At 40.3% G+C, this 121,389-nt stretch overlaps 5 protein-coding genes and 3 non-coding genes across 16 annotated transcripts; 4 read left to right on the top strand and 4 right to left on the bottom strand.

Annotated features, from left to right (window-relative positions):
- Positions 1 to 7,715: 7,715 nt before the first annotated feature.
- On the bottom strand, positions 7,716 to 10,024 carry TAAR1 (trace amine associated receptor 1). Its single transcript, XM_066180476.1, has one exon. It carries the CDS (start codon positions 10,006 to 10,008, stop codon positions 9,007 to 9,009), a length of 1,002 nt encoding a protein of 333 aa, XP_066036573.1. The 5' UTR covers positions 10,009 to 10,024; the 3' UTR covers positions 7,716 to 9,006.
- A 13,892-nt stretch (positions 10,025 to 23,916) lies between these two features.
- On the bottom strand, positions 23,917 to 38,460 carry LOC136286971 (pantetheine hydrolase VNN2-like). 2 transcript variants are annotated; one of them, XM_066179156.1, is made up of 8 exons: positions 37,051 to 38,460; positions 30,050 to 30,213; positions 29,815 to 29,945; positions 28,568 to 28,760; positions 27,681 to 27,972; positions 26,410 to 26,783; positions 26,083 to 26,253; positions 23,917 to 24,760 (listed from the first exon to the last, which is right to left on the bottom strand). In XM_066179156.1, the coding sequence occupies exons 2-8, from the start codon at positions 30,182 to 30,184 to the stop codon at positions 24,641 to 24,643; spliced, it is 1,416 nt and encodes a 471-aa protein (XP_066035253.1). In that variant the 5' UTR covers positions 30,185 to 30,213; positions 37,051 to 38,460; the 3' UTR covers positions 23,917 to 24,640. The 2 variants fall into 2 exon arrangements, with proteins under 2 accessions (XP_066035253.1, XP_066035252.1); XM_066179155.1 differs by lacking the exon at positions 37,051 to 38,460 and having other exon boundaries at positions 30,050 to 30,262.
- Positions 38,461 to 38,615: 155 nt separating this feature from the next.
- Positions 38,616 to 50,088, bottom strand: LOC136286972 (pantetheinase-like). Of its 4 annotated transcripts, XM_066179159.1 has the most exons (9): positions 49,731 to 50,088; positions 49,126 to 49,273; positions 47,162 to 47,403; positions 46,927 to 47,057; positions 44,990 to 45,182; positions 43,278 to 43,566; positions 41,766 to 42,139; positions 39,384 to 39,554; positions 38,616 to 39,018 (listed from the first exon to the last, which is right to left on the bottom strand). In XM_066179159.1, the coding sequence occupies exons 3-9, from the start codon at positions 47,372 to 47,374 to the stop codon at positions 38,899 to 38,901; spliced, it is 1,491 nt and encodes a 496-aa protein (XP_066035256.1). In that variant the 5' UTR covers positions 47,375 to 47,403; positions 49,126 to 49,273; positions 49,731 to 50,088; the 3' UTR covers positions 38,616 to 38,898. The 4 variants fall into 4 exon arrangements, with proteins under 4 accessions (XP_066035256.1, XP_066035255.1, XP_066035257.1 ...); XM_066179158.1 differs by having other exon boundaries at positions 49,126 to 50,088; XM_066179160.1 differs by lacking the exon at positions 49,126 to 49,273.
- Positions 50,089 to 54,386: 4,298 nt separating this feature from the next.
- On the bottom strand, positions 54,387 to 70,821 carry SLC18B1 (solute carrier family 18 member B1). 5 transcript variants are annotated; one of them, XM_066179151.1, is made up of 14 exons: positions 70,710 to 70,821; positions 69,920 to 70,059; positions 68,720 to 68,815; positions 66,951 to 67,024; positions 66,040 to 66,187; positions 63,024 to 63,180; positions 61,413 to 61,549; positions 60,249 to 60,350; positions 59,259 to 59,350; positions 58,010 to 58,105; positions 57,370 to 57,444; positions 55,872 to 55,965; positions 55,729 to 55,775; positions 54,387 to 54,906 (listed from the first exon to the last, which is right to left on the bottom strand). In XM_066179151.1, exons 1-14 carry the CDS (start codon positions 70,768 to 70,770, stop codon positions 54,834 to 54,836), a joined length of 1,392 nt encoding a protein of 463 aa, XP_066035248.1. In that variant the 5' UTR covers positions 70,771 to 70,821; the 3' UTR covers positions 54,387 to 54,833. The 5 variants fall into 5 exon arrangements, with proteins under 5 accessions (XP_066035248.1, XP_066035251.1, XP_066035247.1 ...); XM_066179154.1 differs by having other exon boundaries at positions 70,737 to 70,819; XM_066179150.1 differs by lacking the exon at positions 70,710 to 70,821 and adding an exon at positions 70,474 to 70,625.
- Positions 70,822 to 76,803: 5,982 nt separating this feature from the next.
- On the top strand, positions 76,804 to 80,712 carry RPS12 (ribosomal protein S12). Its single transcript, XM_066179149.1, has 6 exons — positions 76,804 to 76,855; positions 76,995 to 77,046; positions 77,460 to 77,576; positions 79,240 to 79,342; positions 79,784 to 79,885; positions 80,618 to 80,712. The coding sequence occupies exons 2-6, from the start codon at positions 77,033 to 77,035 to the stop codon at positions 80,678 to 80,680; spliced, it is 399 nt and encodes a 132-aa protein (XP_066035246.1). The 5' UTR covers positions 76,804 to 76,855; positions 76,995 to 77,032; the 3' UTR covers positions 80,681 to 80,712.
- Positions 78,279 to 78,350, top strand: LOC136287946 (small nucleolar RNA SNORD101). Its single transcript, XR_010720429.1, has one exon. It is a non-coding gene; the product is annotated as a small nucleolar RNA SNORD101 (small nucleolar RNA).
- Positions 79,628 to 79,714, top strand: LOC136287955 (small nucleolar RNA SNORD100). Its single transcript, XR_010720438.1, has one exon. It is a non-coding gene; the product is annotated as a small nucleolar RNA SNORD100 (small nucleolar RNA).
- LOC136287954 (small nucleolar RNA SNORA33) lies at positions 80,168 to 80,302 on the top strand. The gene has a single exon (XR_010720437.1). It is a non-coding gene; the product is annotated as a small nucleolar RNA SNORA33 (small nucleolar RNA).
- Positions 80,713 to 121,389: the final 40,677 nt, after the last annotated feature.

The following is a 121,389-nucleotide window of genomic DNA, read 5'->3' as shown; positions in this document are numbered from 1 at the left end:
ACCCTGGCTGCTAAGGTGCTGTGTGAAAGGTATGCAAATGTTGCCCTCTGCTTTCCCAGAGAGCTGACCCCCAGGAACGCACTGCAGGAGGAAAACCAGATTAAGATGAGTTTAGAAAAAACAGGGGCAACAGCACAGGCTCTGAAAGTCAGGGCTGGGCTGTGTTGGAGATTCAGTTTTCCAGAACTGAGTCACTCCTTACAATCAACCTGCTGCCCAGTTTTCCTGCTCTCCCTGAGCACCCCTCCAGCTGCCCTTGTGTTTAATCCAGGGGTCTCCCTAGGCATAAATGGAGCAATAGTATGGGACACCATATTTTCCACCTTGCAGGTGCCTAAAGACTTTATTGTGTCCAGCTCTGCTCTGTACCCTGGTCTGGCTGTTCAGCTAGTGACAACTGTGCACAAAGAATGTACTCATGTCAGCTAAGGACCTTGGGTTTTATGTTTCTATTGGGAAAGCTGAGTGCCTTACACAACACTTCAGACAAGTCTGTGACCTTCCAGATCCTTGCTGTCTTAAGTGTTTCAGGGTTGGCATGAAACTGGAATTCTCCAGATCCAAAATAGCACATATTCATGTTATCACAGATCCATTAAAAAGTTCTTAGCAAACAAAACAAGCAGCCATCTCTAGCATGGCATGCTAGTGCAGATGTGATAAGCCAACAAGTGGATAAACATGGATGGCTTTTTGGTAGTCACTCTTTAATAAGGGTGGAGTATACACTGTATGGGTAGTGCAAAAGGTAAGTCAGAGGTACAATTCACAATAAAAACACTGCAGTTCCTGCATTCAGTAAAGACAACTCAGTTAAGCTTATTTTGAACATGAAACTGATATGGATGCTGACAGTGCCTCTTTCTGACTTCAGAGGGAGTTCAGCATGACAAGGAGCTAAATTAGAGGTTCCAGTTCAATGTGAAGGTGTAGTGAGCTGTCAGCAAGTGTATTTTATAACATCTGGAACCTGATACCTAAAGAAAGACCAGACAAGCACAGAACTCAGTGCAAGACATGCTCTGGTTCCTGAGTACTCCTTCCCAAGTACTAAGCACATGGAGGATAAGAGGTGAAATCCTAATTCTATGGTTTTCAGGGGAAAAGATCAACTTCAAACTAAAATTACACTCCCATTCTATTTTCTTGGTAATAGAAAGAGACTATACCTCTGCTAATGACCCCTTCACAATGGGTGAAAATTTCTCACTATATGAGCGTGGAATACGTTCAGTTTAGAGTTATTAAGAGTGAACCCTAAGAAAGACTAGCTGAATAAATACAGGATTAGGTGAAATATTGAGTTTATGGGCTGTATATAAATAATTTCTGAAATTAAAAAGAATTCTACCGGACTGACCCTAAAATTCATATTGCACTCATACTGAAAGATGAATATTCAGTAATCCAGTTTCTTCTTCATTTCTAGAGCTACTCTCACTATAGTGAAAGTATAATAGTAGAATCTATTACTGTGACTGATCTTCAGACAAAATTTTTATTGTACAAAGACATGGATTAAATATTTTTCCTTTTAAGGTATATTTAAATGTTTTCTGAAATCATGGATAGAAATATCCACATATTAATGGGTTGCAGAGAGAATTTAGATATCCAAGCCAGTTTAGAGAATCAAACAGAGGTAAAGGAATGGAAAAATTTAAAAATGGAACAATTAAGATTGCTAAAAAGTAAGGAAACCAACATACTAAGAAACCCAGCATAACAATACTCCAAGGTTTAGTAGCTTTTCTGTCTTTTCTCGTCGAAAGTTCATGTTTCTTATTATTTTTTGAGAGCCTGTGTGCCTGGCTCAACTCCAATGTGTGCCTTTGGGAGACTAAAAATTTTAACATAAATCCCTATCATAATGCAAGCAGGAGCAAATAAACCCTCTGCAAATAAAAAAGCCCCCCACAGTTTGTTAAACACAATCGGGCACAAGCCCAAGCATTTAATCAGCATTTCATAGCCCTCAATTCCAGAAGCATAAGCTTCTGAGAAAACCACACCAAAAGCAAAAGCAGAGGGCATGACCAGCACACAGCCACAATTTGTTTTATAGCTGCAACAGTCATGGTGCTGGAGTAATGCAGAGGGTGGCAGATTGTGTAAAACCTATTCCAGAGATGGAAAATGGAAGCTAAACTGAGCATCAACTCAAAACTGTAATGAACCTTGCAGAATATAATCCCAAAACCCCAGCAGTTCTCTACACACCTGACCATGCTGTAGGACATAATGGCAAAGCCCAGCAGAAAATCTGTTACAGCCATGGGTAAGATGAGGAAATTGGTTGGAGAATGTAGCTGCTTGAAATACAAGATGGAAATGATTATGGCCAGATTCCCAAAGACAGTGAGAATGAAGACTACTGTTATGAATAAATACATTACCCCTCGTATTTCTGCTGACCTAAAGTTCTCATGAGAGGATCTGTTTCCAGACTCAGAGCAATCAGTCAAATCCTTTGAGATATTTGGAGAAAGCATAATCAATCCTTTATTAGACTTTTTATTTTGGAAGTGCAGTTCCATCAGCAGATTTAATTATCACAAGTTTCCAAAATATTCCAAATCCTAACATGAGAATACAAGATAAAGTAAGTCAAGAGCATGAACTCCATAACTAAATAAAATGCAGTAATTCTGAGGCAAATTTTCTCTTGGTTTAAATAGGGACCAACTACAACCAATTATTCCTCTGAAATGGTACATGAAATTTAGTAACTGTTAATTTTAAAATTAACTGCAAATAATATTTAAAACAAAGCAGTTGAAAGTTGAAAGAGTTAAATTGAAAAATTAATTACCTTTTAAATTAACTAAATTATATGATAATATGCAATTTATTTTGTATCTGGAACATTTTGTAAAATATAGTTCTTCTCTTTTGTATACATTATAATAATAGTAATTTTAAAGTGATAGAAAAAAAACGCATTGGCAAAGAAACCCCTCAAGTCACTTCAGTCCACAGATATTACATAAGCTTTATATGTCCCTTAGAATATTGATATTTTTTCTATGGGAGAAATGTTATGTGAGCTGGTATACCTCAGCTTTCTTGAAGGTTTCAGTTAATGAGCTACTCACCCAGATGCTCATCTTAAGAGTCACAAATCAGTTGCCAAACACCCACTTATCAAACTATTTATGCTGCTAAACTCACCTGCTGTGCATCACAAAGTACCAGCAGTGAACACATCTGATGGAAATCGCTCATAAAATTGGTATGATAAGCAATATTCTTTTATTTCCCTACATATACACGTTTTCTATCATTTTAATCCCACTGACTAAAAGGGTGTAGAGACATCTTGAGATTTATCTCCTTTATTAGACTGTAGACCAGCTGCAGTAGTGTAGTTTCCAGGGGCAAAAAATGTCTTTCATTTTTTCTGGGGAGAACCAGAGCCATTTCTTCCAACTCTTTCCTGATAAGGTGTTTTGGACGAAGAGCAAATTTAGAAACAGAAGCAGAAAGAGGTACTCTTCTCCACTTAAAGTGAACATGGAAAGTAGCTCAGACCACTGATCTTTGTTTCCAATAGGTATCATCCTGGAATGAAGAAAATACAGTAATTGTGCATCAAAAGATTAAAAACAGATATGGGCAGCCAATTTTATAGGCTAATCCTACCTATATCTCTTAATAATACCAGAAATAAATTCTTTAAGTAGATATTTTTCTGTTCCGCTATTGTCCTGCAAAACTGTAATGTGGGTAAGACGCAGATCCCCCCCGTAACCTTGCTTGAATTAATGAAAGATGGTGATTTATTTTTCTTTTATGACATTATACTTAATTCCCAGTAGATTTTGAGCTAAACGTGTATGCAATTTAGAGGTTTTCACCAACAGGAAATAAAGAAAGCCAAGTGTCTGTATTCCCAACACCATTATTTTTGTTTGCTGTATTAATTCCTTTACCCTCATGTATAGCGGAACTCTTTTGGTGACTTAAGGCAGACAAGTCATGTTGTGCCTCATTATTTCCATGTTGGGCTTATATACTGATTGAAGAGGGCTATTTGATTATTTATTACTAACTCTTTTTATTCCTCTGGGGTAGCTTCACTAAAGCAACAAAAGCAAAAGACAAGCTCAAGCTTTCTCAAAGAATTGTTTTGTCCTGTCAGCAACTGAGGAAGTCCAAAGGGTTTGGGACGCAATCTCTTTTCCGTGATCCCTCTCCAACTGACAGGTAACTTCAGTCTGTGTGCTATGAGCAGCCAGTGTTTAAAGGAATTGACATTTCCTATACCTATGGGAAATAAGAAGTCAAGACATCTAGGAGTAGGCTGTGGAGTGTCACTTTGATTCTTTAGCCTTCTGATGACTGTTTACATATTTTTAGTGGAGTATTTCACTAATGTAACGTAAACAAGTAGATGGTTTTCATACCAGTCTGTGATGGACTGGTGAACTGACCATTAGGGTCAGAAAAGTGTTCCTCTCATCTACCAATCCTTAATCAAACTCCAAATCCTATTTAAATCTCAAATGACAATAAACCTTCTCTTTCTCTGCTCTCCTCTGAACCTGAATAATTGTAGTTCTTTCGTGTCCCTACTGGTGACAGTGGACTTCCTGCTGTCTAAGTTATTTGTGAATCCAGTCTCTTAAGAAATTAATTTGTTTTAGATGTTGTATAATTATTTCATAGAAATGTTTTCCAGCAGCTAGTTGTATTTAAAGTGGCAGCATGAAGATGAAAAGATCTTGTTAAAAACCCTACAAATTAGGAAAATAAATATACTTGGTTATGCATGTAACATTGTGCAAGACTCAGTAAATATGGGAATTGAATTTCATAGAGTCACAGAATCACAGAATAGTTGAGGTTGAAAGGGTACATTCTGCCCCATCATCCAGATCATCAATGAAGATGTTGAACAGGATCAGTCCTAGCATTAACCCTTAGGGTACATCACTAGTTACTTGCCTTCAACTAAAGTTCATGCCAATGATCAGCACCCTCTAGGCCTGGCCAGTTTCCAATCCACTTCACTGTCTTCTCATCCAGCCCATAATTCATTACCATCTTTGTGAAAATCTTATGAGAGGCAGGGTTGAAAGCCCTCCTGAAGACTACTAGATAATAACAACTGCTCTTCCTTTGTCTACCAGGCCAGTCACTTAATCATAGAAATGAATAAACTTTAGTCTATGTCTAATAAAAATGAATTAGTCAAAAAGTGCTTACAGGTAGGCATTGTCTTTTTCAGAATTAAGTCTTTAAGTGAAGTGTGTGGGAGTAGCATCCTAGATAATGAAGATGATCAGAAAATCTGCAGAAGTAGAAGAATTCAGTAGAACAGTGTGTCTTATGTTTGACTGCATCCAATTTTTTCTACCTTGTTGAATGCATACTAATGCATTGTAGAGGACAGAGTGCACAGTGTGCATTTCCTTGATGAGTTGATTTAAGAACTGCCATACACTTTGGAATATTTGCACATTTTGATGGCTCAGCTTTTCTGTTTGAACACTGCAATAAAGTACTTTTTTATCTAGGAGTTTAAAATACTCCATTTTGGAGTGACTCTTTCCTTTGTGACATTTCTGGAAGGGCCTTGCTTGGACAGTTGGTACTCCTCCTCTTTTCCGAGGTTATCTGAGAGACCATGAGATTTGGACACAGGTGGCACCACCATGCATGAGGTGCTACAGCAAACATGAGGCAGCAAGGCAGGCTACAAGCAGCAGTTCAGGACTCTGAAAGTTGCTGTCAGTTTTGTACAAAGTGTGGGAAGAAGGTGACGTTGCAAATGGCCCTCACTGGTGACAAAAGGAACAGACATTACTGGTGAAACAGAGCCTTTCATCATGCTGCAGTAATTTATTTGCACAAGTTTTCAGGGAAATTAAAACATCTAAAATCACCCACAGGGGAATAATTTGTTCTGTAAAAGGTAGCCATCTGGAAAGTGTTTAACAAGGTCACTAATTAAATGTGTTGATAAGGAATTTGCCAAATGCCTTTTGCACTTAATTTGCATTATGATACTTTGAGATTGCAGTAAGGTATATTCTGCTCCACCAGACCTAACTCATAATCTGATTGGACAAGAGAATGAGGCATTTTTCTTATGCTTTCCTAATTTATCCATGTCTTGGGTTCAAATAGAGTCCCTGTGGCCTCATTAACACATCTCATTTTCACATCACCCTCACACTAAGAAATAGCTTTACACTGTTGTGATTAGAGCTAATGAGAGAAAGTAACCTGGGACTTCACTACAGTCACTGCGCTAGAGAAGACCCTCTGTAAATAGAAGGCAAGGAGGCTCTTTGGGAAAGTGCCACCTTTAGGTAGTAGGACACCAGAGGAAAAAGTTATTTCTGAGTTGGGAATGCACAAAGCTGGCTTATATTTTAGTTTATTAAGAACAAGGAGGACAGCCTTCTAGGTGCAGGTGAAGGTCACCAGCAATCTTTATGTAGAAACTCCTTCTTCTGCAGAGAATAAATATTGGTGACACACTGGCTAGAGAGGCTTGTCTAGAGAATTTTTCATTTATGCACCGAAAATTTCTTTCACTATTTCCACTTACACTAAATAGATTATGGTGCTCTAATGCAGCCACAATGTTTGGATGCCCTCTCTACTGATTTTGGCTGGGAAGGGTTAATGTTCTTTATAATAGTTTGTGTGGTGTTGTGTTTTGGATTTGTGATGAAAACAATGTTGATAACACACACAAACAACCTCCCTTTAAGCTAAGACTGAGCAATGCTTACACAGTGTTAAGGCCTAGGGGTGCACAACATTTTGGGTGGGGACATCTGACCCCAACTGACCAGAGAGATACTCCACACCACATGATGTGCTCAGCAATAAAAACTTTGGGGGAAGAAGGAGGAACTGGGGTGTTGGGAGTTACAGTGAGTTTTTTTCCCCAAGTAAGCATTACACATGGTGGAACCCTGCTTCCCTGGAAATAGCAGAAGATCTGCTTTGCAGATGGGAGGTAGTGATGAATTCCTTAATTTGCTTTACTTGCACATATGGCTTTTGTTCTAGCTATTAGACTGTCTTTATCTGTAATTTTTCTTACTTCAGGAGTGTGGCTCTGGTTTCTATGGGTTTATAAGAATTAGCTTTGCAGTAGGGTCCAGCCAGTGTCTGCAGGGACATGCTCTGTTTGAACTACAGTCTGTCCAGCAAGCAAGTTGGGACCCTACTCATTCACAAACTTCTCCTGCAACCAGAAAACAATTCCTGAGAGATGTCATAACAAGTTATGAAAAGAAAATAACCAACTGTAAACTCTGGTAGAGCTGGAATTGTCTGGAAACACAGTAATATTTCCATATTTTCAGGGATATAGGGCTATAAGGAACAAAGGGAAAGAAACAACTTCATTGACTTCCTGAAGGGAAGCACATTCATATATGCTCATCTTACTAAATACACTATAAAATGCTTTAGATAGGTACCATTTGTCATAGAGGATCTATCGTCAATCTAAAATACGATCAGACGAAAGGAGGTATCACCTGACAGCACTTCTGAAATTGTTACTTCAAGTGAGATCAAAGTGTCCAAGTGATCATGAATTTTATTTCAGAAAATAACACTGAGGGTGAGAATATTAACTACAGCAGGGCCAGATTCACTGGAGATGAAGGAAGAAAAAAATTACCCATTATTTATCAGAAAGAGATTTTTTAAATTTTTATCTTGCTTTATTTTTGTGAGTACAAGTATTAAAGTAGTCATATTGTCATTACCAAGGATCCACAGTAGAAGTGCCGATGTGGTGTACATTTCATTGTTCCTTTTTATGTCATTTTTAGGTGGGCAAACTTTACAAGATGGAAATGAAACAGTAAAATATACAATTTTAGATCCTGATACTTTGCCCTGCTGAAATGTACCATCATTCAAAAGTTAAGCTTTTCAGCAGAGAGTACTTCAGTGCTCTACAAAGTACAAAAACCAAAGACAAGATACAGATATGAGGCACTTTTACTAGGAACATGAATTGAGGACATACTGCTGAGTATAGATCTTACTTTAGTACAGACTCATCAATTTCGCTCCATGGTCTCCTCTCAGATACCAATCATTTTCTGCCCACTCCCAGTAGTGTTCCTTCATAATCCAGCTGAGTTCAACCACAGGATTTCTTCACAATTCTCTATATTCTTTCCTTGAAAACTTTTACAGCATTTCCATGACACAAAAGAACAATATGTCCAAGCTAAAAAAAATGTTCTCTAAGATGCAAAGTAGCAAATAATGTTTTACATCTAAACATTCATTAGATACACATAATTTTCTGGCATTCTCAGGTGCAATGCATTTTTTTTGCAATTTCTTTTCACTTCATACTTCATTTTTTTTCTTGTCTTTGATCTTGTTAAACACACTTTTGATCTCACTAAGCAGCAAAGCCTTTAAGTGACAGACTTATAAGTGACAAGTACTAGTTGAAATCGAAACAGAAAGAACCGTACAACCTTTCTCTGCCTCATCTTCCCATTCATGGAGTGTGCTGGTGTGACTGGTAATTGGCCCATTTTGAACTCTGCACACATAGGGAAAGGGAAGGACAAAATTTAGAGAGCTTTGGTTTGTTAGCCAAAGATGCCAAGAAATTCTAAGGAGAAGGTTTTTCTGCCCTTTCTAGAGGAGAACACAAATGAATACAAATATTGTAATATAAAAGCACCTTGTTCAAGAAATTAATCAGTTGTGTCAGAATATTTTTTAATTATGAAGATCAGGGATATAAACTGCTATATGTTTTTAAAATCGAAGTCTTGCTCTTCTGTGCATTGCAAATAAATAGATATAATCAAAACACCACATACAAAACCCAGCCTGGAATGAAAGAATACATAAAGGTGAAGCACAGTAGTTGCTTATCTGCTTGAACTACATTTGGTAAGTAGGCAAACAAATAGGTGTTTCCTTCCTTCACAGCTCTTACATCTGGGAGTTCAGCTTCCAGGCAAAAGTTCAAAGCTATGAATCCAATCATTTCAAGCACAGTTAGTCTGAAAACAAATGAGTCCTGGAAGAGTCCTGTTGAAAAACTTTTCCAAACAGAATAACCTTCAATGCCCTGCGAAACCACATGTAAAAAAATGCATAAACAATTGGGTTAAGTGTAGAATTTAAATAGCCAAACCAAACCAAAGCATCAATGAGAACAGGAGGTATCACATAATTCATAAATGGATTGGTAGCTGTAAAGAAGAAGAATGGAGTCCAGCAGATGAGAAATGCTCCCATTATTATGCCTAAAGTCTTGGCAGCTTTCCTTTCTCTGCAGAATGAAATGCGGTGCTTCATTTCAAATTGCATCCTTTTTTTGCTCATTGCATCAATGGACCTTGCCTGCTTCTTGGCTACAGAGTATATTTTCCTATAGATGTACAGCATAACAAACCCAGGGATGTAAAAAGACACCACAGAGGCCACAATACCTGAAGTTTCACTAAATATGAGAAAGCATCCTCCTGCGCAGTGGACATGATTATAAATCTTTTCTGCCCCTCTCAAGTTTAGGTCTAGAAAGATCATCCCAAAAGCAAAAGCAGCAGGGACCATCCAGCTTGTGCACACCATGACCACGATGACGAAAGTATTTATCTTTGATTTGTATCTTAGAGGGTCACACACAGCATAGTAACGGTCGATGGATATGAAGGAAAGATGGAAGATAGAAGCTGTGCTCAGCATAATGTCCATGCTCGAGTGGATCTTGCAGAAGAACTCCCCAAAATACCAGCAGTGCTCAACAGAGCGCACCATACTGCAAGGCATGACCAAGAATCCCAGCAGGAAGTCTACAGTAGCCATTGAAAGTATCAGGAAATTTGTAGGCGTGTGGAGCTGCTTGAAATGTGATATTGAGATGATAACTGTCAGATTTCCAATCATTGTGGCCAGAATAACGCAAACCATGAAGATGTACATGGAAATACGGGTACTGTTTGACCAGCTGCTCCTTATGCAAGAGCCATTTACAGATTCACAGCACAATTGCATCCTTACTGGGGTCTCAAATCCACATAGGTATGCAGCACAGGTACTGTTTTTCCTAATTCTGAGGTATGTTAGCGACTCATTTTTGATTTTCTAGGTGGGAAGAACTGCAGAGAGGAAAATAAAAAGGCATTGTAAACACCTTCACTTGTTTGGATGGGTAAGAAATTCACATTTCATTATTTATGAAGGATGAAAGTATTTTGTAGTTACATTTAGCAGGAAGACACTTTTATCATCTGACTTCCCTGGAAATGGCAATCTCCTTTGATGAGATAAACTGCATAATGTGGTGTCCTCGCACCAGGACAGCAGTGACTCCCAGAGGCTTGCACTGGACAGTGCCTTGTCCAGTAGGCAGATGAGAAGGCCTTTTCAAAATTTCCTGTTTCTGTTTTCAGTCCTAGTCCTCTTCATCAATATTGGCTGGAGTCCTGTATCTCCACTTTGCTCCTGAAAATCAGTAATTTTAAATTCTGCAGCTCCCTCAACTTATTTTCGGATACATAAGTCTAAAACCTGCAAGTCCGAAACAGAAGGCTAAAGCTGAGGAGTCCATGACTTCTCCTTCAGCCCTGTCTTGATAGTGATGACTAGACAGATCAAGTTTTACTGGTAAATCCTTGCAGGCTCTAGCTGTAAATAGAGATGCAAGGAAAAGATCTAAGAGAAGAAAAAATTTTCTGCCCTTTTGCTGACAAAATAAAATGGAAGAATCTGACTAATCTAAAACATTATCTGCCGTATAAGCAAATGTTTTTCTGTCAAGCTCTATTTTTTTTCAGTGCTAGTAGTTTAACATTACAATGAGTATTGATTATATTAATCTGTTTTTTAGCTAAGGCACAAATATGGAGAGAAGCGTTTTCACAACATAGGTTTAGTTTGCATCTAAGGACACAAATATCGCCCTCCTTTTGTGTAAGCAGTAGCATGTCCCTTTTGCAAGTCACTCTTTTAATGAAAACTTTTAACGGAAGTACTTAAGCACTTGGCAAACAATATTTATTTTTGAAAAATCTGTTTTTCTTTTAAATAAGAGAAAGACAGTGTAATTGTGAAAAATAGAGATCATTAGCGTATGTTGTTCAGTAGCACTATCATTATGGTATAAAATGGTTGTCAGAAACATACTGACATGGCAATTCAGCCAGTACTGATTTAACTCACTTGCTTTGGTGTTTAGTTACGTCTGGTTATTCTGGATAGAACACAATAAAAAAAAGATTTTTTTCCCATGCTATTACAAGCATACTATGGCACTGGATGCTGAAAAAATACAGACAAAAAACTATAGCTAGCAAAACCTTACTGCAACTAGCAAACAGCCTGTGTTACACAGAGGGATTTTGCAAGTAGGGCCAGGCAGTTGTACCCAAGTGCCAGTGATTCAAACCAAAGGTTCACCCAAAGGCACTCTCAGGAGTAGTGGACATATGGTGTCTGAGTATATTTATGTACTGTTTGGGGCGCTTTTCCCTTCCCCTTTTTTTCTGCCTATTAATATTTAAAACCATCTCTGCTCTTTTTCACCTCATTTTAATTATCACTTCATATACTTTTTCCTTCCATTTTTGTCAGTCTCTTCATGTTTCTTTTTCTGCCTGTTATTCCTTCTTTTAGCACATTTACACCCAAGGCAGAGAAAGCACAGCCAGATCAGTATTTGTTAACTCAAATTTTCAATTTTCACAGTAGAAAGAATTAAACACCAATTTAACTGTATCTACTGGGCATCATTATAAAAGTTTTAAGTCTGTTCAGATTGTAAATGCGTCACATAGATTTTGAACTTCATTTGTTCTGTATAAAAGTTTAACTAAATTAAAAAATTCTGATAAAAGTCTATGAAGTCAATCAAAAAGAATTAAAATACTATCTCTAGTTTTCCTTAAGATTTAAAAAATTAATAACTTCTTTGTTGTTTTCTGATAGAAAAACTGTTTAGCCTGAAGAAATATTATCTGCCCTGAAAACAGGTTTTCTTAAAAAAACCCCAAAAAACGAAAAAACCAAAAAAACCAGAAAACAACAGGCAATTTTTTTTTAAATGGAAGAAAGTAGAAACTCCAGCCAAAGGATAGAGCAAACTGAGATCAAGTGTGTGGCTTTGCATTACATGGAAACTAAATAAATCAAAACACGAGGCAAACTGTTCAAGTGAGCTGAACTCTGAAGAAGTTTTCAAGAGGAAAGCAGAATGCTTTCCTTCCATATATAGTTACAATGGTCAAAATGTAATAAAATGGAAATATGAAGAAGCACACTCTTAAAAATCTCTTCTCTTACCTTTATCACTTCATGCTGGGTAGAAGTCTTCTCTTGGCACTCATTTGTTTTCTATTGGTTGAGTGGCACTTCTTCCTTTTAAACACCATCTCAAAAGCCAGCTGATCCTCTTCACCACCATTACAGTTCTGGGTAACACAAATTTTGAGAGAACAGGCTTTTAATCCACAGCTGGAGGAACCCTCAGAAACCCCTGTGAGGGGATGCTGGTATGATGAACAGAATTATGGGCTGTTTGACTCAGTAGCAGCTGTTGATGTGAACAGTAGGTCAAACTGTTTATTTTGTCATCCATGTAGAGAACAAAATCATGGATGTAGCACTCATACTTGTTTAATGGGCCTTATTATAGGTAAATTGAATTTATCTGAAGTATGTTTATTTGCTGGATTAAATGTTACAGCCATATTGTGAGCGGCCCAGTATTATCTAAGCAATGAACAAAAGACACCATGTAGTCTACCTCCTGTAAGCTTTTAAAATATAGCAAAATACATAAGTATAGCTTGGTTACAGCAGCATGTAAGATTTCCTTGGAAAGGTATAATGTAGAGTGACACATTGTGTATTTTTCAGCCTAGTTTTAGATTACTGAGCAAACAGGTTTAATCATGCAGCTCACCAGTTAACAGCTATTTGCAAGATACAACTATTGAAAAAGTGTTTTAAGTAAACACCTATTATTGGCTGTACCAGAGTCACGGATGGGGAACATCAATTTTTCATTCTGCAAAGGACCATGCTGCCTTTTAAAACAGTGATACTGCTGAGTGTAAAAGAGAGTTATTGTGATGACCATCAGTTAAAGCCTAGCAAAGCTGGGTGCCTCCAGGGAATATGCAAAAAGGTGGATTAAAATACTACTTCTTACAAATTCTTCTGATGACCTGGGTTAGCTACTTTATTATGGTATGTGCACAAAAATTAAAATGGGTCCATACAACTCAGTTTTTTGTTTGTTTTGTTTTTTGTTTTTTTGGTTTTTTTTTTTGAGGCTGCTCTCAAAGACAAAGTGAAGTTTTGCACTACAAGGTTCTTTTTGCTGTAGCAGGAGAGTTTGACAACTAAAAATAGTGCAGAAACAATGATCAGACTGAGAGAAAAACCACTGGAGAGTGTCAAGAGGATATGTTGAGGAGTCAGGTATGATTTTTCAGAGCTGAAGAAAAGTGAAAAAGATATGTTAGGTCCAAAATACTGGTCTGTCAAAGAGGCCTTCACCCATTCTGAGATGCTGTGTGCTTCCTCAGAGGCAGACACTTCTCTTTGAGGAGTGAAGGTTTAGGCCTTGGTAGTTACTGTCTTGACACACATACATTTTATAGGAAGGTAAAATTTAGAGGAACAAGCCCATGGTTCATTAGTCTGCTCAACTCCTTGTTATAAAGAAGTTTGGCAGCCAGCTCATAATGGGCACTCAGTCCAAGGCCATTCATGCATGCACACAGCGCTTTCCCACCACACTCCATGCTCTCTCCCTTGAGTAACGCAGCATCAAAACTCAAGGGCATTTTCTGGAAAGGCAGCCCTGCTTCAAGTGTTCCAGACATGGCTCCCTGGCAGCAACCTGCGAACCTCTGGGTGAGTCCCTGGGGCTGGGGAGTCTTGCCCTGCCCTGAGCAGGTCTGCCCTGCTGCAGAGGGGCAGGCAGCAGCCAGCCAGGGAGGGTGGGTTTTGCTTTGCCTTCTCTTGTGCCCAGATTGTGCATCTGGTTGGGAAGAGCTTCCCTCCATCTCCTGGCTTGCAAAAAAATTGTACTGCAGGACCCACACACATTGGGGAGGAGTGAACCACAGATCCAGGGGGAGCTGTGAGCATGGGAATGGTGGTATTTAATGGTGTGTTGGCTGAAATGAAAGTAAAGCAGGAAGATATGATTTATCAAGGTAATTAAGTAGGCCAAGTTGTCAGCTAATTTAGAGTGAGAAGGAACACTACGGTAACAAAGCTTTCACTCTGTTGGTGCTGCTGCTTCAAATAGGCATTTTCTTGGGCCTTAACGCTGATGTGGATCATGAAAATATTCTCAGAGTCGCTACTTAAAATATCAAATATCAAAGAGAAACAGGTCAAACTGTTTTTGTGAGGACTCAAAGCACTTACAAATTGTCAGTGTTTAGCAGTCTTTTGAATCTGTAGTATAGTAAAGGAGTTATACATCAAAATTCAAAGTAAAAACTTTTCTACAAAATTGTTGCTGCAGCTTTTTTTTCTAAAGAAATTATATTTCTGCAATAAGTAGTTTTCAGAGTTTTTGGAAAACCAAAAAAGAGAGATGTCACAATGTCTAGAATTCTGTGGGTCATCTACTCTTGTTTGTCTGTCTTTAAAAAATAAAGTAATTAAAGTGGAAAACAGCACAGAAGGGAATGGGAATAGCACTTTTGTCGGATATCAAACTCATTTGAAAAATGTGTTGAAAAGTTATCATGTCCTTCTTACACAAAACTGTGGAAGGGACACTGGAAATGGGAAAGAACAGAAAAGCCCTTGAGAATGAGAACTACTGTGAAAAAAAATATCAGGAAAGCACTGGTTTCTACTGTGATTAATTTAGCTTGCATTTCTGTGGGTACTTTTGGTCAATTAGCAGAAAGTTTCTCATTTTCACTCAGTTCATTTTAAAAATTGTTTCTCTGCTAGTGAAACCACAGATTTTTGAATACTGGAGGCTGTAAGGTGACCCTATGGCTGAAGAGCAGTTTTGAAGGTGAATAACTACACTTTATATGCAGTTCTCAGAAAAAAAAAAATTAAAAGAAGCGCAATATTAAAAAAATAAAACAATTTCCTAGGTTTCCATTCATATGCTTGAAATCTCGGGGGGAAAGCCCAAATTTCCAATAAGGCATTAGTATAAATAATTATTATTTATAATTATTTATAATTATATTACATTATATTATAATATTATTATAATTATCAAGAAGATCTGGCAACTACTAATCTGAATGCTACTTCTGCAAACCTGGGGCAATTCCACTGAAGACAGTCTGAAATTAGCCCAGATTTATACCAGAGGAATTTGGAGAATACATGAGGTGATTGAGCTCTAGACCTTTGCCCATGGTTTCTATTCCTAGTTTTCAGTGGAAAACATCACTTTTCCTTGCCAAGAAAGACCAGCTGTTTATACAGAGTAATGCAATGTTTGTGCTTTTTCTTCAAGTATAATGCTTAGGATAAGGACTATAAATCCAAACTCCAACATAAATGCAAATCTTCGAAATACACAGAGGAGTAAGAGATTCCAGGAAAATAATGTTTTAATAGCAAAGCAAAACACATCCATCCAAAGCCAAGAAACTATCTCTGCACAAGGTGAGGGATACTACATATTTGGTAGTCTCAGTAAGGGATGCCATAACATGGTCCATTGCCTTCACTCTGCAGCAAAAGCTTCTCTCAGGGCACCCGAGGGCAGGAGCAGCCCCTTGCCTCTCACTCCAGCAGGAGAAGTGAATCCTTGCAGCTGCTGCACAGAGCAGAGGCACAGCAGGGCAGGTCCATTGTGCCTTGCCAGTGCTTCTCTGCACCCATCAATCCAATAGGAACGATCTGCAGTTACTGACTGTAGCTGCTTCGTTGATATTTGCTGGCCTCTGAACACCACCTCCAAAAAGAAGGCAAACACAGAGGAGGGAGGCACTGAACAGCGAAAAGGTATGATGCCATTCTGCATCCTTATGGCCCTCTAATAAGGAAAGAGCCTTACTCTGAATTCATAGCTATGTGCGAAAAGAGCTTTGCCCCCTAGCTATGTTTCTCTTTCCGCCATTGGGAATGAATGGCTTTTAAAATCATACTTGAAATCATACTTACTGCTGTTGGTGCTATTGCTGTCCACTACAGAAAGAGCTGTGCAGAATAACAACTATTATCTTCTGTGCTAACTGTAGCAGATTCATCTTTGAAAGAAAATTATATCCCAGACCAGCTTATTAGCAGCTTACCGTATTCCAGACTGCATGACTTGGAGAGGATACGGCACAGGAGTCACTTCCTCATCACCAGTCGGCGCAGGCTGCAGATACAGCGTGGTACTGACTCATCCCACACCAATTCTGCCCAGCTAAGTGACTGCATGCTTGGTCTGACTGGTTCAGAGCCTGCTGGGAAAAGCTCATCAACAGGATGATGTAAATCCTAAATATCCAGAAAAGGTAAGCATGTAATAAATCTATTCTGACACAAGCCACTAGCATATGCAAAGATGAATGAATTTGAAGTAAGCTAAACCCAGCCTTCTTTCATGAAAAGAAGCATGCAAAGTGAAGGAAATGTTTATTATGGTCAAGGAACAGATGGAGCTAATAGCACTGAACTGTTTTTAAGACTGCCCAATACTTCACTTCCTCCTTTCAGTTTTGTGTAATGTTGACAAAGTTTAACACATTCAGTTATCTTTAAAAATTTGATTTGCCTATCCCAGACTGGATATTTTCCAAAATTCTAAGCACAATACTTTGACAGTGTCTGACAACAGGACTGATTAAAAGATATTGTCTCCTTCTGATGAAAAATTTTGCTAGCTGTTTATTTATGATGCTTAGGTGTTTATATGATATGCCTTATAGCAGGAACTTAAGAGCTGTTGCTTTCCTATTTTATACTTTTACCATACCAGAGAACTATACCTGCAGCTCATTTATAACATCCCCCATGTTCAAACAATATTTTTAGTATTGCTGTGGAACCTAAGAAGGAGTATCCTTCCAGGAAAAAAGAGATGAAAGGAAAAAGAACCCTAGAGAAAAGAACTGACATGTAGGAGCATCCGCGGACAGCATGGAGAAGGAATTCTGCTGACCTGAGATATTCTAGAATAGGTGGTTTTATTGCATGGGTCATGGGTAAAAAAGGGCCTTGCCTTCAGCCACCAGCCTCGGCTGAAGGAAAGTCCCAGAGAGAGCGAGAGGAAGAGCAAGGGGGTAAGAGTTAAGAGAGAATGGAGTGAGGGAGCAAGGTGGCGGGGGTCAGAGAGCAGGGGGAAGAGGCAAGAAAGCAGGGAATAGAGAGGTAGAAGTAAGAGAGCGAGGAATAGAGAGCGAGGTCCTTCTTACAATGCATTGTATCTCCTTTTGTGATCAATATTTTAATTTACAGTGACCAACCAATACAAGACACAAAATCCTATAGAATCTACATATAGCATATAAGAACTATTACATTACCATACTATGTTATATTTTAAACTCTAAAAACTACTCTTTAGACTTTTCTGTTTTGCTATATTGACCTTTGGTTCCTTAGCTAGCAGAAAGATATTGTTCAATCAAAAGGGATTCTCCTTTAGCTGGCTAGGCTATTGTTTTCAGGTTATATAGTAAATAAGACTCGGTATCCTACAACTCAAAGTAAGTTTCCATTTCTATTATAGGTTTCATATTTTCAGTATCTTTTGCTAAACAATCATATTTAAAAGGTTTCCCTGATTCATCTTCCCCAACACTGACCCACTTTGGGTCAGTTTGTGTGAGTCAGTTGGTGGGCTGCATTGGTGGAGAGCCAGGCATTTCAGCTCCTACTCCCCAGAGGTTTCTCTGAGCCTGTAGCAGGACCTGTGGGACTCAGGCTGCAACTTCTGCCCTGGCTATTTGGGGTTGGGGAAAGCTTGGGACTTGGGAAAGTATGGCACTGGCAAGGTGGCACAAAGGACATAAGACTGAACAAGAAGGACAACTCATGGTGAAATGAGAGTCTTGAAATGTCACATTCTGGTCTGGAAGTGAAGCCACTGAGAGCTAAAATTGCTAATAAAGACTTGTATATAAATTATGTCCTCTAGCTTGCCTTCTCATGGACTTATCTCTGTTCCTTTCACAAATGCTGGATTTGACTTCAGTAGATGTGCTGTTTTCTCAGAAATATTGAATCTGATTGTTTCTAGTAGTCCATCTGCAAGCCCAATAGGCTGCAGATGCCAGTGCTAATGCACTGTAGGCCATTTTTAAGATGACAGCCTTTGGGTTTTCTATCTTCTTTTCTTCTGTTTGAGCCGGGATTAAAAGTTCGAGGGATGCAGTTCGTGTTTGGACTCAGATGTTTATTAATTCTTATCCATAGTACAGTCTCGCAAGTTGTGAGTTCTATCTAAAAAGGTGAAAAACGGCTCTGTCTCTATCTCTTTCCAAGGTGTTTTAAGCACAAATTGTCCAATTATGAAAGGATACTTATATTATTTTTACTTTTAACCCAATAACCAAACACCCATGGTCCACAATGCAGATTTTTCTACCCAATTACAAGATTCCACCCAAGCCAATGAAGAAGGTGAAGAACTTAACCTATGCCCTAAAACCTCCATCTTGCTTTATATATATTACTATAAACTAAAACCTTAAATTCTAAGTTTTCCACCCTGTGATATTACACACTTCTATTTAACTACACACCCATAATCCCAGTGTTATCAGTCAATTTTGGAAGCCTTTTCCATGGCCTCAGGTCGAATGTAATGTTTTCTTGAGAGTCAGTGCCTGTTAGCACAGAAAGCCTAAAATTCTCAGCTTCTAGGGTTCCAACAGCAATGTGCCAAGGCCATCTTTTGCTTCTGCAATTATTTCTTGCTGCAGGAAGCAGCAATGCTGTGGATTAACATCAGTGGTATCAGGACTGCAGAAACAGCAGCACAACTAGTGCAGAAATCACCAGTGCCAGGGGCTGTACCCTTCCTTGCTGACCCTCTGCTCAGACATGCCTGGGCAGCCCATTTTTTTCACCAGAAAAGCATTATTTATCTTGTCAGTAGGTGTTGTATGTTAACTGAATATCGGGTCACTAAAGAAGAGGTAAGGGTGCACTGAAGTTTGACTTGAACTGATTTGAACTTGATTTATGACTTGTTATTGAGTTCTCACTGACTAGCTAGCTCCTGCCAATACCCATGAAACTGAGAGGGAACAGATGGCAACAGGAGGTTTGGCTATTTAAATGTTCCTCTACCAGCTTGCATAACTTTCTGTTCACGCAGGTGAGGACTGGTGAAGAGAAAGCATCTCTCTCTTCTCCTCCCTCCCTTTTTTACCCCCTGTAGTCCATTTTGGTCTTGTCTGCAATTGTTACCAATTCTCCCCTCCACTTGCTAATGTTTGTAAGTCCTCAAGATCTAATGATGAGCTTTCACAAATCAGGGAGGAATACGGGCCACATCCCTAGTGACAGAAGGGACAGCAATCTATAAGAAAAGGCTCAGTAGAAAACAATGGGCGTTGTAAGACTCCCTTGGCAAAATACAGGAGTGGTTACATTAAGTGTTACACAACCTTCAAGTACAAAAGGTTTCTCGTTTTGATTAGTCTAATGCTGAATTTGGAAGAATTCCTGCAAACAGAGGTTAATGTTAACATGAACAAACAACTAAAAGGCCTAGTGTAACATTAAAGAGAGCCTCATAAACTCTTCAACAAAATAAAATTTCACGCCTGTTGCTAGGTAATGATGATTGATTAAACTTAAGCATTTATATATACACAATCCTCATACATACAGCCATCTGATACTCTTAAGGTACAGCTAATTGACACTAGTTATGAAAAGACCACACATATTTTTTTGCTCACACCTGCCAAAGCTTTCTGTGTTTCAGCCTAGCTACCAGGAAGTACCTCATTATCTATTAATGGCCATGTTTTCACAGTTTGCTCTTCCCTCCTTTGTCTCAGTGTCAGATATATTTGATTTCTTCTTAGGCAAGAATAATTCTTCTTTTTAAAAAAATGTTCCCATGAATGAATTACGATGTGTTTTCACCATTTCTTTATGGTAGCTATTCCAGCCAACTTGGCATAAGAACATCTCTGAGAAAATTGCAGAAGGCAGTCACTTAACAAGAAGGGGGTAGGAGGAAAATAAAGGTTTGTATTTATTTTTTATCAATTTTTTTGTACACTTTGTCAGCTGGGTGACAAACTAAGGTACTGGGAATTTCACAGGATCAGTGTACCTAACTTTTGTCAGGATGGGAGCTGTATCAGTCACTATCTCAGAACTCTTCGGGGCAGAGTTGATGGCTTCCAAGCACAACTAAACCCAGTCAAGTTGTGTGAGACCCTTCATGCAGAGGGAACTGAAAAAAACCCACAGATTATAACTGAGTTCAAAGCTAAATGTAGAACAGCTCTGTATCTGCAGATGCACAACCAGTAGATGCAAACTCATGTAACCACTGCTGATTTTAGTGGTAGTACAGCAAACTCACTGCCCCCATTTGACTTTATGGGACCTCAATAAAAAGAACATTAAGTCAAGATTTCTGGCTCCTAGTGGAGACAAAATGAAAGGAAGGGAGAGCTTTAGGTATTATATAGCAGCACTTAGCCAGCACAGGAAAAAATACTATATGAAAAACTTAGAAAGGTCTCAAAAAGTATGGGAGAGTGTATCCTAAAGAGTCTGTAAGTAACATGGCAATGGCATAAGCCTAGACTTCACTGCGCTTTCTTTGCTCAGCTTAATGGAAACTGTCTGTCAACATTATATTTTGTCTAATAATTTCATAAATGCTGCAGAATAAAGTTTAGATTTTTCCAAACTCATCCATAGAAAGTCTTGCCTGAACCGTCCCTCCCCTCCCCCCCCAAAAATTTTCCTTAGAGACCCCTAAAACTAGAACTGAATAGACCTTTTTCAGTGTACAAAAATCAATCTCGGATGGCTGGAAAACACATCAAGGTGAATTGCAGAATAAAAAAATAACCATCTTATAAAAAACTGACCTTAATGTTTCCATGTATTTGACTTCGATAAGTTCAAGTGTGTCTCATACTCCTAATGCTCATTTAGAAGTAAATTGTTCAAAATTTCTGTTACAAAAGTCATCAGTTGCTCTTGAAGACTATCTCAAAGGTATTCAAATTATTTTTTTAATCTTATTATGTTACGTAGCACGTAAGCTGGGTGACCAACTGTATACAAATATTTATTCTCCCTTTTTCCTGAAAGGGGATTTCCTAAAGATTTACTATATGTTTGACATTAAAATCTGCTCCTGCTTTGTATACTCCTTGCTAATCTTGCATCCTGACACTGTCACAGCTCCAGACTATGAGTTCATCAATTAACTTTAACATTAGAAGCAGCAAATGAAGGTGGATAGACAAAGTTAAAATCATGCAGTTTCCTATATTGTACATATGCATTTCCTATATTGTACATATTTGTAGTATGAATTCCCTGCTGCCATGAGAATATCTGAACAGAAAATGGATTATTTCCCTTGAAACTTTATAGTAATGAGTGGATACAAGGAATATTTTAATACTTTCACAGCTGCTATTTTTTTTTTCCAGACTGAAAGAGAAAACATAGTGTTGTCAGTATGCAAAATTTCCATTTCGTCAATCAGCTGTGTCTGATTCACAGACAGACAACACTTGATAATGTTGTCATGCTCATCTGTGGCTTCAGTTTGAGGTGGTGTTTGTCTACAGTGTTAAAAGGTTAATTTTTAGAAGGTGTACTATAATTACTTCTCTGTTGGGACTCCATGGCATCTCACAGTCCATCACAAGCCACAGAGGAGCATTCCTGCATTAGCTGTGGTAAACATCACAATAACTGCTGCTCTCTCCATTGACCTACGCAAGTTATTTCTCTTTTTTGACTTTGTTGCCCTGATGGTGGACAGTGGCATTGCAAACACTGTCTGGATGAAGCAGGGTTAGAATTCAATTGTTGGTTAATTAGAAATTCTGCAGTTCAAATTCAGGTCATTGTTATCCTGTCTGTCATTCACTGTACCTGCACTGATTCAATGTACCTAGGAATGGTGTGCCATACTGTCAGTAATTCGCCCATGATAACATGAGTTGTTCATAAACACTTAGCTTTGCATTACTTGGTCTAAAAGTTGCACAACCTCTGATGGTACCTCAATGTACCACATTATTTAATGCATAACTTGATGTCATGATGACTTAACTATATGTGAAAGGACATGGCTGAAGAGTCCTTCTCTCTTTAAAACTCCAGATTATTAAGAATTTTTTTCTCTATTTTTTTTCCAGGGCCTCTTTAATTCAATATGAAAAATAAAGCACATTAGATTTTACTAAAAGTTTCCCCAAAATTGTTACCAGTTTTGCTTAAGTTAGCTGCAAAGGTTTGGATCATGTTTGTTTAAATGGAGTATTTTTCTACCTTCATCTGAAGTCTTGCATCAATAAAATCTATTATGAACTTGTATTTCTTTCTGTGTGGTTAGAAACACTGTGGACAGGTGGGTGTTGTTTGCTTTGGCCGGCATCAAGGTATAATATTGATGTATGAAAAGCATGCTTTTCCAGCTCAGAGAGGGATGGGTCTCATTAAGGTACCATCTGTAGTAGCTTTTGGGGTCATTGATGTGAATTACTTATAAATTAATCTAACTTTTCTACTCTGGCACATCTGTCCCAGAGTCAGTAAATACTGCTGCTGTTAAATGCCATTTGTTGCATCAGACATTCATTTCCTCTCTGCTTCTCTATTCTGAATGTTTCTGTAATTTGCATAATTTGAAATTTCCTTTTATTAAAAAAACCTCACATTTTCTTAAATTGAACTTTGTCTAGTCACTTGTGACTACCAGTCACTGAGATGAAGATCTGGCTCGTTTTTGCAACCCCTTCAGGGAATCCTCTCTCAAAAGCAGGGTTTGTGGTTCTTGTGTATTGAAATGATGGAGCTCCTGCAACAATCCATGCAGCTTCATCCTCTGCTTGTCCAAATTCTTGCTTTGTCATCAGAAATGGGAAAGGGCTTAATAAATTCCTCAGCCGTTCATTGTATGGCACCCTTGGAACCCTCTCAGGGAGAGGAAAGTTGTGCAGCACATCTCAAAAACTGCAGGTCAGCTGTTCTTCAAATTTGCTTTTAGTGTAATTTTTAAAGAATCCTGGACTTCTGCACTGCTAATTGATGAGATATGAGAGTCCTTTCCTGATATCCTATATTTAATATTAATTGTATCCTGTCTGTGTCCAGCTCTGACAACCCAAGACAGTCAACTCTGCATGTACCTGGGAAGTATCCAGAACTTCAGAAATGCCAGCAAGCAATATGTGAGAGATTTTGTGTTCAGTTGTGAGGTGCTGAACAAGGAACCTGCAAGCATGACTTAGAATCCCTCCCTGTTTTGAGTAACTGCTCCCAAGTGGTAGAGTTCCCCCACTGAGTGCAAACACAGCTGTTTATTTCCAGGATGAAAAGGCTCCAGGAAGGAGCCCCTAAAGTTGCATGCTGAGAAGCTGCAGCATGGGAAAAAACAGAAATCATGTGATTTCAACAACTTCTGGATAACATATGTAGGTGTGTGTGGGGTGGGAAGTCACAGAGTGTTTCTTACATGCCACATTTAGCACAGCTCAGTGCAGGCTGTAAGAATGGCAGTAGACGCAAAATGTTATGGGATAAGTGTGGAGGCAGGGACCACTCCAAGGCATATTTGATGCAAACAAAGCTCATTTACTCCATAACATGATAGACAGAAATGAGGCCCAGGGTTGCCAAGTTGGATACATCGTTGCTAGAAACCCAAAATAAGGTCCATTTCTCTACAGGGTGAAATGTGTTTCAGGTGCTAAAAGATTGCCTATCTCAAATATCTTAACAGTTCTGAAGAAATTATCCATATACCCAGGACAAGGTGTTGGAGTAGTTTATTTGATAAGTTGGAGGTGAAGTGCACTGGACCCAAGACCCATCTGTCACAGACAAAGAAGCGCAAGACCAAAGGGACTGCAGAACTCGATGTGCTTTATGACCTTAGCCAGACCCAACACCTGGGTGGGTTGTGGAGGACCACGTTCTCTCTCTAAGATTCCACCTAAGATAATTTCAAATCTGCTTTTATCTTTATTGTAGAGTACCTTGGTCAGAATGGGGCCAAGGCTCATTGAGTGTTAAGTAGGTCCTGTGAACTGGGCTGTAAGGATAAAAAATTCAGAAACTTAATAATTATACAATCTGAAAAACAGGAAGGGGCAAAAGGGACAGAAAGGCTTTCTTGGCGACAAATTATTCTCCAATAAAATGACAAACTACATTTCATAGACTTTGCTATCAGTCTTCTTTCCACTATAATCCTAGCAATCCATATGATATCTGGGGGGAAACAAAATTTCTGATTAAGAGGTTCATGTGACAGATCATGCATACTAAGAAATAATTGCACTGGCTCAAGCACTGATAAAAAGGCGTGCACAGCAGAGTGAATACATCACTTTCTCCCAAATAGCCCCAACTGCCACAGATGCTGAGCAGAAATGCAATATTGCAGAAAAACGAATCATACAGGGTAACTGCTATGGGTCAGGAGGAAATTCCCCTCACACTCTGGTGAGTTTGTAACTCCTAAGGAGATACTTTACAGGGAACTTCGCAGAGGATGTGGCTGGTCCTTCTCATAAAGCCTTCCAAAGAGTGTCGCAGTTATGAGAGGTTTCGACGTGCCATTCTTGCTTTTCAAACGCCCATCACGTAGCACCTGGTGGAAAAGAGAAAGAATGGCACTAATAGTCAACTAACTGAGCATCAACATTGCTTGGTGCAGAAAGAATAGACCTTGGATGCTAAATTTTTGATGCACTGACTGTTTTTAAAAACAGTCATGATAATGGAAGAAAACAGAATTCTCTCTTGCTCTGCTATAGCCTCCCCATTATTGCCTTCCCACATTTCCTTGGACCCAGAAGTCCTTCAACCTTTCTCTATCTTTGGAAAAAAAGATCATTTTCTCCACCTCATAAGAAGGTGCGAGTGAGAATAACTAATATTTTAGATTCTCTTTAGTTACTCATACAAGGCAACAAAAGTTATATACACATACAGGAATTATTTGAAACATTTTTAGATTTGTAGACCCCAAAACAACTTTCAGATGGAAATAGAGAATTTCAAGCTACTGACCATATGTAGCTTTTCTTAGTTACTTTTTTACATATCAATTTGAAATCACTATTCACCAACTGTAAACTCCTCTAACAACTTTTTTTGCCTCTGTGACAAAAGGTAAGCACATATTTGTTAAGAAAATACAACCTATTGATTTAAAATTAGACCATGATCATATTTTTAGCATACCAATAAATTCTTTGATGTGCCTATTTTTACAGAAGTCTCATTCAAAAACAAGTGTGAAGGGTGAATAATGCTTTTCAATTTCCTACCTTGTAAAAAAAATCACCCTTGTTTCCCCTAAAATTTTTCAGGTCTTTCTCACTGTCTTCATTGTCTCTTGTAAGCTGTTAAATACTTCTTGCAAATCAATTAGAATTTTATCAAATCTATTGCATAAAGCTAATCTAAGGTTTATGAAAGAAAACATTGTTTTAGCAAAAATAAAAGATGAACCTCCAAAAAAAACCACAAACCCCCTTAAAAATCACATTTAACATTCTTAACTGCATAGAATTTCTGCTCTTACACATGATACTTCTAAGCAATTTTTCTTGTTTGAACAATTTCTCGGAGCATTTTATTTCTTTTTCTCCTAAAATGCCCATCACAAGAAACCTGTAGAAAACAGCTCCCTGAAAGCTTTGGTTTATTCATTTGCAACCTGAAGTGGGAAGGAAGATTTGCTAAAGAAAGCACTGAAGAGATTTTCAGCTCCAGGACTGGTATGTTCTTGTCAGTTAGGATTGATTCAGTCCACCCGTTTAAATCTGTTCCCTTGGGTTACAGTCTGCAGAACTCAAGAAAGCAGTTCTTGGATGGGACTTTGCTGCCAGATCAGTTTTCAGCGCTACAGCGTGAAAACCTTACAAAGCTTTTTACAAAACGAACATCTCCAGGGTGTCCCATTACCTCAAACTCCCCGGGGGCCAGCTGCACCCCGCTGTACAACACTTCTGGGAAGACGTAGCTGGTGCCAAACGTGCCACTGAGGGAGAACATCTCAAACTTGGTCTGAGCCGTCTCCATGGGCTGCCCACACGTGGTCAGGTCTGTGCTGGGGCACTTGAGCAGAGTGCAGATCTGTGGGGAGGAAGAGACAGAAAGGCAAAACACCACTAAGATTTCAGCAACCACGAGCTGGATTTGATAGCAAGAATAGTTCCCAGGATGCAGTAAGGGACAAATGTTTTTAGGTGGTTGGGATGTGGCCACACTCGCCTCTAAAAATGCTATTACCTGCCAGTGGTATTTTATGACAGAACCGTGAAGCCCATCAAATGCACCCAGGACATAAACTTCATCTTCAGTCTTGTTTGATATCTGGTAGACCAGATGACAGCAAAGGTCTCCTTGGCAAACAGTGTAATTTCCATCCTTGTGCCTGAGTTCACTGAAAGTGAATATATCCTTCCGGACAGCTCCTGAGAAAGTGTCATTTTCTCCAGGAAATTTCTTGATGCTTGTGGCATACAAACTCCAGTTGATGGCAGGAGGGTAGGTGTGGGAGAGACGAGGGTGTGCACTCAACTCTGCTAGCAGGAGATGTCCCTCATCGGTGGCACTGTCGTAGTGGTAGATGGCAGGTCCTTCTGGCGTAAACAGCCCGCTGCCTGCCGAGGACACCACCAGCCCTCCGTCAGCCAGCACCACACAGCACGGCTTGCCAGGGACACCAGTCACTCCCCGCACCACACTGGCATTGTTTCTCAGTGATACTCTTTTCATTCAAACGTTACTGAGAGTTTTAGAATCATTTTAAAGCATGGAACAGCTAAAATACCCATCCTGATGTTAAAATTTAGGTTCATTTAAAAATAAATCATAGCTCTCAGAGTGGCATATTTGACAAAAGAGGCAATCATGGAGGTAATTAACTTTCACTGAAGGAAAGAGGGCTGTGGCCTAAACTCAGCTCAGTCTATGTAGGGAAGGCAAAAATGTTCCTTTGTAGTTTTCACTTTGCTTCAGAGGACTGTAACAGATGCAGCTACATCCTTTTCTCAATCAAGAGGAAAAAAAAAAAAGGCAGTAAATATATATTCAGAGCAAAGAAAAACTCTCTATAATATCTCTAAGTCTTCAGAAGCCACAAAAAAAAAAAAAAAGAGAATGTTTTATTCAGTATACAAAAGGAATCCTCCTTTTGGTTTTACACTCTTAGGTTCTGATTAAAACATTTTTTTCTCCATTTAACTGTTGATTGAATATTAAAAAGAATATGCTGCCTCTAGATGAGAGACTGAAAATTTAAGTGAAACTTTGTGCTATTTTTGAAATAAAATTTCACTTTTAAGTTATCAAAACTTATTGTCATGGGCTTTCTACTTTTACCTTTTTCAGAACATTCAGTATTTTCTTACCTGAAGCTGTTTGTTATATTCAGCACCAAATCACAAAGATCTTTAGTCTAATTAAAATGCTGTTTTTCAGAGACTTCATTATGTCTCAAACATTTCTGCCTGCTTATGAATCTGGGAACAATTTCCCTGTTCCTGAATGCAACTCACCCGTCATTGCTTTGCTGGTGTTGTGAGTATTTGCTGAAAGTAAATTGACACGCATGCCCATAGCCCAGGCAGAGTGAAACTCAATTGCAGTCAAAAAGGGCAGGACATTTATCCAAGCTGTCGGGAAGAGCATGGTGTCCACCTGCATCTTGTCCACCAGGACCACGGCAGGCTCATAGAAAAGGATGTCAAAGCAAGTGAAAATGCCAAACTTCCCAAAAGGAGTCTCAAAGGTGACAGCTTCTGCGTCTTCTGGATAATTAAACTGAGTTTCACCTCTAAACAGATTGTACTGCAGGAGAAGAAAATGGCATATTAGAAGCTGAAAATAAGACAAAATTATGAACAGCTTTTGCATCTGAGATAGGCTTTAATGAAAAACTGGCACAGCTAGTTTTTATCTAACCAGCTGACCCTCCCCCCCAAAAATGGGGTGGCTGTGCCCCATCTACCTCCTGAAAGCAATGCCCACCCAGCATTAGCTGTTAAATTCCAAGACCAAGGGCCAAGATGTCCCCTGCAAAAGCATGTCTAAGTTGGCTATGAATGTATCAAGGAAAAGCTAATGTCACTGAGTATGGAAAATTCTGTCACTGCTGCTTTAACATTTACTCTCATAAATGTAGCCCTCAAGTGTTTGGCAGCTGGCATGCACTCTACAGCTGCAGTGCTCCTGGAAATAATTTGCCTGACTGGTCAAGCAATTGCTTGGTTTTCCTTCTGGCCATAAGATCATCAAATCATCCTGGATTGGTTGATTACTTGGTTGATTGATGATCACTTTATAATAATGTAAAATTATTGTATAAACCATCTGAAATTGGTGCCAGAGAGCTGAATAATTTAGTGATAATAAACTAGAGGTTGATGCTGAAGCACCTCCTTACCTTGTGGTAACGAGCCACCAGTTTACCCTCTGTGTCAAAGACGACATCTGTATTGTACTGGTAGCGACCATCCCTGGGGCAGTTGGGATCCCTGGAGTCACACGGCTTCTTGTCCCCGATGTTTGCAACCACATAGATGGAGTTATTTCTGGCCATGCAGCTGAGTCGTTCCTGCACTGGGGCTGGACCAAATCTATCACATTTTTTAGTGAAAGAAAAAAAGGATCTTTTAGAAGTTTAAGTGCCTATGTAGAAGAAATGCATTCAGAATTACTACTCCATTAACTGCACATCCCCAGATGCTGAAAAAGTAATAGATCAAATCATAGTTTCGGTTCATTTTTTTCTCTGTTCATAGCATCACATTACATTGCTAGTCTCTTTTATCTTTAAAAAATGGTTCCCCTCAGTTCTTCTTTTCTGTACTCTTTACAATGTTATTTTCTGTGTGGATAGAATTCCTAGCTAACATGCATACAAAAATGTGGAGAGCTTCACAAAGCAAACACAAGAATAAATCAGCACAGAGATATAAATCTTAAATAGCTTAAAAGAAAATTACAAAACATATCTAAGCCCTGATCCAGAAGACAATTTTAGCCTTTTTAAAGAATTTTTGCCTGTAAGCCTTTAGTAAAAAGCGGGCACAGAATTTACAGAGCTGAGGTGCAATGAAATCCAGCTTCATAAGGACTCAGAAGAAAACATAAAAGTTCAGTTTAGACATGAATTTGGTCTTTTTGGTGTCCCCAGCTGACCCGCATTGGGACCACCTCTGTGTTTAACACAGCAGACTGTGCAAGTGGCCGGCTTTCCAAAAGATATTTCTCTCAGACCTAGATTAATATTTTGTGCAATTTGGTTTAGAAATCACTCAGCCACCGGAACTGAGGACTGAATCAGCTTCTCTGATCTATTCTTCTAACATGATAATAACTTAGCTTCTGCTTACAGAAGATTTTCACAAGTGATCTGAATGGATAAAGTTGTGCATGTTTTTAAATTATTTTGCCTAAAACCTCCTCATTTTTGTCCTTTCGCAAGTAAAGCTATCTCAATGCTTTTTGCCTGACATATTCCCATTACCATTTAATTAAGAACTCTTTTTGAGGCATCTGATTTCTACAGTACTTGTGGTTTTTTATAGATTAATAATTAGCAGCAGTTCTTAGCCATTTAGTGTGAGCTGCTCAAGACTCCATGAGATAACAGGTTGAAATCAACTAAACCACTGCAGAAGAAATCACCTTGAGGGGTCAGTGCAGGGAATCCAGTTCACCACTGGATCAGGGATATCCTCCAGGTAGGGGTAGATGGATTCCCTGGTGAATCGCCAGCCATAGATGCCGTCTTCAGGAGTCACAATGATGTGGGCACCCTGTCACAACAGGCTCCGTTTAAAGGTCACCCATCAACAGACAACCAGGAGGGTCAGCAGGAGCAGAAAACACTGATGGACAACCCTCACGGTACCCCTCGTACCTGCTGGGCAGCTTCCTTGACAGCCTCTTCCAAGACATCCATGTTTTTGTTCATCAGGGCCAAAGCCTCGCTGGGAGAAACGGGCTCATCTGTGAGGTCTGGCAGGATGACGGCATGCTCGTAGACGGCTGCCATGAAGGTGTCGGAGGCAAGGGCCTGAAGGGCTGACACTGCAAACACCACAGCGGGCAGGAGAGCCTGGAAAGGGAGCATGGCTGCTGCCTCCCAGCTCCTGGATCAGCATGGGGAATATAAACCAGAGGAAAAGAGGAGGAGTAAAGACTAATAAGTTTGCTTTGGAAGTAATCTTCTGTTGAGTAATCTGAGAAGGGACAGTATATTTCTGCCAAAAAGTCAAAGAAGCTTTTCTAGGAATTTGACCTTGTTTACAATATGAAATTTTTAAAATAAAAGTAGAACAAAAGGCTAAGAGAGCTTGTCAGAAGCCATGTTAATCTACAAGTGGTCCACCGAAAGGAGCATATGCACATTTCATTTGCACATCCCTCTCCAGGCTTTTAAACCCACCTTGGGGCAAGCCCTGGCTCCCCTGGCTAGGATACACTACTCCGTATCACCTTACTGGCTCCAATCAGTGAAAACTTCAGCCAGTGCTGGAGACTGACCACTTGTGTAGGATACAGCCCTCTTGCTTCAGAATGCAGATAATTCAGTGATGTTTATGAGACATGTGGTCCCATCATACCTTCTGCTTTTGGCCAATGGCTTATTATAGTTCAAGTGGGTGTCTTGAGAGTGTCCCCCCCACTGGGCTCACACTGCAATATAAACTATCCCTTGAATTGTGCTGAAGTCTGTGCCTAGAGCTAACAGACATGTTTGCTTTGTGAGAAAGAATTCAATAACACTTTTTTTTTTACAACAGTCCTTTCAAAAGGGAGTTTTTGTACAGCAAGCAACTTGAAATTACTCATGGAAAGTAGCAGTTTTTTCTCGTGGAAAAAAATTTTTAGCATAGTATTTTGTAAATAGAATAATATTACTATAGTTTCAGATGACCTCTAGAAAAACCTTAGTTAGGATCTGTGGTATGTCAGTGAGGGTAAAGGAACATAAGCTGACTCATCATTTACCACTTATCAAGAAATAAAAAAAAAACCCTCCTTTCTCCTCGTGAAATCTTCGTCTTTGCTGTGTAGTGTCACCCAAAAGAATGATTCTTCCCCATCAGCACCAAGGCCTTCTCAGGAGATACCAAGGCTTCATCAAGTCTATTATTCTAAAATGTCATTGTGCTCACAGATGGCTACAACACCTGTGTTCAGGGCACAGGCCTCCAGAGCAGACAGCACCAAAAGCACAGCAGAGGTGCAAGCTTTATGAAGCCCCATGTCTGGAGCCTGGAAGACACCCAAGAGGAGGCTGCAGGCGGGCAAAGTCAGGGGACTTTAAAAAGAGGAAGTCTTGCACAAACCCTGGGAATTCCCCAGGGTGGCTAAAAGCTGACATCCATGTAATCGTCCTGTCCGGAAAGACTCAGTATCAAAGGCAAGAGAGCTGCCAGCATTGAGCAATTCTGCCTCATAGCAAAAGCAGGGAAGTCACTGAGAAGTCACCACTGTGCTGCAGCTGAAGAAACATGTTACTTAACCAGATATACAAAAAAATCAGGCATAATATTGCTGTAGTAACACAGTTCAAGGCAAGCCTGGGTCCCAGGAAGAAAACAACTTTGGGAAATCTCAGCAGAGACCAGCATGGACACATTCCTGCCCAAAACCAAGGGTGGGAGGGGCAAGCATGACTGGGGGAGGCAGGTGGTCAGGCTCCAGCATGGGTAATACCTGTGCCACCCCACTTCAGCACAGCACAGTACAGCTTGGAGCTGCAGGGACTTTGGGGACTGCTGCATATCTTGAGGGGAGCTGCTGGGCAGGCTGGTGGTCTGAGGAAAACCATCAGCACACCCACCACTAAATAACCAGGCTCTGAAGATCTCTGGTCCCCAAAGGTCTCTGTAGGAAGATCGTTGTGAATAGGAGACACAATTTCTAGATTTTTCCTACCAAAATGTGCTTTCTTATAACCACAGATCACTCTAGCAGAAATCTTGAAGCTAAAGCTGCGTGTACACAAAAATCACTTGTATCTGGCACCCAAGTTTCTTACCTTCTTTGGTTCTGACTCAGCAGTCAGGTAACGAAAGGGTTTTTTCTGCACTGCCCTCGAAGAAGTGTTTATTGTTATCAGTGGTTACACACAGCCTTGTCTTTATACAGAGTGAGTTGGTATGTGGGTAATGGGTGGACTTGCATAGGATTCCTTTCTGTATGCTTGACTCACTTCTCACAATAACACATTTCACAATGGTAAGTGTTATGCAATGTCGGTAGCAAAAAGAATTCAGTGTCATTATGCCTTCTGCCAGTCTTCCACAGGAAAATACTCAACATACAAATATACCTTAACCAAACCACAATGGCCTTGCACCAAATCCTGGATTTGAGACATTCACCACACTCAAGATTGGGATGCTATGCTACCTGCACACACATTCCCTTATCCAGAGGACTGGCATTGGCAGTGAACAAACCTGAAGAATCCACCTCTCAGCTTTGAGACTGGCCACAAACTCTTGCTGAACTCTTTCTCCAAGGTGAGACTTCCTTATGTGCCACAACTTCCCTTAAATCCAGATCCTTTCCCTGGGAGAGAGTTGTGGTATCACCCACCAGGTTCCCTGGGGACAAGTACAGTTTCTGCACCAATAGTAGCCATGAGGAGAGGACTACACTGGATAATCCCTTCCTGGACTGAGATCAGTCTGTGGTCACGCAGTAACTGACTCAAAACAGTGAACAAGATTTTAAAACAGTGTGGCTTTAGCAGCAATGATGTTGAGCTTCCAGGAGTCAGAGCACATTGTCTGGGCTTTTGATAAACATGTCATTATGTGAGACATGTCACTGTTCTGTCACATGTGAGCATCTATTTACATTTGGAAACAAAAAAGGTCATATGGCACATTGCAGTGGTAATCAGTGCTGGACTTTGGAAAGCATTCATACTCCCAGTGTCTCACCAGCTCCAGAACAGAAGTATGTGGGTTTGAGGACCTTGAGAACATCATGGTAAAAATCTCTGATGGGTAAAAAAATGGCTAGATGACACTAAGTTAGGTGGAAGTGCTGAACTGTGTGAGGGTAGGAAGGGTCTATAGAGGCACCTGGACAGACTCGACCAATGGACTAAGGACAATTTCAGGAGGTTCAAGAAGGTGAGGTGCCGGGTCCTGCACTTGGGTCACAGCAACCACAGACAGTGTTACAGGCTGGGGGAGGAGTGGCTTGAGTGGCACTCAATTGGCAGGATTGGCACTCAGTTGACAGGATTGGCAGAAATGGCCATGGGAATGCTGGCTGACAGCTGGCTCAGTGTGCCCAGGTGGCCAAGGAGGTCAATGGCATCTGGGCCTGTATCAAGAACAGAGTGGCTAGCAGGACAGGGAAGTGATCATCCACTGTACTCAGCACTGGTGAGTCTGCACCTTGAGTCCTGTGTTCCATTCTGGAGCTCTCACTTTAAGGGCATTGAGGTGCTGGAGCCTGTCCAGAGAAGGGCAACAAGGCTCCTGAAAGGTTTAGAAAACATGTATTATGAGGAACAGCTGAGGGAGCTGGATTTGTTTAGTCTGGAAAAGAGAAAGCTCATTGGAGCTCACCTCATCACTCTCTACAACTCTCTAAAAGGAGTTTACAGTGAGATAAACTCACTGTAAGGCCGGTCTTACAGTAAGTCACTTACAGTGAGGCTGGTCTCTCCTACTGCACTTGTAGTGAGAGGACTAGGGGTAATGGCCTTAAACTGGGACAGAGAAGATTCAGATTAGATATTAGAAAAAAAATTTTCACTGTTCAGGTAGTCAGGCATTGAATAGGTTGTACAAGGAGGTGATGGAGTCCCAGAGATGTTTAAGAGGGGTCTGGATCTGGCACTGCGGGATAGTTTAGTGGTTTAGGGGTTACAGTGGCAGTGCCAAGTTTACAGGTGGACTGGATGATCTCAAAGGTCTCTTCCAACCCTGAAGAATCTATGACTCTATGGTGAGACCAGGAATGGTAGCAGTGTGGGGAAAAGGAAGGAGAAATTACATGAACAGAGGTCTCTGACCACTCTAAAGGACTAACCATGGAACATGCATATCTTTATATGGACTGATGTGCTGAAAGAAGGTCACTAAGGTCCAACAGCATCAACAAAACAGGTTACTGGGGAGAAGAGAAAGCAAAAATGTGAACAGTGACATCTCACAAGGAATAGCTGGTCTGAAATAGAATTCTAAATCCCCAAACTCCTACAGCAAATTCATCTGCAGAGCAGCATCACCCAGCATTAACAAGAAGGAGCAAAAGGCAAGGCTTATTTCACAAACATTGGTGTTACATGACTAGAAAGAAACAGAGAAGATGGGACAGAGGAGCTGCTATGACCTGCTACAGGTCACTCAGTGACTTGTTTACTGGTTGCAGTAAAAATTCCATCACTGAATAGCATCCAGTGCAGTCAGGAGGTATCATCAAGCTGTTTTTCAGAACTGACAACCAGAATAATTTGAGGTTTCAATCCCAAGTTTTGTTTCAAGAGAGGTTTCATATGAATAATGTTGGTCAAGTTTTGGTCATGTTCTGACCAAAAAGTGGTGGCACATTTTGATTCAGGAGGGGTGTTTGACTGACTGTAGTCCTCGTTCAGCTTCCATGCTGCATTGTGTTGCCATTTCCTACATGATATCCAACAATGGCATAAATTATATAAAATCAAAACAACACAAATGGGGAAAAAAAGTTCTAATTGTGGTAAAAGAGCAGCCTGGCATAGGTTAGCACAAGCCATATTCCAGGTACAAAGAAATATTGAGCGTGCATATAAACCTACCACAAATCACATCTTTTACTGCTTTATTTACTGGTCACATAATAGTCTGCAATGAAAAAAATATCCAATGCTGTTTTAATAAGAATGTATACTCTGGACTACAATTCAGGTTTTCTGAGGGTTAGAAAAATAAAAATCCAGCAAACAGGGAAAAACAGCTGCTGTTTTGAACTAATAAAATATGAGTAATCTTATAACATGGATTCTTCTCAATAAATGGTAGTAATAAGGTAATATTGCCGCATTATTACTAAACCAAACACAATGATGAATTTTTGCAACTGGAAATGAGAAACATAATTGGAATTGTTGTTGTAGATGATGCTGTATCTCATTTGGACATAAGAATAGCAGTGTAGATCTTCAGTTATGGAAATATCCTGGGGGAGGCATGTTGATTGCGGGTCTTGTGTCAGATGATCGCTTTCATACCACCATCCAAAAAGCATCACAGTAATGACTGGTTTTGTTGGTATTTTCTTACTTATCAAGCATCCATCATTCAGGACCTGATTGAAAAACGTGAAACAAAGAGTTTAATAGAGGAGTACCCATATGAACACACTAAGTGCTCATAAAATGTGACAAAACAAGAAGGTTCGTCAGATCATATCTCTCACGGAAACTAGTAATTTCATTAAAAAGTATTTAATAGGGCTGATTATTCACTATGAGCAGGTTCACTTTGGCTGCTTTGAAAGAGCTTATTCAATTGCTATGCTGCAGAGGACCTAGCAGGACACAGCTACAGGGTGTCTTACAAACTTCTTTATTCTAGTATCTTCATATTACTCAAATCCTGTGCCATGTGTCAGTATGTGTAGCTTGCTTCTTAGTTTCTTTAAACCAAAGAAATTGCAAGAGCATCTCACTGTACACAGATGTCATGCACCCAACATGCCAGCAACAGAACTGTCTCCTGAGTTTATCTACCTCTCCCAGTCACTCCTGTTTAGCTGGCCATTACTTTCCAACAGCCTTCCACTACAAAATAGGAATCAAAACAGAATTTGTCATCTGAAATAAGGCATGTAAGTACCTCATTGTCTGGCTCTCACTAGCCTGAAGCAAAAGAGCAGGCTATTTCACCAGGTGCAGTAGCATGCCTGTTCCTCTGCACACCTTTCTCTCCCCAGGAATCTGCTGTGTATTGAGAGGCCTTCACTTTTCATCTTCAGCTCGTTTCAAATCCATCTGTTGCTATGATATTTTCCATTACTGACTTTCTAGTATTTGCAGTGTTCTCATTGGAAAAAGGCTGTCCAAGCAGTGGGAAGCAGAACAGGCTGCCTGCTTTCAGCTACAGCAGACTGTCACTGCGCAGCTGGTTCAGAAAAGACAGACCTGCGGATGAATGCAGATAGCACAGAGTTCTCTCAGAGAGTAGTGCTGACTGAGGGTTTCAGTCTTTAGGAACTTGGAATTTTATCTGCTGATGTTCACCCCTAAGTACTTCTCTACTAAAATTACTAGATCCAGCATGCTCATTCAGTAGCCTTTGAATTACAAGCCTTTTAAAGGCTGCAGTAGAGATTTCAGTGATGCTTGAACTGATGTAGCTTTGAAGCCTTCCTCCCTCTCTGCCTTGCTTTTTTTACCAAATGAAATACAGGTTGAGTCACATTAAGTACCATCAGAAAACAGTGTGAAGGAGGAAGTAGCAAATGCTCCCTCGTTTAGCAATACTGAGGACATCAGCCAGAAAGGTGACTGCCCCGGCAGGGCTGAACAGAAATATTTACAAATGCAGTGCGAGGGGAACGCCCAGCAGAATTCAAGCCTCACGGGCCGGACAAGGTGCAGTGGAGCTTTATCCCAGTTTGCCTCTGTACCAACAGGCACCGCTCCCTGTTTCCTGCGGAGCTGGGAGCTCGCCCAGGAGCAAGGAACTGACACCAGTTAAACAAACAAATCCGAGGAATAAACTAAAGAAAACTGCAGTGGTCCGGGCTATACACGGCTGCGGAACATGTAAAGGGAAACTTTATCTAGAGATCCGCCTACTTTCCACATTTCTCTCCTCCCAATCCACTCTTCCCACCCCTGTACTGCCCCCGCCCCCGTCTCTGCTACTGCCTGATGCTGGGGGCTACCTGGGGGCTTACTTTGTGAAGCAGGATGCAATTTGGTGTTAAATCAGCTTAGCTGTGGAGGGAGTCTGTCGTCAGACGTGGTCCGGCTTCTTTTCGTGTGCTTAGGGAGAGCGTGAAGGACACTAGTGCGCAGTCCAAGGGTTAAGCTTGCCTGGAGAAGCTGTGTGAGAGGTCACTCCGGCAGCCACGCAATCACTGCCAAGCACTGAGTACATGTGAGCAGGAGTCAGGAAGTCAGAAGGCGCTCATTTCTGGCAACAGCACGGTGTTGTCTTACTTATGCCTAAACAGGACAGACACCTTCTACCGGGACACAGAAATTTAAAGATACAGTGCTTTTCCTCCCCCAAAACTAGAATGTTTCCCATTGCTTCTTCCGTATGAATTGTAGAGGGATGCAGTTTGATACTTTCACAGACTACAGTCTTATTTTTAAAACATTCCCTTGTTAAAAAGAACCAATGTATTTTGTCTCTTAAGAGTCTCTATGTTTGTAATGGTGTTGCTCAGATTACACGTAAACAATGTTTGTGCTTCAAAACAAGCCTGCAGAACAAACAACAGAATCAGGCACACATAGGAATCTTAGCAAACACAAAGTAATTCAGTCCACTCACATAAGAAGTACAGACTGCAGGGCCCACATCCACACACGTGCCAGCATGTCCCACTGCTCCAGCTGTTCACTCCCCTTACCCAACACCTGCCGGCACAGTCCCCACTTTCCCTCACACTGGTAGGACAAACCATTCCATGGGAAGACAGACATGCTCCTGAGAAGTTGCTTGGTTTGAGCATTTGTGCTACTAACAGTGATCAACAATTCTGTGCTAGGGAGATTTTCCACATCCCAAAAATGTGGCCAGACAGATTAAAGTGGACTCCTCCCTCATGAACTACCTATCCTGGTATGATAACACATTGCAGTGTGCTGAGCTGAATACCTGTTTTCTGTAGGCACAAGGTTTTGAGGCTTGTTTTCCTTTTCAAAAGAAATTAGAATCTTCAATGGTTCTGGTAATCTATTGTTTATAAAAGTGTGTTTTCAGAAATGGGGTGGGAACAATGTAGGAGATGAGCTGTACTTGAATCATCCAGACTGAGCAATATGCTAGGCCTCTAGGCTGTGGCACTGAGGCCTGTCTAGGTTGTGGCGCACATAGAAATTAGTGCCAAGTGCGTGTTGCATTTAGAAATTTTCATTTAAGGTGTTGCAAGTGTCAAAGGGTTTCGTACTAGTTAACAAGTATAGTAATTGGTGTGGAAATAGTAGCGACCTTAAACAATTTATTAAACAACGAGTGTTTGCATTCTTTCCTGTGCCATGTACCAATGAGAATGTACCTGGAAGTGTAAACTATATAGAGTGTATAAAACCTGCCATCGTACACAGAATAAAGGAGAAACGTAGCAGTAATCATATTGATTGGATGTGCTTTTGCTCTGCCGACTTCCCTTCATTATTTCGGGGTTCCCCTGTGACTTTGGAACAATGTTACGGAAATAGCTCTGCGAAATATTTCAAAAAATTAAAACCTGTTTTTTATTGAGGCTCTACACACTGAATCCTACACCACTGAAGTCAGAGCATTTATTTTCTATTGTTCCCAGTGTTAAGGCTACGTCTATGCCAACCAAAGCTATCATATAAAATCACATACACAACAGCCCAGCAGAGTACTGATTTTTGCTGCAAAATCCAGTCAATAAATCAAAGTGCAGTGACTATGCTGTTAGGTAAGGCAATTTGAGAAATAGAACTGCATTTCAATTATGAATATTAGTATTATTTACTATTATTTGTGATTAATTAGTGTTACAGAAACAAGCAGATGAAAGCTTGATGGATCTGCAGTGAAATCATGGTGAAGCTTGATCTGTGCGTGGAGGGTCCTTTTCATACCACCTCCCAAAGAGTGTTACAGTCAAAACTGGCTTTGATGTAGTATTCCGATTGATCAGACGTCCATCAGTTAGCACCTGGTTATGAAGAAGTAAAAGGAGCATCATCAAAGCAGTACTATTGTATGGCAAACACAAAATAATACATTCAGTAATGTTGATCTAGTTCAGAGAGCTCCAGTCTCAACTAGAGCTAACAGGAAATCTGAGAAAAACTACACTCCTGTCTTGAGGGAGATCTTGTTCTAGAGGATTTGAGGGAACAGGGCAGAAGAAAACTGGCAAAGTGGACTTACTGTATGAATACAACCAGGAAAACTAGGCAGAAATAAAGCTGCCTTGAACTCAAGGCAGAGGACAGAGGACACTGGTAACAACTAAGTTGCTCTTATAGTGGCTTTTTGACCACTGATGTCTGACAGATCACAAGGGTGTCCCTTTACCTCGAACTCCCCGGGGGCCAGCTGCACCCCGCTGTACAACACTTCTGGGAAGACGTAGCTGGTGCCAAACGTGCCGCTGAGGGAGAACATCTCAAACTTGGTCTGCGCTGTCTCCACAGGCTCTCCACATGTGCTGAGGTTTGTGCTGGGGCACTTGAGCAGACTGCAGATCTGTGGGGAGGAGGAGATAACAATGTATTTAGCAAGACACTAACACTGGTAAGAAAGCCTTGTGTCGTCAAAGCTAATGTGTGTCAGAACAGGTGACAGTCACCAAATTTTTCCATAATCCTCAGGTGACTTTTCAGTTGTAGCTTATTTTTTTTACCCCTTGATCTGATTGGGAGTATTCCAGACCTGCATTTCCTTAGTCTTATAATTTTATAAATAGATTGTCTCTGACATAAGTGCAGCCAGAGCACCTTATTTCATCTCTTAACCCCAATCCTGTCTCTTTCTCTAATTCTTTCCATCACCAATTGTCTCATTTGTAGGTTTCTTTCCCACAAGTCTTCGTAAGATGATTTTGTGAATGGAAATTTTAGGCAAATGAAACAAAGTCCTCCACATAGGTACAGTGTACAAGGGCACATCCAGGTCCTCTTACTGTTAATTGTACATGTTGCTAATGGTACTTCATTAGATGGCCTGGTAGTCCATGGTAAGTCTAAATTTGATGTTCCCTGTCCAAATCGTAGTTAATATAAGCCAAGGAGATGAAGTTAGCATCTTTTGTTACAGTTTCATGTTAGTTGTTGCAGCACATAGAGGAAAGTAGGAATCACTATGTTGTTTCCTTTTTGTCATGAGAGTTAATTATCTAGCTGATAAATTTTTATGGTCTTCATGAGGAAATATGAAATATGGCTAGCACTCCTCTGATTCAGGAAGGATTTGAAGGATGTTATCTGGTTGTGTTTAGAGGTGATGGAGTTCTACATGTCTGGTATTTGGGAACAGAAGCATATTTGCAAAAAATCAAAAGTAATATTGATCAGCAAATACTGTTTTGTGTTGAAATGCAAATAAGCAGAGAGATAAGGGATATGTTCTGAGGAAATGAAAAAATACTAAGGGAAAAAGGAAGAGTAGAAATTCCTGTATTATCTAGAACTTTCAATACTAGTGAGACTATCTGGCAACTTCCACAACCACTGAAATAAATTTTACAACCAAGCTCACCAAGAACTGAATTTACTCAGTCTTGTACCAGAGTCTGTGCCAGCTGATACAAAGAGGCCATGCTGACAGACAGAAGTAACTAAAAAAAAAGTATAATCTGCTGGCACAATAACTTAATTATGAAGGCAAAGGATATTTTCAAATGTGGCTTTAAGCAAATTCAACCAGGATGTAACTCACTCTCTTCCCAAATATTTGATATAAAGAGAGGAAGAAAGGATACTTCCACTAAAAGTCATAAGCCATTTAAGTAAGCTTCATTGCTATGATTTGGATAATGACAAAAAAATTAACTTCTCTGTGACCCTAACCTATTAGCATCTCATAAAGATAGCTATGATCAACTGATTTTTAACAGCAACTCTTTAATGAAGATACAGTGAGACCACATCTGGAGTACTGTGCCCAGGCTCCTCAGTACATGAAAAAAAAGGAGCTACTGGAGAGTGTCCAACTGAAGCCACAAAGATGATGAGGAGTCTGGAGTATCTCTCTTACAAGGAGAGACTGCAGGAGCTGGGCCTGTTAAGTCTAGAGAAGACTGAGAGGGTCTCATCAATACATACAAATATCTCAAAGGTGTGTACCAAGAAGATGGTGCCAGACTCTTTTGAGTGGTGCCCAGCAACAGGATGAGGAGCAATGGCCATAAAAACACAAAAAGTATCACCTCAACATGAGGAAGAACTTTTTTACATTTAGGGTGGCAGAGCATCAGAACAGGCTACCTAGCGAGGTCTTGGATTCTCCCTCTCTGGAGACACTCAAAACCCACACAGATTCATTTCTGTGTAATCTGTTCTAGGTGAGCTTGCCTTGGCAGGAAAATCGGGCTATGTGATCTTCAGATGTCCCTTGCAAACCTAACTATTCTGTGATTCTGTGATACAGAGGAAATTCAGAACACTTACTGCAGATATTCACAGAAGAGAACCTAAATTTAGCCAATATTGCACACTCCCAAAAATAGTGAGTGCACTCTGGGCATTTAAAAGAGGTTTATAGACCTCTCTAATGCTTTTGTTGGATTTGAAGGCAAATAGGCTTGGAAGTTTTAGCAATTCCTTTCCATTACTAACAAACAGGGCACTAGGACTCCAGCATAGAAGAGTCATTGTCTTCTCTTTTTTCACCACAGAGCTGAAGGTTTCTCCTTGTAAATAAGCTTCCTAAAGTAAGTAACCTCCTCCAAAGAATTACCTGCAGATAGTACTGTCCTTCAATAACATGAAGGCCATCAAAAGCACCCAGCACATAAACTTCATCATCTCTTTTCTCTGCCATCTTGTAACCCAAGTGACAGCAGAGGTCTTTTTGGCAGACAGTGAGATTTCCCCCAGGCTTAGTGAGCTCCATGAAAGTAAAGGGGTCTTCAAAGATGATTCCTGTGAATTCATGGTCATTCTGTGAGAATTTTTCAACACTCAAAGCATGTGAGTTCCAGCTGACAGCAGGTGGGTAGGCAGGAGAAAGACGAGGGTGTGCAGGTAGTTCAGCAATGAGGAGGTGACCATGCTCAGTTTTCATGTTGTAGGAGTATGTTCTGGCTCCAGCTGGTGCATAAATGCCACTCCCTGAGGAAAGCACAATCGTCAGTCCAAAAAGAATTTTAAAAATCATGTTGTCCTTCTAAGTGTCTCTACTGATAGTTTATCCACTATTCTACACAGATTTTAATCTGTGATTTTAATCTCATCAGGTGACCATTAGCAACTCAGTACACAGAGCTCATGCTTTGGCAAAGAATAGCATTTATTCCCTTAGATGAGGTCTGCTCAGTGTAGCCAAAGGCAGAGGATGTTTGGGTTTTTATATTACATTATGATTAGATTTATGACCTCCTCAGTTCTCTTTTCTCCTGTATGCAATAGAGTTGATAATTCCTTTTTCCTCAGGTGATTGACGTGAAAGGACCAGCTACTGACTGAGATGATCCAAAACACAACACAGGCAAGTATCACAGGCCTGTCCTGGTAAACAGGAGATACCAATTGTCCAGCCCCCTTTACACTGGCTGAGAACTCCTCCCTCATGGGTGATTCAGATCTGACCAGCACCAATCAACATAGGGAAATCAAAGGTCTGTTACACCCACCACTGCAGAAGCCCATCAGGCATTTCAAAAGAAAAGTCCTGAAACAATACTGTGGTTGCACAGCTCACTGAAGATACTGGTCTAACTGAAATACACTATTCCATAAGCTGAGCTCTAAAAAAATCAATGCTTTGTTCTAAAACGAAGATGTGGACTTCTTAGCAGTGTTACTACAACGGGCCTGAACATGTGTTTTTAATGGTTTTCTGTAACATAAAAATAAGTCTCTCATTTGACACAATAAATGTAGCCATATATTTGGCTTAGGAGTATATTTACAGTTCAACATTCAATCATAGACTTAGAAGTGGAGAGGAAAAGAGCCTTAAAAACCTCAAAAATTTCTATTCAGGTATAAGGGCAGTAATCTCCTACTTGTTTAGACCCATTAAAAGAAAAGAAAATCCTAAGAAGCTAGGGCAAAGAAAACACTACAAGTTTTGTTGTGTCTTCTATGAAAGCGACAGGAATGCGATCCATCAGCTTTAAAATTTGTTGACTAGACTCTTCACCTTCCAGATAAATACATTATATTCCTCTGCAAAATCACTTTGTAGAACAAGGAATAAGAGATTTGTGGTTATAAAGGTTTTTTCACAAAGTGAAAATTAAATTACCTGTCATTAATATGCTGGTGTTGTGAGTATTGGCAGCTAAGACATTGACACGCATGCCCATAGCCCAGGCAGAGTGAAACTCAATTGCAGTCAAAAAGGGCAGGAGATTCATCCAAGCTGTTGGGAAGAGCACGGTGTCCACCTGCATCTTGTCCACCAGGACCACGGCAGGCTCATAGAAAAGGATGTCAAAGCAAGTGAAAATGCCAAACTTCCCGAAAGGAGTCTCAAAGGTTACAACTTCTGCTTCTTTTGGATAATTAAACTGACTTTCTGCAAAGAGATTATGCTGTAGGGAGAGGAAAATAGAGAGACCAATTAGCGGCACTTACTAACCAGATGTCTTGGAGTCATTCCTTAAAGCTGTGCAGAATGACCAGAGAAAATTTTTGACCTGTGTTGGAAGCCCTCACAGGTAGGAAATCAGGGTAAAATTGTAAGATCATCATACTCAAAATATGGAGCACATATTACATATTGTCCTAGCATCTAGCTAGGAAAGCAGCCAGCTGCCTTCAGGTCTGTTGGTGTCATCTGCATAAGAATAATCTCTCCACTCCCTACACCTAGTTTATACTACTGGTGACCCAAATGCAACCAGAAGAGGAATAGTAATGTAAGAGAAGCATGGGCGATCTGGTGCCAAGAGACAAAATTGGTGACCTTGGTGTTCAGACGCCCAGACGCACTGGAAGTACAGAGCACCAGCATGAAGCACAAGACAGTATTTGGGACACTGCAGAGTAGCAAACAAAGGCTGTGCTGATGGGGGAAAGGCAGATCATCTTAGCCAACAGAAGAACCTGAATTTTGTGACACTCTCAGCTTTCCAACATTTTCTTTCTTCCTTTGCATACATATTTATTAAGAGTTCTTTATTAATGTCCATGTGGTCTGAAAGTAAATATGGACACCAAGCCAGAAAAGAAGTTCAAGTTTACTTAACCTGTAATTCAGCATGTGGGCCATGGCAGCCTGGGGGACAGACTTGCAATATCAGTGTTTCACTCACCCAGTTTGCTCACAAATAGATATCTTGGCATTGTCCCTAAACAACCAGATGAAATACTGAGCCTAAAGTGTATCAAATAAACTGACTTCAGTCTGCCCGCATTGGCACGATATCTGCCACACGATTCATAAACAGCTTTGACGGAACTTGCAGGTAGGCACATAATACTGAAAGAGGAACTTCCATTGGGTGCAAATGCTTCAATATCCTTATCTCTTTTTACACCCATCTTAGGTCCATTGTTTTGTCCAAATAATTCCCATTGTGCAAAAACTGTGCCAAAACAGCATCAGAAAAAAAAGTCCTGCCTCTCTGAAATCAGACTGCTCATCTATGATAAAACAGAGGTGAACATTGAAATTCTGGAATTTGAAGTAGTAGTTTGGTGAAAAGTTGGCACTGAAAACTGAAGCTGCTCAAGCAGCAGAATTTACAGGGTTAATGAACTAAGGAAGTCAACCAAAAGCATATGCCACTAAATTCACCAGAGCAATCATTTTTCATTCCAGCCTGTTTTGAGAAACATGGCAGCAAATGCAAATTTGGCATCCATGCTTCATAGCATGAGAGATATTCTTTCAAATTATAAAGAAAAGCAAACTCTGCCAGTGGACAATGACTGGCATCTAATTCGCTTCCCAAATTGAGACATTTTGGAAGTAGTGGAAAATTAGTTCCTATCTCTCCAAGGTCACTTTACCTTGTGGTAACGAGCCACCAGTTTCCCCTGTGTGTCAAAGACGACATCTGTATTGTACTGGTAGCGACCATCCCTGGGGCAGTTGGGATCACTGGAGTCACATGGCTTCTTGTCCCCGATGTTTGCAACCACATAGATGGAGTTATTTCTGGCCATGCAGCTGAGTCGTTCCTGCACTGGTGCTGGACCAAATCTAATGTATTTTGGGGAAGAAAAAAAAAACCAAAACGGGTGCTGTCAGTGGTGCCCATTTCTGGAGTGCTTGAGGTCACACCAGCAGCATCTCCAACCCTGCAGCCATGGCAGGGTAGGCAGATACACAGAGTTGCTGCAGTGCTTCCTCAGATTGCTTCCTGCACCTTGGGGTAAGCCCTGGAGACCTCCCATTGGCCTCTGCAGGGACATGTCTGCCAGTCCCCTTCAGCACCTGGAACATGCTCTGCAGTAAACGGATAATCCTCGGCTTGGGAGAGGGCAGGAAAGCAACCTTTGGGCAGAGGAAGACACTAGCTTGGTGCCACACAAGCAAATATTTCAGCATCAGGCACGCTGGCACCTGAGGACTGCAGCTCTGGGGCATTAACACACTAAGCAGAGTTGAGCTGTGGGATAGTGCAGATGATATGGTCAAGGCAAGCCAGTAATTCATTTCCTCCCATGGACAGGAACACATAGACCTGTGACCATGGCATGAAGAGCAGTGGGCTATTAATTTCAGATATGACAGGGTGCATGTGCCAGAAACTGGCAGCACCTCTGAAGCACCCATACCAGACCATAAAGAGAGCAGCCACCCCCCCTTTGCAGTTTGGCAATGCCTACGGCTTTGCAAGGTGCATATGAGCTACACAAGGAGGACCTCCATGCAAGGTACACATGCAGCACAAGGAATAAGGCATGCCAGACACTGATGGCACGTGTTATATTCCCAAACGCAGCTAGTGAAACCCCTGATTTAGAACAGTGAGAAGGCACACAGATCACCTCTGCTAAACCCGTGTGATGCACTAGAATAAGGACCTGCTTAGACACACTGCCACCCCACACTCCACCTTCAATGAAAGACTGTATATTTTACCTACATGTATCTCAGCAAAAAGTTGCACATCCTGCGCTACTCCCTACTGTGACTTCTTGGAAGCATTGAATTACTATATCCTCACAAATATAATGACCTGCTCCTCAACAAGCAGGTGCAGAAAGCTGTGGCAAAAAGGGCAGACCACAGCTGTAATTCCATGGCTCAACACTTACTGCTTGCTGTAGGAGTCTAAAGTCCAGTGCTCAGCTATAGCTTAGTTTGTCATTGCTGAAACATGCTGCTTGAAGGACAGATCATGTTCTACAGCACAGCGACTCTAGCAATGCAGATTTTATCTTACCTTAATTGTGGAAATTGAAGATTAAAAGTTCCTGGGTTTCTTTATCATTTACAAATTTGGACTTTAACTACTGACCTCATCACCTCTCATTATCTGCTCAGAGACTACATCTTGGCTGTCCACAAAAATGGTTTGTGTGCTTTTGTTTAACATGTCATTTGTAAAAGACAAATCAAAAAAACCAAATAAATACTAGTGTTAATAATTTACGTTCAGTTCTATTCAAAACAGTGTGGAAAACTGAAGGCAGAATGAGAAGCAGGATATTCCGGCATCAAAAAACAACATTTCCTCAACTTCTAGTAATCCAAATTCCATATGTAGTTTGAATTCCTCCTTAAAATGTCTAATAAAAAAAAAAAAAACTTAATGTTTCACTTATCAATTAGTCATGGACATGCTATATATTTAACCATCTTACTACCTTTATACTCAATTTAAATTAAAACTTACATCAGAGTAATTAGCAGCAGTTCTTAGTCATTCAGTGTGAGCTGCTCAAGACTCTGTGAGATAATAGGTTGAAATCAACTAAACCACTGCAGAAGAAATCACCTTGAGGGGTCAGTGCAGGGAATCCAGTTCACCACTGGATCAGGGATATCCTCCAGGTAGGGGTAGATGGATTCCCTGGTGAATCGCCAGCCATAGATGCCGTCTTCAGGAGTCACAATGATGTGGGCACCCTGTCACAACAGGCTCCGTTTAAAGGTCACCCATCAACAGACAACCAGGAGGGTCAGCAGGAGCAGAAAACACTGATGGACAATCCTCACGGTACCCCTCGTACCTGCTGGGCGGCTTCCTTGACGGCCTCTTCCAAGACATCCATGTTTTTGTTCATCAGGGCCAAAGCCTCGCTGGGAGAAACGGGCTCATCTGTGAGGTCTGGCAGGATGACGGCATGCTCGTAGACGGCTGCCATGAAGGTGTCGGAGGCAAGGGCCTGAAGGGCTGACACTGCAAACACCACAGCGGGCAGGAGAGCCTGGAAAGGGAGCATGGCTGCTGCCTCCCAACTCCTAGAGTGCTCTGGACAAACAGTGACAAAGGAATATGCACAGAAAGGAGAAGGGGACAAAGTTAATTTTGAAAGAGGGAGGAATGAACTGCAGGTAAATTAAAGCACTACCTTGGAACCAAGCATGACATATAAGTATTCCAGTACACAGTAAGGATGTCACAACTGAACAAACCTGGGCAATGCCAAGACTAATGAGGACAGTAAAAGCATAAGTTATTAAAAACATATCTAAAAAGAACAGTCCAATTTTTGTTATACTTTTCTCTGTCACTGATTGCAGCAAGACTTCTTCTATCTGTGTGGGCTCAGCTCTGATACCCAGGTGAATATTGTCACCCATGGAGCTAGTCTCCTGTGAATTCTCAGTGGAAGAACGCTGGGTCTTACAAACTTCTTTATTCTAGTATCTTCATATTACTCAAATCCTGTGCCATGTGTCAGTATGTGTAGCTTGCTTCTTAGTTTCTTTAAATCAAAGAAATTGCAAGAGCATCTCACTGTACACAGATGTCATGCACCCAACATGCCAGCAACAGAACTGTCTCCTGAGTTTATCTACCTCTCCCAGTCACTCCTGTTTAGCTGGCCATTACTTTCCAACAGCCTTCCACTACAAAATAGGAATCAAAACAGAATTTGTCATCTGAAATAAGGCATGTAAGTACCTCATTGTCTGGCTCTCACTAGCCTGAAGCAAAAGAGCAGGCTATTTCACCAGGTGCAGTAGCATGCCTGTTCCTCTGCACACCTTTCTCTCCCCAGGAATCTGCTGTGTATTGAGAGGCCTTCACTTTTCATCTTCAGCTCGTTTCAAATCCATCTGTTGCTATGATATTTTCCATTACTAACTTTCTAGTATTTGCAGTGTTCTCATTGGAAAAAGGCTGTCCAAGCAGTGGGAAGCAGAACAGGCTGCCTGCTTTCAGCTACAGCAGACTGTCACTGCGCAGCTGGTTCAGAAAAGACAGACCTGCGGATGAATGCAGATAGCACAGAGTTCTCTCAGAGAGTAGTGCTGACCGAGGGTTTCAGTCTTTAGGAACTTGGAATTTTATCTGCTGATGTTCACCCCTAAGTACTTCTCTACTAAAATTACTAGATCCAGCGTGCTCATTCAGTAGCCTTTTAATTACAAGCCTTTTAAAGGCTGCAGTAGAGATTTCAGTGATGCTTGAACTGATGTAGCTTTGAAGCCTTCCTCCCTCTCTGCCTTGCTTTTTTTACCAAATGAAATACAGGTTGAGTCACATTAAGTACCATCAGAAAACAGTGTGAAGGAGGAAGTAGCAAATGCTCCCTCGTTTAGCAATACTGAGGACATCAGCCAGAAAGGTGACTGCCCCGGCAGGGCTGAACAGAAATATTTACAAATGCAATGCAAGGGGAATGCCCAGCAGAATTCAAGCCTCACGGGCCGGACAAGGTGCAGTGGAGCTTTATCCCAGTTTGCCTCTGTACCAACAGGCACCGCTCCCTGTTTCCTGCGGAGCTGGGAGCTCGCCCAGGAGCAAGGAACTGACACCAGTTAAACAAACAAATCCGAGGAATAAACTAAAGAAAACTGCAGTGGTCCGGGCTATACACGGCTGCGGAACATGTAAAGGGAAACTTTATCTAGAGATCCGCCTACTTTCCACATTTCTCTCCTCCCAATCCACTCTTCCCACCCCTGTACTGCCCCCGCCCCGTCTCTGCTACTGCCTGATGCTGGGGGCTACCTGGGGGCTTACTTTGTGAAGCAGGATGCAATTTGGTGTTAAATCAGCTTAGCTGTGGAGGGAGTCTGTCGTCAGACGTGGTCCGGCTTCTTTTCGTGTGCTTAGGGAGAGCGTGAAGGACACTAGTGCGCAGTCCAAGGGTTAAGCTTGCCTGGAGAAGCTGTGTGAGAGGTCACTCCGGCAGCCACGCAATCACTGCCAAGCACTGAGTACATGTGAGCAGGAGTCAGGAAGTCAGAAGGCGCTCATTACTGGCAACAGCACGGTGTTGTCTTACTTATGCCTAAACAGGACAGACACCTTCTACCGGGACACAGAAATTTAAAGATACAGTGCTTTTCCTCCCCCAAAACTAGAATGTTTCCCATTGCTTCTTCTGTATGAATTGTAGAGGGATTCAGTTTGATACTTTCACAGACTACAGTCTTATTTTTAAAACATTCCCTTGTTAAAAAGAACCAATGTATTTTGTCTCTTACGAGTCTCTATGTTTGTAATGGTGTTGCTCAGATTACACGTAAACAATGTTTGTGCGTCAAAACAAGCCTGCAGAACAAACAACAGAATCAGGCACACATAGGAATCTTAGCAAACACAAAGCAATTCAGTCCACTCACATAAGAAGTACAGACTGCAGGGCCCACATCCACACACGTGCCAGCATGTCCCACTGCTCCAGCTGTTCACTCCCCTTACCCAACACCTGCCGGCACAGTCCCGACTTTCCCTCACACTGGTAGGACGAACCATTCCATGGGAAGACAGACATGCTCCTGAGAAGTTGCTTGGTTTGAGCATTTGTGCTACTAACAGTGATCAACAATTCTGTGCTAGGGAGATTTTCCACATCCCAAAAATGTGGCCAGACAGATTAAAGTGGACTCCTCCCTCATGAACTACCTATCCTGGTATGATAACACATTGCAGTGTGCTGAGCTGACCACTGATGTCTGACAGATCACAAGGGTGTCCCTTTACCTCGAACTCCCCGGGGGCAGCTGCACCCTGCTGTACAACACTTCTGAGAAGACATAGCTGGTGCCAAACCTGCTGCTGAGGGAGAACATCTCAAACTTGGTCTGAGCCGTCTCCATGGGCTCCCCACATGTGCTCAGGTGGGCAGACTGCAGATCTGTAGGGAGGAGAAAGGCAAAACACCTAAGCTTTCAGCAACCACGAGCTTGATTTGACAGCAAGAAAAGCTGTCATGGTGAAAAAATGATCCAATACATCTATATATTTATTTATTACAGACTCTGTATAGTTCTCTATATATTTCTATGTATATAGAAATTATTTGTAGCACACTAAAAAAAAAAGCCTAGCAGCTAAATTTTGAAGAAACAATACACTTACAAGCCAGGTGAATACAAATGATATATCCATATTCCGTTTCCTTATTTTGTTAGATAACCAGATGGTAGATAATCACATCAGCACATCGGTACAAACCACCGAGCAGAAAACAGCTCTCCTGTAACAAGAACATCCCTCTGAAGACAAGGAGAGTCATACATTCTTCTGTCCTTTTCGTATACATATACAGAAACCTGCTTAGAATCATAAGGTTAGAAATGACCTTTAAGATCATCAAGTCCAACCATCACTCACAACTGCTAAACCAACTACTAAAACACGTCCCTAAGCACCACATCTACAGATTCTTTATATGCCTTCAGGGATGGTAACTGAATGACTTCCCTGGGCAGCCTGTTCCATTGCTTGACAATCCTTTCAGTGAAGATATTTTTCCTTGTAACCAATCTAAACCTCCCCTGGAACAACCTGAGGCCACTTCCTCATGTCCTGTCATTTGGGAGAAGTGATTGACCTGACTTCCACCTCAACACAGCCTCCTTTCAAGTAGTTGCAGGGAGCAATAAAGTCTTCCCTCAGCAACAAATCCTGACAAACCTACAACCTGTAAACCCAGAGAACAACTTCTGCAAGATGTGTTGTAGATGCACAATCAGCACAGAGAAGCATACATACTTATCTTGTCATGTGCTTGCCAAAACTGTTGGGTAACCTCACCTCACCTTCAAGGGTACCACAGCATAGGGTCAACCCAAGGTCTACACTTCCATCATTTATATCACAGCAAAGCAAATTAACACCCTGAATTAAGTCAAAATGCATCATGAAGAAAAAAAATGGGGTTTTCGGTGGGGGGGCTAAAAAATGCCTGGTCTTAAATGTCCCAAATAAAAAAAGAAAAAAAGGCAAACAAAGAGAGTATTGCAGCTTCCCACTGCTCAAATAAGAGCAGAAAACTCTTACCTGCAAATAATACTGCCCTTCAACAAAGGCACCCAGCACATAAATTTCGTCTTGGTGCTTCCCTACTATCTTGTAACTCAGATGGCAACAGAGGTCCTTCTGGCAAATGGCTCGATTTCCCTCAGATTCAATGAGTTCCATGAAGGAGAAGAGATCATGGTAAATCACCCCACTGAAAGAGTGTTTGTTTGATGGAAGCTATGTGATCTGGCTGGCATACAATGTCCAGTCAACAGCAGCAGGATAGTCAGGAGAGAGATGTGGGTGTGAACTCAGTTCTATTACCAAAAGGTGACCATTATCCATTTCAGTATTGTAGTAATATGCTCTTGGACCATCTGGGGCATTAATACAACTCCCTGCAAACACATAATACCAGAAATTTTCTAATCTGAAAGCAAATATATGAGACAGGTAAGCAGTAGTCACTAATTATATATGTGCAAAACTTAATTCTAACATTTACTAGATTGTTTTGAAACTAAATTGAGCCTTCATAGACTACAATTTTAACCTAATGGTTTTTGCCATCAATGGAAAGTAGATCAAACTCTGATGTTTTATGTGTTGCAAATGACAAGATTCGTGTCCTGATTATATATGATTGAAGTGGCCAAAGTTAAACTGCATTAGAAATCAGTAATTCTGATTAAAATGGGTGGTAACACTGTCCAATCTAAAAGTTCTGTAAGGAAAAGATATTATCAAAATTCACATCTTTATGCAAGTGCTTTACATAAACAGGGAAATCTTTAAAGCTCAGAGTAAAACCTATTAATAAAGAATATGAGTTGTAAGACATGGGGTCATCAACAACTGAGAACTAAAGAAATGGCTCTCATCTCCTTTTATTTGGATGGCAAAATTTAAAGCTACATTTTAGCAGTAAGTTTCTCTCAATTCTGCAAACACATGCACACAAAATTTGTGCCTGACTTCTAACATCTGCTCAGGAAAAAAATACAGTGAAAACAAAGCCTACAAAGAAAATGTGACGCACAAGGTCTCCAGCCCAGGAGTACTATTTGCAGAACTTACAAGAACATTTCTCAGAGTTAAGAGTTCCATCTAGTGGAGAAAATGAAGTTTGGGTCTTTACATGGCCAAAACACCAGTAAAACACCAGGGTCAGAAGATGAAGGATAACACTCATAAACTCCCAAGACTGATTATTTAACAAAGAATAGAGGTGTTGTAATCAACTTAAGAATTTCCAGGTTCTTACATAGCACATTTTTATTTCCTATATATCAAGAACTTTACAAGTTCTCAGGTCCTAGTCCTGTTGACATGAGTATGAATGCTTAAAGCTGATGGGAATTTCTGCTCAGGTCAGCTGCACTACACAGATACAAATGTTGCCCATGAGAATGAGGATCAATTAGAGTACTCTCACAGTATCTATCCTATCTAAAGCGGAGTTGTGCGTATTTGCTGAAAGGAAGTTGACCCCCATTTTCATGGCCCACGCTGAGTGAAACTGAACGGCTGACAACAGTGGAAGGGTGTTCACCCAAGCAGTAGGAAACAGAAGGGAAGTCAACGCTGTGTTGCAGCCAAAGAAACGCATCACCTGTCAGACTTGTGAGTCAGCCAGGCTGTAGTGACAGAGCTTAAGGCAAGTCAGGGTCCCAGTGGAAAAACAACTTCGGGGAATCTCAGCAGAGACCAGCACTGCCCAAACCTAAGGGCAAGGCATGGCTGTGGAAGGCAGGCAGGCAGATGATCTTGAGCTCAGTGCTGTCACACAGGCTCCTGCTCTGGGCTGCCCCGCTCCAGCCAATTGTAGTCTGGCTATACCTGGCACAGTCTCTGCCCATCACAGCTTCTACAGCTATGTCAGTAGTGGCAGGTTGGTAATTAGACCTGCCACTGCATGAGACAAGCACAGCACTAACCAGGGGGGTGGCTTAGCTTCCCACAGAAGCCCTGACTGCTCTCTCACAGGGGTTGGTTAAGCCTGTCTAGTTTCTACTGGTGATCTGGTAAAGTGCACACATTGCAGGGCAGCTCAATTATTTCAGTGACATTTGTGCTCTTTTTGGTTTTCTGGACCTTCTCAAGTCCTAACAGCACACATCAGGTAAGTGAACAAATTGCACAAAATCAGCCAATTAAATCTCACGTCTACAGATCGGTATCTTGCATCCAACTCTAGTCCTCTCAGCTTCCTCTCACCTGGCTCATCATCAGCACTGGCATGGTCAGCGTAAGTTGAGGTGTACATTCCTGGTTTCAGTAAAGTCTAACATCTGATACAAAAAGGAAAGGAAGCTATTAACAAGATGTTCCATGGGGAAGCCTGCCATTTTGTATCCAGAAGTTTCACAGCAGTTGTTCTTTCTAGTCCAAAAGAGGTCTGGCAGGGAAATAAGAATTTCTTAGGTAAAATCCAGGAACTTTTCACAAAGTTGGAAAGTTGCTAGGACTAGTTGCTAGTTGATTGGAGGTTGCTAGGACATACCAATTTTCTTATTGATGGGAAAAAAGCTACCACAGAGAACCCCTTCTAGAAGCCAGATATGTCTCAATGATAAATTAAAAGACTTTTGCCACAACGAAAGTCAAGAAGTGAGTTTGTCAAGAGTATCCTGTCTCAGTTCCCCCTGAATATCTTTAGCTGAGCATCTGGAAGAGGTGAGGAAATGGTTTGCGTTTTTTTCCCCTAGTAGCCCTAGACTCCTGATAGAATTGCTGTTGCAGAAGCAATTAGTACAAACATTCCAGCTAGCATTTATTAGCAAAATAAATCTCAAAATCACCAAGCTGAGTCTTCATATAAAATACAAACATGCATTTATCTTTTGTGTATGTATATTAATGTATACACCAGATGCCAAGTCTCCTCCAGGACTGAAGATCAGTTTTTTCTGTGTACACACTGCAAATTTTCATTGTTTTTGCATCTCATTTTCAGGTACTCTCAAGATAACACAAGCGGTGGTAGACAATAAGTATTTTAGACTCCTGTTGTCTAAGAAACTTTACAAAACTTAGGAAAAAAGTTGCTTTATTGAAAACAATGTTGTGCTTAGTCCTTTATAATTTCAAATTCTGTTTTTACAAGATAATCAGCTGCCTTTAAAAAAGTACAGAAAATCATGGTAGCAAAATAGTAGCTTTACCCAAGAATAATGCACAGTACAGACAAGTACGAAACAGACATTTGAAAACACATCTTTTCAAATACAGTGTTACACTGTATATGGAACACAATTAAACAGGCTGACAGCTGAGGGTTACACATCATTTAGGAGAACTTCCAAAAGAAAGGCAGTGTTTAGTTTTTCAAAACAGTAATGCCTCTACAAATAAACCACAACTGGTTGTTCACTAAGGGATCATGTCCCAGCTCCAGAATAATGAAGCACTGTTAAGGCCAGTCACCACAATACTAAGTTAGACTACAATAGCAGACAGAGAACTGAAAGTATGCCTGGCTACATTTCATTGGCCATTAGACGAGTTCTTTCTTCGTTATCACCAGGAGGATTTTGCAGGCAGGAACTGGAACTGTTTGCATATGGAGAAGGACAGGAGAGATAACACAGATTTTATATTCTTTAGATACTTCTATGTGATATCAACATAATAGGCAAAAAAGGACATTATATGCAAAGAGCTACATGGATCACTGGATTTGGTTCTCTACCACTGCACAGAACCACGTACTGTTCATTCCTATGATCATAAAATTGTTCAGATTGAAATGGACCTTTAATGGTCAGCCAGTCCAGCTACCCTGCCATGGGTAGGAACATCTTAAACTAGACCAAGTTGCTCAGAGCCATGTCCAGAGCCATGGGTCTGAATGCTTCCAGGGATGAGGCATCCACTACCTCTCTCGGCAACCTGGTCCAGTGTTTCACTACCCTCATGTAAAATTTTTTTCCTCATATCTAGTCTGAATCTGCCTTCTTTTAGTTGTTGGTGAGGATACTAAACAGTACTGGTCCCAAGGCAGACCCCTGAGGGACACCACTCATCCCTAGTCTGTGTCTGGACATTGAGCCATTGACCACTGCTCTCTGCCTGTGACCATCCAAACAATTCCAGCTCACAGATACGCTCCTGGAGGAACCATCAGCAGGGTTTGCTCATTAATGCCAGGTAATGCCTGCTGCTTGTATAGAATAGACATTGCCTGGTTTAGCTGCCCATGTTAGGTCAGTAGGGATTTAGGAAACCATACAGACAAATTATTTAAGCAATGCTTTTATTGCACATCTTATCATTCTTTATTAGGTTGGCAGTGAGAAAAAAATGCAAGCACAAATTTCAAAGGTTTGCTTTATATGATTGCAAGCAAAATAAAGAATAAATATCTCAGCATACCTTTTCCCTGTTGCCTCAATGATATAAAATATTCCAGTTGCAAGACCCTTTGAGGAAACAGCCAGTTACAATTGTAGTAATTATAACTACCGTATACAATAGCTCATAACTGCAACAGATATTTTTAAAGTGCAATTACTTACACTTAAAAGTGGCCATCCTCCTTGGATGGCTGCAGCCCATTCAAAACCCAGCTCTTCATTTAGAAATCCTCCCAGAATTGGACCTACAAATGCCCTGCATCAAATCAAAATCAGGTATTGGCATCCCAAACATAGAGGATAACATACCATATTCTCAGAGAACTGTTTTGTTGCGCTCTGTGGCCTTCCTCTCATTTTTGACAACAAAGAGATTTTCTTCCACAGACCTAACTTTCCTAAAATCCACAAAAAGTATGAATTTGTTGTTTGCCAAAGACCTAATGAATCTAATTACCTCCTCATCTGGAAATAGGATCCACATCAGAAAGCTGAATGCAGTCATTTTCAGCAGAGACACCCTACTAAGGACCATGCTCTGAGAAAACATCTACAGTTATCTATCGCAAAAGAAATTCAAAGTCACATCCCTCAAAACACAAAGTTTCTAAACTTCAAGACAAAGGTCTGATGAATATAAGCGGGGGGGGATGGACAATGTGACCGACACAGCCTCTGCAAGTTTGAGCTGTGTGTAACTGCCCTGCACCTTTATGCCTGTCTAAAAACGCAGGTTATAAAGGTTTTGCAGATGCTCTTTATGAAAGGTCTTCCGTTATATGGTCTCTCATGATAGGAAGGGACGAAACTGTGTAAAACTAGAGAGACTTTCTGGAAGCAAGTTACATTATAAAACCAGGCTTGATAGCAGCATAAACCTGGGGTTTGCTAACTTTATACTACCTGTGTCTGTACTGAACCCTATACCAAATATACAGGACTGCTAGATAGCTAGATCTTGGAAAAAAATGGTGCAAATTTGTGCCACTGAAACATACCTGTAGCCACAGAAGACTACAAGGACAGATAAAAATATCCTTTAAGTGGCTGTCTATAGGGGCACTCTGTCACTTCCCACTGAGTGACAGCTCTGAAGAGCCACTCACCCAGTAGCACCTTTCACGTATTTCTGGGATGATGACCCTGAGTTATAAACACACTATAGAGTTATAGACACACTCCGCTAAGTTATACAAACATAGATCTTAAAGAATTGCTTAAAAAGGAGATTCTACCTTAAGCTATCCCATACAAAAGGAGGAAATGTGGAGAATGGAAAAAGCAAAACAGAATTAGTCAGGAGCAGACATTTAGCTCACTCCATCTGGGTGGACTTGACTTTGTAAAATATTAAGGTCCACATCTCTCTTTACTGAGCATTACAGATTTTAGTGAAAAGACAAATGACCACACAGAAGTGCAAGTAAATATCCACTTTAATCACTGCAGGTTTTTGATACACAGAGCAACATATTTCAAGAAAGACAAGTTCAGAGCACTGTCAAAACAAAAGTTTTACCTTTTGATATGTAAAAAGCTTTGTTTTAACATGCCTACAAGGTACCTGTCAAGCAAGAAACTCTTGAATCAAGGTCAACACAGCCAGGTTTCCATGTGGAACAGCTAAACTGTCACAGCTTACAAAAAGGGGTACACTTACCCAAGGGACCACATGGCATTGAAGAGCCCAGACACAAGTCCCAGAAGACTCAGACCTTCTTCAAATCCATTCTCACTGCAGAAAGACAGACCAGTTAGAGTAGTACAATACATACTGTGTCTCAGCCTGTAGTCTTTCCCTATAGATTTTCTCCCCTCCTTTTAATTTGCACACCACATAAATAGTTAACAAGCAAAAGTGTACAGTAGAATGTCTGTTTACCCAGTACTTTCTTCTTTGCTGCCTCTCTGGAGGATTGCAGTGCTACTCCTCATCTCTGATTTCTCCCAAATAAGATCACACCATCACACCAATTCCCCATGTTTCATATGGCAAGTGTGAAACTGTGACAGGTGGCTTTTTAGAAGCAAAGACCCTGTTCCAAAAGGAACACTAATAAGAGTAAATCAAGACCCTTCTAGGTCACTATTGAGGTACACATTCACAAAGTTATACTGGGAGGATAATGACTGGGGTGCTCAGTCAGAAAAAACTAAGACAAGTGGAAGCATTTAAATGTTCCTATCTGCCTTTGCCTCAAAAAGGAGCAAAAAAGCCACACTTCATATTCACCCCTGAAAAACAGTTGCAGGTTCCTAGTATCAGTAACATGAAAGAAGGGTTGGACTGAGTTACTTACTATGCACATTGCAGGATCTCTGGAAACACTGGGATAGCACTCATGCCAAGGGAAAAGCCAATCAAAACCAACACTAGCACAAACATCCACAGCTGACTGAAAGAGAGGCATTTACAAGAAGTTAGCTGCTGAAGACTCTTTCCAATAAGGACTCCATTTGACTGAAGGCTGTTACATCAGCTCTCCATGACTGATCAGCAAATTATGTGTCTTGAAGCCAATACTAATACTTGAAAAATCCAGCTCTATACCTTAGAAAAAAAAAACTTTGTAAAAGAATATTAAAAACCCGTGTTCAAATTATATATTTTCTTATCAAATGTGGTTCATTTTATGAGGTGCATATAGGGAAGAGGTAGACAGATGAGGTTAACTGAGCAATGTCTATGTGCAAGCACCAGACTTGGTTGCATAAGTGAAGGATTTTGAAGTTGAAATTTTGTAGCCTAATGTATTACAACCAAATAGACTTAGCTAAAGAATTCTGAAGACTTTACTAATTTATTTTTCTCACCAGCTGAAATCTATGATGTAAATTTGAAACCTCAGCAGTTTCAAACCTATGATCTTTAAAAATTAGCAATCTAGGAGGAGTTCTATGCATTAATAAGCCTATTACTTTAACAGAGTATCTAATCTAGGACAAAAGGATTATGTAGTTGTTTTGTAAATGTAGCAGAGTGTTTTGCTATGAATTAACTTGAGAAATATGACATGACAGCATTCAGGTGCAACAGACATTGTCTTTACTTTGCTAGTGATAACAAAGCCATAATCTGTCACTTTTCTCAGAAGCTATATACAGAGAGAAGTAAAATCAGTACTGCTGGTAATAGATAAACAAACCCCATAGTTAAAAACACTGATGAAATAGAATAATTTGGAAATTGAGACAGAACAAGAACTTTATTTTGCTGAACTGGAAATGCCACAAAACTGTAAGGGAAGAAAAAAAAAAAAGCAACGTTCTTCCTACCATAGACATTAACATGAACACAGTAACAGTAAAAAGCAAAAGAAAAGGCTCTATTTTATGAAGCTGTAAAATCTCCTATTTCAGATGCTTTCACTACTTTACATTCACAGTCTCATGGTACACATCAAAAAACCACCAGGTTTCATGGTCAAAGGTAGAAGTTAAAAAACAAATCTGTTTCATGGTCAGAGCTGCTAATTACAGACTTATGGACATACACGACTATGGTTGAAAATACCATTTAATAGGGACAGGCTAAGGGAGAGGAAGTACCTTTCAATGTGCAGTACAGGAGCAGGTCCAAGCATGAAAAGGCACACTGCTGTTATTAAGTTTCCAAATATCAGCAGCCACTTCCTGATGTACTGTGTAAGAAAAAGAAAGGTTGTGCAATTTAAAATTGGGAATTTGTCATGTACATCAAGAAATGATAAATTCTTGTTTCCTCACCCCAAATGCAATCACTGGCATCAGAGGCTTAGTACAGAGATTTCAGGATGAGCAATGGTCCTTCTCAGTTAGCAAAGTATTCTAGGTCTTAATCTTCTTTTATATAAGGAACATCTTTTAGCATTTCATGATTATCTTTAAGTTCCTTTCAACCCAGACCATTCTATGATTCTATGTAATTCTCATGTACAAAGGACATTACTAGTTTGTGTCAGGAAAAAAAGTGTCAGAAAATCGTCACTATCCTTCAGGCACAGCATTCGAAGTGTAGGTTTCCTTGAACAATTAGCACTGGCTGTCAAACAGGCTGTCTTAGATTTACCACTATCAAGGTCTCTTTCTATGGCGCTGTTAAGAGCTTAAGGACCAGGCTAAAGAACAGGCAGCCCACTGTGCTGATCTAATTTGGATATTACACATTTTAAGAGATAAAGTCAATACAGCTAACCAGAACATCTTTACTCATCTTCTCAAAAGCTAATAAAATTAGATGTGGTTAAAATCATGGATAACTGGGACATACTTTCCCACTCTCTATTCCACATTGCTTGGAAAAAGACTGTGCTTAGTCCACTGCAAAAGCTCAGCACGCTTCAGCTGCTTGTCTGATTTCCTTTTACTGACTTGGACATTCTAAAATTACCCTGGACCTTACACACATAGCAGTAATGGGTGCATGTGCAAGGTCTTGAAAGGCAGATGCCTTTACAAGACCAGACCTACATCCTTTGTGTCACCCATTGCCCCCCCCACCTTTAAGCAAGTGCAAGGAGCACTTTAGTAACCCTGCACACACAGTAGGGTAGGACTCACTGGCAGTTTGTCGCTTAGGAGTCCAAGGAGGGGAGAAGACACGGAGTACGAGACTGCCAAACCAAGGAATACCAAGCCCACATAACCAGCTGGGAGTTTGAACTATGGAAAGGAAGACAAATAAAGCAAAAACCAAGACAAACCACATATGCTACATTCATTGAAGGACAATCCAACAATTATATATTAAGTCAAAATACTGAAATGCACAATTTAAAGTATTTTACTGATACCTTACAGAGGTTTTTCAAGTATTTGAAATCATCCATAGAGCTTCAGTTTCATTGCTTTCACCAACACTTTTTAAGCATGGAGTGGTGGAAACACCTGACACAACCGTACTCATACAAAACCTAAATAATGTCAAGAGGAAACATTATGCTCTGCCCCCTACACCAACCAGCATGCTGGATGCTAACATTCCAATCTGACAGACTTGAAACAGACACTTCAGACACTGAAATTTCAATGGATTTAGTCTCTACTTCTCCAATCTTTAGTTTTATTTGCATTAGAAGAGACACACAGATTCTACAGTGGGATAATTTCAGATCCCTCCTGGGAGAGGGAAGATGTACATTCACATCTCCACAGATGAAAGAGGTTAGCATCAAGCCCCCTCCATCCTGGACAAGTGCTCAAAGCACAGGCCAGACAGACAAAAAGCAGCACAGTCATCTGTGAAACACTACCCCTTGGAAAAATAATTCATAAATAAAGTCCTCAAAGACCATTGCTTAATTTCATCTAGGAACAGAATCTTGAAGGGGTTCACATCAAGAGACGTAACACTGTCAGTGACTGCAGCAGCTGTCAAGAATTTGAGTTTGGGAAGGAAGAAAAAGTCCCTTTTTTACAAAAGCAGTTTCTATGTCCTATTCAGAGACAGTACTTTGCAGGTGAAAGACATTTAAGTGGGGGAAGCTCATTTTAAAAGGCCTTACATTTCTTCATTCTCAGTTATTAAGACCCAGCAAGAAGAGATGGTGCAATGGATATCGATTTATCAATACTGTGGAAATCAAGTTATTTGGAATTCACACAGCGAACAGTTAACTAAAACAGTGTTAATTGGATGAAGCTCAATTTTGTTAAAGATACTTACATTTATAACCAGTTACTATTCATTAAGTCAAGACTTCACTGCATGTTAGCAGGACTTACCTTCTTTAGGATAAATAGAGACATTGTGGGGTCCATAAAACCCAAGCATGCACTTAGAGAAAATATAGTGAGACAGAGTATTAAGACTTTTGGCAGAAGAATGAGCTTCCAAAAGGATTCTTTCCTAGGAGTCGAATCTGTTTCAATAGAAGAGAGGGGGAAACTGCATTATTTTCAGCAGCATAAGCTCATGATCATCTTGCCTTAGAAAAGAAACAGTATTTCCCTTTTTTTAGTCCTCTTACTCCTGCTGCACAATAGATGAAAGTCAATTGTTGATTATTATGTGCTATGCTATTTTTATAGTAAAACCCAACATTTGATAGGTGAAGAAGAAAAGTATACAATTTAGATTCCAACACTGCAAATCCCCAACTGGAAAAGAACTAAAGCACGTATTACTCCAATTACGTGAAAAAGTATTTGCTTCTCTGCCAGCAGTTATACAATGAAATCCTCACGATATGTCTCAGCTTGATACATGAACACATATTTGAACAATTCATACCCAATAAAAGAAACATGCTTTGAGAGTCAGATGAAAAGATTGCTATTTATCAGTTGAGATCTATCCAAGTTTTTAAGCAACTAATTGAACTCCAACACGTTCAATTTGTACTCCAGGAAACTTCTTTCAGATGTCATGGTTATGTGGGAATTTTAAGTCAGGCCCTCTTCCTGATGGTGTTCCTCCTGTAATACCTGAACGTGGTCTCAAAGTATACAAAGAACTAAAAGTTCAAGCATTAACATCCACCAGCTCAGAGCTAATATTTATGTAACATACTTCCAAATTGGCAGTGATATCATGATGATTTCAGAGCTTGGAGAGGTCAGGGGGGAAAGTCAGCAGCAGCAACACATGGTTAATCATTGTTTCTTATAAAGCAAATATACTTGAAGTTATTCTCCATGGTTTTCATATTAAAGGATAAAAAAAATTACAAAGCATTTCAAAGTAACTAGGTTTTTTCTCTAGAAAAGAATAACAGAATTGTAACCTTATAATTAGTCTTGTGTGAGGACTTACCTTTAAGCTAGTTTTCTGTCTAAGCAGGATCATCTAAAATTTAATAAATTTATATGACATCCATCACTTCATTAAACTCCTCCTTTATTAACTTTATCATTCTTTCATGTTAATCAGATCCTGCATTGTTGAGTACAAATAAACACCTTTTTTTCTCCCTATAATTAGTTTTCCCCTCCACTTTTAACTCCTCAAACATGTTGAGTTCTCCTGCTTTAGGCAAAATCTGTCTCCAGCTTTTCTTTAACTAGCTGCAATGACAAACCTATAGGAAGCAGACACAACTGGTCCTTTACAAGCCCTGAATCTAAGACAAAAGAAAACAAAAATATATCTCAGTTCACTTCCATACAGAGTTCCTAGTGTTTGCAGAAAAGGGTATGATGAGTTGCATTAATTCCAGGCCATCTCATGAATTTAAGTTAGCATTAAACATGGGCCTGATCAAGATGATCAGCTAATTCAACTGGAGTTTTGCCCTCTGACTTGGATCAGACTCCAGAAGCTGACACTTTTTTTAACGACACTTAAGAACATGAGAAGTTAAGGTGAGTGAAGGAGGCAGGTAGAAGGGTGCTTACCGTATTTTGGCAATAGGCACATATTCACAGGCACCAAAGCCAACACTATGCATCCCAGAGTGATGAAAGGGACCTCATAACCAAATGACTGATACAAAAAGCCACCCAAAGGTGGGCCCAGCACTAGTCCGAGCCCTGAAAAAATTTCAAGGCTGCCCTAGAGGATGAAAAAGCAAGCAGAAAGGAAGTCAGTATGTTGAGAAAACACAATGCAACAATTTAAAGCAAGCCATATGTCTGAGGAGCAGCAAAACATATCAAGGCTAGTGAAAAACAAGACACTGCATCACTAGGACAAGAGCAAGTAGTGACCTTCACAGGGCGGGATAGCAAAAGGAATTCCACAGTTATGTGTGTGACAGCCATGACCTCTTTTGCTTCACTACCTGTACTGCAGCATTCACAACTCTGCTGTCACCTAACAGATCTCAGTCTAGAGGGAAGGAAAGTGCTCCAGTGGCAGAAAGCATCCACAGGACAACTCAGGCTGAAGGGATTACCTCTCCCACCTGCCATTACACTCCAACCTGAGGGAAAGGTTCTAAACAAACCTACTCAGATGGGACATTCTCTCATGGGATGAAGTATATGTGCCAAGTTAAAGCTTTCTCTTCATAAACAGTTGTTTGGACTCACTCCCTAGGGGTAGGAAAAAATAATGAAACTGCAATGGGTACAACTCAGATTGTTTTGGATATAATTTAATTAATAATCTGGTTATCTTTTATAAGCTACTACTTTGTAAAAGGACAGTAATACAGACACATCTTGTGCTACATCATAGACACCACTGTCAACATCTGCCTCAACACTTGATTAATCAATGCTTAGACCACCAGTAAGAGCTGATGGTAATAACTGTTTACAGATAAAAGTTTTGATAACTTCCAGAACCCAGAAAGATACTGCAGAGAATCATCCTCATCATTAATTTTCCTGATACAAGTCAGAGTTGTCAAATGTCCTGAAAACAGGCAGTCAGCAAAAGCCAATTTCTTCACCCTAGGTCAGTCTAGGGTTGCAACCTTTTTCTTTCCTAGCCAAGAAAATAACTAGTAACAACATATAACCAGTAAGTTACAAAATTTTCAGATAGATTTGAGACTTCTGAAAAACTGTGACCATGTGGAATGGTCATTAACATCACTGCATCCAGATGATGCCTTCACTTTTGTTGCTCACCAACCATAAAAAAACCACTTAATTTGTGAGACTTTGGTTCAAATAATTTACATGATTTGGGGCTGTACATCATTCTAAGTTAATGAAGTGGGGAGGGCTTGGGGGGGAAGCAGATCAGTACACTGCAGAGTACAGATCAGAGGATAAGACACACCTGATACTGTAAGAGAAGTGAGATTGCTTATGGTTTGAAGTCCATACCTCCTCCCACAGAGGGATCACATTGACAGATGCTCAACTTCCCACTTCAACAAGGCTAATGTGCCTATATTTAATAACTTCTGCATATACCCTCTAGGGTACCCAACAAGTAAAAGGCAGGCTGAAACCGGTACCAAAATGGTAAGGAGAGGAAAGGTGTTTTACAGCATCTAGCACTACCAAGAAGGACAATAGAAAGCAAGGCTAAAAAATCCTCATCCACTCCTTCAGGCTTCAATTTTACCCTAGGATGCACCTTGCTCAAACAATCAGCTCTTTCTTCTGCCTCCTGCTGCAGAGCTCACAGTAACAAGAACTCTCCATCATGTCCATTTAAGGACACAAAATCTACATTAATACATATGAAGATGTTTTATTCTCATGCAGAACACCCTAGAGCACGCAATATGGTAAAAAACCAAACATTTAGAAGTCATCTGCCTTTTAACAGCACCCTTTCAAGATTTTCCACAAAGGTAGGTACCAAGCCACAGCTGTGTAGCATTTCTGATTCTGGTCTTGAGACGACCTTCACCACCATATATTGTTTTCAGCCATGCATCATGGTTACTCTGCTGCCACAACAGAATTTCTTTTCTTTTTAATTCTGATTATAAAATGGGTAACCAAATCCCTCTAAGTCAACATTACTTTACTTACCTACTTAAATTACATTTTAAAATTTGCAAACAGGAAACCTTAACCTTACTGACTGAATAAATCAAAACCATGATTACAATATATAAATTGCTCTCCAATGAAAAGGCCACCTGATCACTGCTGATACAACTTGGTAGATTTTATTCTAGTTAGAAAGATATATTCTTATAGATGTATATTTCTTTATAGAAGTCATTACACAGCTTAACAATGGTATTAATAAAAGCAGCAACTTTTCTAATTTTATTTAATGTTCTTAAATAAGTTCTCAAAATTTGTTCACTCATTAAAAATTAACCCAGTTATTTCTGACAGAACGTATTTGAACTGAAAACCAGAATGTATTGAAAAATAGACAGAGAAAACAGCATTTCATTAAACACAAAACTTTTATTTAACACCTTAAAACCCCAACTGAAAAAGGGTAATATCTCTGGTTGAAATGAATTGTTGATGATCAGAAATACTGCCCTCCAGATTTCAAGAAATTCTAGCCCTCATCTTTTCATACATAACTTTTATCGACAGATTAGAAAAAATAAGCCAAAAATGTTTCAGTTTTGCCTCTTTCAGTCATTTAAATCAACATCATTCGAATTAATTTATCATTTGTTAAATCAACTCACATGGATCCTTACTATCCAGGTAGAAGTAGTCACTAAAAGCTGTACTAGTATTTTATTATTTATTTTGTCTTAATTTTCACTGAAGAGATAACTACTGCCACCAATGGTCAGCTGTCTTCAAAGCACAAGAAACTAATAAATACTGCTTAATTTATATCTAACCAGAGTCATGCTAAGGTCTAAACTCATTCTAGGATTGTGCTTCTAGATTACAAACAAAACATTACGTGATGATTTCAAACAAGCCTGCAGAGGAGACAACAGATTTTCTCCTCCTGATTTTAGCTGCCCACTGGCAATTTGTCATATTGCTGGTACTCAGCTGGAACAGAGCTTTCTGAACTTACCATGACAGTAGCTATATTAGTGGGAAATGCCTTTGCAAGGATGGAGAACGAAGCTGTAATTGCTGCTGCAAAACTTATTGCATCCATTGCTCTTACTAAAAAGCAGAAACTGATGAACATCGGTCCACTTGGCACCTTGTCAAGCATTCTGAAAAAGAAAAATCCCAACACTAAATTGGACCTCTCTCAGGGTGGAAGAAGCCATCTACTAAAGGCCTAAGAGTATAATTTCTTGCTTATTAAAAGACACAGTTACAAGACACTCAATGCTTTCTATTACCACTTACCTTTGAACCACATCAGTAAAATCACTCAAACTCCACCAAACTATTTCTGGCAGCTTTCTCCTTTTCCCCTCTGCTTGGCAGTGAAAAGAGCATGAAAACCATAACCTGCAAAAACCTTTGTTGTATTTCATAGCTTTTCCAAGCACCTGTGCAAGAAGTCTGATGTAATGTGTTAGAACTAACTAATAAGAGATTCCTTCATTTTTAATAAAGCATTTATTTTTCTAAAATTAATGACTTAGCCTCTCCACCTGCCAGGCAAAGCTTCCCATTTAAGCCCAATATTTTAAAGAAAAAAATAATTAAAACATTACGCAGAAATAGTTTTCTTATTCCTGCACTTTGACAGGCTTCTTGCCATCCAGGAACTACTACTTAAATGAACAGAACCTATGTCCTCTGCTTTCAAAGTACTAAACAGACTCTGAAACCTAGTGAAAGGGAGAAGTGTTCATTCTGCTTTACAAGAGGTAGATAAAAATTAAAGATGCAAGAAGTTAGATGACCTAACCAACACAGAAAAGGTGCCCAAGAGTTTCTATTTTGTTTTGTGTCCATCTTTTCATATGGATGAAAATGATCAGAAGACAAATGCAACAAAACCAAGCAACAGAAATTACTTACCCAAACAGAATGGTCACACATCCTGAAACAAACATCCCTGCCACAAACATGAATTTTGCTCCAATTTCTGAAAGCTGTAAATTAAATACCATTTTTATATGTTAGTATTTCAAGGAAAGATCAAAAATTTTCAATGTAAGTTAAGAAATCAAAAAATTATGGGAACTTCATAGCACCTGTAGCTAAAAGATTGGGAAACACTGCTTCGGCTGGTGTGCCTTCATTCAATAATGAACATAAAAACAGTCTGAACAACCATTGTGACTTAAGTGACTTAACCCAATTTTAGAAGGTAAGACAACGCTGCAGTTAACTATTTCACAGCAGCATGCTGCAGCTTCTGCAGAGCAGCAGGAAACAGCAGCATTCCTCATTATAAGCAGAAAGCAGAAAGTTTGTTTCCAAACCTCCCCTCCAGCACTATCACTGAGGCAAGGCCAACAACACCCATCACGTACCTGGCTAGTGAGCGCCAATGCAAGCTGATTTTTAAGCAAATTTATGACAACCCTTAACAGCACAAAGCTTTGGCATGGGAAGCATGGTATTTGCAGGTCTCCCCATTCATAACCAGGGAAGGACCCCATCTTTCTTCATTTCAGACTCTCACCAGAGTGAAGGATGATGGGAGGCATGCCATAAAGCCAACTCAATCCCACTAAAAAGTACAGCTGAGCTTCTAACTCCATGCTGCAACTTCCCCTAAGGACAGTAGGTATTTCAGGCTCCTTTTTTGTTCAGGCCTGAACAAAATCCATGCCTTTCAGCCATTATTACTAAAGCCCATTTTTTGCTGAGTTCACTGAAACCCTCAGGATCTCTGATTGCTTGCACTGTGCAGATCTATTGATGCTCACTTCAGCTGTCTGCAGTGAGGGTGGCACTCTCACTCTCCCCTGTAAAGTACTTGGTGAGGCTTGTGCCATAGCTGAATGCCACTACAGGCACCAAGATTTGGACTTAGAAATGGCACTTATGTGACACTTTATGAGCCACCTCAGCACCAGGGAAAAGCACTCACCACAGGGTCAGCAAAGAGGCTGCCCAGCCAAAGACAGAGACGATTTTGACTCTGCAGCAGCCCCAGCTTAGGGAATGATCCTGAGAAGCCCTAGCAAATAATGCATAGACTGCAGTGCTCCAACTCATAAACAAACATACATTTATATAATTTATTTGTGGTTTCTTCAACGTGAGAAAAATCCTGAATCTGTGGGAAGGCTCACGTTACAAGAACTGGAGACATTTCTCTCATATTACTATATAATGAAGTTGAAGAAGAAACTGAGTTAAGCAGCAGAGTCATAACAGGAGCAAATGTTAAAAAAAAAAAAAAAAGGACAACATACCAGAAAAGAAGAGGTGCAGCTAACTAAAGAAAAACAAAACAAAAACAAAATACCTTAAAGAATGTCATCAAAGGCAAACAGAATATATAAGTAAGTGCAACAAATAAAAAGGGGGTGTAGGAGAAAGGAGGTCATAGAAAGCAGAATTGATCATCAGATTACTCTAAAGCAAACAGAAGAGTAACCAGAGAAACAAAACAGTTACATGTCTGTTGCTCTGTGCTACTCTCAGGAACAACAGAAGAGTACTGACAAGACCTAGATCATGTTCAGACTGACTAGTCAGACTCCAGCTCCTGCAAACAGAAAGTTGCAGGAGCAGTACTGAAGAGACATCTGTTTTCTCAGGCTTGCAGAACTGTCTTCATGTATCAGCCTGTGTCATCACAGAAAAAAGGTTACAGCTTCAATTATACTTACATAATTTCCCAATATTAAAGAAGTCAAGAAATTGAACAAAGCAAAACATCCAAAAATCAGGCCAACAATTGTGTTACTGGCACCTTTTTTTTCTGCCTGCAAAAAAGATCACAACCATGACACGTTTGACAGAGTCAAATTCTTAAAGTGAGTAACATTCATGCCTTGGATATTTAAATCTTTTTTAATTGTCTATTAATGCGAGAAATGCCTATTAGTTTTAGAAAGCAATTTCTTTTCTCAAAGGCAGTAGGGACTCATAAGGTAACAACAAAATTTAAAGACACGTTGCACTTCTAATATGTCATCAAGGGAAAACCAAGGTTAATTTGTCAGTGATTAGAAATGTTGTGTTATTTGCAGAACAGGCAGCCAGACTATATAAAGGTGGCTTCAGTTAGTGTGCAAGGGCACTAGCTACAAAACTTGCACAGTGAGAGGGCAGTAAATGGCAATATCTGTTTTCTTCACTGTGACACACCACCCCATAACCAGCATCAGACAATTTTTTACATATTTAGCTGGTCAAATACACTCACTTGGGCACAAGCAGTACATAGGAATATTTAGACAAAAAGAATATTTCTTTGTAAATACCTGAGACAAAAAAAAAATAAAATAAAATTTGTTTGTAAATACCTCGTAACATTTTGGTCATGAGAGAAATGCACTTCTGCTGCAAAGGCACCATGACCATCTATTTCATCTGATATTTAAACATTGTATTCGTTCAACAAAAGCAGAGATTTTATTTTTTTCCCCCTTCTTAGGTCAGAAAGTTAGCACAGTTAATGATGGCCCAGACTGAGTTAACAGGAAGCTATAAAGTTATTGAGTGGCTAGGGTACAGAAATCCAAGTCAGGACATTGACAGAGTTTAAGCTCAGCTCTACAAAACTACTATGCAACACTGAACAAAAAAATGTTTCACTTCTGCAAGAATCCACTTTGACTCCTATCTCATCTCATCAGTTTGCTGTCTCCTCTGCAGTCATAGGTAAATTAGTCCATGGACAAGATTCAAGTCACCATTTTATGTGCTACAACAGCATGATCCTATCACTGAATTCCCACAACTGAAAAGTCTGAACTCGGAGCTTACAGCCAGCCACAAATGTCCAATGGAGTTCAAGATATCTCTAAAAGTTTCAATATGCAAAAATGTAATGAAGAGAGTAGCTGACTAAATTGCTTGTTTACCTCTGAAGGGAAAAAGGGTCCCAGAATTGAGTAGCATATCATTGAACTGAAATTTATAGAAGCTGCTGCCACTATTGTAAAAAGCTGTTCTCTGGTAAGCCGTCTTGATTCCTCACCAACTGCTTCTGACACGCCATCATCTAAAAATACCGAATAAAAATAATAACGAAGCATTACAAGCTGACAGAGGAGAGCAATTTACAAACTAGGTTGGAAAACTAAAACCCACACAAACTTGTACCCTCCCGGCTCTGAGAACGGAGTCGAGCCGCGCTGCCTTTTGCCCCGTGCAGGAGGGCAGACCTGGCCGCAGCGCATGTGCCGCAGCCGCCCCTCAGCCCGCCCCGGAGGCGCTGGGGCTGCAGCCGGAGCTGCCCGGCCCGGCCCGCGCCGTGTGCGCTGCGCCTCAGCGGCGCGGCCCCGGCGACAGCCCCGTCCCGCTCCCTGCGCTCCCGCTCCCGGCCCGCCCGCAGCCCGCGGGGGAGCCGCTGCCCCCGGACCGGGCCGTGCCGTGCCGTGCCGGCGGAGGGACGCGCGGCGCCGCCGCCTCGCACCTGGGGGCTGCTCGCCGCCCGCAGCCCGGCTGCCCATGGGGCCGCAGCGGCGCCTCCCGCCGCCCGTGTGGCAGCGGCCGCGGGCTCCGCGAGCACCGGGGCCAGCGCCAGCCCGGCCGCCGGCACTGAGCATGCCCGGCCCGCGGGTGGGGCCGCCGCGCCCCGGGCCCACAGCTGCCCCAGGACCGCCCGCAGCAAGCGGAGAGCGTCGGGCTTTGTCGCAGTGCGATGGCAACCTGCTGGTGCTGGGGTGCGCTGCGCACCTGGCCCAGGGCGTTCACGATACATTGGTAACATTAGCAGACCAAGCGAGATCGCCGATTATTACACAGCCTCCAGCAAGTTGCAAGATCCATGACACAACGGCTTAACGACAGCGCTGCCGCAAGGATTAATAGCTGTAAACTGGCCAGGAGTAAATTCAAGCTGGAGATGAGGAAGAGATGGCATAATCAGTGCATTTGGCTCAAGGTCCAATCCGCAGGACGGGAAAGTGACTCAGGTGATGAGATGGGAGCTGAGGATAACTTCCAAACATAATAAGAGACAGACCACCTGTTGCTTGGAGAGGAAAAACAGTAATTACGTCTTGAAAGCACTATTTTAACTAAGCTATCAGTATTCCATCTAGTTACCACCGGTATACCATCTAGTTGTTCACCAGTTACAATATTAAGACACTTTAAAAGGACATTTCAGAACAAACATTGCCATGTACCTAAATTAGAAACTCACATTCTACATGACAGAAAAAAGCAGAACCACTTTCTTAGCACAAGATTAGGAAACTTAAAAGCTATTTCGCAGCCACAAAGAAAAACAACATGTTCCTTTGCTGAAGACTACTTTGAGAACATATTTTGTGTGGCATATATTATGGCTGTTGAAAAGTCCCTAAGAAGTACCTTGAACTTTTCCTTTCTACCTTCAGAAAAAGATGTAAACATAAATCCTTTCATAGATATTGGGTCTTGAGCAGCCTTACCCCCTCCCCCCCCCCCAAAAAAAAAAGAAAAAAAAAAAGGAAGAGCACTTGCAAGTCATCATGAGTTCACAAAAGGATAATAACAAAAGCATGATATATTCCAAATATGACACACAAATAGAGTGAATAAGAGAAACTTATAGAGAAATAATAAAATCGTGACAAGAGAATTAAGCATTCATTCATTTTTGTGGCTGGAGATGCAGTCAATTATCTTCAGGAGATGAAACAGTTCTTATTTCAACTACTTGCTCTTTCCAGCCTTAACTCCACAGATTCCAACTACTTTCAAACCCTGATCCTCCCTTCATTAACAATTACAGATGAGTAACCTAAGAAAGCCTATAGAGTCAGATTTTGATAAAGTCAGTGTGCACAGAAGGTGGAAGTGTGGGAAGTAGCAGTGATACGACTCCAATAATGAAACATGGCTAACATGGCTATGAACTTCCTTGCTTATGCATTGCTCATTACTGCCAAAAGAAACTTGTTGATAGAACATGTTGGTTAGTTCCTCACATATTCTTAGTAAGCTATCATTGTGGTTTAACACCGGGCAGCAACTCAGCCCCACACATCCTCTCCTTCACTCCCTCCCAGTGGGATTGGGCAAAGAATGAGAAGAGCGAAAGTTAGAAAACCTATGAGTTGAGATAAAGACAGTTTAGTGAAGGAAAAGCCATGCATGCAAGCAAAGCAAAACAAGGCATTTCTTCACTAGTTCCCATGGGCAGGCAGTTGTTCAGCAATCTCCAGGAAAGCAGGGCTCCATCACATGTAACCATTACGTGGGAAGACAAAGGCCATCACTCCAAATGTCCCCCACTTTTTTCTTCTTCCCCCAGCTCTACATATGGTGAGCATGACACCATACAGTATGGGATATCTGTGGGTCAGTTAGGGTCAGCTGTCCTGGCTGAATCCCCTCCCAGCTCCTTGTGCATCCTAAGCTTCCTCACTGTTGCAGTGGGGTGAGAAGCAGAAAAGGCCTTGGCTCTGTGTAAGCACTGCTCAGCAGAAACTAAAACATCCCTGCCTTATCAACAATGTTTACAGCGCAAATCCAAAACACAGCCCCATACCAACTACTGTAAGGACAAATAACACTAACCCAGCCAAAACCAGTACAGCTACAAATAGTTGCTAACCTTTGAACGAGGACCTGTTACCAGCCAACTACAAATATATATATATATATATATATATATATATATATATATATATTAAAAGTATACAAACTTTTCTTATGTCACACCTGCAACAACTTTAATAACATGTATTCTTTCTTTCAGATCCCAAATTGTATGCAGAATTCAAGGCTTAGAGCACTAGTTCTCTAAAAATGCTAGACATAGAGTCAAATTCATGGCTTATGTCCACCGGGTAAAAATCTTGTGGTTTTTATATGAAGGGCAATTGCTTTAAGAGTAGCTTCCTTCATGGATATTCAGGACATTATGAAATGCTCAGCACATGTGGGAATACATATTCCTTATTATTGCTCTGTATAGTTGTAAAGATCTTAGAAAGACTTGCATTGCAATCAAGAAAATCCTTAGTGCATTTTACATATTATTTTTCTTTTGTCAGCAGCTGCACAATGCTATTGGGAAATAGTTTAAAATTACTCCAATGTGACCACATGATAACCACATCCTTTTAGCATCTCATGCAAAATCTGTGGAAGGCAACAGAAACCAGCAAAGTGTTTTGTTCAGTTATCATGAATCAAGGCCTTAGTTAATTTCAAATTGGTATTGAAATACCATAGTTTGTCCTCTCTCTGAAACTCCAGAACAATATCTCCAATAATTTCTCCAAGCACTTGAAATTTGACACAGACATCTCTTGCACGTGGGTGGGTGTTCTATTCCATATCTGGAGGCACTTGGAAATATTCATCTCTCCCCTCTGGGCTGGTGAGCAGAACTTCTGTGGATATAGAACAAGAAGGCTTCCAGCTTGATTTTCCCCAAGATTGTTTTGCAAGGAAAATGAGATAATTCTATCCTTTGACATTTATTTATTGCACATGCCTGTGTTTTGTATTTCTAGAGACAGATGTGAGATGAAAGTAAGTTTTTGCAAGGATTGTTCAGGACTGAAATCAGAACTTATTGTTCAGAGTTTAGCAGTGTCATGGACCTCTCTTGGGAGTTTGCAATACCTGATACTTTCATCTGCCTATATGGCTGCCTCACCACACTGTTCCACTGTCTAAACTGCTCATTACTCAGTTCCTGAGTCTCCACAGTTTACATATGGCACTTAAACTACTCCTGAAGTCTGACATTTTGAAGAATACATGGGTTGTGGTTGTCAGGGTGAGTACAAGAGGAAGATAAATGTTACCAGAGCAAGAGACAAGGAGAGATAATGGGGAAAAGAAGCAGGAAGAGGATGGCTGAGACAAGAGTGAACTGCCATACTGCTCTTCTGAAAAAGTTCAGTTTCCATTTTTTTCAGAGTGAAAAAAGAAAGGAAGGCTGCCAGCCTGGAAAGGGAGACAGTCAGGGAGAATCAAGGAACTGAACGGCAAGCACAAAGGGTAGTAGTTAATAACCAGAGGATTTTCAAATACATGCAGCAAGATGATGAGTCCAAATGGATCACTCAGAACAGCAGGCTGGAGAGAATAAAAATTCTTGAATGCCATGTGGCAGCAGCTTGTCTTCCTCTCCCCAAATCGAAGTTTACAGGTAAGATGTAATGCTGTTTGTAGTATAACCAGATTTTGAGAGGACCGAGTTCCTCTGCTGGGGCTGGCTGCTCTGTGAAGCTGCAGGTCAGCATCTGCGCTGACACCACCTCAGCCCTTTAGAACTCAGCCCGGCTCTTGCCCTGCATCTGGCAGCTCCTCATTTTCTAGCACTCTCATTACACCACTAACCAGCATCAAGTGCACTGGAAATATTTTTAGCACTGGACTGCAATCCTTGGCTTAAACATGTCATTCCCCATGGCTGTATGCCAGTATTTGAACTGCAGGGTACTCAGTGAACATAACTCCAAGGGAAAATGCAGAGCTTAAAAAACTAGCTACTGCTTCTAGGAATATGAAAGAAAGGTGGAGCAGGTGGAGTAGTACCAACAGCATGCAGAATGCTGAGCTCACACTGTGCAATGAAGCAGACCTTCCAACAGGATCACACACTTTCATTAGTTATTAGACAAAAATAAAAGACTCCTACTGGGCTCTATCAACACGTCCACACAGAGATCAGTGCCAATGAAAACCTCCTCTCTACATATACATAATTTTTATCTCAGCACAGCTTTGTTTTCTTGCAACTGTTCTAGAAAAACTGCTTTTTAGTGTTCTGCTGCTAGAATATTAGACTATACATTGACTGTTATTATAATTTTTGCTATAATGCAAAGCTTTCAGATGTGCATACTTCCATTTCCTGGGCTGAACGTATATAGCACTTCCTGGAGATTCTGCTGTGTCTTAGGCTGCATACAGACTTCTTATCCTTTCAACACCTTTAGGGGAGATAATGGTATTTTGTTCCACTCAGTACAAAAACTACTGTATAGATAAGGTGCCTTTGGGGCTTTTCAAGGGCACAAGAAGATTAAGTGACTGGTGGATATAGGGAAAAACATTCTTCCCTGAAGAGATGGTAAAAAAGTGGGCAGTATTATTTGTATGTGCTTGCATGCTTTCTGAGCAGTAAAAAGGAAATATGTTCCCACTTCTTGTGGAGGAAGGAGGGAAGAAGTCAAGACCACATGTCTCACAGGAGCTGCTAAATTAGAATATCTGTGTTGAGACTGCAGTGGTTGCAACTCACTGGGATATTGCAACAGGAGTTACAGTTCAGAGTTTCAAGCAATATATGGCAGCATTGGAGGTGCCAAATGCATCCCAGAGGCTGCCCAGCAGTGGGCACTGTTGTTCCCACCCACTTTGACCTTGGTAGCTCAGCTTGCAGGGAAGGGACAGCCTCCATACTGTGTCTTTCTCTCCCTGACTTGCTCAGAGGTTGGCTTCTGCCCCTCCTAGACCTCTGTAGTGTAAATGCACGTGACTGCCTCAGAGTTGTCATGAGCTGTGTCTCACAGCTGGAGCCTGGAAGTGCTGCAGTCCCCAGCCGGGCCTTTCCCTGGGGCAGGCTCTGAAAGGCTGTGCTGCCTGAGCTGGGGGCATGTGTAGGACAGCTCCGGGACAGCCAAACGGGTTCCACTTTTCCTCTCTGTCCTCCTCTGCCCTGACCAGCTCCAGTGAGTCCCTTTGTGTGGAAGTGTCTCTTCCCTAGCTGTATTTAGCCTACATCCTGCTGCTTGGCAACACCAGGAAGACCAAGGAAGAACATATGGAAGGTGAAAAGGTGGCTGACAACGCTGGTGACAAATGTGTTTGATTGCACTAGCCACAAACCACGGCTACCGATATTTGTTACCTATTTCTCTTCTGTTTTGTCACTATGTACTTTTCACAAAGATGGTGACGTAGACTACTCAACAGTCAAGTCATCCAGTCTGAAGCAGGTGGGATGGACAAAGCCCAGTGTCAGACTGACATCACCTGAGCAAGGAACGCATTGCAGTGCGGTGGCCATGATGCACTCGCCATCAGCCGAATCACCTGTGCGTGTGTGACGGGAACAGGGGTGAGCAGCCACACTTCTGAGGTTTCCAATCTACAGCTCAGTGTTCTGACCCGCTGGCAGAGAGGGGAATCAGGGTGTTTTCCCCATGCTCCTCATCACTTGGCCACCAGTGACAGAGGGCTGGGGCCAGGTGAGGCCAGACCGCTTTGGCAGCACTAGGTGCACTTCCTGCCCTAGGGAAGCAGCCCAGGTGACCCCTGGCTGGTGATCCACCCCTAGGTGACTCCTGTCCAGCTGTCACAGTTGGTTTTCCCCCAGTGGCTGCTCCCCCAAATCAAATGGATACTTTAAGCACTTAAAAGTGTTTTTTTTTTTCCATTAAAATAACTATTTCTTTTTATGGAACCTCTTGGGTGATAGTTTTCCTTCGGAGACTTAATTTGCACCATTCTTTCCTTGGAAAATAGCAAAATGACTTTCTTGTGAGGCTTTGTTTAATCCTCATTGAGGAAGGGCCTCTGCTGTGACTGCTGGGGTCAGTCATTGATAATAGCACAGTCTCCCATACAGTATTTGACAAAGCCATTTGCAGCTATTGCTTACAGCTGTTCACTTTCATCCTTTAATTTCTGTTTCAAACCACTTCCCAGCTGTTGGTTTAAAACTTGCACTAATCTTCCTCTCCCGTGGACACGCGGCGTGCAGCCCGAAGATCAGGCACCACGGCGGGCAGCCCCGGCGCGCCCGCGCAGGCGCGCGCGGTCCGGGGTCCTGTCGCGCTATAAGAGCGCACGGCGGCGGGCACGCCCCCTCTCTGTGCAGCGGCGCGCGGTGGTGCCGGGTGAGTGTCCGCGATGGCGCCGGGGCCCGGCCGGGCGGGATCCCCCCGGCCCTCGGGCCATCGCGGCGGGAGCGGGCCGGGCGGGGGCCCCGGGGCGGCCGGCGCCGCTCACCGAGGCGGCCTGTGTCTGTATTTGCAGTAGGAACCCAGGCGGGGACCGCACCCACCGAGAGCGCCATGGCCGAGGAAGGGTGAGCAGGGCCGGGGCCGTCGGGGGCGGCGGGCGGAGGGACCGGGTCGCTCCGTTGCGCGTCCGCTTGGGAGCTCTGGCTGTGCCGTGTGTGCCGGCCCCGGCGGTGCTGCTGCGTGCTTCCTGCAGGCCGGGAGATGAGCGCGGGGTCTGCTGGGCAGGGCCGCTGTGCGCATGGCGTCCTTTCCTCGCCAAAAGAGCATGGAGGCAGCATGGCTCGGTGGCTCGCCAGTACGATTTGATGCCTTAGCTTCATTCCAGTTCATCTTTCGTCTGTTCTTCCTTTGGCTTAAATATTTAACTTGGTTTTCTTCTGTGCATTTTTAATGGCCTGATGCCTGCAGGTGAACGGGAAGCTTTGCTTTTAGTTGAATGTTGTTGGCACGATCCGAACATTGTGTGTCTTCTCTTTAGCATTACTGCTGGAGGTGTAATGGATGTTAACACCGCTCTGCAAGAAGTGCTGAAGACCGCACTTATCCACGATGGCCTTGCTCGCGGTATCCGTGAAGCAGCCAAAGCCTTGGACAAGTAAGTGTGGTGTCACCAGTTTCTCTACTGTGAATAGTGAAACTGGGTGAGACCTTGTGATGAGGTATGTTGAACACCTGCAGCGGACATTTTGTCCAGGTGTTCAGTTTAAAACTTGAGCAAGACTGTAGTTCTCTGTCAGTAATTTTTGTTTTTTGTAATCTCTGGTTTGAGGCCTTAAAGTGGAGTCTTAAAATATAGAAGCTAAACTCGATGATTCAAGATCAGCAGGATCTGGTTCTGTCATTTTGTGGCCTCAGTGCCATCGGGTATTCACGTGGGTGTGTGGGTTTTATGGAGAAAATGGGACGATGCTGGCTCTATGTAGCTGTGGAAATCTGGATCTCAAGAACCTTATGTTTTAGAGATAATAAAGTATTTTCAAAACGTAATAAAATTCTAATCTGGTTCGTATGTATTTCAGACTTTTCCTGAAGATGTAATTTCCTTTTTATGGCCAAGCCTTAAATTCATAGCTTCTGTATATTCTTTTTTGCATGTTGCAACAGTAAATTGTCAAGGTGCAATATTGAAACAATATTGAACTTATCTGCCAGTCACTGGGTGATCAGTTACAGTCTTTTGTAAGGCAAAGTACATCTGTATATATAGGTACATATATGCACTGCATGTGTGTGTGTGTTCATATGCAAATCCATACTTGCCTGACAAGAAAATTCTGCTTTAATGTGAAGCTACAGTGTTTGGGTGATGACTTCACAGTTAGTCGGATACCCCTTCACTCCTGTGAGTGATAACTGCTGTCTGACAAACCTGTATGCAAAATCCTCTAGGACAAGACACAAAACAAGGGCAGAGAAATTCAACTTGGGTGACTGACACCCGGTTTGTTTAAGTTCTTGTGAGTTCAGCTACAGCTTTATAAGCTGTGCGTTTAAAGGATGATGTGTGTAAGGTTTGTACACGTTTGTGTGTTATGGTTCTTGCTTGGAAACGTTTCTGGCATTCTGGTGACACTCCTGATGAAGGTCTTTCTAGGGGAAAAACTGACTTTGTTTGCAGAGGTCACGTTGCATTAGGTAAAGCATAGAAGACCTACTCAGCTCTCTCTGTTGTCAGGTATCCCTTTGGTATCTTAACATTGTACCACAGTATACAAAGATCCTAATTAGAATTGGGGCCCTGTCATAACAGCTTCTCTGAACGTAAGTAGAAAAGATTGTTCTGAAGAACTTAAAACACCTTGACATGGAAATTCAAGCTTATAGTAATTACAGTCCTAATGTTAAATTACTATAATCTGCTAAATAAGAAAAAGTGACTTGTAACTTGGTTGCCTTGTAGAAGTGACAGTTCTGTAGGGGATCTGGTGTTTACCCAGTCATCAAACCTTTTTCCAATGGCTGAAAATTTATTTAGTGGCACTTTTAGAAGCTTTTGAAACAGGAATAGAATCTGAGGATAAAGCTAACAATGTATGAATAGCCTGTAACGTATACATGAAAAATGTAGAAAGTGACAAATCACATCAAAAGTAAATTTAGTATTTCAAAAGCTTACAGTGTTTCATAACCAGAAGTTAAGACTTAGGAAGTGGTTCTCTAGAAATGCATGTGCTGAATTCAGTTATTTTTGGTTTTGATTGTCAAGAAATTTCAATTAATGTCTAAAGTAACATCTGTCAGTTCTCATTTTTTTTCAGACGCCAAGCCCATCTCTGTGTTCTGGCTTCAAACTGTGATGAACCCACATATGTAAAATTAGTTGAAGCACTCTGTGCAGAACATCAGATCAACTTAATAAAGGTGAGTGTCGACATGAGACAAAAGTTTGGGACAGTTATGCTGCTTGTTGCAGCATGTAGAGAGCTGAACCTTAAGAACACTGCTGTAATTCTGTGTATGGCTTACCTAGGCAGAGCTTCCCTTAGCAGCAGATTGTTCTAGTTCTGTGTGATTGCCATTTTTCCAAGTACAAAACCTGTGGATATAAGTGGCAAGGAGTGTGGATTGGTTATTTTGCACAGTTAAAATGAATTCTGGTGGAGTGAAGGGCAAGGGGAGCATTCCTGTGACTCCAGGGAGGCTCGAGCTGTACAATGATGATACTTTGGCTCCCTCTGCTGATTCCTGTGAGGAAAGCAGCCATCCGTTACCCAATGCTTCTGACAGTACAGCAGCCTCTGGCTGGAGCCACGCGTGCCAGAAATGGCAAGTGACTCTAATGTGATGTGTTTCTCTGCACAGGTTGATGACAATAAGAAGCTGGGCGAGTGGGTGGGTCTCTGCAAGATCGACAGAGAAGGAAAACCTCGCAAAGTGGTGGGCTGCAGTTGTGTGGTTGTCAAAGTAAGATGGTGAATTATGTCTTTATTTCTTGACTTTTGAAGATTGGTCGTAAACCAAAGGTTGCTTTAGATAAGGAACAATTAAATACAGCTCCTGAATTTTGTTATATTGTTAAAAGTGAACATAAGCTGCTTTTCTGTTTCATAGTCCCCATCATGTTTATTTACTTGTGTACATTTTGTGAGTTAATGGTTGTGTCCTCAAAGTATCTGTGCCTACCTGCTAGTAATCATTAAAAGGAAAGGCTTACCTAGAAGATAGGAAGCTTTGCTTCAGAAAAAAAAGCCAGTTCAGTGTGTCTGCACAACTTTAAAATGTTTTGCGGAGCTTATTTCACAATAACACTGGCAAAGTAAAGCCACAGTACGAGCCTTGAAGACTTTGTGGTCTCTGAGGTCCCGAGAGATGGCTACATCTTTACAATCAAGACTAGTGCCTTCTGCATGCATTTTTGTAGTTATACTACTTTTATACTTAAGTTGCTTTAAGCAGAAAAGATTTTGTTTGCATCCTTGTCAGTGGGTGTTACGTTTGAATGTAATAGAACAGTACTTTATTAGAATAGCCTTATTAAAAAGCAAGGGAAGAACTGGAAAATTGCTTGAGCTTACTTGTGTGGAATTTTGGGAATTCCTTGTGAAAAAGTGTCAGAATCCCATTTGTCCTTGTGGAAAACAGTTGAAAAATTCAGGATGGGTCTGTATATTAATAATGGGTTATTTTGTCTTACAGGACTATGGCAAGGAATCTCAGGCCAAAGATGTCATTGAAGAGTACTTCAAGTGCAAGAAATGAATGACAAATAAATTTTGAACCAGTCTAGTGTACGTGTGATTAATGATTTGGTGTCTGTGGAGCAGCTGTTTTTGAGTTGCAAAGGATAGCATCAGAATATGCAAAAACTTAGCAAATGTTGATGCAGTTTAATAGTATTTTAACTGTGTCAGTTTGCTAAAAAGACTTGGGGGGATCCCTGCCATTCCTGTTTTAGGGTAATTCTGTTTCCTGCTCCTACCCCAGAAGTTACCAGCTAGAACATGGCACAGATTCAGGTTGAAATAATGCAGACAGTTTAATACTATCCTTGCTTGGTAGTGCTTTGGTCTGTATTTCCAAGATTCTGAGTAACTTGTCTAAAGTATTGCTGCCTCTGTGATAAAAATTTGTGTCCCTCTGCTCAGATCAATGAGGAGAAAGGCCTTAACTGTTTACCAAGTCTTCTGAGATGTGGTGGGATCTTTATGAATCATTTCTTAATTTATCATGGGAACTTAGAGGGCACAAAATGTGTTTTCCTTGTTCTTCTACCTCAAATTATGAGTGATAGCATCTTTTAAGTAGTATTGTCATGCACTTGTAGATCTGATTCTGTAGTTCTGAGTAGGTAGGGTAGCCAAGTAGTTGAATTTCACTTGCTCAGATGAGGCAGTGTTTTAACTTCTAACTTGTCCACTGTTTTGTTTTCTGCAGTAGTTAGTTGGTGTTCAGAACTCTTATTTTGTCTTTTTTTAGAAGCAAGAGATTCAGACTGGAAGGTGTGATTTTTATTCTCTCGCAAGTTTTATGTGTCCTAAATTTTCTGCAGAGTAGCTCTTAAGTGGAGTGAGTCATAAGGAATTGCACTGTTATGCTGATATATAAGATGTGAATGTGAATATGTGGGGCTGAGCAGATAGGAATGTTTATCTGTTTTCAGGCTCTTGAATCAAATTAAATTTTCATTACGGTTTGTAACTCCTCTTTTGATATCTTTAGTCATAAGTGTGAGGGTGAAGGCAGGCATCTTCTCCAGCTGAGCCCAGAGTTAGTTTTCTTACAGCTCCTCTTTAGGCTCTTAAAGGGTCTCTTAGTTTTGGCCCTGTCTACTACTTGATAGTAGCTAGATCTGGGTGACTTGGGTTGTTAAAAAGGCTTCTGTAGCTTTTTCAGGTGCAGTCAATAAGGTCAGCTATTCAAATCTATGAGGTCTGTATCCTTTTGGTAAACTTCATGCATGTTCTCAGAAATCAGACCTTAAGGTACTGGAGTTTGCTCAAGGGAAGATGGCAAATCTTTTGAAGGGTCTGGAGCCAGTTAGGAAGCTGGGGTTGTTTACCTGGTGGAGGCTTGGTGGGGGTGGGAACCATGCGGTGGGGGTATCTTCTCCAAAGCAGCAAGTTACAGGTTAAGAGAAAACTGTGGGGAGGCTCAGACTGGGTATTAGGAAATACGCTCAGGCATTGGAGCAGGCTGCCCAGGGAAGAGGTGGAATCAGCAGTCCTGGTGGCTTTTGAAAGACTTCTAGATGTGACACCTAAGAACGTGGTTTAGTGGTGGGCTTGGCAGTGTTTGGTTTGTAGTTGGACTCCATGATCTTTTCCAACCTAATTTATTCCATGATTTAATAGGTAAGTGTTAAGCCTGCAAACAAGTTGAGAAGAGTCCAGCTCACACAAACTATTTAAGTTCACAAAATACTCATTTAACATGTTTTAACTTGGTGTGAGAGAAATAACATCATCAAAATGTTTTTTGTGCTTGATTTCTGCCAGTGGATTGGCAACATTAGCAGTAGCTGGGTTATTACATTTCCTCTGAATTACTATGAAGGGATTCATGTAAGGGGAGCTGTAGTTTACAAGCAAATTTGCTAGGCTGTGTTTCTTTTGCTGCAGTGGAATGATGCCTCAGTAAATGTTCAGGAATTTTTTTTTTTTTTTCAGTGTCACCATTTTACATAGCAATGGATGTTAGTACTAGGGAATGTAATTTTTCATGCCAAGTTTTTTTTCTTTGGGGTAGAATCAACACTTCCTAAATGTTTTTTGAAACAAGAAATTATGTTGAAATCAAAATTTTCTTACCATAATGCTTAGGTGTCAAATCGGGGCTTTTCCAGGAAATGGAGCATTACAAGAAGTGACCTTGGAGCCTATGGAGGGTAAGCGTTGGAGAACTGATGAAGTTTGCTTTATTCTTTTTACTTAAGATTATCCCTAGGGGTTTGGTTTTTTTTTCAAAAATTTCCTGAGAACCAGATTCCACTCACAGCTTTTGATTCACCTTGACTTTTAGTAAAAGTTTATTTTTCTAAATTGGCTGAGACAAGGAAGTGATTACTAGTCCTTCATGCTGCATCACTTAGTAAATGCTTTTCTGAGGCCCCTGCTTTGTAGACTGAAGAGAGCCAATATCTTCCTGCTTTCTTGATCAAAGGTTTTTTTTTTTAATTTAACTAGAAGATGTGCTGATTTTGATGTGTCCTGCCGGATTTCAGATACGTTTTTGGAGTAGGCTTTGGAATTCTACTTGAGGTTGTAGCCCTCCTACCCAAGGGGGTACATTACTGGTCTCCAGAATGGATGTGGTTAGACAGCACCAAACACGGGAATGGAAATAAAAGACATCAGAGTTGGGATTCCAGGATGACCTTGATTTCTGTTCATCATACTTAATGTCACTTGCATGTTTTCCTTTTGAACATAAAAGAAATTTTGCATGTTTTACTGGTATAACACAATGGTTTGCTCGATATATGTTTTATGGCAAAAGCAGCAGAATTATTTTTTTTTCTGAACAGCTTGGGTGGTTTTGTATGGAAGGGTAGGTGTTTTCAGGCCTAAATTATGTTTCACCATGAAGTAGAAAGCTAATGAAGTGCTTTGAAGAAATTCTGGTAAGTCATTGTGAACGTGTCAAGAACAGACTTCCAGAGAGCATTGGAGAGCATCCTATGTGATAATTTAAAAGTCTTGAAACCAGTTAAGCTCATTTTCTTTTAAAACCACCTGTATGTCATCTGGGCCACTACTGTTTTTCACTCTGTTAGGTGTTTTACTGTAGGCCATAAAAGCTCCAGTACCAGTGCAGCAGCAGCAGCACCACATTTGCACAGTTGCTGCTTTGATGGAGTCATGGGCCTGACTGGCTCCTGTGGGAGAACAGTGGTTGTACCTGACCTCCCCTCTTTGCCATGACAGTGCATATTTCACTGTTTCAGCTCCTTGGAGTCTGGGAGAATGTCACAACTGCTCTGCTACTTCTGGTTAAAGGGGGATGTGCATGTTTCTAAGGTGTGAGCCTGAGAGCTCACTTGAAAGTATTTTTGTTTTAGGACAGCTCGCTCACAGCAGGGTCCTGTTGTAATGTGCTGGTGTGCTTTGCAGTAGCACAACTGTTGGGGCATCAGGGCTTGTCAGCAGCATATCTCTTGCTGCTGCACAAAAGCCCGCTTTTTTGGGCTTCAGCCATTAATTTGGACAGTGTTGTTTACTTTGCCTGCTTTGCCAAGAAAAGATTATGTTCCTGTCTTATTTAATGCATTAAGTACTTTATGAAAGGTGAGAACTAATCACACATATAGAAAAAATATATTTAATGATAAATCTCAAAATATCCTGTAAAAAAATCAAGCATAGGCCCCAATATGTTCTGTTTATTAACATTTCTGGTTTAGAATTGCCTCTACCTGTCTGATTTTCTTCCTTGTTTGTTTTGGAAAACCTGGCTATGCCAGCTGCAAGCCAGTGTTCCTCGTGTTTGTGTTCTTGAGGCTGGTGCAGGCATTGTCCCTGCAACCTACTCCCTTTCCTGGAGACTTTGCAAAGGTCTCATCCAAGGATGTGAAGGAACTCTGAACATATTTGTCAGCCTCGAAGATCTCTTGAAGATATGTTTGGGATGTTAAGCCTTAGGATTTGTAATTTGTGTTATGCCTGGAAAATAGAACAGATCTTCCCTAGCAACGCTGGAGTGATAACATAAAAGCAAACCTTTACTTGAAAGCTTTCAAGTACACAATATGGCAAAACCTGCACATGGTACGGTAATTCTACAATATTTATAAGGTTAATTGATCATGATACCTATCACATATTGTCCAATAAAAAGGTTGCTTGGTTAGGTAATAATTCCTAGGGTCCTGCCCCACTGGAAGCAGCCCAGGGGCTTCTTTGCCTCAATTCTGTTATCTCTGGTCCCGATTCTGGTTGGAAAACAGAACATCCTTGTAGTTGTTTTTTTTTACTTGGAATAAGACTAAACAATATTTTAGAAATATGTCTAGGAGGTTTGCTTATTATTCCTAAATGTAGGGAAAGAGGACAGGAAAATTACTAGGACCTAGGGCTCTGCGTTAGCTATCTGCAAAGATACAAATACATGAAAAATATAAAAAGCTAAAATTCTTAGGCATCAAAGACCATTGACCCAGATGGCTGATGTTAGGTGAGCTCAGATGTGGTTTGTATTTTTCAGCCTTAAGGAAAGCAGAAGTAATGACAAGTTATTTTTTCAATGGTTTTAGACATTTAAGTAAACACACAGAAATGTTTAGAGCCGTTGGTCAACAAGCAAATGTTTGTTTTGAGATTCTCTTCAATAAATTGAGCAGATGGAGTGGTTAGTATGTGTTGTATGTAATGATCCCACATGCATTCATAATTTCTTGGTGCACTGGCATTATTTGTATGTGAAAGTCCACCACAAAAAGCCCTAAGTGCACATCAACTGCTTAATGTACCTGATCTACTCTAAATTATGATAAAATCTTTTGCAGAAGTAAATCACTATACAAATATCTGAACTTTCAGCCATTTGTTATCATGCTTCTTCCTTTTCATTCTGAAAGTGTCCAAGCTGTGTTATATGAGCTAATGGAAACTAATCTGAAAATCACTGTCTTAAGGAGCTTTCCTCCTCCTTTCCAATTCGAAAGCAATTAGGGTGGATTTTTTATAGTTTGTAAGTAAAAGTATTTAAAATATTTTCACTAAGACCTCTGAGCAACACAGTATTACATGAAATCAGTATACTTTAAGTAACAAGTATGCTTTTAAAAAAATTACGAACACAGTTTGGATTGTACCTGATGGGTCTGTTTAAAATAATTATTTTATTGATATCTAATATTTTATACTGCTAAAATATTAATAGGCACAAAACCAGAGTTACATAAAAATACATATATAAGGGAGAAAATGTTTAGGTACAAATCAACCTAGCTTGTCCTGTAGCTCAGTCAGTGTCAGGAATCTGTTCATCTTTGCTGTAGTCTAAGGTTTAAGATAAGGTAAGTTTTATACTTTGAAGCAGAACAGTAGAGTTAGTATGTTGATGTTCTAAAATATACTAATGTGTAAGCAAATAGATGCTATTTTCCAAAAGTGATGAAAAGGGCATTTATGTCAGTGCCTGGCATGCCAGGCTCCTACCCTATAAAATTTATAATCAAGTTGTGAAACTGAAAAAAATGTATTTTACGTGAATGTGCAGAAAAAAAAATAAATTGTCTGCTTTCATATTTTAAAAAAATGTAATTCCAGTATGCTTTTTTTTTTTTTTCTTTCTCACCTCAGTGGTTCTAAGACATTTTCTGCAGTGAAAGAGTTCATATCCCTGTTAAAATAAGCTTTGTATTTTGAGGATAGAAAAAAAGCCATGACCTCTAAGTAACCTTTTGTATTGATTGTATTGTTAGCAGCCAGTGTGTTGGATAACATAATACAGATGCTTAGGACAGGTTTAGGAAGGCAAATGAGGGAAAAAACCAAAAGGTTTCTAGTTTTAAGACTGTGTTTAAGGGAATTGAGGTCATGTTTTGTAGAACCCCTCCACAAAAAAATGAAACACCCTTAGATATCCATATATATAAAAGTGTTCATATGTCAATAGAGCTATGGTATATATTCCTTTTCATCCATTTATTTGAATGGACAAAATTCAAGTAACACGCTTCAGCTTTGCTGTTTTCAGAGTAGCAAAATAGAATGTTTGTCAGAACATGTACAAGAAGTGCCTTTACAAGCACTGAATTTAGCAAGCTACTGTACTTGAAATAAACATGTAAATACAAATCCTGTTTCTGCAGAGGCTGACTTCCATCCCTCCAAATAAAAATCTCAGCTGGTTCTGACTCTTCCCTCATAGTTATCTACCAGTTGTTTTTCAGCACAACTTTTACACTTTCTTTTAAAACCAGTATATCTTGATCCTTTTTAGATCATTATGAACAGCATCATCATTCTATCTGACCCTCCAGCCCATATACATGTCCTTTTCAGATAAAAATTATTGGAAATATATGTGCCTTTTCTATTTGTAATTGTATGAAAACACTCCTAAAGCTACTTTTTGGGCAAAAATTTTGAGTGATTTTTCTTATATCAAGAAGGGAAGAGGCAGACTGTTCAACATGGTAAGTAGGAGGTGGAGGCAGAGCAACAATTGCGAGAGGCTGAGTCAGTGAAACGGAGATAATCTGGCAGTGAGCCTCAAGATGATCCTCTCTCGCCCTTGATTTCTCACCGATAAAAATACATATGAGTGGCAAAGCATAGGGAGAACAGTCAAGGGACAGAAGAGAAGAACAAAGATGCATGCATGCAGCCACAAGCATGTGCCATTTTAAAGGTATTAGGTAGGAAGGAAAGGCTGTGTGTGCCATTCTGTTAAAGTCTCTTGGCATCTATGTTTTATTTAAAAGTGCAGTTGTGTGCTATTTTTTTCTACAGTTGTCTCAGGAAATTTGAAGGCAAACCAGCAGACCCTAAGAATGATCCAAGGTTCTACTGGGATGAAGGCTGCGGTGTATAAAATAAACCAAACAACAAAACCAAAAATACCACCAAGCAACCAACCCCCTCCCTGCTCAAGACAAGCCCCTGTAAAACAAAATGAAGACTGTGGTTTAATGGATAAAAATGGTGATGAATATTTGTCTGTGCCACCAAGCTCCTGTGTGGGGGTTGGTGTGTCACTTGGAAATGTTCATTTACTATGTGTTTTCATTCCTTGGAAGCACCAGCTTGCTAGTGCTTTGTTCTTTAGGAATGAATAATGCTCATTCACACGGACATTTTGTTTTAAGTATAGAAAGCTACCAAGTGTGCTTTATTCCTGAAAAACAGAGTTTAGAAGAGTCTCAGGCTGGGAGGTCTGCATGGACGGGTGCCTGTAGCTTATGAGTTGTAATTTCCCAAAGTGTAGAAAGAGAAGTAATCCCGTTTGGGAGGACGGGGACCCCAAACCCCGTTTTCCTTGTGCCGGGCGCCCGTGCTGAGGCTGGCAGGCGTGTCGGGCACATTCCCGGGGACCGGCGGCGTTTCCCCGGCGAGGCAGGAGGTGGCAGCCGAGCCGCGGCCGGGAGCCCCGGGGCGGCGGGAGCAGGTGCCGCGGCGTCCCGGCGGGCTCGCAGCGCAGGAAACAATTATGGAATGTGATCTTTAATGCCTTTGAACGCTTTGTCGGTTTCTATGCCCACTTTCCAGCGTTGCAGCCTTGTAAAACCCCAGCACGTCAGATGTTGGGGCTTTTACGGTGTGTAGAAACGTGTTCGCTAAACCCAAGGACTTTGTTGTACAGCTGCAACACCTTTAATCCGTTTTTGTGGGAGCTGTACCACACAGGGCAAGCACTCTCGTCTGCTTTCCTTCACAGAGATACTTAATGAACAAGCTAACAGGTGTGGGGGATGTGGTGAAGGATCCAGTTTTTGGAAGTTCACTTCATACGTTGTAAGTAGCGCCATCCATGAGACCAAAGAACACCGTTGTCAAACATATAAAGGAACAGCACAGACTTGAGATAAGAGCCAAGATAGGTGAAGGCGCTTTTTTTTTTTTTTTTTGTTTTTTTTCCCTCCCTCCCTGACTCAAGTGTCTGATGTATTGCAGTGTTCAAAGCATTTCAGTATGCTTATATTGTATTCACACATATGCGATGTATTTGAAACATTCCTACCAAGGAGATTGTGGTAAAAACTATAATGTGCAGCTTGCTGGGTTTCATTGTAAAGTAATATAATCTCCACATGTGCGAAGGCCAATGCAATATTTTATTTTTTGCTTACCCCAGGGAATATGATATTAAATTTATCAGCTGAAGTATTTGAATGAGAACTCATAAATATTTTCTGAGGTTCATCAATGGCATACATAGGGAGGAGGAGATGTATAGCACTAGGTGAAGAGGAAGTTGTTTGTACTTTCCATCCCCCACTGTCACATAGCAGCTATGTCTTGCCCTTCAGATGGGATACTGGTAAAGTTTCTTGGTGACTGAAAACAAGTGTTAAATTGTGGAGAATTTGTTAGTCAGTGATTTTTTTCTGGTAATTATTTACTCTATAGTACATGGACTGCAGATGTTGATCACACTGGATCCAGAGCTTGGGGAGAGAGGAGAGGGCTCCCGACAAGAGAGGTACTGTTCTGAAGCCATTTCAAACGCACAGGAGGGCTGTTGGCCTGATGTCCTGTGATTGTAGTCATCCTAGATGGACAAGCTGCTACCAAATCTGGGAGGAGTTTGTGCACTGACTTTGTGTAGTTGTAAATCTTCCAGGGTTTAAGCAAACATCTCTGCACGGCATTATCTTGTGTTCCCGTGTGATCTAGCCTCTTGTTTGGAGTTAATTTAAGCATCTCCAAAATAATTCTGTGGTGCTCTAGAACAGTCCAAGCCATGCTGAGTTAGCAGTTCTCTATCAGCATTGACTCCGTGTGTACCTGCAGCTACAATTGCCCATATCAGGAACAGTACTGAAAACATGACCAAAATGATATTTTGCCAATGTAGAAAATCTTTGTGCCTCCACACCTTAGGTATCACATACAATTGGTCTCTACATATCAAGAAGAGCATACTTTTTTTTCTCAAAAAAAAAAAAAGGTATCTAAATTTGCTGCAAAAACATAATACCAGGCTTATGGTTTCACTTCAGTTTGGAGAGAAAGCTGAAGAGGGATGAAGCTGATTTATAGCATCAAGAAGGCAGTGCAGAAGATGAATGCTAAACTTGTTTGTCAAATCCTACAGTACTGGATCAGAGAACATGTATTGAAACTGATCGGATGTAATTTAAAACAGGTTTTTAAAAGTGCCTTTCTTCAAAGCCTGTAATAAACTTCTAAAACTGGCTGTTGCAAGAAAGCGTGAAGTCAGAACACATCAAGAGTTTCAGTATAGATTAGACAAATTAATGGATAAAAGGTGCAAACCAGATCCTATTGGGAAGGCAGTGATATTGCCTCTAACATCTGAAATCTAACAGCAGGATGCAGAAGGAGCATGAGGATTAGATTTCAGCTAGTGGCTTGTTTCATGTGCTCTCCTTAAGCCACCTCTGCAACAGCCACTGTGGGAGAGAGAAGCCTGGGTGATGGACATTGGACTCACCACATGGGGCACTTCTGATAGAAAAAGATTAGATGGGCATGCTCTCAGGAGTGCTGAAACAGCTCAAATTTCTGCCTAAAGCCTCTTGTTTCAAGAGACTTAAAAAGGTACAAAAGAAATCAGCAATTGCAGAGAAAACAAGTCAAGAGGAGGTAGCTGCTTCAATCCTTTGGAAGCCAGGAAGCAAGACTTTTTTTTAAGAATCTGGTTGATTAGCAGCCAGCTCAAAGGTGAAGACTAGCAGACTGAGGATAGCTCAGAAGTGAAAGAAGTAGAAAACCGTTTTTTGTTATCATTTGAGTTGAGAATATGAACCATCTATCCAGTTAGCTTTCTAGCTTCACTTGTGGGAAATTGTATTGTAATGTCCTTGAGGTTCTTTCTTTCTGAGCTTGCTCTGGTTTTGCAGTGGATCTACTTTATGTGCCAATGTCATCCTGGGAATTACATTGCTCTTGGATCTACTTGTCTGCTACTGGCTCAAGTTGGTCCAGGGCTGAAGCTGGCATGTGCTCTTTGTTGCTCTCCAAGTATGTCACCTTTGTGCACCAGGATGGGCTATTTCTGAAAGGAGTTCAAAGTTGTATTTGTCCAGTCCATAATGTCTTTAGTCACCCAGCTCTGCCCTTATTAGATACACTCTCTCTCCACGGTATTTAATCCATCAGAAAAGATGAACTGGCACTTTTTTTGGTGTAATAGCAAGGAAGATCTTGGCACTTCAGAAGGCATTTCTCCCTTTGATCTAAAATAGCCTATGTGCACTGACTTCTCTGGCACACTGCAATGTTCACCAGTTCTCTTAAGTTTTCCTGGGAGGAACAGAATTGTGAAGGTGGTGAAAGGGTGAACGGGGCAAGAATTTATTTGGTTTTTTTTTCTTTTAGCTGTTGTTGGCCTGAGATCTGAGAAATTAAGCTAAATTTGTAAGGACTGTATTTTAAAATATTTGCCAGTTGTTCCAGATAATAAAATAGGGATTTTTGTCCAGAGGAGAAGTAATAAAAATAAATAAACATGAATCTTTTTCACCTAATTTATGACCTGAAAATAGGGTTCCTCCTCAACCTGCATGATTGAATCTCTCCAGTTAAAAGGGACCATTTTGATTACATCTTCTATCAATAAAAAGTCATGAAAACTTTCTTTTTTTTAATAAGAGAAGAAATCCAGCAATATCAGGTGGCTGCAGTTTAGATTGTTTTGCCATTTCTATGAGAAATTTGACCATATTACAGGCAATATATAAATTATAGTTCCTCACCTTTAACATCATTGTCAAATTTAGTTTAATGGACATTACCTTTACACATACCAACTTTATACATGGTAGAGATGGAAAGTTTTTTTCTATGGGTGTGATATTACTTGCTCTTATGAATGCTGCTTATGGCACAGCTTTGGTTTTTGACCTTGTAGATGTTTCAAGAGGGATTACAAAGATTTGTTTAAAATGTTGCATTTGATTGACATTTTTTAAGCCCAGGCTTCTTTTAGAAATACTTCGTGGCATAAGTGCTTTCAGAGGATGGTTGATTCCCAAAGGAAAAAGTGCTGCAGTTGTGTGTTAAGATCACTGTTCAAACATAATATTACAGCCTCAGAAATGTGTTTTCACTAACCTGAGAGTGTGATAAGCTGAAGGAGAAGGTGTGCAGCTTAGACACTTGGCAGTGCTTCCACTGGAGCTGCTGTTCAGGGGTAGTGATGGAGGATCATGAAGTGAGATGTTCTTTCAAGTCTTATCATGTCTCAGCTACTTTACAATCTCTGGAGGGTCCCAGGCAGAGTTTCTACAAGGTGTGCCTTAGTGTTCACCAAATAGTACATGTGCTGCAGATGTTTTGGGCTATCACCTGAAGTTTGTGATAGCTACAACACATGCTGATTTGGATGATCTCAATAGAGCATCTAGTATCTTATTTCTGAGGCATTTTTGCTGCAAGAAGCAATAAATTCAATTCTGTCATCATTAGGCAGGTGTTTATAAGTACTGCAAGACTTTAATCTCTCTCCAGGGAGAAAAATACTTCAGGGGCCCGTTCTACAACTTGGCATTTGCTTTGCATCTCTGGCATGTTCCCGATTCTGTCAATGCCAGGAGTGCAAGCATGGTTTTATGGCTAGGACACAGGTCTTGAATCGTTTTCCAGCTTTGCCAGTGTAGAGCACTATGAAGTGTAGAGAAAATCTGTCCCTCAAATCGCCAGCTACAAAGAGTGAGTGAGGGTAGCGTGGCTTTTTATTTCTGTGGCATGTTTCTTCTACATAACTTTAGGACACAGACTATGTTGTGTTAGATCTACGTATCATGGATCCAAAATTTGTACACAGTCACCATCTACTGCGAATAACAGAGAAGATATTTAATCTAATTTAATCAGAATATTTGATAAATCGACCTCCAAATGACTTGCCATCATCCTGTACTTTGATAGTCACAAGATGTGCCAACAAGCGATTCATGGTTGTGATGTCACTACTGCAGTGTTTGGGTTTGGGAGGGTGTCATTGTGTATCAACTCTGGTTTTCTAAAACAGGTTTATGTTTAGGTGGTGAGCTAATTTATAACTGGATCATGAATTAATTTTCTTCAGACCAATGAAAGTTTATCCATGCAATGTCTCCCTGGTCCCTGTAGGAAACCCTGTAGTCTCTCGTGTCCTCCATCTCCAAGGAGCCATTTTTTTCTGGCTGCAATGGTTCCTGGATCTGAAAGCAGTTTGCACCATCTGAAAGGCCTGGAAAACCTGAATTCCACTCACTGATAGCTGTTGAGCAGTCACTAGTGAAATTTTGTGCTAAAACTTTTTGAAAATTATTTGTGTAGCTATGAGAAAACTCACAAAGAACACGATGAAAGAAAATGCCTTGAAGAAGATTTGAATAGGTTGCATAGAAGCTCAGTAGCTCTCATTGCTGGAAAATTACCTCAGGGAAGAAAAGAACAGCATTTTTAAAGTTTTGGGCCCTGGGAGGAAAGTCACAAAGAAATTCAACAGGTTCTCTCAAGAAAATTTTGATGTGCCACAATGACTTGGAACAGCCCACCCACAAAGGCAATGTTAAAATAATTATCTCAAGAAATTGTGGTGAACTGGAAAAAATAAACATTTCCAAGTAAACTTCCCATATTTAGAGGAATATGGTAAAATAACATTAAGGCAAACAGGAAGACTATGAGAAACACAAATCCTTAAAGCTTTAAATATGAGCTAATTTGATGTATGTATAAAGCCATGACAACTGCTGCCATTTGCATAAAGCAGTTAATATTTGCTTTTAGCTGTAGTTTATTTTTTCCATTAAATTGAGATAATATTCTTTGTTTTACTCATGAAAACATCTACAAATTCGTTGTATTATCACCTATAGCCTGTAGTTAACCTTCAGAAATCTGTGATGATGCAAAGAAAAAATTTCTACATTGTTATTTTACAGCTTTTAATTTGTTTTATTTCAGGAAAAAATACACCACAAACTTTTTTTTCTTTTTTTCCTGGTGAGTCTAGAAAAATTAAATTGTTTCCTTTCCTAACTCTTTCACTTCATGTTTTTGCACATATATAAGTACAGATGTGCATACATGTGTTTCCCCTCACACAAGAAGGTAATGTACTTGGAAACATATTATCTCTCCCCACTTCTTTCTTGACCTTAATAATAATGATGTCAGAGTTTCATACTCCTTTGTTCTTAAAAATCTGAAGTCCCTAAGTACTTTTAAATGTGCAATACGGTACCTTAATTTGGTATATTTTTATTCCAGCAAACAAATATTAATTCTATTATTTTTTCCTGTGTTAGAAAGTTTCTGTTATAGCAATTTTAACTGGTTTATCTTCTGAACTAATCCAGCCTATTCTGTCCATCTGTGTAGGTTGTGTCTCCCTAGTCCTGCTGAAGTTGGACCTGTGCAGCGTAAAGGTTGAAGTCTTGAAGCAAGAAAGAGGGGTGGCACAGAGATCAGTAGTTTAGTGTACAATCCTGGACTGGGAATGGGGAGAAAGAATTTTGGTCCTTTATGTCCAAGTAATTTCTTGAGTCTTTGTTTGCATTTTTTTTTCAAGAACTCTCTAAAGTAAAATGCAGAAGCAGTCTGTGGGACAAAATACCAGGAAGGTTATTGAGTTTCCTCTGTTAATGTCCCTCATCTCTCCCTTGGTATCTCTGTTTACGACTTCAAGACTGGTTTATGAAATCTGTGTATCTACAAGGTACATCAAGCACCTCTGACTCTCCTTATGGCCAACAGAAAACACACATGGGCTCACTTTATCTCATCTTGAAGCAGAAATTTAAATGATGAGTGAAATGAAGCATCTACTCCTCCAGAACTGCAAGGGGAGCCTTTGAAGACTGGTGCAGGTGCCTGCATACCTCTGGTGCATGGACCCTCATGGTGCTGTGAACAAAGACACCTCAGGCCAGTGCTAAGTCAGAATACCCCAGTTAAGTAGGCTTGACTTAATACTTTACAGGAAAAGCCTGAGTTGAACAACATTTTTTTTTCCTTGCTCCATGGTTTTGTCTGCTGGAATCTGACTAGCAGCCACTAGTATTTGTCTGTTCTGCAAATTTGGTAAGAATAGGGAGTATTTCCTTTCCAAAACCCAAATAACCCCAAAAAGCCCAATAAACCAACAACAAAACCTCAGGAATCGCCACATAGAAAATAGTGGATTGTGCTTGGTTAGTGAGCTGTATATGGGGGAAGGCATTAGAGGGAAATCAAAGGCAAGGTCAGTGCTTAAAAATAGCATGCACACAGTACCAAATGGCTGCTTTACCCTTAGCACGGCCACCTAAAAACTGTCCAAAGCTGTAGTTCTGCTCTCAGTGTGCAAGCTGAATATATCCCAAAGCCCACACTTCATTCCATGAGACTGCAAATCCACGTGGCCAGTCAGTAATACTGACAGTCAGTTAAATAAATGTCAGTAAATATGAACACACTGTAGCTGCCCCTACTTTAAAAGGAAGAACTGGCAAGTACATAGTTGGGCCCTTTGTTCTTATTGATTTCAGTAGAAGGTGGTATGGAAGCTCTGAAATCAAGTCTGGAGATTATTAAGTCCTAGAAATAAAATTATTTGGAATGGAAACATCTAACACAAGAGAAGATCTTTGCCATCTTTTCCACAGCATGTCTATTCAGAATAGTACATTTAAAAAAGTTATTGTTAAGGTGTTTCCTTCACTGTAAATAACTCTGAAAGACATAAAGACACTTATTTTTTTCCCTCCTTCATAATAAGGAATCAAAATCACATACCCATCCTTTGTACCAACCAGCTGCTGGGACTTGGCATTGTATCTAGCCATAGCAACAGATAATATGGGCAAACGCACCAATGTGTCTAACCCTAAGAAAAATGCAAAATTTTGCTTTCACAAAATGTAGGAAGCAAAGCTCTAAACTCTTTCCCCACCAGAGCAGTGCCAAGATCAGCACAGTATGGGAAAGACGCAGCTCTGACCATGAAGGAAAGAAGGAGGAAGGAGTTAATGGGGGTTTGCTGCGTGGCTATACCCCTTCCAGGGGACACCACCTTCTGGTTGCTCTTGGCAGCTCCAGCAGCAAATTGCACAAAAATTCTGATAGATGTATTATGCCTGCCTTGGAATCTGTTACCCAGTCTTAGCTTTCTGCTTCCTGATTAATTTTTTTCTGGATTATTTTATTTGTGACTCCTGAAATAAAGAAATTATTAGTAGCTGCATTACCTACCCATTGTGCTGCTACCAATAGTGTTTGGCGCATTCCTGGTTCAGCTATTGTAAAAATGCTTAGAGTTCCTCATTCTAGGATAAAACTAAACTTCAAAAACAAATACATAAAATCTTCTCTATGGTCTTTTCTCCAAACCCAGTGAAACTAACTGCAGGGCCATGTTTCCCCTTAGGTCAGGAAATCACTCAGCTGAAAGTATTATAAAACATTACATAGTTATCAAGTGTGTTTCCAGTAGTTTTTCAGTACTCATCAGAAAATAGTATCATAACTTGTATCCACTAATTTTCACTCTCTCATATGTGTATGTAGTGTAACTTCCTTTAATATGTGTTATTGTTTAACTACAGCTGCCAACAAAGTACTCCACAGCTGCTCCCTGGCTTAGAGTGAGCACTGCACGGCAACAACTCAAACATCAGCATATTATCAACATTGTTTTCATCCTAAATCCAAAACACAGTACCCACCAAATAGTGAGAAGAAAATTGACTCTATCTTATCCTAACCTAGGGCAAAGTGCCCTTATATGTACAAAAGGGATTCTGTAAAAATGACCCTATGGTCTCCCACATTTTCTTTCAATGGTTTCGGATCAAATTTGCCTACTTTAAATATTATTTTTAAAAATGGATGGTGTCATTCACTGATCCCACCTTGAATCACATTGTATTCTTTCGCTGTTGCGTTTCTAATGAGGATGACACTATTTCACTGACAATGTTATTAATGATGTGCAAGAGGGGATAGAGACTGGTCTTTCAAACCTTCCTCCATTTCCATCTTGCCCTCACAGTAATTGTTGCAATTGTAGACTGTTAACAGGAAAAATCTGTATTGTTTGGTCAAATGTGGAGATATATCTAGATGAGAAAGACAGAGCCTTGTGGGAAGGAACCATATTGTATTTAAAGACTAATGAGAATTTAGTACACATGTTGAGTGAAAGGATTTAGGCATCTTAAATCACTGCTAAACTAGATTCATTGGTGGTTGTCTTTTGTTTCCTTCTGTTGCCTTCCACCTTATCTCCAGAGAACTTCTGTGGGAGCAACCTGCAACCCTAAATCCCACCCCAGATATTTTGTGTTGCTGTTGGATGTTGCCAAGGATCCATGAGAAGGCTGCTTTACCACATGTCATGGCTGTATAGCTTCAGCCCCCCTCCACTCCCCCAACAATGTTGGAACCATTTGATGGCCACTGTGTGGCTTCCCCAGAAGTAGTGGGTTTGTCTTCATTGAACCATTTTGCATATGCAGCTTTGTTAGCTAAGAGCATCAGAAGAGAAGAAAGGAAACATGCCACTAATTAAACCAGCAGTTCTGGTCACTGTTCTTGTAGAAGCAAAAAGCTCTGTTGAGAGGTATAACTTCTGTCATATGGATAGCTGGTTTAAAAACTGGTAGCAAACATCTCTTGCCAGTATGCACCACATCTTCACTCTGAGAGTTTGTTGTGAAAGCTATGCCTGCAAAGATTTTGTACTATGGAGAATGTTCTAGCCACAGGGTGCAAGTGCCATTATGTTGAAAGCGAAATTTCAGTTTTCCTGGTCTGTAGTGGAGTCTAAAACTGCGTGAAATGGGGATAAACAGGCAAATGTACCCCAGTATCTCCTAACACTTTAAGCAGAATCTTGGCCTTTAGAGCAGATGCTTTGTAAATATTGCCTCTGCCTGGGAGCTTCTCATCACCTGCAGAGCCTCCAGACAATAATCCAGTTGCAGGCTTCAGCAGAATAACTTCCACTGACTCTTTGGGGAGTTTTATCCTCTAGTTTCTTTCCATAATTTTGCTGACTGGAGATGGTGTGAATGTGTCTACTCTCTTGCAGTGTTCAAGAGTTCCTGTGTGTGAACAGAGCTAAAGTCTGGGAGCAGCAGCAAGGCACTTGAGGCTGATGTGTGGGTGCTGGGTGAGCAGCAGCCAGCAGTAGGAAGGGGAAGAATTACAGAATAGTTTGTGTTGGAAGGGACTTTTAAAGTTCACCTAGTCCAACAAATGTAGCTGCATTTCGTCCCGTGTGCCCTGTGCCTTTGGGCTACTGTGACCCATCCCTGTGATTTTCCTGCTGGTGGTGCTTGGTGCAAAAAGTGAAAACTGAAAATCTGGTGCAGGGGATGGTACAGATAATAACCTTGCCACAGAGAACAGTGGCAGAAACAGCAGGACATCTGACATGACAGTGCCTCCAGTCATTTGTTGGGCAGTGTTGGCCATTCCAGTGGTTTGTATAAGTGGAAGAGTTCATATCAGAAATATTTCCCATCCAGTCTAGAACATCTGACTTTTGCTGAAGTCATTAAGTGCAGTTATTTCATTGGGAACTAAATGCCAATTAGCAAAGTGAAGCCATGCTAGAAACAGGCTGCATGACTGAATTTTTTAAAACCCGGTGGTGATCCAGACAAACTGGGAGTAAAGTGCAGAAGAATGAAAGCTCCTGTTCACACAGGTTTAACACATTTGTTTGAGGACAAGAGGGAAATGTGTCTTAACATAAACTTCATTTTCAGGGAAATGAATACATGGATTGGCTGATCTATTAATTACAGTAGAATTGAAGGAAAACGTTACTTTTCCCAGGGTTTTTAAACCACCCTCAGCACTGCCACTGCTATCACTGCTGGTGACTGGGAATTATAGAGAAAAATGTAAACCTGCAGTTTTCCCTATTTGTATCTGTTTGACTCACTTTATACTATGAAATTACTAGACTTGTCTGGTTCACTTTCCTTCATGGGCAGTGCAATGTTCTGGCTTTCATATCCTATAAAAGTAGTGATGCCACAAAATTGCAAGGGAAATGCTTTGGTCCCACAGCACAGATATAATTAAATCCAACTAAAGTATTTTCATTGCCTGAGATGAGGAATCTTAAAAAAAACAAAACAAAACAAAACAAAACAACAAACTAGACCAGCCACTCAGGTAATAACACAAATATAATTTTTAATACCATATTTTTCAACCGTTGATGAGACTTTTCAATTGAATTTTTAAATACTTTCTTTAATAAAATACACAATCATTATCATATGGTATAATGCCTATAACCAGCTATACCTAACAAGATTGTAATCCTGTTGAGATGCTGTAATGGCATGAACCACAAAAGCAAAACCCAGGTGGTTTGTCAATGTCAACAAACTCCCAGATGGAATTACAGTCTTATACGCACCATTTAGCTGTATGCTGTTCATTACAACATATGACAAAAATTATGCTTCTATTAAAAATGCACAGATGAGAATATGTGTTGTTGAAGAGGGATTGTTTAAGGAGCAGGAGGCATCTTTTGCTGCAAAGCAGTCTTATTTTCCACACAATGCCTTTTCAGGTATATTTGCAGAATGATGAGGAATTAGATTCAAGTCCTGAAAGAAATGTGGTGCCTTAGGCTCAGTAGAATATTTCTGGTTTTATCTTTTCATATAAAATTTTCTTGTGCTGTCCACATCTGGCAAAATCTGGCCACCCTCAGAGAAAGCATGAGCTGGAGCGTGGCAGTGAGAATCTTTGAGAAAGAAATCATGAGGTGCTGGCCTTGGAAGTCCTTTGGAACACTCTGGGACTTTGTAACAGAGTGGAGGTAGCCCTTGGATTTTGTAAGGATCATTATTTTGTAAAATTTCAAAACTAGTCAAACAGTATAGATTCCAAAGTTCAATGTGCAGTTTGTGCAGTCAAGTTTGTCATTTTTGTAGAAAAGTCCCAATGTAAAAAAAAAAATTCCCATCTTAAAATGAAATTGCAGTGGAAAGCAGTGCCATGAGACTAACATGAAGCTAAATTGTACCAAGTAAAAGTGTCTTCTGGCTTGGAGCTATCTTGGGAACCCCCCAAGTGTGTGAAGAGATCCTCAGTGCTTCAAGCAGCACCCATCCATTATTGAAGTATTTACCCCTATAATGGCTGCATGGGCAAAGAGGAGAGGTAAAAGCAGAAAAGGTTGAATGGGGGAAGTGGTTTGCTATGCCCTAGGACCCTCCAGAGAGATGTCAGTTCTGTGGATGACCAATCCACCAAGAGGCATGGCAGCTCTGGGGCTGTCCAGGAGAGTTCAGCAGGTCACTCCAGGGAAGTAGTAAGGCAAGCTCTGTGAGAAAAGTGTGCTTCTGTAGGTTTAATTCCCTGCTGCAATACCAGAAATAGAGTGACAGCATTATAGGGTAGTGCTTTCAGTAGCTCTGAATTGTTTAATTCCCCCATCCTAGGGAACCAAGACAAGCCTGCATGGAGCTGGCTTCTCCAGGTGTGCTTTATGCAGGAACAACAGTGGTGGAAACAAACAGGATACACATGCAGGTTGAAGAAAGAAAACAATCCTTTAAATTCCATGCCTCAGCTAGCAGATGCTTGGTGCAGATTTCTGCGCTATGCTCAGTGTGGAAAACGTGTGTCTGGGGGCATAAACCCTGTCCCCATGGTCTATGTGACACATGCATGTTGTGCTTTAAACCCAGATGACAACTAGACATCACTCAGCTGCTCACTCAGTCCCCTGCCAGCAGAATGGGGGAGGGTAAAAGTGAGAAAACTTGTGGGTTGAGATAAAGACAGTTTAATAAGAGAAAAAAAGGAAGAAAATAATAACATCAATAAAAAAATATACAAAGCAAATGATGCACAATGCCATTGCTTACGACTCGCCAATAGATGTCAAGCCAGCCCCTGAGCAGCAGCCTCTGCCCAGTTTTCCCCCCAGTTTATGTACCAAGCATGGTGCCATCTGGTATGGGATACTCCTTTGGCCAGTTGAGGTCAGCTGTCCTGTCTGTGTCCCCTCACACCTTCTTGTGCCCCTCCAGCTTTCTGGCTGACAGAGCATAGGAAGCTGCAAAGTCTTTGACTTGGTATACAAAGTACTTAGAAACAACTAAAAATATTAGTGTATTATCAACATTATTCTCACGCTAAATCCATAACATATCACTGCATCAGCTACTGGGAAAAAATTTAACTTTATCCCAGCTAAAACCAGGATAATGCACATCTCCGGCTGGCCACAAATGTCTGTCCACAAATGCAAGGAGCTGCCATCATTGGCCAGGGCAGCTTCTCTGAATTGTTGACAGAACATCAGTCTCATAATTTACTTTTCTTCTGAGCTGGACATGCATGGAGTTTTCTTTCAAACGTATTGAACCTAGCTCAGCAGAGAGAAAGCAGGGTTGTCATTGATGGGTGTCAGTAGCTGGGTAGCATCAACTGCATGAAGGACAAGCTCCAGTTGCCTGTAAATGGACGGGGCGGAAATTAAGTTCATTTGCAAGAGAGCAAAAGATTTTAAGGGCGAAGACTAGGAAATTAGATTGAGCTGGGCAGAAATATTTTCTTTAGGTTAATCTTGGGTTTTCTTTGTTTTAGTAATGCAGATTTCATCCCAGTGTCTCCTCCGGCCTAGACCCCTCTACCTTTCATTTCTTCCTCATGCACAAATCCAAATTCAAAGCTTTGTTTTCAGAAAAAAAAAATTAGAAATGAGAAAGTTTTCCTGTAAGGTTTGTGTTTTGCATTTTCCATTGTTGTTTGTATTCTGCACTTCCATGAGATGTCAGTAGTAACATGTTTTCTTTTTATAGGAACAAGCATGAAGTATATAAACCCAATGAAATTTAAAATGAAATCTCAATTTTCTGAACATCACCTATTTTTGAAGACAAATGCCAGAAAAGAGGAGCATTTTTACAAAATTGTTGTTACTAAATTCAGAAACCAATTGGTTGAAAAGAGAGAACCTTAAAATCTTTGTGCAAACTTCATTTTGCTGTCCTCAACAATTTTCACAAGGGGACTAAAAGCAAAAAAAAACAGACATGACATTACCTCCTAACCCCTTCCCAGATCTCTCAGTGCTGTTCCTCTCCGTCTGAAATTGGGTGGTGGGGATTCCTGAGGGAGCTAGAAGTAACAGGTGAGAGGGTTAAATAAGCTCCTTAAACTATTTCCATCCTGCCAATGCTCTGCCTTAAAATCCCTGAATTAATCACCAGCACAACAGTTTATTTCATTATTAAAATTAGGCTACATAGCTCTCCGTTCTCCCACCCACATATGATGTTCATGGAAGGAGAACTACTCCCACACGATTACAAGGTCTACTATTAAGTGTAAACTTCATATTTAATTGTAATTGCTAGCAAAATATAATTTAACAGCAAAGTATGCTGAATTTGTAACAAAGTACCCCTTTTATTTGAGCAGGAATATGGATGCTGCCCAAATGTGTCCGCATGGTTCCAATTAAGTTGAGGAATGTTTAATGTAAAACTCAACTTGATGAAAATAACTAAAGTTTCTGACAAACCAATAAATTTGAGTCTAGAAAGCTCTGCATATGCAGTACAGTCAGGGAGGGGCAACACCCACTGGATCATCAATTTTGGTGCAGTCTTCCTGTTCGTTTATGCTAAAATAATACTATGTAGTTGATTCAATTTCTTCCCAGCTGTAAACATAGAGAGGAATGCAGGATGCAGATCTAGCTGAGGATGGAGGGGGGCCTGGGCTGATTCATTAGCCTCTGTGCAATTTCCAGGCTGAAATGCTAAGTAATTTAAACCCAACATTGTTTTCCTTCTTTTCCTTCTTTTCCTCATTTTCCTCATTTTTCTCCTTTTCCTCATTTTTCTCCTTTTCCTCATTTTCCTCATTTTTCTCCTTTTCCCCTTTCTTCTTTCTTCTCTTCTTTCTTCTTTCTTCTTTCTTCTTTCTTCTTTCTTCTTTCTTCTTTCTTCTTTCTTCTTTCTTCTTTCTTCTTTCTTCTTTTTCTTCTTTCTTCTTTCTTCTTTCTTCTTTCTTTCTTCTTCCTTCTTCCTTCTTTCTTCTTTCTTCTTTTTCTTCTTTCTTCTTTCTTCTTTCTTCTTTCTTCTTTCTTCTTTCTTTCTTCTTCCTTCTTCCTTCTTCCTTCTTCCTTCTTCTTTCTTCCTTCTTCTTTCTTCCTTCTTCCTTCTTCCTTCTTCCTTCTTCCTTCTTTCTTTTCTTCCTTCTTCTTTCTCCTTCTCCTCCTTGTTCCTGTTTCTTTTCCTTTTCTTTCTCTTATATTTTTTGGTTGCTAGCACACCAGCAGTTCAGAAAATCAGAGTGTTTGTTGATGGAGACCTGAACACATGGTTACTTGTAGGAGCTACCAAGGAGGCTGGGTATGCTGCAGGCAGATTTTCAGCAGATCTCTCAGTGAGTTCTGTTCTTCTCAGCCCTCTTGTTACTGGCAGGTCCCACCTCCAGGTTTTGTTGAAGCTTGTGGTAATGTTGGGATTTTGGACACAGCTAAGTAAAAACAGCTGAGTTCAGAGTGTGACCTTCTACCAAATACAGGTTTTGGGTTGGGATGGTGTTTTATTTTTCAGTAGAATTTCTGAATTATAAAAATAAAGCTGTTATGGTTAATGAGCTTGCGTACATGCAGGACAAAATTGATGATGGACTGTTTTATCAATGTTGATGTTGAAAACATGCAGTTCTTGGGAGTCCTGCCTTCTGAAAGGGGAGAGCTTCCGGGCTATAAAAGCAGCAAAAAATCCCCAGAGAACTGGAGCCAAGGGGTGCTGCTTATAACCCTGCAATGAGAGCTGCTGTGTGTGGTAAACAAAATAATCATCAGTTTTTTAGCTATCACATATAAATCTTCCTCAAGAACCAGCAAAGATCATTTAGCTGGGGTGAGTTCAAAAAGAAGGCGATAGATAAGAAATGTTTACCTTTCACTGCTGCTGTTACCAGGCTGTACCTCACTTTTTTCCATGGGTGCATCTGCCAGCAGCCCAGGCTTAGGTTTCCAGACGTGGCTGCATGCCCAAAAGGTTTCACCGGTGACTAGAACAGGGTCTGTAGAAGGGACCAACTCTGGCTACCCCAGGAGACCCCATTGTGCCCAAACAGTGCAAGAGGAGAACATGCTGGAAAACCACCTGTGCCAATGGAGGTTTCCTCATCATCCTCTGAACCACCCATCTCTGTTCTGCCTAATACTAAATTTTTCATTGCAAAATTCATCTTATACACTCATTTCCCTCCTCACGCTCTTTCTACTGAAACTCTGACCTCCTCAGCAGTGTTTTCCATGTCTACCAGGATAATGCCTGTTCCATGTTCTAAACCAGGCCATGACATGCTCCTCTGAAATGCATCAAAAATTATCTCAGTTAACATGAATTGCTCTCTAATTCTGCTCAGTGTTTGTGTGCAGACTACATCTCTGAATTCATCTGGCATCTTTTCTTATTCAGGTGTATTTCTAAACGATCTTATGCAAGGGGAGTTTTGTTTCTCCAGCCTGTTCCTCCTCCCCATCAACTTTGTAAGATAAAAGAAAAGCTGGCTGATTAATTTGCACTTTCCTCTCGACCTACAGAGAGATCTGTTTACACTTTAGATGGGGTGGGCCAAGTTGCTCTTGCCGTCCCAAAACCAAAATAAGATCAGACTTTAAAAGAAGACTTTGTAAGTGTCTGCGTTTGCTAGAAATATTTAGCTTCTGAGTCTTGTGACCAAAGCAATTTGTTCATTTGAGCAGAACACAATGGATTTTTATTTCCCATTATGGGAAATACAATCTCTGAGATCCTGAGAGCATCATTTGGTAGCTGAGGCTTGAGGGTCAGTTCAAAGTTATTGCTAGCTGTCTCCTGCTTTCCCTTTTCTGCCTGGTCCCCTGATGAGAGTCTGCTTCAGTCAGCATTTAAATCCCCTTTTCGAGGCTAAGAAAGTTACTTTTGCCAATTTTTCTCCTAACTTCACAAATTCAGATTACCTCCAAGGTAATTTTGAAATACAGTGACAGAAATATGGGCTAAATAGTCAGCAGAGACTCAGAAGATCTAATATGTAGTAAAAACTATCAAGATATATTGTTCTATTTTCCCAGAAGTGTAATAATGGATAACCATAAACCTGGCATGCTTATATTAATCTCTATAGGATATTACAGTTTGCACTCAAGACCTGAAGTATTTTTTCAGTGACAGCACTTGTTGATTTGCATCTTTTCCATTACTTCAATGCTAGACAGGTCCATGCATAAGCCATGTGCTATTTTCTTATTATAGAGAGACAACAACTAGACAATAATGCAGAGGGAGAACAAACAGCATTTTTTTTCCCTACTTTTCAAATACTATCAACAAATTCTATTTGCATAAGATATTTCTACACCTTGGAAGATACTTTTTGTTGATACAGTAGAACTTTAAATTGGTACTTAAGGAAGGGCTCAATAGCTTTGTCTGCCTTTATCTCAGAATACAAACTTACTCATGACACTGGGCAAAGTGGAGTTTGATGACCAGGAGCAACTTCACACTTCGACATCTGTGCTTAGACACATCTATAAAGATACTGAAGAGGAATGGATGTTTGTGACATGTGGGTCTTTAACTTGTGGGGCAGGGACTTTAACTCCCTGTATGTGTCCTTTATTGTGAGTGCCTGATCCAGGTTATGACATTATCATTTGTGTGTCTGTGACAAGCAGGCAGTGTTTTGTTCTCTTCAAGGTTTCCAAATGTCTGGAATATTGGAGCAGGAGAAACCATATCTTTCTAGAGCTTATTTTTATGGAATGTAATATGAAAAGGGATACTTAGGAAATGGCGAGTCACCAGCATGCTTATTAAAATGACCTTAAGGTCAGATTCTGCCACTGTTAATCAGAAGTGTTGTACCTTACTCCTTGAGCTTTCCTATTGGATTCCATGGGATTACTTAAGGAATTCAGGTACTACCTGATGGGACTAAAGTGACAGAGAGGCTGGCTCCTAATAAGCAAGCAGTTGTAATGCAACATGTCTTCATTTTTACCTTCTATTTTAGCTCCGTAAAAATATTTAGTATGCAAGTTATTTTGTTTAGAAAATCCCTACTTCACAGAGATGAAATTTTATGTAGCAATTATTTATATATTTCTGATTAATATTTTAATATATTTATTTTTGTATTGTGAAGTCATCTTTGTTGAAAATGTACTTCTTGATTGGAAGCTCTCCAGTTTTTCATTTTCAAAAAATCTGCAGTAGAAAGAAAATAATTTTGTTGTGATGTCTCCTTGAAATCCTGCAAGTTTCACAAAGATATTTTCCAGGGTTTATTTGTGTTTCTTTCTTATTTTAATTTCATTAGGTAAAATAGCTTGATTTTAGAAAAACTGGGCAATACTTCATGGTCTTTCTGAGCTGACAATTAGTGAACAATGACCTGATTCAATATTGTAATATTGCAATAGCTGGTTGAAACAGAATGGAGCTGTGTTGTGGTTTAGGAATGGTACTTGCCGATTTAGTGCTCCCACTGATTGTACCCAAACCATGTGCTCCCTCCTTCCCCTGCAGCAGGATGGAGAGAAGAATTGCTGGTACAAAACCTGAAGATCACTGTCTGAGATAAGAACAATTTACTGGGAACAGCAATGAGATAAGAAAACGAGCAGTAACAGCAGCAATGCTAATGATAGAAGGTACAAGAAAGAGAAGAATGATTCACACAGGACACCCCTGACAGTACCTGGCTGCTCCCTACACCACCAGCTCGGAAGAGAGCCCTTCCCCCACCCTCCAAAAATGACATGAAGTAGTAAAGAATAACTTCTGAGTCCTGGCCATGCCCCCTCCTGCCTACTGCAAAAATTACCCCAGTCCTGGCCCGAACCCAGACAGGCTTCTATACAATTCTGAACATAAATGGGAAACCCACCTATGAAGAATTATTTCTACTTCTGCAAAATAAAGCGATGAGAACTTATTTATACACTTTTATACACTGGGAAAAAGGAATGCCAAAATTAATTTTTTCTTCTCCTTGCTGGAGAAGAAAACAAATCTGGCTAAGGTTTCACTCTAATAAATAGATTCATTTCAGCCGGACACAAACCACTTCTGTGGGCATTTGCAAGAACATTCTTAGCTTTGAGTGTTAGGTCAGGTTGTTGGACTTGAACTCGAGGACTCAAGCACTGCAAGAAGATATTTTACTAATAAAAGCTTTTATTTTTCAAATTAATAAAGGGTTGTTGTTTGTGGGGCTTTGCGGGTTTTTTTTGTTGTGTTTTTTTTTTTTTTTTTTTGTTTTGTTTTGTTTTGTTTTGTTTTGTTTTGTTTTGTTTTCTTTTTATGAAGCCAGCAAATTTAAAAATGGTCAGATACAAGCAAACTCTGTGGTACACAGCTTGCAGTGCAGATGTTCAACCCTTTCAAAGTATTTCGGAGACTGAAAAGGATTTGTACCCTGTGCTAGTCCCGTGCTCACAGGCAAGCTTAACACTGTCTAGTCAAATGGTGAAATTGTTCACATGAAACACCAAAACTAGATTTTAAAAAGAGCTTAAAAATGACTTAACTGCATAGAGGTGTGCACTATGCAAATGTAATTCAGAGGAATCAAATGTCAGTATTCAAGTCAGAAAATTCAATGTTTTTTCCTGTGTCCCATTTTCCTGTGATCTGTTGTTGTGACTTCAGTTGATGAGAGGTTTCTTTTTAACTTCTCTGTGATGAAGGCAGTCAAGATTATAGAAAAGAAAACTTAGAACTTAAAATAAAGGTAGGTATGAATGACTTCTTTAGACAGGACTTTTGTTCCTTCCCTTGGGCCAAATTGTGCCTTAGGAGTATGAATGTAAATAACAGTGATTTTTGCAGGTTTCCTGGATTTCAGGGTAAAAAATCTGGTGGACTCTTCAGGTAACCAAGAATAATTATTTCTTATTAAAGAACAAATATTTTTTGAGTTTTTTTTACTAAATGCAAAACATTTCCCTCAAATAGAAGTAGAGACAAAGAAAGTTCTTGTTAGGTTTTTGAGCACAGTCAATGTGAGCCATTAACATGACAACTTTAGTGCTGAAAATATATCTGTACTCTTTAGACAATATTTCTGAATAATTAGTACATTCAAGGGAGGGTGTAATTCATATCACGTTACATATAAATTAAAAAGATGTATCTGTTTACATTTAAGAAATCCTGAGGAGGAAAATTCTGCATCATCTATTTTTTTTTTTGACAGTACAAAATTTTTTGTTATTATGTATGTAGAAATAGTTTCGTCCAACAAAAGTTGAACATAGTACTGAAAGCAATATTATTTCCCTAGAAAACAATTTTTTACAGCAATATCTCAGCAAGAGGAGTCTGTTATATTTAAATTTATTTACATTATATTTGTGACTATTATATGTCTTAGTTTTTAAAATGTCATAAACATTTCCAGTGCTGAAGGCACACGAGCACATCCTACTGTCCTACTGTCCTGGTGAGACACGATCACAGTTTGGGACTGTCCTTTGTGCCCTATTCCCTTGTACCTCCTGCCTTGATGGCTTCACACTCTCATTTGCTTTTTTATTTGCCATGTTAACTCTTCACCCCCGTATTCAATCCTTTTTGCTCTCAGATCAGCCTGAGCCCTTTTGCTGTGTCTCCAAGGGCCATACAGAGTTGTGTTTAGAGTTGCAATTGCCTTGTAAAGAATAACATCATTCTAAAATACAGAAGAAAATTATTTATTTTGCTTTCTCAGCACTTTTTTTTTTTTTTTTTGCATATTCTAAGCTCTGCCATCTCATTCTACATTATGTTTGCTTTTGTGCTTTTTATGATTTTTTTATTGCTAGCCAAATCAGATGAACATCTTCGGCTTTATCACTTTTCTGCACTTTGTAGGGTACATCTCTTCTTGTATCTCTGTCTTGAACTTGTTACTTATGATTCTATTTCTGTGTTTTTCCTCTTCTCTTTGTCATGGAGTCAAAAATGCAGTTGCAGCCTTGTTGTCATCATTGGTTGTAAAATAGTGTCTTGAGCCTTTTTCTTATAATATAATAAATTATTTTTAAGAAGCACTTCCAGGTTTAATGGTCTAATCTTTTCCTCAATTTTTTTTCTTACAGCATTCCTTACTTGTGAAAACTATTTTTTTCTGATTGAGCAACGTGATTTGTGAAATGTAAACTTATTTTGAGACAACTTCTCGTTTTTAGTTTGGTAACCAATTTATTCACCAGAACACAACTTAAAATTGAGGTTTACAATATTGCTGAACTTTAAGGCTGTAGAAAAATTAAAAAATAATCTTACTGCTTCACAGAAAATTTTTCTTAAGTGGGAAAGAAAGAAAAATGTTCACTTTGGGATTCCAGAACAATTTAGATAGATCCTGATTTTCCTTTTAAGGTTTGTTAGCAGGTGTAAGGGTTCTTTCTCCTCACCAACCAAGAGAGTGATGCTTCTGGAGAGGAATTCAAACTCCTAATTCACTGACATTTAACAGGCCTTGGTGTGGCTTTGGATTAATCCATATTTCAAAGAATATGTATCAAGTTTGATAAGCACATCATCCATCACTGAAATCTGTTGTTTTGCTCACATTTCTTTTAGCCATTGCTGAAAGAATGAAGACAAGGGTGATGTTATGCTCATGTCAAGTTCCAACTGCAAATATCCTTCCCTTGGCTTCTACTCTCCTAATATTTGATACCAATCAAATATGGGGTTTTTTTAGGATGTGATTAGCTGTACAGTATTAAACAATACAGCACTGTGATGATTATAACTTTATTAAACTAGGAACAGAAGAGGTTGTGAATTTGTTTTTCTGTCTGGTAACAGGGTGCTTAAACTCAAATTCAGCAAAGAACTTATATGGAAAAGCAAGCTTACAGCGTGCTTAATGTCAGTCACAGGTCTGCACCACATTAAGGCACATTTCAAAGAAAAAAATTACACATGGCCAGAGGTGTTTTTAAAAATGGGGACTTCAAACATAAATATGAGAGGGGGATTTTGCAAGCAACTGGGAAAAGATCTGTGTGATGGCATAGGAGTGTACCCAGGACATGCCTTTGGTGAAAGGCAGTTCCCTTGTTTTCCTAGGATTTTTGCTGTGTCCCATAGATACCACTCAGGCAGCACCATCATGAGAAAGTCAACTAGGAACGTGGCAAGCAAAAGGGAAGAAACATAAAGCCAAAACTTTTCTTACCAGTCAGCTACAGCATGCCTGACAGAATGTAACACAGTTGTTCTGCTGACTGGGCAGTCAGGTTAGAGATGCAGTCTGCGATACCTTGCTTTCTAACAAGTGTTTTCACTTTTTTTTTTTTTTTTTCAGTTGAGTTGCCATTGAGAACATTTTGATTAGTTTATCATCAAACTTATTTACAGTATTCTATGTCTGTAGTTAATTTATGAGTAGTTCTTGGCACACTTCAAACAGATGTAATGGCTGTGCAGTGTATGTGGTGTATTCCTGTTTCCTGACTGAATGAGAGGAATGAGATTTCCACTGTAAATATTTTTTGTAGGGCTTCAAAATTTGCTTTTCCTGAGTATTTAAAAATATTTTTAATACTGTTTCCATGAGCATTCCTGTTTCTGTGAACACAAAGTCAACATGGTTGAAATGAAAAGTTTAAAATTTTAAAGGTAAAATAAAATGCTTCTTTTTTAATGCAATCATCCAGCTTGACCTGAAAGTTGCTTTAATCCTAGTTCTAAGGTTTCATAGGGAAGTACACAGCCACAGGCACGTTCACACATTACTTGTGTTCATGGAAGCATTAAGTGAATTTCCAAAGTCCTGTCTCAGCACATGCTACATGCAGTGGGAAAAATTCTTTGAAAGTCTCTCTCACTGTTGGATCCCTGGTCCTTGCGGCTTCATGTCAAGACTCATGCAGGAAAAGCGAGTACCTAAATTTCAGGTGGATAAGCAGTTAAAGCACTGACACTGGGGTGAAAGGATAATTTCATCAGACTAGAGGAAACAAAGCAGTGTTGGGGCTGACTACAAAATTGCAATTTTTCAAGTTGTGGGAAGCTGAACTGTGTAGTGGTTGTCAAAAGTCTGAAAGTGGAAACACCTTTCCGTACACCATATATAATGCTACCAGCAAGACATAGCCCCTAAACATTTCTGAATGACACATAAACAGGACCAACAACTTCACCTTCGGCACAGGAATCTCTTGAAAATTTGTAGGAAAACATCACCCTACAGCTCTTTCATGAAAGATAGTTTTTCTAAAATGCCTCTGACACAGATATCCCCACCCAGCTAAACCCAAACCGCCCCTGCAGCAGAACAAGGTGGGTATGCTGGATGGAGGGCAGATTAAATCAACTCTCTGTCATGCTCCTGTCAGTCACTGTGTGTCCTGAAACCAAAAGAAACCTGCAGCAGGGGAGTCCAGCATCTCAGTGAACTAAACCATCATCTCCCCTGGCTGCTTGCTAGCAGTGGGATTGCTTTTCTCTTGAGCCAGTTTATTTGGATTTTGGCATCTGTCTGGCTCTGTAAGTGATGAACTAGACCAAAAGGATCTAAAGTGTGGGCTCAGGTTGGCTAGGTTTCTAGGGATTTTACAACTGTTTTTTTTTTGTTTTACTTGTGCAATATTTCCAAGAAATACTTATATATATATATATATATATATATATATATATATTTAGCATAGCTGTCTGTCAATTTTCATGTCAAAAAAGTATTTGGAAACTGGAGAATAGTAATAGTAGAATTGTTTTTAAAGGAATCACCCTACGCCATTCTAGGCCAAACACTTTTATTAAAGTTTCATGAAAATCCTCCCTGTTTTTTACATTCCAGTTGAGTCTATTAGCTTTTCAGGTTTTGATGATCTAGCAGGTATAAGCACTTCTCACATTAAATGCAGTGTTGACAAAGGAAATTCACTAGCAAAGGTTTCATTAACTGGGGATTATACTGAAACCTTTTCCCAGAATTGTCAATAAATGGAACCCTAATCAAAAATTTGGCTTTAATTTCAAGTGCAACTAATATAATTTTGTGTTTGGTTTAAAACTACCCGTGGTTATTTTCTCATTTTTGCAATATTCAGCATTATGCCATTTGAACTCTCAAACATCATTGTTCCTATGTTGAAAAAGCAAACTTAGATCTCATGTATGAATGAAGCTTGAATTTAACTTCTGCTTCCAATGAGAGCTGGGGGAAAAGAGCCCATTCCTGCAAAGATGGAGAATTAACAAGTTCCCTCAAATGATGCTATAGGTATTGGACACACTGCTCAGCCAGGGCTTGTTCCTGGAGTGAAGGTCCTGAGTTGGTACATCCACAGTGTGTCAGCACAGCTCAGGGGTGACGAGGTGCCTTCCCTGAGCTGGTCAGAGTTTATGGTGGGTCGCAGCCCCGAGGGTGCCCCTGGTGCTTGGGGGTTTGCAGTTCCCCACAGCACTCAGACATGTTGGCCTGGGACCAGCACAAGGACAGGCAATAGGAGTTTTGCCGTTGATGTAAGCAGTTTGGCAGTCTTGCTGACCTCAGTATGAAATAATGTAATACCTTCCCCTGGGTCTCTCTTCCAGCATTGATATTATCTGGTAAAATCTCCTGTTTTTCTTTCTCTAGGTATGTGAAGAGGCTACAGCATCTGCTGACTTCATCAACCAAGAAAATCTGAAAATTTATAAACCCTTTAGGTGGATGCTGGAGTTTTTCTAAGTTTCCTTCTGCACTACAGTGACCTTTTTCACTCTGTTTCTGGGAAGAAAAAGTTCCAGTGACTGATTAAGGGATTGAAGAGAGGCATTTGGGGCCCCATCACAGTGCTGCAGACCCTGATGCCTGCCCAAGGAGGAGAACCATGTCCTGGAAAGGCAGGAAGAGCATGATCTGACTCTCCTAAACTCAGTGGGAATCTCTCCAAGGATCTAATAGGTTTAGGGTTTACAACACGGTCTGTTAAGATGAAGTTTTTGAAACTACCTGGTGGAGCTCAGTACAGTTTTCTACTCAAATTAATAGAAACTGGATATTTAAATTCCTTAGATGTCTCTGAAAGCTCTACCTCTAAGTAGCATATAAAGATCTACTGTAACTTCAATGGCGCCTAATTTACAATTTATAGTTAAGGCTATGTAAATTCTGGAGTTTGTTTCAAAATGCAGTTCATTTATTTACAGCTCCCTAAGATAAGCCACTGTTCACTGTTCTAAGAGAAGAAGCCAAATATTTTGTAGTAGTCACAACTGGTGTTTAATCTGAGTTAAGAAGAATATCATATCTCATGAGGAGAACTGAGACAGAATCCTAAATCTGAAGTTGTTTTTGGTTTTGCTTCTTAAAAAGAATTTGAACTCATATCACCCCAGCCTCCTCAATGGTTTTACATAAACAATGAAGTGTCTCAAGAAAATCACCAGTGGCTCTTCTGTCAACAGAGAGCTTCATTTTCTCTCCCAGATTAGGGTGGTCTGAAGCTATCAGCAGCTGATCTGACAGAGTAAATCTGAAACAAATTGCTGTTGCTATAATCTTTCCTTGACATGAGGTGCTGCAGAGGAGAGAAACAAAGTATTGTTGCATGACTAAACTGGTTTGGCTGGTGATTCATAATAGTGTATTGAAAAGTGTTACGTCCTCTGAAATTTCTATCTTACCTATTTATCTATTTATCTATCTAAAATTTTGATTGGGGTATATTTCTTCACCCCCAGAATAATGTAAGAGAAAACATCTCTCAATGCCTTCAGATTTTAAGGTTGATCCAAAGGTGTAAAATGACATAATCTGAAGAATATGATTTGTTTAGGTTTGAGAAATGTGACAAACGATGTGGGGTTTTTGGTTGGTTGGGATTTTTTCCTAGGGCTACTACTTTGATTGAGCTTAAAATACTGTTGGAAAATGTTGTTAGTCATACTGCAGCTTAGTAGCATGGTAAAGGTGATACTCAAATACTTGAAATCCTGTAGCAGAGGTGACTGACAGAGAATTGCTAATTTCCTTGGTACTGGTGGGGATTCTCAGTTTGGTAAGTTGGCAGCAGCTCTACATTACTCCTAGACTTCACTGGAGAGTTGTGGTTCAGATGCCGTGGCTGTTTATTGCCATATCTGGGACTGGATGTTGAAGATTGATTGGTTCCAGCTCAGGAAATCCCCAAACACTGCTGGGTTTCATTTTTCTTTTCTTGAGGAGAGACCATTGTTTCAGTTCAAAGAAAGCATCACTTTGTCCCAATTTAAGCTGCTGAGGGAAGTGCCACCAAGGCAGGTCCCAGCACCCCAAGGCAGCACTCTGCTCTGGCTGGGGGCAGAAGAGGGAGTGGTGGGAGGGGGATTTCTGCCCTCTTCACAAGAATACCCTGCAGGGGATATCATCCTTGAGGGTGCTTTTCTCCTCAGCTTAGTACCTGTGCTATTCTCTTTCTCCTTACCTTACCTAGCAGCACACTTACCTATGTGGCTGACAAGCTAGTTGAATTGGTTTGGATTTTTTCATTCTGTTGGAGGAAATGTCACCAGTGGGGGAGAAGGTTCCCCTCTTACATCTTGTGTGATATCAAAAAGAGCTGTGTGAATTCGATTGATGTTTTTCTCCTAGCAAAACAAAAGAGTTGAAATGTTTTAAAGCCTAACTGCATCAAAGGATAAAAATTAAAATATCCTTACAGGAATTCAGGTTGCTGAAAAAGTCAGATCCAGCTCAGATGCAAATAAGTTTTATATTAAAACTTAAGCAGTGAGTGTAATATTTTCTGAAGTTTCACCTATCATGCTACTGGTTTCTGCCAGGAAAGAAATATAACCTTCCCTTGCTATGTCTCAGGAAAAGTAAATAGTATTGTTAAGAAGCTTGTCATATCACAAGTTCCTAATTAGAGAGGCTTGGGAAGCTGGCAAGTTTGCAGATTTCATTAAACATGTTGGAATGCCCCAAGGAAGAAAAATGTTAAGGTAAATCTGCAAATTAGGTAGATGCAGACTGTCCTGCATCCTTGGAGCACTGGACTGTAGAATGGTATCTCAAGGTGGGCAGAGAAGGTAGCACACAGCTGCATGGACCGAAACCCAAAGCTGTCAGGAGTGTGGTTGAAGGAGCTCCAGCACACTGCTTTAGGTTCACTTTCCCACTTGCAGAAGGTCGTGAAAAGCAGGAGAATTGTTTATCAGTAGATAAACCTGCTGGATCTGGGAAAACAAAGTGATGGTGTGTGGTGAGAGCAGCTTCACTGCACAGTGAGTGGGGCTGGGGATCCACTGGGAGAGAATGAGTGAAATGTGGTCTTTCTGAAGAGACTTCCCCTCTCAAGGGCTTTTGTCGTCTCTGCTGTGTGTGGTCCATGCTGCCTCTGCTCCTGGCTTGAGGGTATCAGCTGGTCACTGAGATATAATGACAGCAAAGGGAAGGAGAATCCCCTCCATCTTAGCCCTCAGTTGTCAGAGGGGTACATGTAAACATGAATTTCCCTCCACCCTGACAAATTCTCCAAATGCTAAACCTCAAAGGTATTTTGAGCGGAATCTCTTTTAATTGCTGCCACTGAAGCTGTTGTGTTTGTAATGCAATAATCACACCACTAATGGTGGTGACCATCAATCAGGTCTAGTCACTAGAGGTCTCCCCTTTCCCAGCTGTTTGTCCCAACATCTGACCTTCAAGCTAGGACTTTGATGGTTCTTTTCTTCAATGGCCAATTAATTACTTCATGCAATGAAAATGTCAAGTGCAGCTTGAGGAAGACAGACAAGAAGGACCATATCCCTGGATAGTCTAGAGCCTGCTAGAAACAGAGCTGGAACAACTTTCCCATACCACACACTTTTTAACCAGAAGTGATGAGAGGTGAGGCAGCAGCTGCACCAGGTGATCTGTGCTGTGCAGGGACTAACTTGAGGTGTGCTCTGAGACCTTCTAGTGGGTCAGATCCTGCAGAGTGGTCCAGCCATGTTCAGGAGTGAAACTACCCAGATTTAGATTAGGAGCTGAATGTCATTTTAACTATAACAAGAAAATACAGAAGTCTGGCTATTAATTAGACAAACTATTGCTTTATATTAATTTATTTTGTTAAAGTACCAGAAAGGACTACATTTTTGGTTGAAAAACATGACCTGAAACTGAGCTAATCCAGTTAACACCTATTTCACAGAAATGCCACCCACAAAGAGTTTTACTGAACAAGATCAAGAATCAAATTTTCAGTGCACACATTAACTATAATGGCAGGTTCTTAGCAATTTTATTCTCTTACAGTGATTACTTAACTTTGATCGCATACTGAATGCTCCGAAAATCTCAGATGTGGCTCAACCATCTGGCATTATATTATACATTTTAAAAGGTGTATTTAAGACCTTCTGTGGCTGGAATAACACTTCTATGGAGCTAGTGCTCTCATCTGTGTTCCAAATCCATCACATTATTTTCTTATGAGGCCAGAGCTACCATCACTAATTAGGCCTTTTATTTTGTTTTACTAGATTATCTGGTTTTTAACTTTAAGATCTCCTTGGCCAAAAAACAACTTGAATGAAGTTATCTGAGTAAATCCATGCCAGCTCTCAGACAAAACTAGCAGAGTTGATTTAAAACTACTACCTTTCCAAAATGTCAAAAGCAAAGTTTTCCTTCTTTCCCAAGAGCCATGAACACCAGTTTAAATGCTGAAAACCAGACCTCATCGTAGCTGTGTTTTGCTCTTTCACCAGTTTTTTTGTTACTGTAAAAGGAAAATGCTACATTATGAATGTTTGATTACATGCAATTTCCAGACTTCGACATTGTGTCAGGATGATGTGATCTTGCAGGAAGCACGTGATGTTCAAGGAGAACATGATGTTCAGTTTCTTCCTTTTGTGTATGAGTCGAAAGGTAGGTATTAGTCTGAATCAATACCTTTGCATTCTCATATCCTTACATTTTAGAGCAATATATATGTTTCTTGGTGTACTCTGAAGGAGGCAAGTGAAAATATGAATGCAGTTGTGAAAATAATGAATTAGAAGAACACATATACTGGAGGAAGATAATAGGGTGAAAACAAGTACGTAATGAGTTAAAAGGCATTTTTTTCTAGCCTGGATGTTATTAACAGCAGCAGGTGAAGTTCAACAGGTTTGCATTTTTCTCAGCTGGTTCTGACTTCCCTGCAATCTCCTTAAAACAATGAAGAGAATCTTTATGTTGGGTTGCTTGTAAAATTTCTTCATCGCTATCTCCTTAGATCTGAATTGACCGTCACCCCATCCTTCCTCCGGAGTTTAGAATCTCTCCACCAGAATTTCATTTTAGACTTTCACACCAGAGAGTATGAAAGTTTCTTTGAAGAGATTTCTCAATTACTAGAATATAAACATTAGAATTTTTTGTGTCACAGTTACATATTTGCTGATATTCTCACCCTGGCGCTGCCTGCTGGAGGTCGCTTCCGCCCTTCTGGTGGAATATCCCCCTTACCTGTGCTGGGGAAGATGGGGCACCCACTGAGCTTGCCTGTTGCTCTGTCTTGGATCCCTTTTGCTTTGAAACTCTTCTGGAGGCAACAGAGAAGGTACAGATCTAGCTCTTCTCTCTGAGTGTCCTGGTTTTGAGAACCCTTTTTTTGCCAGTGTTTATCTTCTACTGATATTCGCCACTGATGCTGAGCACTGACTGGAACCTAAGGGTGCTTTGAATTCACAATTTCTACAATATTTTAAAATTCTAGGCATGGATTAGCACTGTTAACATTTTTCCTTTGTGATTTTGAACAAAAGAAACAATACTTGCTTTTCTTTGTACTGTGTATCTTGCTGTTCAAGTGCGTGATTTTGCCCAAGGCCACCTACCAAGTAGTCAGGATAAGCATGAGTTGGGACCCCAACTCAGACTCAAGGAGTGATGTTGCTTGCACAGAAGTCAAGCTTTCTATATTGTCCATTCAAAAGGGCTTTTGTCCATGCCTGGGACCTTGATTGCAGCCACCAGAAACTGTGCTCCAAAATGAGCTACATTTTCTGAGTGTTGGTTCTACCTGTCTTAGAGGGCTGTTGGAGTCTATTGAACCATTTCCTTCTTTTTGGCAGGATTAAAAATTTTTGGTCCTGATTTGCACTCTGTAGGAAACAGTCTGAATCCTCTTCCCACTTTCCTCAAACTCTACCTTGTGAATTTACAAACTTGTGCATGGCAGAGAAATAAAAGTAAATTTTTTGAAAGTTTTTTCCATGCACAGTGTAGCTGAACTGATACATGAACCTTAGCTCAACCACCACATCTCCAAAACAATGGTATGGTTCATTTTTCTTTACAGAACTGTTTTGATCTTTAAATTTTGGATGACCTCTGAGGTATTATTGAAATCTCCCATTTTTTACTACTGAAGAAAACAGGAGAGAAGGCAGGTCTGTGAACACCACTAGCTCTGTGCTGATAAAATACGTTAACGGTATTCTTTTCCTTCATCAGATGCATGTTTTGTTTTGCTTGAAGCAGCATGGGGTCTTATATGCTGCATTTTTACAGAAAGAAAATTCTCTTTTTTCTGCAGAATAGTGTACCTCCTAGTAAATACATGCATTTGCCATTCCAGCTCAGCATTACATAATTATCCTCTTAAATAAAAATCTGTCTGCAATTAAACTTGTAAATATCCTTAAAAAAACAAAGTTGCATTTCAGAATCACATTTTCTTCAGCATCCAAAAGTACCCTAGAGAAAGATCATGGATCTTAAAAAAATAAAAAGAAAGAAAGCAGACATCTGCCAAACACTTCTCTATCACGCAAAAAGCCTCCAAAAGAAAGAAGGAGAGAGGTCAGGATGTTGCGCTTGCCCCAGTAAGAAATCTGAAAAACCTAACAAACCTACAATTATGGCACAGTTTTCAGCAACCAAGATTCCTTGTATGAAGTGTCGGCAAGATTTCTTTCCCACATAAACCCGTCCAGGTCTGAAGCAGCTCTATTTATTTCAGTAGTGTCAACAGACATGTATCTGTTCTTTGTCCCACAGAAGCTACAGGTATTGTATGTATTATTAGTATGTCAGTGCAAAATATTGGAAAAGAACTAAATTGTAATGGCTAAATGCACTCCCGTTAAAGTGAAATTGGTGACTACAAAAAGATTCATGCTGTGAGAAAGGTCTGCTTTCACATGGCCATGGAAGGCCTAGCTTTTAACATATTCAGTAATTTTGCATATCTTGGTTCTTGATTTTAAGGTCTTTGAAGCCCAACAGGCTAGGCCTGAAAAGCTCTTAGAGGAAGAGTGTCAGGGCCCATCTCACATAGGAATTTGAACTCTTTTCCAGGTGTGGAGGATGAGCTACCTGGGAGCTGAGGCCCCAGGGGACTGAGCTGGTCCTGCTTCTCCACTAAGGACATATCAGGCAGAAACCGGAAGGAGTGGTCATGCCATAAGATACCTTTTCCCAATTGCCTCTGAGGGCACTTTGGATGCAAATCTCATGGAAAATCTATTTGGAACTATATAGAATGATTTATGTTCTTGTGTCATAGGTAATTTATGTGTTATCTTTAATGTTTGTGCAAGATGTTTATAATTTGCTAAGGTAAAAATCTGACAAACATTTTAGACAAGTCTTTAAAACTTCCCGAATCTTTTTTTTTTGTGTTTTTTTTTTTCTAACATTCTATCAGAGATCAATAAATAAGTAGAGTACTTTAAAAATTAAACAAAACCCATACCCAGACCTTAAGTACTACAAAACACAGAATTAAAACCGCATAGAAAATTATAAACATAAAGCTGTGTAAAATGCAAAGTAAAAACCTCTTTAAAATGCCTGTGTCACAGAAGACTACAGTGTTTTGAACAAGGTTCCTTTCCTGTCAATTTTTGCAATTGTAATATTCTTAAGGGTTTATGTTAAGGTTCATTTGATTCTATTTCTTTAATTAGTCAAATAATCTTCTAAAGATATGCATGAAAAAAATTTCAGTGGGGAAATTTAAATCACCCTATCTTGTTGCTTAGACTTTTTTTGTTATTTTAGTATACAGTTAAAAAAACATATTGAGTTTTTGTTTCTAGAGAATATTATATTGTATTGCAGTAGGCATTGTTTCCCCTATTTTGGGAGTAAAATGGCCATGAACATATTTGTTCTTCAAAGCAAAATCTATGAAATATGCTTTCTTTATCCTTTCAAGCATGTGTGCCTGTACATATTGGCTCCTACTGACTATTTTGGGGGAATGTCCACGGCTGCTTTGAGTTGCCATAGTTCCCTGAAATATTTTTTGTCAATATTTTCACTGAAAATATTAATCACAACAAAATATTTACATTTTTTAAATGTAAATGTGACACAAAGGGGACATGCCAGCTAGCTAGTCCTCTAACTAGTTGTATTAAGCAGCTAGGAAAAATGAAGCAGGAGTTGTATGAGGACTGAGCTAGTAGTGGCACTGATTACTGAATCTGATGTACTGAATAAAAGAACTTTTTTGTGTCATGTTGTCATGACACTTGACAATATTGGAGCTGATGGATATTTTTCCCACTGACTTTTACCTTAGAGGGTACAAGTGGACTTAGAAAAGTAACTCATGGAAGACATTTGAAGCACTAGGGTCAGGCTTGTTATCCTGACTTATGTTACAGTCTCAACTTCATACTTTTACATTTATAACATGGGTTTCAACAATAAAGGGGGGGAAATATTTATTGTGGTTGGGAGGGCCATTAAATGTGGAATTATGGGAATGGCATCCACTGACTGCATAAAATTTGGAAAGCAGAATATGGAGAGATCACGTTTCAGTAAAACATCACTGAGGAAAGAGGCTCCTAGGTAAGACAAGCCTGTGAAGACCTAAATTGGAAAATATCATGAAGGTAATGGTCTGCATTTGTTAGCTTCTATCTGGAAATTTTGGAGGCCCGTTTTCCTGGTTTTAGCTCTGTTATGGTTTTGTTTTGTTGTTTTTTTTCCATGCAAGGAACATTTTAACAAGTCTAGAAGGAAGCAACTGCAGCATTATAAAAACAGTCTCATGGAAGAAGGTTATCTCAGATTGACATGCAGTGATCTTTGTCTCCTGCCCTTGTTTTTACCACTTCCTTTTTCTTCCTCAGATGAGAAACTGTAATTAAGCTATTGCCTGATCAGCATGGAAATGGGTAGATTTGAAATTAATGAATAAACCTCTTGATCTTTAAATAGAGTTATTATGCACTTACTCTGAGATTTTGTCACTGAATAATCAGACTTTGGTCTTCACCAACACACACCATTTCATGCTCATGGCAGAGCAATCTAAGAGCCTTGCTTCAGCAAAGAGAGAGAGAACTCAACACAGAGCTCCCTTTGCAGCTAAAAATACTGTTCTGCCACATGATATTTTTTGGCAGGGAGCTCGAAAATTTTATTTTGCAAGGCAAGCTGGTGGCAATGTATTTACATGGCTCAAAACCACTTTGCAGAGACCACCCTCTCTTTCTCTCCACAGACTCCCTCTCTGCACCAGCCTTTGCCAACGAAATCTGGATTTCTTCCCCAGAGAGTCTTTGAGCAGAGATTTCTTCTAGTGGCACCACTGGCCCTTCCCATAAGGATTAGCTAGCTGAAATTTTCCTCAAAGGGTGGCTTCCAATGAAGGAAGCCTTTCCAAGAACAGTAAACACACCAAGTTTTTGCTCATCGCATTTCAAGAATCCCATTTCAGAACACACTGGGACAGTGAGGCTGATTTCACAGTGTGTCACGTGATTGCACAGCATAACACAATGCAAAAATGTGAGACAACTAGACAACAAAATGCTGGCTCTGAATCAACCATGTAAAGCACCTATTTTCAGCTCCACCATCTGCTATTGGTTTGCACAGTGTCTTTCCCAGTTGAAAACA

The sequence above is a fragment of the Chamaea fasciata genome, unplaced genomic scaffold, assembly GCF_029207755.1.
Source record: "Chamaea fasciata isolate MVZ Bird 193981 ecotype frontalis unplaced genomic scaffold, bChaFas1.0.hap1 SCAF_3, whole genome shotgun sequence".
Taxonomy (NCBI): domain Eukaryota; kingdom Metazoa; phylum Chordata; class Aves; order Passeriformes; family Sylviidae; genus Chamaea; species Chamaea fasciata.
The sequence above is the reverse complement of the archived record's forward strand: the minus strand, read 5'-3'. Positions and strand labels throughout refer to the sequence as shown.

Excerpts from the sequence above, each read along its gene's own strand:
- LOC136286972 (XM_066179158.1), bottom strand. The coding sequence starts at position 47,374 with ATGCTCCCTTTCCAGGCTCTCCTGCCCGCTGTGGTGTTTGCAGTGTCA. Across the intron at positions 47,058-47,161 it reads TCAAGGAAGCCGCCCAGCAG|GGTGCCCACATCATTGTGAC; the intron begins GTACGAGGGGTA and ends CTGTTGTGACAG. Across the intron at positions 42,140-43,277 it reads CACCAGCATATTAATGACAG|GGAGTGGCATTTATGCACCA; the intron begins GTAATTTAATTT and ends TGCTTTCCTCAG.
- SLC18B1 (XM_066179150.1), bottom strand. The coding sequence starts at position 70,606 with ATGCTCAGTGCCGGCGGCCGGGCTGGCGCTGGCCCCGGTGCTCGCGGA. Across the intron at positions 70,060-70,473 it reads GGGCGGCGAGCAGCCCCCAG|ATGATGGCGTGTCAGAAGCA; the intron begins GTGCGAGGCGGC and ends CGGTATTTTTAG. Across the intron at positions 59,351-60,248 it reads TCCTAAGCGACAAACTGCCA|TACATCAGGAAGTGGCTGCT; the intron begins GTGAGTCCTACC and ends TTTCTTACACAG.
- LOC136286971 (XM_066179155.1), bottom strand. The coding sequence starts at position 30,262 with ATGCTCCCTTTCCAGGCTCTCCTGCCCGCTGTGGTGTTTGCAGTGTCA. Across the intron at positions 28,761-29,814 it reads CCCTGCACTGACCCCTCAAG|ATTTGGTCCAGCCCCAGTGC; the intron begins GTGATTTCTTCT and ends AAAATGTGATAG. Across the intron at positions 26,784-27,680 it reads CACCAGCAAAGCAATGACGG|GCAGCGGGCTGTTTACGCCA; the intron begins GTGAGTTGCATT and ends TGTCCTCGGCAG.
- TAAR1 (XM_066180476.1), bottom strand. The coding sequence starts at position 10,008 with ATGCAATTGTGCTGTGAATCTGTAAATGGCTCTTGCATAAGGAGCAGC.
- RPS12 (XM_066179149.1), top strand. Across the intron at positions 77,577-79,239 it reads GCAGCCAAAGCCTTGGACAA|ACGCCAAGCCCATCTCTGTG; the intron begins GTAAGTGTGGTG and ends ATTTTTTTTCAG. Across the intron at positions 79,886-80,617 it reads GCAGTTGTGTGGTTGTCAAA|GACTATGGCAAGGAATCTCA; the intron begins GTAAGATGGTGA and ends TTTGTCTTACAG.